This window comes from Uloborus diversus, chromosome 4 (assembly GCF_026930045.1).
Source record: "Uloborus diversus isolate 005 chromosome 4, Udiv.v.3.1, whole genome shotgun sequence".
Taxonomy (NCBI): Eukaryota; Metazoa; Arthropoda; class Arachnida; order Araneae; family Uloboridae; genus Uloborus; species Uloborus diversus.
The window spans coordinates 59,585,820-59,728,026 of NC_072734.1; the positions used below are offsets into that span (position 1 = coordinate 59,585,820).

At 34.0% G+C, this 142,207-nt stretch overlaps 2 protein-coding genes across 2 annotated transcripts; one reads left to right on the forward strand and one right to left on the reverse strand.

Annotated features, from left to right (window-relative positions):
* Nucleotides 1-19,463: 19,463 nt before the first annotated feature.
* On the forward strand, nucleotides 19,464-42,375 carry LOC129220295 (uncharacterized). The gene is made up of 3 exons (XM_054854692.1): nucleotides 19,464-19,597; nucleotides 21,433-21,514; nucleotides 32,491-42,375. Exon 3 carries the CDS (start codon nucleotides 32,560-32,562, stop codon nucleotides 38,995-38,997), a length of 6,438 nt encoding a protein of 2,145 aa, XP_054710667.1. The 5' UTR covers nucleotides 19,464-19,597; nucleotides 21,433-21,514; nucleotides 32,491-32,559; the 3' UTR covers nucleotides 38,998-42,375.
* Nucleotides 42,376-53,189: 10,814 nt separating this feature from the next.
* LOC129221649 (phagosome assembly factor 1-like) lies at nucleotides 53,190-115,702 on the reverse strand. The gene is given in 14 exon segments (XM_054856176.1): nucleotides 53,190-53,453; nucleotides 56,519-56,650; nucleotides 60,341-60,538; nucleotides 66,861-67,001; nucleotides 67,805-67,881; nucleotides 67,976-68,088; nucleotides 71,023-71,123; nucleotides 75,119-75,198; nucleotides 82,589-82,668; nucleotides 86,101-86,144; nucleotides 90,538-90,557; nucleotides 90,560-90,620; nucleotides 93,265-93,347; nucleotides 115,524-115,702. Coding segments are annotated over 14 exon segments (1,269 nt in total). The 5' UTR covers nucleotides 115,588-115,702; the 3' UTR covers nucleotides 53,190-53,378.
* Nucleotides 115,703-142,207: the final 26,505 nt, after the last annotated feature.

Here is a 142,207-nt window from a genome sequence, read left to right on the forward strand (position 1 = left end):
CCACAATATTCGTCTTAGACATTTTTTACGCCTTAGCATCCCAACTTGAAACAGTGTCCCAAGTTTGGAGCATATTTACAATTTTTCAAATTTACGAATAAAGAAATTAAGCTGAATTAGTTAAGTGGAAATGAATTTACAAAAATGAGGTACAAGTACCTAGCCGAGAAGAAGTATGACAAAAATTCAAACTATAATGCTACTCAGCGTAGGTAATCAAAGTTATATCCACACTTAAAAATTGCATACTTTGCCGATATTTTCAAAATATTTAACCCACTTATAAAGCTGATGCATCAAGGTTTTTGTCATCAAATTTGCCATCAAGATTGAAAGTCGCGAAAAAGACCACACTAGTACCAGAGCCTTGTTGGAGCAAAATTACAAGACAAACGACTCTCTATACTTTAGTGTGACTGGACAATCAGGCAGCAAATTGGAATTGAACATCATATACACAAGATCCTGGAGGAACTGATTTCGCCCTCTACTCTGCCTATAAATAACCACCATTATAACGGACCTACTCCAGCCTTATTCCAAGAAAGAAACAACCGCTGACTTAAAAGCTTTTCACTCCAGGGTCCCCCATACCTAACCACTATTTGTGGTTTAACCAGTTAGATAGGAGGACTCTGAAGATAGCTTTGATTTTTTGATCCAGAGAAGAAATCGAGCAATCCCTGGTCCAGCACATCCAAAGTTATCACTTCACTTGGAGGATTTTGTGATCACGAGCATATTTAACGTCCTTCAGTTACCATTAATGAAGACGGTGGATCTTCAGCCGGCTAGGATCGTACCCGCGACCCTCCGGTCACAAGTCCGATGTTTTTAATCATGGAATTTGACAAATGCTTTAAACTTTTTTAAAAAACTCGCAAGAAAAATAGCTGGAGGGGGATAAAATATATATACACATACATAACATCTACTGAGAAGGAACATTGGGCATCACTGAAAACAATTCTAAAAAAGAAAATAAGAAAAAAAAATTATAATGCTGCCTCCTATTTGTCAAATCAATTAATCAAAATGTTCCAAAAAAAAATCCTCCCGTGACTTCCCCTGGGGGGGGGGCGAAATTTCTTTAGTTCGCCAGGGGCGCTAGACCCTATAGTTACACTATTGGCCCTGATATAAAACCTGAAGCAGAAAGAGCCATTGACTCTTATTCAAGAGGTAACATCGTTTATGCATTCACTGACGGGTCTTCAAGTAAGATTCTGAAGGATAGAAGAGCTTGAGTTAACGTCATGATTCCGCAACATGGTACGACCGTTTTAAAGTTGGGGCAGGTACGATTACTTCAAACTTTACCTGTGAACTTCTTACTATTCAAGAAGCACTAAACGAATACATAACTTCCAAGAAACAGCGAGAACTCACGGATTAGCTATCTTTAGTGATTGTGTTGCGACTTTCACGCAACATAGACAGCTCGCTGGACCATCTTCTCAAGTTAATAAGAATTGTTTTATGCAATGGATCCCATCCCAGCGCGTGTTGGCATTGCAGGAAATGAGGCTGCCGATACCTTAGCAAAGGAGGCGAAAGACCTCATTACGAATTCATCTTTTCATGTCACCCTAAATGGAGCAAAATTTAAGCTCAACGACCAAACAATCAAAACTAAACATCTAGTCTGCGAATTAGCTACTAATAGAATGATTGCAAAGACCCTAACAAAATTCTGAATGGCACACTATCGAGGAAAAAAAATTCAAAAGGACGGCACATGATCATACCAGAACTGAATGCACTGCCCCGAGTAAGCATTAAACCTTGCTCACATCTTTTCCTGCACTGCCATCCAAAGGAAACGACAGCAAGTTACCGAAAATGCACACGCAGATCTCTATGGGGATAACTGCACTAAAATAGCCGAGGCTATCTGGACCACCTTCTGTTCAATTCAGATCTCCCATGGACGAGCTAACAACATCAAGGTTTAAACCATTTAGCCTCATAAGATAACTATTCCTTTATGCTGTAACACCATTGATTTCTTACTAATAAAATTGTCATAGGTGCACCAGCCCTCATAAAAAAATTCCAAAAAATGTCCCGAGTTATGGTACTGGCTGCAAGCTTGGGCACTTGATTGTATCATTTTAGATTTTACTGTGCACTGGAGACTCTTAAAAGTTTTTCAATAGTCAAGAAAATGCATTAATATGAAATTCATTCACCGTTAAGATGTTCATGAAAATCGTAACTTGTTCAGACTTGACTGTGTAAGAGAGAATGAAAAGTAATGTTTTTTTTTTTTTTTTTTTTTTTGAAACAGTATTAAGTTTTAGCAAGTTCTAACCAATCATGTAATTACTCTTTCATACAGCAAATATTTACCGAACCTTCATACTTAATTGCAGTAGTAAATCTTAAATAGGGGCAATATTCTACGCTTTTCAAACATTCGTTTATCGGTCTATTTTTCCCCTTTGTTATTATTGTTCCATTAAATACTTTTATAAGTAATTAAATAGATCTTTTTTTCACAAAACATTTACCATCAGTATAGTAAAGCGTTTCACTGCTTTTTACCAAGAGTGCTCGCGAGAAGAAAGGAGGAAGGTCATGGCACATACTGTGCCATTTAATTTTTAGGGGATGTTGTAAGGCAGAGGTTCCCAACCGGTGGTTCGCGAACCCCCAGGGGTTCGCGAGGTGCAGGAAGGGGGTTCGCGAAAATTTCGGTGCAATGGCGGATTTTTCCTAGTTTGGTAAAAAATTATAAAATATTCAATTTGCACACATAGTTACTAAATTTTTTTTAATTTGAAAACGCGCCAGACTATTGTATTAAGCTCAAAAAAAAAAAAACTTTCAGCGGTTTTATAATCTTGGTTAAAAAGAAATTTTCTCATTTTTTTTCGATAGACAACAAAAAGAGATATCCTTCCTTCTTTATTGCGAGGCGCCATGCAGAAACGTTGTATTAAGCTGTGGCGGGGATCACGATGACCTTAAAAAGGCGCCATCGCGTGGAGTCAATCAAACAATATACATAATATACGTATGTCGAAAAAAATAAAGAATTCTCAAACAATGCATCATAGGGGTATTATTTCTAATCTGGTTGAAATATAACTCGGGAATTTCCGTCGAATTCAGTCATCGAATATCAGACATGACAGCAAAAGGCTCCAAACTTAAAATTTATAACTGGATTTTACCCATCTGTTCGTTTTCAAAAATATATAACATCTGCATGCTCATAGTTCTGGGGAAATAGTTGTTAACAGATGTATTTCGAGATACTTTAGAGATGCTTGAAAACAAGTGATTTTGTTTGCAATTGGTTTTGCTACGTGAACTTGCTACTCTGTTTGTGAAGTTATAATCGTGTTGGTAATTTTTATGATTTAATAACTTTCTGCTGTTATGGATCGATGGTTGAAAACTGGTAGTTTGGTTGAGCGACAAATGGACAAGCAGTCAATCGATCAACCCTCAACATCAGCAGTCATTTTCGAATCAACACAGGATATTGAAATAGATAGCTGTAATGAACTGCCGCATACCCCGACTAAACAGAAAAGTAAACTAGGGGAGAAAAAAGGAAAAAAGCGAAAATATGACAGTGACTATTTACAAATGGGCTTTTATTTTACTGGAGAAGAGCCTGAACCTAGACCGCTTTGTCTTCTCTGCAACGAAGTTCTAGCGAACAGCAATTTGAAACCATCACTTCTGAGAAGACACCTCGAAACAAAGCATCCGACACACAAGGACAAACCTATCGAATATTTTAAAAGAAAATTGGAATATAATAAAAAGTGTAGCTTCTCTACGTTCCTGTTAGAATCCAACGAAGATAGTAAATTGGCCCTTGAAGCTTCATATCGAGTCAGTTATAGAATTGCAAGATCTGGACAGCCACATACAATTGCAGAAAATTTAATTGGACCGTGTGCTAAAGATATTGCTAAGTGTATGCTGGGAGAAAAGTAAGCAAAAAAAATTGACCTGGTTCCGCTATCAAACAACACAGTATCACGCAGAATTACTGATTTGGCAAGTAATGTGGAGAAAGAACTTGTGAATAGAATGAAAGAGAATAATTTTGCGATCCAGCTTGATGAGTCGACTGATGTAGCAAACGCTGCAATATTACTTGTCTATGTTAGGTATATTTTTAACGATACAATTAAAGAAGATGTACTATTTGCAAAACCTTTGAAAACCAACACAACTGGAGAAGCAATTTTCAAACTGGTCAACAGTTACTTTGAAGAAAATGGAATAGATTGGTCTTTGTGTGTGGGGTGTGTGCACGGATGGTGCAAAATCAATGACAGGAAAATTTGTTGGCTTTGTGGTGCGAGTAAAGAAGACCAACGAGAAAATTGAATGGACTCATTGCTGCATTCATAGACAAGCATTAGCATGTAAGCGTATTCCCGCAGAATTATCCGCTACTTTGAATGATGCGGTAAAAATTGTAAATTTCATAAAATCAAGTGCCACAAACTGCCGTCTATTTCACGCGCTTTGTGAGGAATTGCGAAGCCTTCATGTTACTTTACTTCTTCACACAGAAGTTAGATGGCTTTCCCGTGGCAAAATTTTGACACGCTTATTTGAATTGAAGTCAGAAGTCCAAGCATTTTTTGTTGATCATCCATTTCACTTGTCCACTTGCATGTTCGATCCTCTTTGGATGCAAAGGCTTGCATATTTAGCTGACATCTTTTCAAATTAAATGAATTAAATCTATCCTTGCAAGGTGCAGTTGTTAATATTTTCTTTGTATATGATAAAATTGAAGCTATGGTAAAAAAAAATTGAATTTCTGGATCCAATGCCTGGAAATGGGTGAGTTTTCTTGTTTCACTTCTCTTAGTAGTTTTTTATCAGAAAACTCAATGAAACTAGATGAAAGCGTTAAAAGAAATGTATGTGAACATCTGCAACATCTTGAACTAACTTTTGACGAGTATTTTCCTAATAGGCGTAACGTCCCTCTCTCAAACAACTGGATACGCAATCCTTTTGAAGGAAATCCATGCTTAGAGAACACCCTGACATTACCTGAAAAGGAAATGCTCATCGAGTTATCCTGTGATAATTCATTGAAAACTACCTTTAAAGAGCTAGCGTTAATTGACTTCTGGCTCAGTGTAAGAAATGACTATACCGTTTTGTCCAAAAAACAAAAAGAACAAAAGTATACCATTTGGTTATCCACATAAGCACGTCAGTGCTTGTTGTATGACTTTGAGACTCTGAATTTACCTTGGTATTTAGCCGCTACATATTTATACAGGCAGATAAGTCGATCTTTTCCCCATGTCTCGAGTATCTGAAAACTGTGAACTATTTTCCTGTACAGTAGCTGGCCTGTACCATTTTTTAACGTTAGTAACCCTTGTATGGAAGGGATGACAGTTCGTGTTTCAAACTAAATTCCTATTTATTCTATTACCTTACGCGCTTAAGTACTTCAACACAAATCTTAAGGAGTCTGACTTTCGTTTACTTTTTGCCAAATACTTTTACAGAAATTAAATTATCCCCTTTTTTCATAAAACATTTGCCACCAGTGGGAAAAGCCAATCGACTGCTCTCTGTTAAAGCCACTTGCCTATTATTACTCCACCTAACTCTAGTATGGAAGGGTCACTGTTGTACAGTCCACCCGTTGTACAGTCCACCCACGGATTATATGGAATTGACAAACTTCCAGTTAAGACGAGTGCATCTGAATGAGGGGGAAAAGTTAAAATTTGATGCTCGTGTTCTCATTTGAATGTGACTCTGCTAAATTTGGAGACTAACATACATCTGAAACAGCTGACATCCCTAAAAACTAATAGATGCGTCAATTTCCGCCTGTGGACCGGATGTTTATGGTCAGACTGTACGCTTTTCAAACAAGAATTTTGTTCTCAACAGAAGGTAACTATTTGTTCACATGACGTTTGAATCTTTCTTTTTTTTTTCTTCCTCCGAAATATTTTTCAGGAATCTGAATTAAAGCTTTTTCATAACGTTTGATTTAGGCTTTTCAATCCAGAAATCCCGAATCCCGCACGATATTTTGCGAGATTGAGAGCAAAATCCCGCAGAATTTCCAATCCCGCAAAGATTTTCTCTACAAACGTTTTCCAACGCTTGCCGTCCATAAAACGAATATTTTTACAAGTATCATCTGAAGTTTTAATCATATTCCTGTAAATTTACAAGAAAAACTTTGTCTTATGTTACGAACCATTCAATAAAACAATAAAATATAGTATATTTTTCTGAGAATGAATTGATATTCTCATTTGGGGAGGCTTCAGTGTTCAAACGTTCAGCAATTGTGGAAAAACTGAGAAAAAATATATTCCGTTTCGAAAACCATCTCTAATTATTTAAACCCTGAAAATTGGGCTTTAGAAGAAATTGAGAAACTGTATTACAAAGTGCAAAATCCGATAAAGTAGCCTAAGTGCAATGTTTGAATGTTTCTGTAAACTTAAGGAATACGTTCAAAACCTTTAACTTACTAAAAGTGCACAATATTTTTTTCCGAAGAAGAAAGCAATGAAAAACCTGACATTTTTTATTTATGCTCTCTAACCTGTAGAAAAAGCCTTCCAATGTCTTTGCCAATGAAGCTAATACATTATAAATGTAGGTGGTACCTTGAAAATTATGTTGGGTGAATTAGCTGAGCAATCTTCAATATATTCGGCACGACTCTCAAAGAGTTGATACAAACTTGGATGAAACACTAAATAACTCACTCGCATGGCAATGTAGTTAAATAAGCTACTCAAGTTTTCATTGTCTCTTTGAAGTGAGAGGTAAAATTAGCTAAGTTATTCAAAAACTTTTACTGAGACTGCGACCCAATCAGTGTTTACCCCATGATGTAACGAATCAAGTGCACTGATGCAATGACCAACGTTAATGAAGCAACAAGCCAAGTAAAATTGGATAGAGTAATACACAAATCAAAACGACATTTTTTGTCAGAAATTTGAAGTTATTGAGCAAAATCCCTAATATAACCCCCATAAGAAAAGAAAAATCTATTTTAGAAAGTGGTAAAGTTTATGGGGATCTTTTGCTAAATGTCCAGAATTATTTAATCTTAGTAAAACCAATTGCAATGGAGCTACATCACACGTTTTCATAAAGTCCACTATTTGTTGTGCAAAAATCTTTTCCCATTCCATACGAGCGATGCTTTGTTTTGACACATTGGACTTTTTAAAGCACACTTATACATACCAAACGATAATCGCTAATTAAGATCAGATGTGACTTTGTAGTATACTCTACAACCGGTGTACGGAATTCGAGATAACTACTAATTTACCAAACAAGGACAGTCCTTGCTAAAAAGCATAGTAACTTTTTCTATTTGACATAAAAATTTAACTTTTAGAAGAATAAAGCCAATCCCGCGGGATCCTAGGATCCCGCGGGATTAGTTCCTTTCAATCCCGAAATCCCGCGGGACTGAGATTGGTGTTTGATTGGAAACCCTAGTTTGATTGTCATTGAGTGTCAAAGAAGAACAGTGTGCTAAACGCCTTTTCTTTCGTTATTGTCAAAACCGTGTTATTTAAGAATGCTAAATTTGCATTCAGTGAACGTTAGCTTTCCGAAAATTTCTAGTTGAATTTATTCTTAACGGTTTCATATTAAGATTTTGTAGATTGTTCAATGCCCTACTGCTTTTAATAATACTATGAGCTTGAAGTTAAGTGTAAAAATCCAGCCACATTATACTTCGTCCAATCTGTCTGCATTGTGCAATGTTGTTTTGTGTCTGTGATGAGTATTGAATTGCCCGAACAGACACATATTGATGCAAAAGAAATCACAATTGGAACATGGTTTCGAACAATTCGTTGTCCTACGGGAAAACGATTCATGGTTCAGCGAACAAAACTATTTCCAACTCGCTGCTATTTTCGAGGTCAGAATGATCGAGAAAAACTAGCTGAAGTATCGTCTACGTGACAGTTCAGAAAGCGACTGAATATTATGTCTTAACAATTTTTATGGCGTTAAAACGTCAACTAAAGACTCTGGCTTTACTTTTTAAGATAGTGGAATCCATTGCTCAACAACAATCGCTTGACTTTCAAATGAAAAAGTATTTTGAACAAGCTGTCAAAAGTATAATGCTGGTAAATCCGTTCAATATGTAATATAATTTTTAACTGCATTGGCCATTCCATTCGCACCCCCAGAAACCACCTGGTAAGATGTGAAGCGAATGAGGAAATGTGTTAAACGACCTAAAATTGTCAAAACCATATGAATCCAATAAAAGTTCAAAAGATTCCGATTTTTTTTCTTTTTGTAAGGAAAAAATAAATTCCTTAAATTTACTTGGAAGCTCCGCACCCTGCTCGTACTCACCAACCCCCAAAGATTGCTTTGCAAAGATTTAAATCGTCAATTAGAAAGAATCAGATCAAAAATTACGAGTTCCGTTTGGAAAAAAAAAGCATCTCTTTCACGTGTTTTAAAACACTTGTACTAACTTGCAGAGCTATAGGTGCTAAGGAGCTTCTGAGCATTGCAAAATAGCAATTTTATGCGTTTGAAAAGTCGTTTTCCAATTTGAGATCTCTAGTAATATATTTTGCTCTTTAGCTAAGGACTTGAATTGAGTTGAGCCTAGGATTTTCCGTTAAAATAGAAACCCTAATATATGCTGTTCTAATTAATTGAGAAAGTTAGAACAAGCTGTAATTGATGCAGAAAAAATCTTTTTCGAACGACAGAGCACGTTTAGGAGTGTGGAAAATCTTTTATCCCTTTAATAATCAATTTAATAGTGAACTTTTAATAGTGAAATTTTAGCTTAAAAAATTAATTATAAAAAAACTAATTAGAAATTTAATAAAATAAAAACCCCAAAAAATAATAATAAATTTATAAAAATAAAAACCCCAAGTGCAAACCCCTGGAGCCTGACGTAGTTTTAGGCTGTAGGTGCTATGGGGTCTCGTGGACGCAGGTATCGATTTTTGAATACTACTACATATATATACCCTAATGAGTATTTTCGCCACTAATGAGGCCGAATGTTCAGTTTTTCTCATTCCTTCGACTGCTAAGTGAGGATATCAGAGCCAAATCCTTGTTCAGATGTCTCGATATCCCGTCATGGTTGAAGGATTTGAATGTAGCCCTAAACTATGCATTGTAACTTAAATCCACTAAGAATGATAGAACAAAAGTAGATAACCATTAATTTAGAATTGATCAGTTATAGGCTGAAAGTGAGAAGTTTACATTCATCCAGCAATCAATTGCTGCATTCCGCAAACCGTTAACCAACGAGAGATTTCCCGAGTTTGGTTTGCCCCATGGAAAGTGATTGTTTAAAGGTTTTGAAAGTAGTCGGTTTACGCAGCACAGCTGTTTGCTGGGATAAATGTCAACTTAGCTTAGTTCAAGAAAATACTCACAAACCCGCTTATCTTGATGGTATACGTTAACCTTTGGAACATTCCCGGTTGTTTTCCAAGGTGCCTTTCTCTTCACCTCCAAAACTTTTATCAAAAAACATTGCCCTTCATAACTGCGCGTATTTGAAGGGTCATTATAAATTCTCTCTTTTACCTTAGCTTCAATATATTGGAAAACCATCTTTGTTCACAGCTTTCACGAAGTTCTTCATTATTCCCAGCATCCCAGCAGAATGAGCACGGGTGGGAAGCATAAATTTGCGGGTTATACTAGAGGCTCATTTTGGGCATTTCTCTCCCCGGAATTAAAAATTTTTGAAGTCCATTTGAGTTTTCTGTATTGAGATTTTCTATTCCTAACTATGGGTCGAAGTTTAAAAGATAGGGTAGTGACATTAGTATTTTTTGTGGTTAAGGAAGTAAACATTTAATTTTTTGTCTGTGTACCATGTATTTTTTATATTTAAATAAAATTCCCCCGGAACTCACTTGCTCAGATTTATCTGAGCCTTTAGAACCGATAAACCAAGCTATTAATAGGTGTGCAGTGAGGGTCTCTGAAGATGTCATCTGTCGTCGTTATTCGAAATTATTTCTGTTTTGCTATTTGTAATTAGCTATAGATCAGTACCCTTCTTTTGGATGACTTCATAATCGAATGATCACTAATCGAATGATCAGAGCTGGCGAGTCAGCCTAGTTGGAAACTATGAGCCTGGCCCTTGGGAGGACCTGTCTCAGAATCAGAGTAATATAAATTTTAATAGTTTAATTGAGGGAAGGGGCCCGAGAGAGACGACCAATTTGACGAGGGCAGATCCAACTTTAGACTTAATGGGGCCCTAAACTATTTCAAGTAGGGGCCTCTTTTGTAGTCCGAACAACATGAAAATTAAATTGACACCATTTCCGTCTGGCTACATTTCTTCCAAATTTCATTTAAATCGTCGCATTACATTTTGAAATATAGCACTCGCAATGAACAAGGAAGAACGTTCGTTTGCACCACCCCATTTTGAGCTATTGGTGTCAAATCGAATCCACTCTTGAACCCTCTAAAGTCTATCTGTCAGTAAGGTCTAGCTTGTCTACAATCAATTTTGTTTGATTACTTATCGAAACATAACAGTCACAAGTAACGATAAAAAACTTTTGATTGCTCAACCCCCTTTTCAGATATTTGCACCAAAATTGAATCAGCACCTGTGTCCTTTAGGGTCAACTATGAACGAAATTTTGTCTGATGCCGCCCATTACTTCCTGAGATATAGCAGGCACGCATAACTGAGAAAACGTTCCATTATTCTTCCCCTTTGGAGGAATTGGCACGAAAAACTAATTGGCACCAACTCACATGGGAGTACATACTCGTATGTGTACAAAATTTCCGAAGATTTAATGCTGTAGTTTTTGTTCTAGAGCGGCCACAAAAAACCGGTCGCAGGTTACCCTCCATATTTTGACTGATCCAATATTGGTGAAGTAATTGCTTAGAACTACAGAGGTATCCAAAAGATTTTTTAAATCGGTTTGAAGAAAATCATATGCGGGCGTCTATCTGCTGTCTTACGACGCAAATGTGTCTGTATCACCGGCGCGAAACTTTGAAAATAACCTTCGAATAGTTCTCATTTATTTCATCTCTTTGGCCAATTTATAGCTCTGACTGTAGAACAACTATTAGTAATCCGTTATGAAGATGCAACACTTTCGTTGTTTATGTTAATATAAGACATTTCTTCCTTAACACCAAAGATATAGCTATATCAAGAAAAATATTGAATGTTTTCTTTTAAAAGCTCCTGCTATCTAATAATACTCTCTGTATTCATAAAGCAATTGCACATATCTCTTATTTGGAAGAAGAGTGCCACAATACGAAGAAATGAAATTTTACAGGAGGATAGTTTGAAGTTGTACTCTTCAGGAATTTGCATTAAAGAAAGAAAGTTTGTTGTGCTCTCGAGTGATTAATATTAGAAAAAAAAATTCTGGCATTATTTTCCCAAGAAGATAACGTCCTTTGAAGGCTTTTAAGCGAAAAAAAGAAAATTAAATAATTTGCGTTGTGACACTCTTTTTTCAAACGAGCGATATCAGAACGTCAATGATGTTGACTTCAGCAGACGTGAGTGCTTGCATATGCAACGGGTAGTTATTTAAAGAGTTAACAAACGAATATTACTGACCTTCAGCTGACCCTCACTCGGGGACAAGTTATAGCGAACTTACCAAAGCTTCTCCCTCAACAGGTGCAAAGATTATCTCCCTCAACAGGGAGATAATCTTTCACCCTCCTCGCCGCTCCCTTCTTTTGAAATCCTTTCCCCTAAGCAATCTTGACATTACTAACCCTTTATTTTCTTATCAGAAAGGAAATTCTCTACAAAAAAAAAAAATAGTGACCAGAACATATAAAAATGTACCAAGGAAAGAATACATGATCGAAAATGTCCTAAATACGAGTACATTGCAGTAGGGCCAGGTGTCGACAGAGAACGATTTAAAATTTTTAGGATTGTAGTTGTAAGCGTGAATCCAGGGGATTGTGAACCCGAGCTTAAATTGAGACCAAATCTATCCTGAAACTGAGTTTTGAAAACTTTCAATTTCGAGTAATAACCGAGAAGCTTGTATGAGCATTACGAAGATGGGAGCCCGACTTGAGCTTAGACACACAATAGATGGAGAATGTTGATATGGTGTATCTATCAACATTTCTATCATTTTGAACCAAAGTAGGGCAAAACAACACCTGACCTCATATTTGTGCTCAAGGCACGTCTATGACATATGGATACTGAGCACAAAGTGTATTTGGCGGTTGTATGTGTGTGACCGGTTTTTTTGTAGCCACTCTAGAGCAAAATCTACTGTACAAAATCGAACAATATGTGTCCTCAATGTAAACTGGTGCACATTAGTTTTTGGCGCAAATGTTTCTGACGGGGGTGCAGCATTCATAGGTTTCCTCCGTTATGTGTTCCTGATTTATCTCAGGAAGTAACGAAGGGAATCAAACAAAATTAGGACCATATGTTGACCCTAGAAGGTACAAAGGCTGATTTAATTTTGATGCCAATAGCTCAAACGGGGATTGAGAAATCGAATGGTTTTTTTTTTTTTTTTTTCGTTACTTGTGATTGGCATATCTCGAGAAGTAATGAATGGAGTGAAGCAAAAAATGATCGAATGGTGGACCTTAGAGGGTACAAATGCTTATTCGGTTTTGGCATCAATAGATCGAAAGGTGTGGCGTCATTGAACATTCTTTCTTGTTCATTGCAAGTGCTATATCTCAAAAAGTGATGTTGCGTTTTAGATGAAATTAGTGTTAAATTAAAATCTGCACGGAAACAAGCACTCATTCGATTTTGCAGCTAATTTCTCCAAGAGGGACCGATTTTTACCATCATTTTCTCGAAAAAAATGATTCTATGATCGAAATAGAATGCAACAAGTGAAAGATAAAATCGTATTACAATGTCATAAGATTTTGATATGAGTTTTAATTTACGTATTCATTTTTGGGCGGAAAAATTCGGAGTTCTTTATCTTTCTACATCAAGATATGCGCAGACGAGTTTTTTTTTTTTTTTTTTGAGCAATCACCGATTGCTTATTTCTTTCATTTGACCGTCCTTGATGTCCGGTTCCTTTTTCAGAACGGATCAGGGGCCTCTGCAGCACCGCCGTCCACCGGAGGACGGAGCTGCTCCTCTGGTCCTAGCCTCCACTAGCAGCACTGTCCACCGGATCCCCTCCTCCTAGGCGGTGGCGTCCATGTCCTTCATACACACACTCCTACATACACACACGTCTACACACAGACAAGTCCTTACACACATACACACACGTAACCGCCCAGGAGGAGGGGCAGGCTTGGGAGGACATGAGCCGTTTCTAGAACCAATAACCTCCATTGAGTTGGGTCCTGTCACAACTCGTGATTGCGAAAAACATAATTCGAATTCAAAGTGTCGGAATTCAAATTAGATACACACACACACACACTATATATATATATATATATATATATATATATATATATATATATATATATATATATATATATATATATATAATCTTTTTTTGTTCAAGCATGAGTCTTGAACACGCGTCACATGACGTAACTTTTTTTTTTTTTGCTTTTGAGCAATCACATTGCTTATTGTTCCCACTTGACGGTTTTGATGTCTTTTGATTTTATTTTCCCCCCTCTACCTCTGCAGCACCACCGTCCCCCCCCTCCCCCCGGATGCTATTCCTATAGCGAAAACCGTCTACAGGTTGCGTCCATATCCTACACGCATACCTACACACACATACACATACGCACCCACACATACCCACACAATCATGCCTGCACACAGACACAAACACACCTATACCTACACACACCTACACACACACACTCGTGATTGCGAAAAACATAATTTAAATTCAAGATGACAAAATTCAATTTTTGAGAATCACGATTGTTGAACAAACACGATTGCTTATTGCTTTCATTTCACCGTCCTTGATGTTGCGGTTCCTTTTTCAGCTTGAACCAGGGACACCAGCACCAACCTCTGCAGGCGCGACTCCGAGCACTGCCTCCTGGAATCCGTTTCTCCTGGTCGATGGCGTCCATATCCTATACACGCGCTCTCATACACACACACACACACGCTCATACAAACAAGCCTTTACACACATCACACACACCTACGTGCATACACACATTTCTACGCACACACACAAGCCTGCACATGCACGCACGCGCGCCTACACATACACACACGCCTGCACACACGCACACAACTATACTATACACACGTGCCCAGGAGGAGGGTAGGCTTGGGGGTACAGGAGCTGTTTCTAGAAACAATAGCCCCCAATGAGTAGGGCCCTGTCGCAACTCGTGATTGCGAAAAACATAATTTGAATTCAAAATTTCAGAATTCAAGTTAATTTTTTTTCCCTTGATAATGAAATTTTTTTTCTTTACGTTAACTTTTTTTTTTTTTTTTGAGCAATCACGATTGCTTATTGCTTTCATTCGACTGTTTTGATGTGCTATCATTTTATTTTCCCGCCAGCACCCTCTGCAGCACCACCGTCGACCGGCTTCTCACGATGCTGCTCCTCTATCGAAAGCCATCTCCAGGTTGCGTTCATATCCTACACACACGCGCATACATACACACACACGCACACAAACACATACACACACATACACCTACACACATACTCAAACACACACACACGCATACATACAGACACCTACACATACACACATGCCTACACACAACTACCCACACACTCCTGCCTGCACACAGACACAAACACATATGCCTACACACACATACACATTCCCCCCCCCCCCACACACACACTCATACCTGCACACAGACACAAACACACACACACACGCGTGATTGCGAAAAACATAATTTGAATTCCAGATGTCAAAATTCAAATTAATTTTTTTTTTTTTTTCTTTGAAAGTACATTCATTCGTTTTTTAAAATTATTATTGTTATTTTTTGCCAACAGGGGAAAAACAAAAGTTTTTTTTTTTTTTTTTTTTTTTTTTTTTTTTTTTTTTTTTTGACATAATGTATTTATTTTAATTCTCAACTCCAGAGCTCGAATACGCTTGCTTGCAGTGGTTAACAATACTAAAGATAAAGGTAAAACATTCCATTCCACATGTTTTCTTTGGAGTAAATTACAGGCTTCAGACAGTTTGTGGTGTAATGTAATTTCAGAAGAATAGAAATGAAAGCTTCCCACAAGCACGATGAAAAATTACTGCCATTCACGAAGCGTAGATGCAAGTTATAAGTTGCGGCATTTGTTTGTTTTACCTTTTTCATCCGCCATTAGACAGTGGCTCCAGCGCCCCCTATAGTTTGTTGGAGTTGCGAATGTGAGCTTATTATTATCTTTTTTTTTTTTTTCTTCTTTTTAAAAGCGATTGCAGATTTACTTGATCATAAAAAATACATTAGCTGCTTTGTTTAAAAGGTGCTATTACTTTATTTGTTAGTTTATTTATTTTTTACGCATCTATTTCTTTAGATGAGAGAAGCATATTTTATTTTTAGAAAATCAGCTTGAAATTTTAATAAATTATGTTGGAAAAAAACTTGCGATTTTAGCTAATTTTGAGAATATTGATCATCAGATAATAGAAAGTCGATATTGACATACGGCAGCGTTTCTTAATTTCTTTGATTAGTGGAATCCTTTTTAATGCTCATTTTTTTCGTGGAAACTTTGGTGTTTCAATAGTATTCTGTTTCGGAGAATGCCCAGATTCTTACCTCAAAGAGACTATCACATTAACTATTTGTCATTAAATCGCTAATTAAATATACATAACTATAGACCATTTTAATTATCGATAATTGCTAATTATTATTTCTTATTGTAAAATAACAGTACTCTACTATTTGTGTTTCTGAGAAACACTGGGAGTTTTTAAAAGGGATAAATAGCCTCAGAATTTATGCATGAGTTATATGATTAAAATATCTTCTTAATTAGGAGAAGAAATACAGAAGTCCTTTTCCTACTAAAGTGTTACTGATTCACTTAAATTTACGTAGAAAAAGTTTTTAAACCTTAAAATTAAAAATATTAAAATATCTCTTTTTTTTAAACATTTTATTTATTTATTTATAAAATCAGAGTTTTTGATGTACAGTGTGTTCCTGCAAACAGAACTAGAGTCGCTGTATATATATAGGGACCTTAGACAGAACTAAACTATTTAGACTCTCGTGACCAGTACTCCTCCTTAAATTGAACATCACTCGTTAAATGCTTAAATTGTCCTTTCAACTGCTGCCACAGATATTAAGTAAAACCTCGTTAAGTCGTCACTCAAGGGACCAAAAATTTTTGACCACTTATGCGGAGTGACTACTTATGTGAAGTGGGAAATTCAGGAAGGAAAAAAAAGCCTTACAAATATTCATGAATAGCAGTAGAATTCTGTGAGAAGAACAATAGCTTATGTAATCAATGTCTAAAAATTAGTGGAAATATTAAAAAGGAGGAAAAATACTAATGATAGTTTGTTTCATTTTCTCTTACTTATACATTACTAAATAACAACAACTTATTTAGTTACAGTACATTAATACAATCCTTCAATGTTGACTCATGAAGTTGTTGCTTACAGAAAAGAATAATCTCTTCTAACATACATCAAGCTTTAAATTCTGTGTTTGTAGTTCCTTGAACGGATGTTAATACTGACTAACATTCTCCAGGTATTAAGATTTGTATGTCTTGCTGAGAGGAGTTTGATTCATACTCCTGGCACTCGGCAGAGTCACAGCAAGAAGTATGCTTTGAGCGACCAGAACGGAGGATCGAGATTTCAAGGAAAAATGACTATCAAACAGCCTTTCATCTAAGTCCGACACTGTTTTCTAAGATCCGATAAGGAAAAGGAATTTTAGAAAACAATTTTTTAGTGACTAGTTAACCGGGTAAAATTAAATTTGGTGATCAGTAAAGGTGGATCATTTTACATTACTGTGAATGAGACCTTTTCGGGACCAAAGAAAAAAGGCCCCCGTACCTGCCACTATTTGTGGGTTAACCAGTTGGTTTGGACTCTGAAGACAGCTCTGATTTTTTGAACCAGACCAGGAACTGAGCAATCCCTGGTCTAGCACCACCAGGGGTATCATTCCACTTCGAGGACTTTGTGACCACGAGCATATTTAACGTCCTCAAGTCACCATTAATGAAGACGGTGGATCTTCGGTCCGCAAAGACCGTACCCGGGACAAATCCGATGCCTTACCGATCAGGCCACCACGGCCTTGCCATAGCTACTGGGAGAGTGACTAGTATCAAGGGCAAAATATTTGAAATTGATGTAAAAAATCGTAATTCATGGCAATATTTGGTAATGTTGTAGGAGAGGGCTTTGGTGCGCTTTCCCAAAATTTGTTCAACATTGAAGCCACTTTTAAACTATTTTTGGCGATATTAGGGAATCAATACCTTCTTCCGAAACTTTTTCAAAATTGAAGATTCTAGAACCCAATTTTATGTTATCTTTGGAGACATTAGGTAAAAAAAAAACGTTTTAGGATTGATCTCGAAAAAAATTCGAAGTTAAAGGCACCGTTTAGTGCTGTTTTTGGTAGTCAAAATTTTTTATTATTTTAAGCGAGAAATAAAAATTTTCCCATAGTGGCTAATCCAGATGGGTAATAATGCTTAGATTAGATGCGAAAGTGACAGACAGTAAATGTATTTTTGAAAAGGCGTTGTTTTTGTCGTTGTTTTGAGTGACAAATTTGAAAAGTGTGAAAAGAAAATATACAAATTTCATGGAACCCCTGAGAGAGCTCCGTTGAACCCTGGGGTTCCGCGGAACACAGTTTAAGAAACGCTGATATACGGGAAAGTAGGCTCGTTTAGTTCTGGACGGAACTTCTTGTTTTTCTTCCGATTCCAGGATGTGGTTAAAAGTCTGAATATCCGCTGAACCAGGACGGATTTTCAGACTACGATACGTGAAACAAAACGCACGACGTTTAATTTCTTGCCTTGAAGAAAGTATTCCTTGTAACCCCGAAACACGTGTATGTGATTTTTATTGTTATCAGTGGCGAAGTTGTGAGTGCTGTTACGGTACAGGGTTACATCGAAATGTTTTCTAGTCAAATTCTTTCCTTTAGTGCCTTTTGTTATTTTCGTGATTGTATTTCGTTTGTTTCTGCCCCCCACACCTCTCCTGTAGTTACACCACTGTGACAGAAAGCGTTGGATTTGTCTCAGAATTCATCTCCATAAAGGTAATCATTTCAATTACTTTTACTATTCGCTGAGTAAAATGCTCCCTTCCGCCGCGAAACAGCTGTCAGCAGTATGCTCATCAACTGTGCCACAAGAAAATGCTATAATTAGCAAAGTTTGTATTATCATGAAAACAAATATTCTTCTATTGTAGTTATTAGAAAAACAATGTAAATAACATTATTTATCTATTGATAATGCTTCAAATTAATTTTAACGAAATGCAAATAGCTAATCATATTGTCTTATGGTGGTATCAAATGATATTACTTCGAATGTGTGCATACTTATGAAGAAGTCTAAGAATAACTACTACACCCCAACTTTTCTTTGAATGACTATTTAATGCTCTCGTAAGATGTAGAGGATAATTTTCATATCTATCACGTACTTGAAAATTGTTCATGTCTTTTTGTTTCTGTTTTGACGAAAGTAGTTCAGTTGCGATAGTCCCTTTATACATTTTACGAAGAATTAGTTGTCATATCAAACGTTGTGTAGTATTTTTGATAATTTAAGAGTTCTTAGTAAAACGATGAGATAAAATGAATATTGGTATTAGTTTTAGCCCATTGAAAGCGAGTTTTATTTTGAACAAGTTTGACACCCCGTTGTCTATGCGGGTTAAACATTTATTTCAAGATGCTGGAATTCTTTTTAAAACCGCTCCTTTTAAATCTCAGGCTAGAACATGTTCCGATCATACTTAATAAATAATGGTCTAGTACAAGCACGGCTTAGTGTTTTGGAAAAACTTTTAATTTACGCTTTTGTAACGCCATCAAAGATGAAACAAGCTCAAATAGGTCGGTTTTACTTATGGATTTTATCAGGACCCCAGTGTGGTCAATGGCTTAAAAATCCGGGGGTTTTCCCCTCATGAGTTGCTGTTCGAAAAAATATTTGCCCGGTCATTGAAATGTTATCAGATGACTCTCATCAAACTCGGTGTCTCCACGATTTATGACGTCGTTGGAATCATTTGCATTGCCAGCATATCATTCCAACGTCTGGCCGCCGAGGATTGCATGGCCATAAGAATCGTTGTCTACCACCCCCCAGCAGCTGCAAATCGATGAGCCAGTCGTTCGCAGGTGAAGCGTCGGGTGCGCTAGCTGCCAGCAACCACCATTCCTCCTCAATCGCTGAAGCAGCACAATCCACCATTTTGCCATTCGAGCCCTGGAGAGCTTGCCGAGCGGTCTGCACAAATTCGTTGCTTCAGGAGAGTCGGTGACTCTCGTCGGTTTCGCGTCACGTGACCTCCTCTCTTTGCACAGATAGGTCGGATGATGGCGTGAACCTCACTTGCCCGGAGTTCGCTGAAGACGTCGGTAAAGCTGAATGCTTGGATGGTGAGGAATTTTTTTTTTTTGTTTTCGTTCCGTTAATTAATTTTTGTTTGCGACCGCGATGAAGATGCCGGTCCGTCGCGCTTTTTTTTTTAAATGGCGCTGCTTTCCAATGACTCAAACTTCGTCTGAAAAGATCTTGACGCTCATGGTGATCGCTTTCAACATGTTGATGAAATAAAAGGAAATTTTGCGCATCGCTTGACATGGATAATAGACGACCCCCGTGGACGTTTTGTCTGCCTTCTTATAAATTTTAATTCTGAAAGAGCAGAAAGAGTGACAGTAATCAAGGGGCATACTCAACGTTAATTATATTGTTTATGTTGTGTATTCGAATGTTTCACCTGTTGTCGAATCACATGGACACTGATGTTTGTGCACCGTCTTTTAATTGAGAGAAATTGTAATATGTACATACCGGACGATGAATTATTTTTAAATGGATTGTTTGTGTTGTCTATCCTGAATTTTTAATTGTCGTGTTACATGAATTCTGATGATGTTTGTAAAAGTAAAATTGAGAGTAAACCAAAAGTGACAAGATTTATTGTTATGTTGTCCAATGGTAAGTTTCATTCGTGGATTTTATTGTTTTAAATGTAGAAATCTAAACCAACCTATTTATTTCCTAAATATGAATATTATGAACTATTATACTTTGAAAAAAATCCTGAATGGAATACAAACTGAAAGTATGCATGAATTTTTCATCAAATTTTTTGCGCCTGAAAATATACTAATGTCTTTTCAGAACCGATAGAATTCCTGCAAAAATTTATTTTTGTTTTAACATGCAAAGTTGTGAACGTTTTGCTTTTAAAAATATCATACGGATGCAAGAACCTTATTTCATTCAGCTGTTTTTTTTTTGGGGGGGGGGAGAATGTTAAGTGTCAACAAAGTACTGCACATTTCTTGTGCCTATGATTGCTGAGTTTTGAGCATATTTCTTTACTTTGACATTTAGGTTAGGATATAGTTTGCTTCTTAAAAATATTTGTCTGATTAACAAAGTTGATTTCTTACTTTTAAAAAAAAAATCAACTTGCAACATGTTCTAGTAACTTTTTTTTTTTTTTTGTTTATGATTGCTAATTTCAGTGACAGCATCATGTTGTCATGACAACATGCGTTTTGATCTGCATTGTTTAACTTGAAAAAATTAACAGGCCCTTGTTTATCACAGCTGCTTCTGCTCTCTCTCTCCCCCCCCCCCATCCCCCGATAGCCCCCAAATTTTCATTATATTGTGCAGGCATTTCACAAGAAGAAATATTTATTTCTGATACCTACCTATTTATTAAATTTCAGAGCCAAAAGTTGCTTCAGTAGTTTTTTTTTTTTTTTTTTTGTAATTTTGTTTATTTATTATATTTTTTATGGAAACCCTGCTTTGTATGTGTAAATATATTTTCAAATTTTACCAAAATTCTATTTTAGTTTTGAATTTTTCATAAAATAAATAGTTGTGCATGTTAATACAACAATAATAGTTGTATTAACATGCTCTTTTTCAAGTTTCTTTTTTTTTTTTTTTTTTTTTGTTACCACTTCCCTACAAAATGATTTTCTTATTTATCATAATTGTTTAGAAATATTTGAAATAAATGGTGTTCAAAGGATGTGCGAAAAATGTATCATGCTGTATTTGCAAAACAAGAGGTGACACAATATAAGTATGCAACACGAGCCCTATATTTTTTGTTTGCTTTGGCACTTTTGTTGAATTCTTAATGCCCTGATCAATATGATACTGTAATAATGAGAAAATATGCTTGATGTTTCTATGAAAAATAGTGTCATCATATGGCTTAATTTTTCCTTACATTTTTCAGATGAGTGACCACTGATTAGATATTTTTTTGATGTTGAATAACTCCATTGACGATGCATTATTGTCTTCAATTCAGTTTACAGGTAACTAATGTTTTTAATAATTATTTTGAGCATGTAAAACTTTTATTAAATTTGCATCTCAGTTTATGCATGCCAATATTGCCTGAAATGTCATGAGCCTAGGTGATTTATTAATAACTACCTATTGTAATATTGCTGCATATCATCAAATGCATTACTATTTGTTATCAGTATTATAAACATATACACAAAAATATTTTTCTTTTCTGTTGGTTCTGATTTCATGTTGGTGGTGTGGTTTAATTTCATGTCCATTACTAATGTTATGTTTTTTTTTTTTTTTTAATATTTCTGACCTCCCTCCCCTCTGTTGTTTCAAAATGTCAAACTTTTCCATACCCAAGGGTGGATACAGAGTAGCATTGGAGGGGGGGGGGGGGAGTTGTGCCAATAAATAATACCAAATCAGGTATCTAGTAGGGCATAAACTTTATTAAGTGATTGCAGAAGCAATAAAAGGAGGTGTTATTTCCTATATTTACTGAAACAAATAATTAATCGAGAAGATTATGGCAAACACCGTACTTTATTCCTAAAGTATTTGAACATAATGTGCATATATATATATATATATATATATATATATATATATATATATATATGCATGATATTGTACAATCATTGATGGATAAGTAGGCCAACTGTTTAGGGGAAAGGGGTGAAGACCGTCCGCTTGTATTTGTCCCTGACCACACCCCCTTGTCACATGCCGTGCTGTTTTACATAAAGCATGTCCCACTATGTTCCCTTTGCCATAGTGAAACTAGTGAGAGTAAAAAAGAATTGTTCACTTTCAAAATAAGAACTGTACTTGTGTTTGCCAAATAACTCTGAAAGGAAATCAGAGATGAGCTTTTAACTTTTGATTCAGCTCAACTCAAAAAATAAGTGGTTGTTTGTTGCATTTTAAGACCAAAGATTTTGATTTGATGCCTAAACATCCAGCGGCGTAGCGTAGGTTTCCGCCGCTCGGAGCAGGCACCAAATCTGCAGCCCCTTTTACCTTGTCCTGCTATATGCCCGCCCCACACACACATAAAAAAAGGCATGCTTTATATTATGCAGAACGAAAACGATTTTATTATTAGAAAATATTTTACATTTTAATATAATCTTTTCAGCAGGAAATAATGTTGATTAAAAAATGCCAATAAATATTTTTCAAACATTTTTCATTATGAGAAAAAATATTTTCCCTAGATAAAAACATTTAAAACATGATCTAAAACTGTATACAGAGAGTATTTCTTAAACCTTTAATTGAAAAGAAGAAGAAAAAAAATATGATTATGAATTACCTGATTGATACATTTTTTGAGCAATCACGGTTGCTTATTGTTCTCATTTGACTGTTTTGATGTTTCTATGATTTTATTTTCCCACTGCCTCCCTCTGCAGCACCACCGTCGACCGGCTTCACGATGCTGCTCCTCTAGCGAAAACAGTTCCAGGTTGCGTCCATATCCTACATACACACATGCATACATACACACACACTCATGCCTGCACACAGACACAAATACACACAAACACACACTCATGTCTGCATACAGACACAAACACTCACACCTACATACACATACACACTCGTGATTGCGAAAAACATAATTTGAATTCAAAATGCCATAATTCAAATTAATTAATCTTTTTTTATGTTTAGAAAGATTTTTTATTCTAAACCTAAAATTTCAATTTTCTACTTTTCATCAACAGAAATCCTTTAACAGCACTATCAATATTGATTGTATCAGTCGTTTCTTTAAATTGTTGTATAAAATCTTCTTTTTTAAAATGACCCCTGAATCCAAACATGCAGAACTGCAAGGATATATATAAAGGAGGGGCTGAGAAGGCCCGAATCCCTCCAAAATCTAGGAAAAAATTAAATAAGGGTAGTTTATTATTTGGTTTTAGTTTGCTCACAAATAACTTCCGAACTTTCAACTACGGAAAGAAAAAGATAATAATAATGATAGGGAAAATAATAATTATAATACGTTATATCAGGGATTTCTGAGCTGGGTGACTCGGGAAGAGGTGAACGGTGCCGCAAAGTGTCCATGGTAATAATAATCCTTATATAAATAATAGCGAATGATCGAGTTACGCTGACGTCATGAACAAGGAAACTTGCGCCACGGCATGATGTTTGATATTTTTTGGTAATATTTGACATGCAGGGAAATGCTTTATTTTGACAGGGCTGAACTGGATCCGGTAACTCCACTATTTTACTGGTAAGACACATTTTAGGAGAATGAAGAAACGTAAAAATCGTCGACAATGAAAGCTATCTACTGGAGTTTAGGGTTAATCCACTGGAGTTAAAATTTCAACTATTTAAATGTCATCAAACAGGCAAATGCTTTGTTCAAATGTAGAAACTATTTGCACCCGTCATACCCTGATGGGCGATTTTTTAGTATTTAATAAAACTAGACTAGGGTGTCGTAAGAAAACTTTAATTCTTCAAAGGATGCCGCGAATTGTTACAGTTTAGGGACCCTCTGCGCTAGAAGGCGCCAGTCAATGGTATTCAGAAAGGTTCAGGGAATCTGTACCTTTTTCTCGAGAAGAGAACGTGTCTCGGGAAAGCGAAGTTATTTTTTAAAAAAGAAAAGCAAATAATGTGGGGGAGAAAATCTCAATTCTTTCAAAAAGAAAACTTTAAATTAAAAATGTTTAACAGATGCGTATTATTGCTTAGCAAATTGATTTCCCCTCTCTTTCTTTCACTACCCCCCCCCCTCCCTTTTTTTTCTATTCTATCTGAAAGGAAGGGTCTTCAAAATGTTTCTCTCCTTAACTATCATCCCCTGCAAGAAATTTAATTGGAAGAATATTGGAAAATTGATGTCCTAAAATCGCATTTATTGAGGCGTATTTCGGACAGCAATTTCAAAACATTGCTGGAGGAGAGTCCTAGAACCACCATCCTTACTACCAAAAATAGTCTGAAATTGTGCCTTTAAGATTGATTTTGAAAAATTTCGGAAGAAGATCCTTAACCTCTCCTTACCTCTAAACGACTCCATTCTCTAAAGATAACCTGAAGTTGCATTTTACCTTTCAGGGGAAGATTCTCGAACTCTTCCTTTTCAAAGATTGCTTAATGTTGGGACAAAATCTGAATTTCTTTTGAAAAGAACCTTAAAATAAAATTTTCAGAAGTTGCTGACTATTATTCAGGTAATTATGTCCAACAGCTCTTATTTCTTTCATCCCCCCCTCCCGCCCCATTTTTTTTCTTTTTCCTAGTCTGTCTAAAAAGAAAAAAGTCTTCAAAATGCTACACTTCGCAAGCCCTCTCCCCTCCCCCCTAAAAAAAACCCCTAAAATATCGTCTCAAATCTCGTTTTCAGGGCTTCAATATCGAAAAATTTCCAAGGGACAATTATTAAACGAATTTTCTTCTAATAGCATCGAAAATCATTCAAGATTGCTTTTCTGGAGCTTCAATTTTGAAATGCCCGAACCCCTAACGTTGCCAAATCTGGTCCACAATCGCGTCTTTATGACCTCCAATTTCTAAAAGGTGGAGAGTTTTTAAATCCCCCGCCTAATATCACTGAATATCTCCGTAAAACTTCGTTTTTTAGGACTTCAATTTCAAAATAGTCTTGGGGGAAAGCCTCAGAGCCGTCCTGCCCTTAACATCATCGAATTTAGTCTGAAATCATCGAAAGTAGTCTGCATTTTTAGAACTTCAATTTCGAAAAATCGGGCAAAAGGATGATCGATTTAGAATTTTTTTTTTTCAAGTTTATCACAGGCAACTTCAAAAAGCCCCACATCTTTCATTACCCTAACGCCATCAAATATAGCCGAAAATTGCGTTTTTAAAGCTTCAACTTCAAAAAATTTCCAGAGAAGTCCCATAGAATTTTTTCTCCCCGTATAGCATCAGCAAAGACCGTCTAATAGGCGTTCTTTAACCTAATATTTAAAGAAATTTCCGAGGGAAAACCCCCTGGATCCCCCCACTCGCCACCGGCCATCTAAAGTGAGAAATTTTTACACGTGGAGGCGCAATCACGTAGCTAGTTAAGGTAGTGACTGCTTGCAGGGGCAGACTGGCCTGCGGGCCGATGTGCCTTCGAACATGCTATGTGTGCCTTCGTTTTTTTTTTTGGCTCCATGTGTGACTTGCTTGTGCGACTTTGTTTACTTTATTTATTTATTTTTGGCGTCCTTGAACCTGTACGCCTTCGTTTATTTTTGCACCTTTAAAACCTTTGCTCCTTTGAACCTCAGTTCTTTCAATCCCTTTGGTAGTTAAGGTTGTCGCCCTCTTGGGGGACCCAGTCTGCCCCTGCCTGCTTGTCGATCTTTGTGATTTATAATCATCTCCAACGAGATTGTCCTCTCTCTTCTCGTCTTTCTATGTCAGCGGCAGTGATAATGGTCCGCATGCATGTCATTATCCAGTATTTCGTGCTCCTAAGACAAGTTGCAACTGATGAGTAAAAAAAAAAACATTTTGATGTTGATTTAGTGATACATCCCTAGCAAAACGCTGTCTTAATTTAAAAAAAAGAAAACAAAAGCCTTTTCGATGTTAATGTAGTGGTACAGAATTTGCCGCCCCTAGCAAAGTGCCGCCCGGGGCGAGTGACCCCTTTGCCCCCCCCCCCCCTACGCTACGCCACTGTAAACATCCAAATCCAGGCGTCAAATTAGACGCCTAGCGTTTCAGATAGCATGGAAGTTTTTCTTTTTCAACTCGTTATTATTGCGATTGACGTGAAAAATGAATATATGCAAAAGTTATTTTCAATAGAGTTTTTTCTTAGTGAAAAGATTTTTATCTTCTGTACATTTTATTTAAAAAAATGTTTTTAATTTATTGATGCTACTCGCATTATGAAGCATTTCCAGGGTTCAAAAATATCATGATATTTTCGAAAATATCCGATATTTTGATATATATCCAATATTTTCAATCAACCCAAACTCGTCTTAAAAATAGTAAATACATCTTCAAAACAATCTTTATTTTCTTATATTATTTCAGTATGAAGACTTAAAATTAAGGTTTCTTTTATTATTTATAGTACCTGGACGATCGAGCCTCGCTCAGCTTTAAAAGAATTATTTTTTATCAACTCGTGTTTTTTTAAGGTTCAATACTTTTCAAAATATACTCGAAAAGCTTCACATTAACGAAAGATTAAGCACTCCACCTTCGTATAACACTAAAGTACCAACAAACAAAGAAGATTCTGAATGTAATTAAATCAGCATTTTGCTGTAAACTATCTGTTACGTTTGTTTCCGCTATACAATTTTCTTGTCAGTAATTAAAAGATTTTGACCTTAGTTTTGCTATGGTGAAATCGGTTTTTAACCGAATACTTCCTTTCATACTATGATGCGTTTCACGATTTTATCCCAATCGAGATTTTCTTTTTGAACAAGTACTTTTAGTTTTTACGCCAGAAAATGCTACATACAGCATGATATCCATCAAAACTGATGATCCACAAAACATTCCAACAAATGATAACAACTGTCTTAACAAAACATAAACAATCTCAAGACATACACTTCTTCGCAATAAAATTTAGATGCGTGATTTAAAAAACATGTTAAACTATTTGAAGTGTAAAAAGAAAATAAATAAATAAAATAAAATAGGAAGGTCAAGCAATAGTTTCACTTAAAACAGAAAAACAAAGCTTTACATCGACTTACATAATGCTTTTGAATTTCTTTTCAGCCAAGTGTGTTTGAAATTAGCCAAAGTGGCCAATATCAGCCAAGCCTGGCAACCCAAAGCAAGTATAAAATTATAAAGCGAGAAGAGACAAATTTTCATTGTTATGGTTGCAAATCGTCTGCCTGATGCGTCAACTCACAGTTTACTTCAAGGCTTAATTTGACTTTATATTAAAAAACTGTTTTTTGTAAAAAATCGCGTTTTTACAAAAAAAACACTGATGTAGATGAACTTAGAATGCAAAACTACAATTAAATCCAAAATTTCATCCAAATCGTTAGAGCCGTTTCCGAGATAAGAAATATATATATACCCACAAGAATTGCTCGTTTAAAGATATGAGATCTAGCATTTCATTTGGCATTTTAATCAGTTTTAATGGAATTAATTTAGCAAATTACAAACAATTTCATTTTTTAAACATCACCTTTTATGGGAGCAGATCAACAGGGTCATCCATTAACTTGCATATCTTTACGTATTTTTTCTTTTTTAAATTCAATATGCAAGACAGTAACATAATACTAATAATATAGTGCTTTGTACTACACTGCCTTGGGTGGTTAGTGAAAAGAAAAATAAAAGCTACATCAGGTGTAAGTATATTTGACTGGGAGAAAGATATACCATTTGCGTTGCAGCGATAGCTATATTTTACAATGTAAACTTTGCAGTCTGTTTAGCTTAAACATTTTCAGAGCTTCTTTCCCAAAAGTTGCTTGGTAAGTGTGGTAATGCACTTCTCTAAGCTATATTTCATTATTAATTCTAACTTGCAGACGATATTCACTCAGACTAGTGTTTGCTTCAGTATATAGTTCAATTCTTGTGATCTTCACTGCACAATTAAATAAATTAAAAACACATTTGACTGAGCTCAATTTGACAATGTTGACAGTATTATCCCCCAGAAATAGGACTACTTTTGCGTTTTATTCAAAATGGTGAAAATTTTCTTAACTCATGTCTGTTGAAAATCCCTTCTCCTGGAAAAAAACGCTGGTTTGATTGTTATGTATCATTTTTGATTGAGCTCTACAGCAATCAGAACATTTTTTCACTTCTCATGGTCAAGAAAATTCTGTTTTCAGATCAGTTATGCTAGAATTTTAAAATGTCCCATGCAGCATATTTGTCATGATGCAGTAACTTACTTCCGTAAGGGAGCAAATTGTGTTATCTTTTTCCATACACAACTTGTAAATGTGATAATTAGTTAATGAGACTTTAAATTGCATCCTGAGAACATGTACCATAATTTTGGGAAAAGTTTACTTGTTGTATAATTACGGTGTCTCCAATATTACTTTTTATTTAATAAAAATAATTGGACTGAGGCATTTTCACCAAAAAAAAAAAGTTTGGAAATATGCAGCTGATTATTTACTTCCTTTTAAGCTATTTTTCTCCTTTGAAATGTTTCAAGGATTTAATCAAAGTAACTCACTTAATAACCAAAAATATTACTGGAACACAAATAATTCAAATATGTCATGTTGTAAGATTTTCAGATATTTTTTAAAAACTACAATGCTAATTTGTTGAGAAATAAAATGGTTTAATTTTCTATTTCATTTAGAAAGTTTTTAAAAGCTATTTTATATGCTGTTACACCTGTCCTTATGATTTTGCTAAATCCGTCACAAACGTTTGTCACACCAAATTTTCCCAGGGAATAGAAATTTTATTAAATTTAAACATTGTACTCCTATTCAGACCTGCAAACATTAGAACTTTGGAAAGTTTTGTGTTTTTCCATTTGCTATGGCACTTAAGCATCTTTTTTGTGACGCATGTGACAGCCAGACCTTATAGCTTTATTTATTCTAAAAATCCTGTTAAATATTTTGTTATGAAAAATAAAGTGTTCCAAAGGATAGACAAATGTCACAAATACAGGGGTGATTGTGTTCCGGTATTTTACCGAATTTCCGGTATTTTCGGACGTATTTCCGGTATTTTTATGTCCGAAAATACCGGAATTATGTTTTTTTTTGTTATGCTTTTATCTCCCTACCTCCGCAATTTTTTAAAAATTATATAATACTCATCAAATATACCTGCAAGAGCCTTAAGATGGACACCTATCCCTTAAGATGGACAAATGTCAAGATAATTTGTATAACACCAGCTCAAAAGTAACTTTGTAACCCATTAAAAATTTAATCAAATGTACACACAATATTTTGACTCAGAACTATTTAATACTATGGCAAAGGTGCACTTAAGTAATAGGGGCCAAAGATTATCCCCCCCCCCCGTTCTCGCTTTGAAACTTTCAGGTATTTTTTGATGAACTCACAATCACCCCTGCAAATAGTGAAATGCACACACACATTAAGAATGCTCCTGCTTTAAATAGAAATCCTGGGTGAATGAAAATACTTCGTTTTTTCTGAATACAAGTTTATTATATTACATTAACTTTAGGCTCAGAAAAATAATAAAAAGGTAACTTTTATGAAAAGTTTCTTTATAATTTCATAAACCTCATGTTATTAGCTTTAATTTGAGGTATTACTTGCGGCAATAAAACAATTTTTAAATTTCAACCCTCATGCCCACTTTTTCGTGGAATTGCCCAATAGCCACCCTATGTGAAGCTGCTTACTCTGCATATTTAAAAATTTAACTCTTCTCAATTTTGTTCCCAGATTGTCAAAATGACAGCAAAGCGTAACAGTAAAAGAAATCCAATTTAATATCTTTTTTCAAACAATATTTTCCATCTGAAGTTTAAAAATCCCAAACCAAATTATTTTTGAAGCACTGTGTTAGACGTTATTTTAGGTATGTATAAAATTTCCTGCTCTTAAGAGTAAAATTTAAACTACAAATTAACCCCCTTGTGGTTGGCCAGTCCCAGAATTACATATTAAATGGACGAGATATCTCGTCAAGAACTGCAAGGTGGTTAAGACATTAAGTTTTTTTCACTTACTGTATTTTACGTTGCACCAAGTATAATGCTGTGAGTAAAAAACTTTTATTTAGAGAGCTATTTTAATGCTGCATTGAGAATAATGCTGTATTTTTTTAAAAATACTATAGAACTAGCTTATCAAGTACTCTCCTAGACATACGTAGCAACTAGCTCTCCTAACTTATGTAATGTACAGTAATTCACTTAAAACTCGGCATTTATAAATGAAATAACTACCTCGTTAATAAGTAATCGTATGCGCAATAATCTCTGATGAATATTTATTTTTAAACAAAAAGGGGAGAAATATAGACATTTTATATACAATACAGACAAATTTCTATGTCAGGATATCTTACAATCCTCCTCGGTGTCAGTATAAAACATATCCAGGAGATTGGTGAAACAACAAATTCATTCAACTATAAAGGTGCATCCAAAGGAAGGGATTTAAGGATATATCCTTTCCCGAAAAGCAATAAGTTTACCTTTTTTGACTATAAAAAAACCTAATACAGTCGAACCTGTTCATCTCAAAACTGCCTATCTCGAAAACCTCTATATCGAAGTTTTTCATTTTCCCTGCACATAAAGTATTAATTCAATGTTTTCCACCCATGTTTGTCTCGAATGAAATTTTCTGAAAACCTGTGTATCTCAAATTTCGACTAAAGTGTCTTTCTTGAGTTTGATCCCCAACGATCTTTATTAACTGGAATTTGGAGACAAAAAGCATTTTTCTTAATGTTAGCAGTCACATAATCCCCCAGAATTAAAACTTTATGTACAAGAAGCAAGTTTTCCAGCAATTATATTCATTCAGAAACTGAGAGGAAGGGGACATTGTTGATTAGTAAAATTGCTTCCAAAGTTTTACTTTCCAGTTATTGCTCCAATTACTTATTTTTAGAACTTTTTTCAAAACCTCCATATCTCGAATTTTTCTTCTTTCATAAAATTCGAGATAGACAGGTTCGACTGTAGTTAGCAAAGTAACTATTTCCTCTGTCCCTCTGATTTTTTTTTTTTTTCGATACATCCTTGTCAAATACCCTCTTTAAATAATTTTCTTAGCATGCTCATCATTGCCAGACTCTTCAGCCATTCCTTCACCGTTAATGTTTTTCAAATATATAGCAGTGAAGGTGCTTGGGAATCCTATAATTCAAGAAAATGTTAATTGTTAAAGATGGGGAAATGTTAAAGAGGATGAATAATGTATCAATAAACTCTAAAATTAATTAAAACTTAAAATTCATTTTGGGAAATCATTTAACGATTCATTATTATTATTTTTCAATGGGAGGGGTTTAACCCCCAAAACCCTCCCCTTGGACATGGCTCTGCTCAGGAATGAGCAAATATGTAAATTTGCTCTTTAAAGACCAATCCTTTTAAATATTACAGAGAGTCATTGACAATATCATAAATTATGGCATCAGAAAAAGTAATGGCTGATAAATTATGAAATTATTTATGAATTCATGTTCAGTGATATTGCTTGTTTGAACATTCGGATTGCAGTTGTGCAGAAATGAAATAGTGCACTGCTTGTGTCATGGCGTAGAAACTTTGAACTGACCTTGATGTTAGTTTTAATTCAAAATGACTAAATGTAAACTTCACATCAAAGATTAGTTTTATTTGAAACCTAAATTTTGATTATTACTCATCAAATTTCAAAAAGTACAGCACATAGGGAATTGGCTTTAAAAAAAAAGTTACTGCCTAATAAATCATACAATGTATTTGCAGCTCAAATCTTATTTATTCCCTTGCAATACTCGAACAAATAAAAATAAAATAATTTGAGCACAGATGTGAAAAAGCAAAAAGTTTTCTGCCAATCAAAACCATTGGAAATAGAGTGAAATGTATGACAACACATCCTATTCCTTGCCCTTTTTTTTCTTTTTTTTTTTCATAGTTGTATGAATTTCTAGATAATCATAACAAATCCTTTTCAAACAAGTTTATTACACTAAACGTTGCAACATTGCTTATACTTTTATATTTAAGTCTATTTTCCTACTCTCTTTATTTTACATTTTTCTCAAACTGGACATTTTGAAATCAGAACCAGACAAGTATAAGAAATGTATGTGTACTTAAAAAGAACATTTTGTTCATTCTATTCTTTTTGTTAGACATATTTGTGTTATGCATATTTTTGCTTTAAAATGCATGGTTTATGAATTTTCTTTAATTTAATTATTAGTAGTTTTTCTTAATGCCATGGTGCATTTTCATTTGCTTCAGAATTTTTGCAATGGAATATCATTGCATTAAGTGATAGCATTCTCTTTAAGTTTATAATGGTCAAATCTTTTTTAGATTTAACTACAATAACTGCATGCTTTATCTCATCTTTCTGTATGAACTTGTGAAGAGCATGATCCAAAAATGCCAGGTGTAGGAAGATATCACTGTAAATCTTGCCGTTATGTTGCTAATAATCGTCGCATGTTAGCTAGGCATGTTGCACTAATCCATTGTGAAAAAGTATTCAAATGTCCAGTATGTCCGTTTGTGACTCGGTATGCTGCTAATTGGTACCGACACAAACGGTCTCTTCATGGTATTAATAAAGATACAACTTGTGAAGCATGTGGTTTTTTTGCAAACAGCATTCCGGAGCTTGCCCAACACAAAGAAGAGGCTCATCCTGAACTGCCCCAAGTTGAAAAGAATGCAAGGAAACATGCTGAAGAGAGACCCAAGTTGAATTCCGAATTCTCAAAAGCAGATGTAGACCTAGTCAAAAAAGACGTTGTCAACTGTAATGCAACCAAAGAAGATGGATATAGAGTAGAAAATGGCCAAAATCTTGACGAGAAGTCATCCCCAAGTGAATCTGTTTCATCTTCATTACCAGTCAATGGCTTTTATGATTCAGGGGTAGCAGGAAGTTTTAGCGGTAATGCAGGTAAAACTGTGCGTGCGGCTGTTACTATGAATGATACAAGTGCTTCTGGCAATCTACGACCTCTAAGAGTCAAAAGAAGCTATAGCTGTGACAGATGTGGTCTCTTAACCAATAATCCTAGAGAATTTTTATATCATCTGAAAAGCATTCATGGAGAAAAATTAAGCATTCATGAATGTAAATACTGTGTCTATGCTTCAAAACATGTACAGAAATTACAGCGCCACTGCAATTTAGTTCACAGGCAACAGTTGGCAAAGGATCCAGAGTACCAGAAGCAGTTAGAAGCTGCTAAAGAAAAGAGGTCAAAGCCTGAAATGATAGCTTTGCCTCTTTCTACAGCAAGTGAGAAATATCTGCATTTACCCAAAGTTACCAATAAACCTGCTTTGAAAATCAGACCAAATCCAGCCGTGTTAAAGTGTTCTGCGTGTCCATATCAAACAAGAAATAAAAATCTCTTGTTGCATCACGAAAAAACTGCTCATTTTAAGAAACGATTTTATCGCTGTCTTCAGTGTGGCTACGTGACAAACGAAAAAGGACGTTACACAAAACATATAAAATACCATAGTCTTCCTAAAATGCAATGTGAGTACTGTTTTTTTAAAACAGCATATAAGTGGAATATGGACAGACACATGAAAAACCATGAAGATAATGCGGACGGTGAATTCCGATGCAACCTCTGCAATTTTACAACTTCAACAAAACAGTCATTCAAAGCACATGTCACAAATCATCATGATCCCTCAGCTGATGATGTTGCTGATCAAGAAATAGAAATGGATGGCCCCAATGAATCATCCGATTGGGAAGATCTAGATTTTGATGAAGCAGAGACATCTAACATGCAGATGGATGACAATGCCTCATACGATTGCTATGATTTTCCTGATGCAAGAGAAACTCCTGATATGGTATGGAAAGATGGAAAAGCATATCAAAAGACTCTGAAATGTAAAAGTTGTGACTTTAAAGCTGCTTGGCCCTTTGAGATGAAAAAGCATGAAGAGACTCACAAGGGGCAAAAGAAGCATCATTGCCCCCTTTGTGGAATGCGTTTTGAACATATAGCATGGCTAACTAAACATCTTAGAAGAGTTCATCGAGAAAGCAGCCAAGCAAAAAATATAGCTGCTGCCTTTGACCTCTTGAAGCCCAATCGCAGGCGACCAGGCAAAGAGTATGCTACTGATGCAGTATTGCCAATGTTTCAAGATGTTTTGAAACAAAATACGAAATCTTCCCCCGAGCCAAGTAAACCCTCTATGCTTTCATCCTTATTGAAAAAGCCTTTACATACTTTTTCATCTACTGTAAATCGTTATAGCTCATTAAAGTCCAAGGTTTACAATTCATCTCAAAATGCACTGAGACAGACAAAATTACCATCTTATTATGAAAAGCCAGGTGCTGAAGAATCATATGAAGCTACGGGTTTCAAATCAAAATCTGTTCCTACTTGCAATGTGTGTGGATATAAGACAAGGTGGATTTCTGAATTACAGAGACACATGAGGGTTCATTCTCAGGAAAAACCATTCCAATGCCCCAAGTGCAAGTATCACTGTAAATGGAAGGGGGACTTGAATCGTCATCTCATGAAATATCATGGTATCAAAGTACCTACTCCTGGTAAAAAGCAAAATATTCCCAAAATAAAATTCAAAACATCAAGTAACTCCCCTAGTCCTGTCAATGATTGGCAAAGCAACAGTCAAGAGAAGAGGTCTGAATTTTCAACATCTACCCCTTTGCGCAAGGATCAAGAGTCACCTTTAGATTTGACTCTCGGAAAGGAAACTTTCCCTCATCCTCATCATAATGAAAGTGTGTATGATGCTTATGACTTCGATTCCCAGTCGGCTTTGGATTCAGATGTCGTGGACGTGGTTTCTGTGGACGATTCCAACCCTGCTAGTCGGTACTCACCTTTTAAATCTCCTCTTGCTCATCTGAGAGAATCTTCAAATCTATCCGATGATTCCTCAAATGCTGGAGGAAGACGTAAATACCGGTGCCCATTCTGCACGTTTGAAACGACCACAGCTTCACGTTTTCATGTTCACATTGTGCAGCATTACAACAGACGTCCATTCATGTGCTCTGTGTGCGGATACAATTCTAACTGGGAGTGGGACATAACGAAGCACATCCGCTTGAAGGGTTGCCGGGACAAATCACACAACAAAGCATGTGTCCTGTTAACTGATGAAAGTGGTAAAAGAAACTATGAAAAGTATGACAAATATTTAACTGATATTGACCAAGACAAACCTTGTGAACCACCACCAGTGAGACTGCCAGAAGTTAATGATATTTCAGAGAATATTAAATACAATACAGGTCCTCCAACCTTCAATAACGCTATCAACAAGAGTTGCAGCTATGACTTCCGGAATATAGGTTCAAATTTTGAAGAACCTCAAGATATGCCCGAAAATATTGTAGTCACACCTGACATTGATTTATCAGAGCCTCTTGATATGCTTGAAAACCAGAGTGACATGCTGCAGATCAATTTAACGGAAGGTTCTTTTCAAGAAAATTCTAATGAAGCCAAGCAATTCTATTGCAAACATTGCAATTTTAAACATTCTACAAAGAGAGTTGTTGTTAGCCATCTATCTATACACGCTGGTATAAAGCCATTCCGTTGCCGAGCCTGTGGTATATCCTCAAATTGGCGACATGTTATTGTGAGGCATGTGAAAGACGCTCACAATGGTTACATGAATGAAGTAGAAGACAGAATTAATTTTGTCCAAGAAGGTTATTCTCTTCGTTTGACGTCAATCAATGCTGGAGATTCGGCAGCGATTCAACCAGGTAGGGAAATGCCCCATTCAGAACAATTTGGCTGCAAAATTTGCCCCTACAAATGTGATAAAGAATTCTACATGAAATTCCATATGAAGCAGCATAGGCCAAGAGAAGGTGCAGTTTTCAAATGCGAATTCTGTCCCTACTTTGTAAAATTCAAGAAAACTCTTGTTAGACACTTAAAATTGCATAACGTTCCATCTATGGATGATGGACCACCAAATACAGAAGTTTCCTATATGAATGATAGCAGTTTTTCAAGTCAACCGATTCTTTATCAGAATGACATGTATGACTTCTATGAAAATGGCCAAAATGATTCTGCAGAAGATGATTCCATCGTAATTTCTTTCGACAAACTCAATCAGTCTGATCAAGTTGAACAGACTTCGCCTCCAAAAATCAAAAGACATGTTTGCGAACATTGTCCGTATAAGACTGACAACAAGACTCAGTACCTTTATCATAAGCAATTTCACCGACCAAATCCTTCAGCCCCTTTCAAATGCAGTATTTGTACATATTGGGCCACTATGCAGCACCTGCTAACTCAACACATGAAGGTACATTCCGATGCAGATGCCAGCGCAGAGTCCGAACCAAGTCACAAACCTGAAAGTGTGAAAGAGCCATCTCCACCTTCAGAAGAAGAACCTTTGGACTCTCCAGAGAAAGATGATCTTGATGAGAAAATATGTGTTGTTTATGTTAAACGAGGAGACTTGATTGTGAAGATGTTCAAGTGTCAATTTTGTCCTATGATGAATAAGAAGAAAGCAAATGTTAGGGTCCACCAAAAGATGCACGGTGTCATTGTCAACGATGGGAAGTTTGCATGTACGTACTGTAACTATCAATGTCTAAACCAAGGTGGATTGACAAATCACATTAAAGTGCACCAGAAAGTACCGGAGAAGCAAGTGGAGCAATCCGAATTAGAAGCCGATAATGTGAAAAACGTGCCAGAGCCTGCTCCACTTGTGGAGGAAAATAGAAAAGGGTATACTTACTTCTGCATGAAGTGCCCTGCCGTTTTCAAAAGTGCTGCGGACCTTCAGATTCATTCGAAATTCCATGGAGCTACACTGCCATTCCCTTGCCCCGACTGTGATTACCATGCACGACACCGACCCCACTTGTCAAAGCATATGACTGTTCATGGAGCAGAATACAAGGCCAAAAGAGCTGCTGCGGAGAGCCAGAACTCCGACCATGCTAAAACTCAGGTCAATGATTCTATTGTTTATAGGAATGTCAATGTGAAGAAAGTCGATCAGATGTTACTTCTCGAGGCCTCGGAAATGAGAAAGGCATTCCGCCAGAAAGATGCCATAACCCATAATCTTCATAAGTGTGTCCTTTGTCCTTCTGTTTTCTTCAAAACTACCACCCTTGCATATCACATATCACTTCACGGCAGTGACGGAGAGTTTAAATGTTCACAGTGTGATTATGCGGTCAGTAGGTCAAGCAATTTAACATGTCACTCTCAAGTGCATCCGAAAAAAGCTCCTGTCAAGCGCCCACTCAAAACCTTCCCGTGCACTAAATGCCCTGCCGTGTTCTACAAACAAGATAGATATGATCGTCATCAGCTCCTGCACGGACAGAATTACAAATTCCGGTGCGAGCATTGCGATTATTCTGTACGGTTTGCTGCAAATTTGATAAAACACAGAAATCTGCATACAGCAAAGAAAGATGCTGAAAATGCAGAAGTTTCTGTTACTCCTACTTATACCAGTGCTTCACAAAATGCTCAGCCTTTGATTGACAATGCTAACTTCCAGAACACGGGGGAAAAGAAAACCGTTTTCATCTGTGATCGATGTCCGTATTTCCAAACCAGAAAGGATGCTGTCCAAAGTCATCAAAGGCGGCATTGGCTGGAGGATGGTTTCAAGTGTCCATATTGTGATTACAGTTCTATGCAAAGTAGTTTCCTGCAAAATCATATAAAGATTCACATACAACCTAGTCAAATATTCCCCCCTCATGCCTTTATAAAATTTGAGTCCTTTAAGATATATTGCAGGGATGAAGGAAATGAAACTCTCCTGTTTGATGATGAAGACATGAAGAGTGAAGAATGTGATGAACCAGATGAAGAAAGTGAAACTGAAATCCCTAAAAAGCAAAAACTAGTAAAATTTTCTCATTCTTCAAAATCTGAAAACAGTTTAGATTCTCACTCAACAGATTTTTCAAAAAAGAAGAAAATTTCAGTTCTTTCTTCGAAATATGATGATAATAGCTTAGATTCTAATTCATCAGAATCGTCAAAAAGGAAAAGATCCTCTAATATTTGCTCTAAATCTGACGATAACAGCCTGGATTCAGTTTCATCAGAGTTTTTAAAGAGAAAAAAGTTTTCTAATGACATTTTAAAATGTGATGAAAATAGCTATGACTCGATTTCATCCAATAATTCAAAAGTGCCTGTAGTGGTTTTATCGGATATTTTTGGCAACAAAAAGGGCCTTAAAAAATTGAATCAGCTAAAATTTCCCAAGTATAACTCTAATAAGAGTGTTGAATCTCCTAAATCAAGCACTAAAGATTCCACGGGTAGCTTAGTTCTTAAGATAAAATTGAAAAGTTGTCTTGTAAATAAGCATGAGAAAACTATGTATAGTGTGACAAGTTCTTGTGAAAGGAAACCTCCAAAGGTCACAGAAAGTTGCCCCGCATCTGCCGAAAATACAAATGATTCTTACCCAGACGTGCTTTTCGGAGACTCCAAACGAACAGATAGTACCTCACCTGTTGACATCGAAGAAAATACGCTCACAAGTACTTCTGGGGTTAGTGATACTTTGAGGGCAGCGGATGAGGTCGATGACATGATAGATTCCATTGCTGGACCAGAGACTGATGATTTGCTGTTGTCTAATCCTTTAAATGATGTGAGTGATGTGAAATCCGATGACTCTTTCTCAAATGATACAGTTCCTGTAGTGATAGGTGAAATTTGTGAAAAGTTAGGAAGTTTAGGTGATATCTCTTTCAAGGATGAATTGTCCTTGAGCACTGGTACTTGTTCAAACTCTCTAACAAATGGACTATTACCCGAAGAAATTAAGATATGATGTGTAAATAGACCAAAGATTCAATTTTTATATGTTGTGTTTCATTTTTTAAGAAATTCATACACTTCTAATCTGTGTTCATTTGTAAATACTTATTTAATATCTTTTTAAATCTGTTGTATCTGTAGAAGTGTTCTGACAACTAGTTTGAAATTGCTGAAATTTTGTATTTAATTTATTTTGCTTCTTTTAATGTGATTGCTGTAATCCTTTTGTGCCAGACAAATTTAACACATAAAATTGAATGTTCAAGATTAAAATTAATTTTTCTTAAATTCTTCTTTCTTTCTAAATTTCAAAAGGCAGTAATTTTTGCTTTTTATAATGGTTTCAAAATAGTTGAGAAGAAACATAGGGCAATGTAAAATAATATATATTTTTTTAATCGGTTGAATAGGCCATAAATGGACATTTAAAAAGTTTGAAAAACATTTAAGTGTGAGAGTTACAGAGAATTTCACAAACAGAAAGAAAGTTTCATTTGCTGAAGTTGTCTTAAATTTCAAATATCTATGATCTTAAGCTCCTTTTAATACTGTGCTATTAGGTAGTACTTAAATAAAATTTAATGGAATGTAATTTTTTTAATGTTGTAACTTATAAGAAGTAATTAGTTAATTTTATTGATTGTCTCAAAAATTGCCTTTTTTTTCTCGTGAAGCAAAAATTTTTAACAGTAATTGATATAGAACAATTCGCGTAAATGATCAAATTATTACGAATCTAAAATATTAATCATGTTTAACAGTTAATTCTGTTATCTAAAGTCTATTAGTTTCATTTGCTTTAATTTTGAGTGTAGCATCATAGGTATTGCTAAATGTTTTCAGTTTCAAAATAACCTGTTGAGTGCAGCAGGGTATAACATCTTTCAACCCACCATAAATGAGCTTGTCCAAGGTCAAATGTCTTTTATCAAAGCCAGTATTACTCTTATTTTAAATGATTTGCCAAATGAAGCAGGAAGTTTAATTAAAATGTCATCAAAATAATGATTTAAACTATACATAGTGCAGTTTCTAAATGTATTATGCTAAGTAGAACAATTTAAAAACATAATTTATAGTCTACAATTTATTATTTATAGTCTACAAACTTGCTTACGCATGTTTCTGTTTCGCTGTTATTAAAAACCCATTTTCCACAACAAAAATTATGTGAACTTATGAATGAAATAACATCGGACCAAAGTCTGGATCTGACATTTCGTCGGATGTCTTTTCATCCAAAGAGGGATTCCTTGCATTCCTAAAACATATGTAAGCAACTTTGCAGTACTATTTTGTGTTTTAAGTATTGTTTTGCTTTTATATTTTGCATAAAAATGTTATGTTTGTTAAGTGTTATCCAAATCAGAATATATTAAGCAAGCATAAAAACCACATTTCTTCCTTGAGAAAAAATCTTGCTTCTTTTTGTCACGGGGCTGTTAAGTGATTAATTCCACAATAAGTAGTTTTCACCCCATAAAAATAAAACTTGTGATGAAAAACAATTTAGCCCTTTTTTGTATTTTGCAATTCAAGTAAACTATAGAAGATGCTGGTCTCCAGCCAATGCTAATGAAAGAGGTAAAACCAAGACCGAATGAGACATCAGTCTTTTCTGTGCAAAAGTGAAATGTTTTACTTCTTAGGCTAATTTCTTAAAACACCACAAGGTGGCCTATACAAGCTCTAGAGCTGTCAGTTAATAATTCAGCCTCTGAATTATTTTATCTTGAAACTTTTTTACTCATTTTAGCAGAAATGTGAGCTGTGTTAGCACTAGGTCATGATTAAAACTAAAGCCAATATTTAAGACCAAAATTTTTTACCTTAGCAGAAGAAAAATGTATTTAAAAACAGAAGGTTGAGAAAGAAAGGTATTCCCTCAATTGGCCAGGTAGTACTATGGCGTGAACCGATTTTTAAAAAATAACTGGTATCCCAGAGTTCCTGACGATATTTTTTCCCAGAGCTATAATAAATAAGAGTACTGTCTAGCATCATTTTTTAACAAGAAAGCAAAACATATGCAGCATTTTTTCAAATAAAATTACTATGCAATTTGGTCAACGGTGAAACAAAGCATGACACACACACATACTTATTCTAAGGAAATAAGTAATGAGCAAAGAATTTAAAAACTTTTTAAACAACTGGGTGTAAACTTTTTTTTTGGGGGGGGGGGTACTTTCTGGCAATCCTCGTTTGTGGTCTAAACTGCGTTCAGGAGAAAGATACGACTAGATGTTAACAAAGAAATGTGCCATTTGGCAACTTTAATGACGTATTTAGCTTGGAGAAGAACAAATTGTTGCCAGGCTGACAGCTCCTTTTTTTTTTTCTTATTCCAGAGAAAATCCCTAAAAGTATTAAACCTTCTGGCAACCAGCTTGTTTCTTTTCAGTCTATCTTTTCTGTGAACTGAATATAGATTAAATATGAAATTAGACTGCTTACAAGTGAGCACTGTATGCATTAAAATACGCTTAGTTAAACCAAATTTTATTTTGAAAAAAAAAAAAAAATCATACTTTAATAAAAATACATTTTTAGTTATAATTTTTTTTTTTTGGCATCAAATAACTTGTTTTTGTTTAAAGTGAAAAAATTTTAACTATATTTATATTTAATTTGTTTAAAAAAGTGATTTTTTTGTTTAAGAAATCTCAGTTCTGATAAAAAGTAAATCACATTGAATATTAATGCACTGTTTTATAAAAACTGTCTTTTTTTTTTTTTTTTTCAAAAAATGTGATATTTGATGTTATTGATTGTTCTGTATCTTTTTCTAATCTACTTTTACAGAATAAATATAATGTGATATATTATTTATATAATTGAACTTTATCATACAAAGGCAATATCATCTATTTAGCTTGACAAAACAGTTTCATAATGATAAATCTAAAGAGATTAAGGATTACATAAATTTAGTACAAAAATTTCAAAAAAACATGTAGTGAGATTTCATAGTTTGTTCTTTCATTTTTTATCTTTGAAATCATGTATGAATATTTGTTTTCTTTCTGTTGATCCACCATGTACCTTAGCCAACATTTCTGCCTCATTAGTGTCATATAAATGAAGGAATATATTAAATTTCTTTTTAAAAAATTGTTTCTTTTGGTGTGCTTCAAAAACAAAAGTTCATTACTTAAAATGCAAACAAATAAAAGGATTCGTTGGAGAATAGCACTAACTGAAAATGTTCATGTTTAAACTTGCTCAACAGCAGAATGTTTGTCTAAATATGAAGCTTTATTGATATTTTGTTCATTACTAATTGTTCTTTGAAAAAAATGGAAGTAAATCCTATTTTTTATTACCTACAACCAAAATGAATGAGACAAAGCAATCAAATGTATTAAAATGTTTATAAATGCCATTTTTAACTGCATTTGTTTCTCTGTTTGAAAATGAAGCTGTTTTCTCTCTAACAATTGAATTTGGTATAGAGCCACCAATTACAGCCCCATAGCCAGAGCTAAGGTCAATCGAAGCAAATAGCTCGGTTACAGCATCCGGAGACTGCAGTTTCACCCTCCTTTTGGGCTCATCAGTTTGGAATAACTATAACCGAACTGCAAGCGGATAACCTCATATGAAATCAATATGTTTAAAAATTCTTGAGTAAAAAAACTTGTTGAATGCTTTTAAAAATATAACTTTTCCAGAAAAGGGATGGAACATTTTGCAAATCTTACACAAACCAAAGTTTCCTGAAAGTAAAAATATCTCTCTTTTCAAAAATATTATACAGAAACGTATGCTATATACTGTTAAACCATGGATTGTATGGAATTGGCAAACATTCAGTTAAGATGAGTCTATCTGAATGAGGGAGAAAAGAAAAAACTTGATGTGCGTTTTCGTCTCATATGAATGAGACTCTGCTTAATTTAGAGGCTAACATACAGAGGGCATCTAGAAGGGAAATGTCCTTAAAAACTGATAGATGCGTTAATTTCCACCTGTAAACTGGATGTTTGTGACCGGGGTGCCTCAACGGTGACCATGTGTTAACCAAGAATAGTCCCACTGTAGCTTCATGCATGTCATAAAATGCAGCTAAAATGGGCATTTCGGGGCTAAGTCAGACTTCTTACTGTAGTGTCCTGGACCTTCATTTGAAGCTACTCCTTTCCCCTTGCTATAAATTCTTCTTCTAATATTGATACTGTATTGCCTATCGCGCAGGTAGATCAGGGGCGCATCTGAGGTTAAGGCAGAGGCAAGGTAAGAGCATTGGTCAATAAGTGAACTAGTCTCCAACTCTTCAACTCGGGATTCTTCAGTGCAACGGAAATGGACTTTCTTCCCCCGGCAATGAGAACTAAATTGGATTGGATGTTTGTCGTTCCATACCATACAATCTGCTACATCTAAATATACTTGATCTTTTAAAAAGAAATACCTTTGTGCTGAAAAGTGAAGTAAGAAATGACGTCAAGAAGTACGAATTGCAGATTACTGCAGACACGTGTTTTGGTGTTACAAGGAACCCCTTTTTAAATGCAAAAAGAAATGAGAGATATAGATTAAACCAAGATTGTATGCAAAAACAAAATAGATTCTGGTATCATGTAATGATTTAAATTCTTGTACATTAATATCCTAAGTATTTTTTTTTTAAACAAAACGGATTGTTTAATAAAATACATTCACCTACTTTTTAACAAAATATACTATTTAAATTTTAAAAATAACTAAGTTGCTAAAAAATATTGGATTTTTATCTAATACTTCATACAGACTTCAAGTTACAAGTCTAACAGAGCAAGCTTGAAAATCCTTATTCATTATACAGAGCAGTATGTAATGAAAATTATTACAGATCACTCGAAATTAATCTGCCAATTAAATTTTTCTTTCTGCAGTCTATTGGCAATCCATATATTCTTGGCCATTTTATGAATAGTTGTCTTCTCATGGCTTCACCGACCAAATTTGTGTTTGCTTTTTTCTAAAGTAATTTGCAGATGTGATTCTTGAAAACTTTTATTTCTTCTCTTATATATCAACAAAAACCCATGTATGGGTGATGTAATTGGTGTGAACGCTGTCACTCCCTAAATTCGAATTTTTTAACAAAAGAAGATTTATGAGATGGCTGGAGATATATGCAAAAATGAAATTTCTAGAGTTACAAGGGTATTCCAATTTCGTTTTTACAGATGGATCCCCTAATTCTGGTGTTTGAAAAAAAAAAGTTCTGAAATAAATAGAAATAAAGCAAATTGAGTTACATGTGTAGAACTTTCGCTTAACAAAAAGTTACTTTTCGAGCGAAATTGAAAAAAGCAAAATTGACAAGCAAACCAGTGGTTCGAAATGAAGCAAGCTATGAGTTGCAACAGTAAATGTTCAAAATCAAGAGAATTAGTGCTGATACACCAAAGTAAAATCATCCTTTTTAACAAGGAAAAAGTTGAAGAAATCTCTGGTCAGTTATTTTGAATTTTTGCATGTTAACTAAGATGAAAAGTTCAATAGATTTGCTAATTACCGACTTCAGCTAATTGCTACTTCATCGTCTACATGCAAAAACATGGTTAATTATCGAGAATTGCATATAAGAGAAAGTTAACTGTATTGCAGGGTTTGTGATTTTTTTTTTTTTAATTAGAATTTGTTCAAGCCAGATTCTTTTTCTTTTATTAAAATTTCAAAAATTTGTAAATATTAATTACATTCATAAACGTAACATGTTTTATACAATAGATGAAAAGCAACTTTATAGCTAAACAGTAGTACCACTATTTCCTAGAATTATAATTTTCATACTTTTTAGAAGAAAAATTCTTAAAATTTGGTTGTTTTCTATGTTTATCAGCTTAGATTCCACATAAGTTTTAAAAATGGATTCCATTGGGATAAAGAAGGCAATGGTTAAAACTTGATAATAAAGCAATCTGAATCCATTTAGCTTACTCTAAAAACTAGGATAAGTTCTCAATATTCAATAATATTTAGAGATTTATAAAATACATAATAATGTTTAGATAAGATCTGATTTCGTTTTATGCTTTGCTTAAAGATATGATTTCCATCATCATATACGTTTTTAGTGTAAAATATGTTGAATAATTTCTTTTCTTAACAATATTTATCATGGTGTATAAGAAAAACAGTAAATTTTTATTTTGTTCTGAACTGTAATTTTGGAGTAAAAGCAATATTGCAAGTCTGAAAATCTGTTACACACACAGAAAGAGTGATCTTGTAGTTTTGCCAGTTCAAGTTTGGTTTGTATAATGCAGCGTAGTAAAATTTAGAGCAGCACATTCTAAAATTGCAAAATTAATTTATTAAAATAAAAATCAACTGATTTAAATCAATGATTTTGTTTAAAAAAATCACTTGTTTTAAATCAAGCTGGTTTAATTCAACGAAGCCTGCTGTATTGCCTTTTCGTTGTCCCAAAGAGTTTGTAAAATTGAGAATCAAATGTACAGTTTTACTTAGAGATCAAAATTAAACAATTGAATTAAATATATTCTGGATACTAGGTGAGATTGCGCAAAACACAGTTATTTTCAACCATACTTAAAGAATGCTTTAAAATATTTTAACTATGATTTTAAACCATTTTTTAATTCCGCAGGAAGAATTCTTCGTAAGTTAAACAACTAATTATCGTTTGTAAATGTTCTTAAAAAAATTTCGGAACCTAAACCATATTCATTTTTGAAGGAAAATTGCTGAAGTCATTGTTCAGTTATGAGAGTTAGATAAATGAAATTTGCATAGCAAGATTAGATCTGCTATTGAGTAAGTAAACAGCAGTATCTGCTGAAATGAGTTTTCAAGATATTTGAAAACTCATTTTGGATTCATTACTAACAAGAAGAAAATGTTGGAATTAGCTTTTTCTTCCCTTTCTTTATCTGCATACAGCAGAGATGCACATGCACTTTTTATTGTTCTGTTAACTTTTTATGCTTTTACTATTAACTGGACAAATCAACATTGTATCAAAGCAATTTGTCCTTAGAAGATGGATGAGTGAAAAAGATAATGTTTGCTTAGTTGATTTTTATTCTTGAAACGGCCTAGATCTAAAAAATGAAAAATTCCTTTATTATTTCAATATGTAATTGTAACATAGAGAAGAATAAACAGACGAGCGATCGGAAATATCAAATATATAAGGTCGGAAATATTTTATTGACAGAAATAAAACAATACACAAATACAGGTATAAAAATTCAATTTCAGGTCGCTAACAAACAATATATTCAGTTGAATTTCTTTTGGCTCAAGATAAAAACATTACAAACATAGAACTTTTTATAAAATTATTTTTTATGACTAATAATATACAATGAATTATTCACAAACATTTTTCTATCGAACTTCAAATTTAAATCTTTAAAAGGACATAATGGAAACAAGATATGCTAGAACACAAATTTGTAAGTGAATAAACATATCAAAAAGACCATTGTTAAAACAGTCTGTTCACAACAGGCAACATTTTAATAAAATTCAAACAGTTCTCAGAATGATACTTTATAAAACAAATTGTGTTGATTTCTGATTAACCAAAATAAAAAAAAACTTAAAATTGATTCATATAATTAGCTCAGTAATTACATATATTTACATTTTTTTTCCTTCTCTTGAGAAGGAATTAAGGGATATTAAAATAAGGGGGGAAGGAATATTAAAATAAAAGAAATAAGTTATTACTGCAAAAAATATTTAAATGCTATTTATTTATCAGAGAGAAAAAATTGGTCCTGTATTCTGTACAAATCTGGTGATGCTGATAAAAATGCCAAGACGGGTAAAATATTCTAATCACTACATCTGAAAGATATACTTTATTGCAGTACATGGGAAATAAACGTTGATACTACTGAGATGAGAGTTGATACATAACCCCTTGTAGTATGAAAAGTTAAAAAAAAAAAATAATAATAAAATCTGTAGTTAGTTATTAAAGTCCCCCCCCCAGTAGAAATTTTTAAAAATAAATAATTCTTTAAATTAAAAAAAAAATGTTTATGGGGATAAATAATTCATACATAACTTCTGTTATCCAGACTAGAAAAACATTTTGAAGAATTAATTTTCAGACTGTAGTCCATTCCAATGTTTCTGGCTTAAATTTTCCTAACATGTCAGGTGACACAGATATACAGAATAGACAGGCGTGTCCACTTGGGGGGAATGGGGGCATGGCGCAGACTGCACCATTGAAATTTTTAACGAGGGGGTGTGTTGGGTGGAATTTTTCTCATTTTTAGTGGGGGGGGGGGTGGCGGGGCTTTGTAATATTTAGGGGGGTGGACACCCTTGGAATAGACTGCTCACAACAAGAAAGAGTTTTATTATGCCAGTGATGAAAACCCTGGCTTGAAAAATTAAACATAAATCATTTCACTATCTGATTGTTGTTAAACACTTCACCTCTAGTTATAAAATTATTCTAGTTAAAAATATTACTGACTTTTCAACAAAATGATAACTTTAACTGAGTACATTCAACATCAATACTTAACACTATTTTTAACTGTAGTTCTGCAGGGGAGAAAATGGGAAAAGAAAATGGCTACATAATACTAATTTATTTGAATTCCAAGACACCAAATAATAAGTATAAATTGAACATAAAAACTAATGAAATGTTTTTCATGGCAGTCTATTTTTATCACAGCATAAAACAATTATTTCATGTTAGATTCACACATGTCAATACTTTAGTTTCTAAAATAAGAATTTCATTAATAAATTTATTATATCCTTTTAAGCTGGAATGGTTAAGCAAATAGGAAATAAATATTACATCTATAATAAATTACAAAAAAAGGATAATATAGCATCTACAAATAGTTATTTCAGGACAAAATATCAGATGTTTCAAGGTTACAAGGAATTCTTTATCAACACATTAAAATTGTGAGCTTTATGATGTAAGTAGTTTAAAAAATAAATAATAATTATGTCAAACTTTCCTTGGATTAACTTACAGGACAAAGTACACAACTGTAAGCACTGATAAAGTTGCTTGTAATTTCTAAGACTGCAAATCCATAATGTTTTGGAAATTTGTACTCATGTTTTTTTTTTTTTGCACAAAAGTAAATACAGGGTGGTTAAAATTAAACGCACAGTACTCAGAGGTTCATAGCTCTGGTTCTACTGAACAGATCCGAATGAAATTTAAAATATACGTTATGTAGAACATGCGCTCGAGTTTTTGCAAAAAAAAAAGTTTAATTTCTCGCCAGTAGATAGCGCTGTACTGCAAAAACCATATGCAAATGAATAGCAATTGTATTCTGTGTATAAAACAGAGATGCATGATTGAAAGGAATCATGCGTCCGCAGTTAACATGCCGCTTAACAAAAAGGAATGCGCACTAATCGTAAAACTGTTTTATAGACATGAGAGCAATGCTTCGGCAGCTCACCGTTCTTATCGGCGAATGAAAAACTTAAGAAGAGGCCCCATGTCCAGCAGTGCCGTTAAACGCATGATTCGGAAATTTGAAGAAACCGGTTCCCTAGATGTTGCTCCAGGAAGAGGACGACTGTAGATGAAATTGCAATTGCAACAGCTGCAAGGTCTTCCAATGCGTCTGTAAGTGGTCGCTCAATAGCACAAACACTGAATATTCCATGGGCAACTGTGCGTGTGATTTTACGCAAAATTTTGAAGCTCTACCCGTACAAGATACATTTTGTGCAACAGTTGAAACCTCACGATTTGAACGAGGCTGTTTGGCCACCACAGTCTTCATGCAAGATGGAGCAACTGCTCATACGGCGCGACGTGCGAAGACCGATTCAAGCTCACTTCCTTGATGAACGCGTCATCTCGCAGACTTTCCCAATTGCCTGGCCAGCAAGGTCACCAGATCTAAACCCTTGCGACTTCTGGCTGTGGGGTTCTCTCAAAGATCGCGTCTATCAAGCAAGTGTAACTAATGAAGCAGAGTTGAAAGCGTCTATCGTACGCCACGTCTCACTAATTCATCCCGATATGTTGCATGCAGTCACTGAACACGCGATCGTACGCTTTCAGCATACTGTTGACCGATAGGGTACGCACGTAGAGCATAGGTGTGTGTAACTCAATAACCCTTTTATTCTTTGAATTTTTAGTGTTATCTTTCTTCTTACGTCATTACAGCACCATCTATTGGCGAGAAATTTAAACTTTTTTTTTTTGCAAAAACCTCGAGCGCATGTTCTACATAACGTATATTTAAAATTTCATTCGGATCCATTCAGTAGAACCGGAGCTATGAGCCTCTGAGTTCTATGCGTTTAATTTTAACCACCCTGTATTACTTGTAGCGTCCAATTTTTTTTAAACCAAATGCCTACATATAAAAAAAGCATTTTAAAGATTTTTTTTTAACGATGCAGTCGAAAATTGGCCTAATACATATATTGATTGAAACAATTTCTAAAGAAAATTTTCACCACTTTTTTAACAAATTGAAGTTTATGAAATAGCCCTCAAGACTATAACTTATTTTTCCATTTTCCTTGGAAAATTACAATACTTGTTAGATGAAATCTATTTCTTATAAATTTTACCAGCAATGTATGAAATTTGACATTCTATACATTGCCCAGTCTATACAACAATGATATCTCATAGCAGGCATAATATAAAATGCCAGAGTTGCTTGCACTGCTGGTAGCATAACAATTTGAAAAATGGAAGTTTAATAAAAGTAAGATCATAAGATCATGACAGGTGTTCCAGAAATAGAAAATTATTTATTCTAGAATAAAATTAAATTTTTAATTAAGAAGCTATTCTAATTTAACAGCTTTAGTCAGTGCTGTAGTTGAGAGAGGAGGGAACACCATTCTCTGAAATATATGGTTTATTATTTTTAAATAATGCAAATTAGTTTAAGACAACCTTTTTTTTAAAAAAAAAATAAATGTCAGCTTTTTGAATTAAAGCCGGCTAAGTCATAAAAACTGACTTCTTTTGGCCTAACAAAATCCTGTCAATCATGATATTTAACCTATAAAAGGTGTGTCCCCTCGTTGAAGGGTCATATTCTAGAATGTGTAACTTTTGAACAAAAATATCTTTCAATTTCAAAACCCTTTTTCTTCCCCCTCTCTCTCATTCTTTAAAAGTGTTACCTACTAGAAATAACTATAAACAATGTCCCAGCTAAATTCCAATTATTTTACTCGTAAATAAAACAATTTAAAAATACCTTGTTCAGGGGGGGGGAGGGGAGGAGAAGTAACTTTAGTGCTTGAACATAGAGACCAATTCAAAGAAATAATTTTTTAATTGTGCAAAAAATGAGCTATTTTAATGATTAGTGGGAATCTAATATTAAGCTCTCTTAATTAAAGTATGGCTTAAATTTTAGTTACCCTTTTAATTAAAACTTGTTGGAAAATAGTACAGTATTTATATATTTTCAAATTAATAAATTTGAGAATATACTGGTAATTAATAATTTTGGTAGACTGTCTAAAAGTGATGCCTTTCCCCTCCATCATTTATTCTCACCTAAGAAATAATGACACTGACAAGGGCTGTCATGGACGTGAGGGATTTTCCATTAGTATAGGCCTAATGGATGGCATTATTAAGGGAAAGAAATTGTTTTGTTGCTACAATCTGCACATGTTAAGCATATGGAAACGTGCACTTCTTTTTTAACATTAATTTATACCCCTGAAATTCAAGTTCTCGGAGATGAGAATTCCCAATAACCACACTTGGTTTTTAAAACAAAATCTATTTTCTTGTCTTTTCAACAAAAATCTTACAACTTCTTTATGGCTGAAAATAAACAAGGGGGCTCCCTTGTATCATGGGAAATAAAATGTGATGTCATTACTGCCATCTGCAGGGCAATTGCCCCGGGCACTCTCGTTTTGACGGAAAATGATGACATTCACATGAAATGAGGGGCGCCCCTCCTGGTATAAAATGCCCCGATTGAATAAAATTAGCAGAGCCCCTTCATTTCGTGTACCATAGATACACAGTCATAGCCACACAAAATAGAGAATCATTGTAATGATTCTCTATTTTGTCCAAGGGCACACGCGAAAATATTCCTCACAGTCTCCAAAACATTCGTTTCCTTAGTATCATTGAAGCAGATACAATTTCTGAGATTATAATTGTTTCGAATTAAACAAAGGCCTTCTTCACCTTTGTCTTAGTTCTCACCAAATTTGTTTGAAATCTGCGTGCAGTGACATAACCAAAAAAAGTTTTAAAGGAGCACATTGAAAAAACAAAAAAGATCAAAAGGTGTCCGGTCAAAATTTTGAAACTTTTAGTTTTAAAAACGCAATTTTAGTCTTAACGCGATTATAGGTCATGTTTATTGACGTTAGGATAAGGGAGGGAGCTCAGAAACTGTTTCCAATAGATTATTTTTTTAATAGATTGAAATCAATTCCTTCGCCCCCTGCAAGTTTTCGAAATTGAAGTTTCAAAAACGCAACTTTAGACAAACTTTGAAGATTTTACAGATAAGAGAATCTGGAGCATTGCCCAGGAAAATTGCTCAATATTATTGTTCAAAAAATTTAAGCAATTTTTACTTTCAGGGGCTATTCCACTTACATTTTTTGTAAGTGTCGTTTAAAAAACCTATTGCTTGTGATATTTAAGAAAGGTGGCAACCCTTACACAAATATTTTCAACTTAAGTCTTAAAACGCAATTTGTAAGGTCATATATTGTAATATTAGGGCCAGTGATTTTTCAAAATTAGAGCTCCAAAACCGCAATTCTGAGCTATTTTCGATGTTGTATAGTATTTGAGGGCTTCTCCCTAAAACTTATTTGATGCAAAATGACAACATCTTTGTTTATAACATATGAAAACTGGTATTTAATTGCTACAAGTAAAACCAAAAAACTTGAAAAGAATCATTGGATGAGTCCAGATCGAAATTTAATTTTGATGTAATTTACTTCGATAAATACATTTTCTATTTATAATTGGCAAATTATTTATTCTTGTTCTTTTAGTTTGATTAATAATAATAACCAATCCAGTTTTAATTGTTTGTTTTTTTATCTAGTGGGATAACATTTTACTAGATAAATATTGGGATTTTTAACATTTCCATTTTTAAAAAAAATTTCGGGCTATAAATGTTTCACAAATATTAGAAACAGATTCATTGCTTGTGTTTTAATTTGTATTATCATACCCCTCTGAATGTTCAGTTCATGAAAATGTAAAAAAATCAAGTATGTATTATGCACTGATGTTATAACTAACTTGATTTTTCTGTGTATATAGGGGGGGGGGGGCGCCAGGAAACGTTCGCCCCGAGCGCCGTCAGCTCTTTGGATGGCCCTGGCAATCTGTTGATGATAAATGGCATTTTGTGTTAGGGTAACAGCGGTGAGAATTTGTGTGACATAATTCCTAGTAAAAAGAACTAAAACACAATATTAAAAAATTAAATATACAATTAGTATTTGAGACTCTTGAGGGAAAAAACAATGAATAAATAGAGATATACTTTTAATTAAACAATTAATTGAGCAACATTAAACAGTCACACCAGATATGCGACATGCCACGGAGGTGAGAATTCACATTTTATGAACCAAAAATATATTAAAACAAAAAAAAAAATGTTGGCAGGTTTAGATATATTTGTGATGAAATTAAAGATTTTACTGTAAAAAGCGTGTAACAGAAAGGTTATACTTTTTGAAGAATGACCCATAATTTCTCCCAACTACAACAGAGGTATTGGTAATTGGTGGAGCTGTCTTACACAACATTAATATTGCACTTTGTGTTATGAGTTGTCCATCTTTATTGTAGTTGATTTAGTTTTTGGGGGTGTTAATATCAGAAAAAAAAAATTGCTTTGGAAAATGAACATTTCTTTTTTTCACAAACACTTTTCGCTTTTGATTGCTTTCAATAAATACCTCTAAATATGAATAAAAATAACTAAAAGTTTATGACATTGAAGATTCCTTAGATATCTCTCAGCAGCAAGTTAAACAATATTTGTAGCTGATTCAAACAAAACGCATTTTTGCAATAATAAATACCAACTCTCATTCATAACCATTTTGAATAGGGAGAGGGGGATGAATTGCTTTAAAAGCACATAAATCATTCGCAATTTACACTTTGGTCTGATGCGACTTATAACAATTGATGTTCTGAATGAAAAAATAAAAACCGTACAACATGATACATACTTTCTCAAAGCATATTTTATATATTTCCCTCCTTTTTGAACAAAGAAGGTACATATACCCATTGACACGTAACAGTTTAAATATATCGATGTAGAAGACTTGTTCTGTGCTATGGCAGAAATCAAGCTGAAGGTCCAACACTGTCAACTTCAATGTTGCTCAGTTGTACTTGTTTATTTGTTAGCTTTACCTAATGACTTCATGTCAAACGTCTGGCTTTTTTGTCAATTTCTTTCGTTGATACAAAGTAACTGAGGCTAAATGATTGTTGGGCATAACCTACGATGAAAAGTAAAAGATTCTTGGAGATATCAGTTGGAAAAGAAACATACAAATATGGAATTTATTTTCAAACTAAGCAGGGTTTGCCAATCTATGTCCGTTGATATATATCACGAGATGTATCCGATATTTATTTTTAAAATATCATGATATTTTCGATAATTACTTTTCCAACTGTGCTGTTTTTGATATAAAAAGTATAATATTAATCATAGTAATATTCTTCATTTATAATTACAAATTACCAAAAAATTATGTACTATATTTTTATGATGAAAAAATACATCATAATATAACAAATTAATATAATATTCCTTTTTTACTTGTATTTTATATTCATAAAATTATTAGTAATGTAACACTTTTAATTCATATTAAAAGTGCCTAGTTAAATATTAAACATTGTTCAGAAAAAAAGAAAAAGTCTTATGACTGTGCACCGACTAATACATATTTTTTTATTTCTGAATCATAAATGTGTAAAAGTAACTAATAGAAGAAAAATGAGTAAAACAGCTAATGCTAAATTAACTCCATTAAAATTGATAAACTTGTAAAAGGAAATATTAATATAATGAATTAAAGTTAACTTTTTTAAGTCCACATAATATAATAATAATGGAATAAAATTAATTAGAGGATGCATTTACTATTATGAAAACTTAAGTTTGTGCTGATTAAAAATATCGGATATACAGTCGAACCTCCATATATCGAACTTGCATAAATCAAAATTTTCTATATATTGAAATCCAACTAATTTCTATGTTCAATACATAGAAAAATTGTTTCTATATATCGAAAAAATCTGTATATATCGATTTTTTTTTTGAGACATTCAGATTTTTTTTCCACTTTAGACTGTTTGTCTCGTAAAAACAGAAGGTTAGGGGAGAAAATAATGTTCACTAAAGGTTGCTACGAAACTCATAAAGAATCTGGGTTGAGGGGTATGTAGATAGGTCGTTGTTTCGTTCTGGAGTTCTTTAATTCCCTCAAGTTTATTTCAAATCTTAGTTGTAACCAGTAACATTGATGTATAATCAATTTCAAGTTATCCCTTTTGTCTGTTGATTATCATTCCTAGTCTTCTTAGCTGCAGTAAAAATCATTCAATTTAAGTCGATTTTCTCTCGATTACATTGTTAAAATTACATTGTTGAAAATCCCCTAAGGTTGCGGATCAAGTTGAATTGCCAAAAGAATGAAGATGTGTGAAGGCGCAAAAATGTAATTTCTGTTATTTTTTTAATTATTAATTTTCATTTAATCCGATGCTCGTATAAATTAGAAATTGGGTTTCATACATGAAAATTAACTTAAATTTTAATGTTTAAGGTTGTTTCTCTATATAGAGTTTTCTTCCGACAATTTGCTACTTGAATATATGGAAGTCCGACTGCATATCAAAATATCGGATATTTTCGAGTCCTGAAACTAAGTAAAAACTACAGCAATGTATTTTTCCAATGAATTTCTCCTTGGAAATATTTGTTTTGGACAAGAAATCTAGAGAAGGAGTAAGAATAAAAAGAAATGGGATTTTTTGATCTGTAGGAAGAGTAAACATGAAATAGCTAATGGGTAACAAGAAAAATTAGTACATCAACAACCTGACAAGCTTGGATCTTTCGTGATTAAGTACCAAGTAAGTCCAATATATTTCTTCACTTCAAGTGACCTTCAGTAGACCATAAATAATTTTGCGATCGGTGAGTGTTTTTTCCTTTTTTTTAAAAATCATTACTAGGTATTTTTATTATGATTTACTTGCAATAATATTCAATCATAATCATAAGTAATGACTTAAATATTAAGTAAATAAATCTCTGAGAAAATGAAAATATTTTGAGAAAGAAAATTTAATGCAGACAAGTAAAAATATCTATGGAGCGGTATAATTTTCCTCTGACTTATGCCAGTTCACTAGACCAACAGTTGTGAGCCCCATGACTTAGGCCATAACCACAGATCAAATATTAAACAAGAATATACACATTTGCAATAAACCACATGTTTCAATTATTTTTTAGGCAGAGACTTTTTACGGTTAGGTTTACTACATCCGGCTTAGGCCTCTGAAAATAACAAATCATATGGAAAATTATAAAAAATATATGATATTAATTTGTTTATTATGAATTTCAAAATTAAGAGCAATTTAAGGATCATAGCAAACCTCAATCCATTTATAGTGTTTTGTTTAGGTACTTAACATAGTCAAGGTACCCTATCTTATAGCGCATGCCATGTAAAAAATGGTGTGAGAATTATTACAAATCAATACAATCGGAACAATACATATTAATGAAACTTGAAATACTATAGTCAGGGCCAAAACCAGACTTATGTTTCGGGGAGGATTTTACCAAACACATCTCTTGTGAAATTTACATGATCAATAAAATTCCATTTCATTCGTATATTCTAATGATTTTTGTTACAATAGTTTATTTAAATGAGGAGGTGCTACTTCAATGACATTAGCAAATGTAAAAGATGACATATCTATTAAATTAAGGAATAACTTATGATGGATACACTACATTACCCCCTGCTAAATATTTGATGTCTTTTCCTAACTCTAAGAAATAGATGCTTGTACTCATGCATGCACATTTGAATGTATGTGGAAGTACTCATTACTATTACAAATTTGTTACATCACATCAATTTTTTGTTTTATTTTATTTTTCAAATATTTACATTACTCATTAAACCTCAAACTATGTATATTTGATTATAACTATTTCTGCATTTCAAGAAGAAACTAAAATTGCAACTGATGGTAACAGTAACCGACTTTAAATGTAATCATAAATTTTCTTTTACATTAATTGTGAAATACAATTATACGTTGCACAGATTATAGGGAGTTGAATGACAATGATATACAATAAGAGTTTTGGCATTTAAGATGACTTCTTGCACAAAAGGGCTTATATCCGAGATAAACAACTTTAGGGACTCTTCTAAATTTAATAGTAAAGTAGCTTCCATGGTAAGAAAAGAAGAAAACGTATTGATGGATTGACAGCTTGGTTGTAAAAAAAAATACTTACTTCAAATATAATATCTTGATAACCATAGCAACATGTGGACCCAAAAGGATTCGTAGCATTGTGCGTTGAAGCCCTGTTTAGAACCACAGGGCGTTCCAAAGGTTTCTTTAGGTGTTCTTCCATAGTATCCCACTACAAAAGATAGTATACATCTATAAATGATAGCTAAAATTTTAATAAATCAAAACTGATTAATTTTCCACTATGAAAGAAAGCATAAAATTCCTTTTTAGTTGAAAGTGAATTTAATTGCTTTATGAAATACTTTTAAAATATTGTGATAGTGAACAAAGTAAGTTTTCCCTATTCTTTCCTTTTCAGCTTTATGTTTTTGTTACCATACATAAAATGTAAGATTCTACGTCATTTATCCACCTGAAGTTTAAGTGACACACAAATATGCAAGCTCAATACCAAAAACTAAAGTAAATCTGAAAAACATTAGAGCCACACATACACAGAGAAGGGGTTTTTCTCTTCAAAAATAAATAAACCTGGGGGTTTTCTATAAAAGTCCTTTATTTTTATTTATTTATATTTTTATAATATATTTTTAAGCGCCATATATTTTCAAGTTTTTACAAAACAACGTTGTGCCTTTTTTTCTCTTCACCTCTTCAATGTTGTCAAATCCGTATCCTTTCATGCTTCTATTCATATGTGGAAAGAAAAAGTTGCATAGAGCCAGGTCAGATGAGTAAGGTTCACACCTCACAACAATGAACATATTTCAACTTGAGGTTCTTTTTTTATTGTCAGTCAGATTTGGAGGAACAAATTGGTAGCCCCCCTTTTCATGTCTAAATCTTTGATTAATATTCAATGAACCAAGATAACGCACCAATCTCTGACAGTTGTTCAATTGTTTGTTGATGGATTGGAGCACAAGCCTCGAATTTTATCAACATTTTTTTTGATTCAGGCAGTTGCTGGAGGTCCAGAAAGAGGTTTGTAACATATCACCATTTTAAAAAAAAAAAAGCAAACCACTCTAACACTTTAGTTTTTCCCAAAGTTTCGTCTTTGTAAGCTATTTTCAACATTGAAACAGTTTCAGCAACATTTTAGCGAGTAGAAAGTAGTGATGCAAGCAATAGTGATTTGGCCGAATATTGGGCCATGGTGTAGTAAAATTGTTTCTGTTTAAAAACAAAGCCCAGGTTGCATTTAGATCACAATTTTGTATGGTTCATCATACATTATTACAGTTTTAAAAAAATTATTTGGAGCATTTTTTTTTTCTCTTAATGATAACATTAGTTTAAACTTTAAAAAAATATTCACCAATACTCGGTTGAAAAATTATCAAAAAGATAACATATTTCTTTAGCAACAGTTCTTGAAGATCAGAGTTCTATATTTCAGCTTTAAAAAAATATAAAAAAATTCTACTGAAGGCATTATTTCGTAAAGCTTCTCAAATAAATGAGTACACTGCACACGAAATTCAGGGCCGTATACAAGGGGGAAAGGGGTTCAACCCCCCCCCCCCAAAAAAAAAAGTTCGGTTTGATATTAAAATGTTCGTTTACGTTTAAACAAATTTTAAAAATATTGTTCCAAAACTCAAATGTCTTTCATATATATATTAATTACGTAATACGCTTTCATAATAGATAACCCGACGACTTGAACATTAGCACAAATAGCACAAAGCTCCGCATGAAAGTTTTTAAACCCTCCCCGAAATTATTTTCTGATTACAGCCATAACAAATTAATCATTTTACCACATAAAACTTTATTTTGAACATAGCATCATTAAAACACATGAAATCTAAGAAGTAAAGTAATACACACAAATTTTTTCGAGTTAATCTAGGCACACACATTGGAGAAACCGACGTAAACAAGCTGCCCAAACTACAAGCGAAAAGACCTCCTAGCTGAAATATCTTAAGTCTCTGATAAGTCAAAAATCGGCCCTGATGACAGGGCTAATATTGATATTTGCTATTCACATGTGACTACAAAATTGAATACATTGTTGTTTGTTTTATTTTGTATTTCATCTTTCATAAAGTCAAGCTGCCCTTGAAATTATTCTACATCCCTAGAGAGGCATGCCTCCTTACAGTTTGAGAACTGCTGCTGTAGACTTAATTTTTCAATGTCTGAGACCATAACAGAGATGGAGGAAATAAACCCCCTCCTGAGACCATGATTGTGAGTGGTTTATTATACCCAGCTCTGTTATAGTTATTCCAGACAGATGATCTATATTAAGTGAAACTGCATTCTCTGGATGCCGTAAACGAGCTACTTGGTATTCATTTTTAAAACCTGCATGTTTTTAAAGATGTTAATTATGAATGACCATTCTGTAAATCAAGGTATTGAAATTAAATCATTTAAAATATTTTTTATTTCTATTTTGTCTGCTTTAAAAAAATTGGTTTTATCTTTAATGATAGAAGTTTTTTTTAACAGACTTAATTTACTTAATAACGACCACCTCTATACAGCGACCACCTTCATTAACGACCACTTTTCTGGGGCACCGATGTTTCAGCGCATAAATCTAATGTTAAAATACCTCTGAGAAAGACCATTGAAGCTTCTCACAATGACCGGCCAATCGTAAACCTCAGCATTAACAAATATAGGAGTATTTGTTAGAGAAACCCCAAAAAAGAGAGAAACAACAAAAGAAAAGCAACAGAACATTTAGTTCGCACGCAGATCAGCTTTCACTTGTTAACCAAAGTGGAAAGAAACCAGAATAAGAGATTAAAATCGATTCTCTTGTGGGCCTAAACATGTTCCTTGATTGTCCTCTCAAGGTGCAATAAAGGAACATGATTGTTGACATTCTGTTTTGAACCTCAAAAATGTAGCAAAAAGGAGGGTGCTATATTTTTTGGACCCTTGGAAAGCTAAAGTAGCAATGCACATCTTGAGGCAAATCAAGCGTGCGCCCCTGTCACTGAGGGAGGCTGATAAGAATAGAAGTTTTCTAAAAGCTTGTTTCTTTGAATTTCTTGGTTGCTTACAGGAGAGGGGGATTAGAAGGGAGCATATTAAGTGGCCAAAATTTCTTTTTAGCACATTTGAATAGCTCAAGAATTCGTTTCAGTGAAGTTGCATTCTGCATTTCATCACCATACATCGCAGTCAAAATGTCGAAAAAGTGAGTTATCTCATGCTCGAGAAAATAATATAAGTCATAAACTTACATGGGAAAGTTAATAAATACTTTTCAAACGGAAAAATCATGTAAGAAGTATATTTAATATATAAAAAAGAGAAAAGTTTTTTTATTTAAATGCATTTTTATCATAGTGTCCTTGATTTATAGACTACAGGAAGATGATAAATGAAAGTTACTGGTGCTATATTTGCATGTTCGAAAATGACCTCTAAGAGTGACCAATTTCCATTAACGACCACTTTTGTCAGGAACAGAGTGGTCGCTCCAGAGAAGCTTCATTATACTATAATATCACACATTTTTTCTGCATACATAACTTCTTAAGATTGCTTCATTTATTATGGTATAACTTTTACAATATTAAGATTATGAGGTTTTTTTTTTTCTTTTCACATATTTAGAATGAATAAAAAAATTAGAAAGGCTGAAATGCAGGCAGAAGTTTATAACTTCTCAAAACACAGAGCCATCAACTACAGAATATAGATATTCAAAAGATGCAATCCTTGACTGTAAAAACTTGACTCCATCAGAAAGAAATCCCCCCTCCCTTTTATTTTCAATTTTATTTTACTTATTTAGTGAGATTTCACTATATTTGCAGTACTGTTTGAAAAATTAAATTAGTGACTAAATTAGCTCTTGCATTCATATTAAAATTTAGGAACTAACCTTTGTAAAAGCGGTAATCATATATTTTTTCTCAGACACATCAATCAGTGTCATATCTTCAGATTCTGAAGGTCTCTTGATCTCTATGGGTAAATTGAAGTTACATCGAAAATAAATATTAAAATTGTAATGGCCCGGATAATTGGTGTGTAGAATGAACTTCTTTACTCTATGACTTTTGGCATCAAAAAGAATATCCTGAAATAAATTACAACAAAAACATTAAATCAAGTTATAAATTTTTCATTTATTTATTTATTTTTTGCTACAGAAAATGTCTCTCTCTTTTATACGTTACAAATTTTCATTTTGATTGAGTTATCCAACTTTTCTCCAATAACTTCTTACCCTTTATTGAGAGATTGATTCTTTTACAACACATGAAAAGTGGAGGGAGGGAGTGTTCCATGAACAATGCCAGGGATTCAGCCTGGATCATGTTCGAAAAAACAGTGGCCTTGATCACTTAGCCATATAGAACACTGCTCGGATCGATTTAATTTTTTTTTTTTTTTTTTTTTTGACAGTAACAAGCTTCTTTGTATAAACCCCTTTACATTTGCCAAAACCTGGATCAATGAGATCTACAGTGAACCTACTTTTCTGCTTTTTTTTTTCCTAGTGTAGGGGAAAATAGCAATAAAAAGGGGATCTGTTTGTTTGGATTTAGTAGCAGATTACAGTAGAAACTGAATAGCCTATAGCAAGGAGAAAGTGATCAACCATTTGCGTTGCCTTTGTAAACAGACTATTCGCTCATTTAACTCTTAAGTAGTTTAAAGGAGTAAAATAGTCGCCGCGGTTAAGATTAGTAGTTGGTGTAGTTTTCTTTATGAAACTAGTAGTATTTAAAAATATATATATATAATTTACCCCTCCCCCCCCCCATTTTTTTTCTTCCAGAAATAAATAAACTAAAAAACACCAACCTATTTCATTTTTTTTTTTTACATATAATCAGAGGTAAAGCAGGTCAACCTCCCTCCAGAACTTTTGGTGGTTTTAAGCCATATGAAAATCTTAGCATGTTAATATGTATGTTGTAGACATATTTAAGACTCAATATTTAGAAGCAAAAAAAAGCTAAATTTTTTTTCATGATTTCTACTTAAGTTTTACATAATGTTTTAACAAAAATTCTTTTTTAATCCTGGATTGAGGAATAAAAAAATAAATTGATAATAAAATATAAGCATTTATTCAGTAAAGTACCGCCCATCAGCCAGGGGTAAAGCAGAAATACGTGAAATACACCGCCAGCTCAGTCATTTCCAGCCACTTTTCTATGCCGGGATGATGAGTGCAAATAAGCACGAAACTGCAGTCCTTGGCTGGAAATGACTGAGCTGGCGGTGTATTTCATGTATAAGCATTTATATTTTTTAACTAGTGCAATTTCTATTTTTAGTATAATGCATTTTGCAACTACAATAAGCAAAAATATAGTAGCTTGATAACTTTTAGAAAAAATTTGTCAGCATTTTTCTCGGGCAGATCAGTGGTAATTTAGTTTTAAATCATGAAACACACTATGTTCATTTCATCACTATATAGTCAAGAGAAGGAAAACAACCACACCAAAGCTGTAAGAGTCAAACATACATTTTTTTTTCTTCAGTTGTGTGTGAATTAAGTCAGCTATTGCACTATATTTTGAACACCCTCATTTGCACACATGCATAAAGATGTAGGAAAATTCTCTTACTACTATTTAAAAAAATATATTGAAAAACAAGCATACTGCTTGAGATTTTTAGTGAAGAATTGCGACTTCTATGCAACTATGTAAGAATCAGTAATATAAATAAGTTTTATAATCGTCGCCTCAGAGCAACAGTTAGATATCTTACTGTTATTTCTGGGATTAGATGTCTATGTACTTGAATGTTCACATTCAGTAAATTTTTAATGTAAAATACTGCTTCAATAAATTTTATTCTGTGTTCGATATTTTCTCACCAAATAAAATTTTGCTTAAAGTGTAGTTTCAGACACTTCTGGACACGGAGGATTTGGACAGGACAGTAAAAACCATGGTTTTCACTCTAGTGTCTGAACCAAACTTGGATGGTATTATATTTTTAACAAATACTTCAGTGTATGATTTTGAAATACTTGTAGATATTTGTGTTGATATTTTAAAAAGATATGCCAGTTCAAAATAGCATATTCAATTTTTGGAACATTGGCATTTTAAGAGAGTCAAATTTCCAGGAAGTAAATCCCTTGACTCCTAGGCGGAAACTTCAAGTGTCCAAGTTTCATATTATTTGATTCCCTTATCTTTTTTTGTTTTCGATATTATCTCAAGTAGTATTCATAAATCCTCATACATGTAATAGCCAATGATCAAGTAACGTTACTGACGTCACCAACAATGAAACTCGCACCACGGCATAGTTTGATAATATGTTTTGGTAATGTTTAACATGCAGGGAAAGGCTTTATTGTGGCAAGGCTGAACTCGATCCGGTCACTTATCTGTTTTACTGGTAAGCATGGGCGGATTTATGGGGGGGCAGAGGGAGGCAATGCCCCCCCCCCAGTTTTGGGAGAACTTTATGTAGTAACAACACATCTTCCAAAAATTTAAAAAAAAATTTTTTTTCTTTTTTCAATAGTTCAGAAGGGCACTCGTGGATTTATAAGGGGGGGGGGAGCATAGGGAGCAATGCACCCCAGTTTCAGGAGGACTTTATATAATAACAACACATTTTCCAAAATCTTAAAACAAAAAAATCAAGACTTTTTCTTTTTTGAATAGTTTAATGAAAATTAAGAGAAAAGCGAATGTCCTTTTCTAATGGGAAACTCATACATGTAATAGCCAATGATCAAGTAACGTTACTGACGTCACCAACAATGAAACTCGCACCACGGCACAGTTTGATAATATGTTTTGGTAATGTTTAACATGCAGGGAAAGGCTTTATTGCGGCAAGGCTGAACTCGATCCGGTCACTTATCTGTTTTACTGGTAAGCATGGGCGGATTTATGGGGGGGCAGAGGGGGGCAATGCCCCCCCCCCAGTTTTGGGAGAACTTTATGTAGTAACAACACATCTTCCAAAAATTAAAAAAAAAAATTTTTTTCTTTTTTCAATAGTTCAGAAGGGCACTCGTGGATTTATAAGGGGGGGGAGCATAGGGAGCAATGCACCCCAGTTTCGGAAGGACTTTATATAATAACAACTAGAGACGTACCGAGTAGCACTTTGGCCGAGTAGCCGAGTACCGAGTACTCGGCCTTTTACTACTCGGCCGAGTTACCGAGTAACTCGGCCTTTCACTACTCGGCCGAGTTTCCCAGTACCAATTATGTTGAAAGAAGGACCACCGACATACACCGATGAATTTTGAACTTACTGAAATATTAGTATAGACCTCCTTGTCCATATAATAGTTTTTAAACTAAATTCCTGCTGAAATTTAACTACAAAATTTTGCAAAAATATTGTTTAAATTAAAAATGAATAAATAAAAGGTATGACTTATCAAGTTGGAATTAAAACAAATTATACAAATTTATTCATTATAGGTCTAGTTCGCTAAATAACAAAAAAACCAATGTGCATAACCGCTGTGTTACAAGGATCGTCTTTTCAGTGCATAACATGTGAACTAAAGACTGTAAAGGCATACGACAAAAAATTCGACTTTTGCTGGATGCCTTTAAATCAACGAGCTCACATTTTGTGCATTGAAAAAGAAATTCCTCGTAACGTCAAAACACGTGTCTGCAGTGATCCTGCACTGTGCTTCTAACGTTGTTTTATTTCCTTTTATTTTTAAAACTAAGGTATTTTTATATATCTTATAACTAATTTTAGTTTGTAGCAAAAATTCCATATTTGCACAATTTTCAACAAAAAAGTTTTATTAACTTTCGAGACATTCGAACCAAAATTTATTTCATTGAAGTATTTCAAACTTCATTATTCTCAAAATTTAAATTTGAATTGTAAATGGTTGCAGAAAATTATATATGCTTGAGCTTTTTGTAAATTTTAATGTATTCAATTTTTTGCAACTACTCGGTATTGGCCGAGTATCTGATCAAAATTTGGCCGAGTACCGAGTACTCGGCATATTGGCCGAGTAGGCCGAGTACCGAGTAGTTACAGAGTACTCGGTACGTCTCTATTAACAACACATTTTCCAAAATCTTAAAACAAAAAAATCATGACTTTTTCTTTTTTGAATAGTTTAATGAAAATTAAGAGAAAAGCGAATGTCCTTTTCTAATGGGAAAAAAGAAAAGGGGGGGGGAATGAACATTAAATAAAAATAGAACTGCTGTCACTGGGGTGCTGAAAATGTGTCTAAATTCACTATTTTGGACTGAAAACCTTTTGGGCAAGTATATGAATGAAAATATAGGCTAAACGAGCATTACATTAAGCTGCAACACTTAAAAAATTGGCGATAATTTTTAACAAATTAGAACCTAAAGCAAAGGGGAAAAACTCCCCCCCCCCCCATTCATGCTAACAGAACGATCTACTCGTTTTGATTTGTGTCCACATTTCAAGTATATTTGTGCATAATATTTATGTTCTTATTAGATTAATTGGCCTTTCGAGAAATTCTAAAAAACATAGTTTTTTTTCCCCTTCTCTCTGTCTCTCCTCCCCACCGCCTTTTTTAAAGAGAGATAGATAGAGAGAAAATAAATACTACTGCAAACTGGATAAAATACAGTTATCTGAGTGTTCTGATTAAATGAATCTTTTTACTTAGAGGGAGAGTACAATTTTACTTACTTTATAAATACTGTTTAAAAAGTAAGGTAAGTCATAATCTCAGTTTAAGTGAGTCAGTTCTTGTCATTTTGAAATCTAAATAATTGAGACATCAAAAATTTTGGAAAAAATTGCTGAAATTTTATAAAAGTCTATAAAAACCTAACAAAGATTGGTAAAATCGTAAAAAATCCTTAAACCGTAAAAACTGTCAAATTTTCGTAAAAATTACAAAAAATCAAGCAAAAATGTGCAGGTAAGAGTGAATTACAAATAGGGCCGAATTTGCCTATAAGATAAACAAGCTATTGCTTAGGGTCCCTGCTTTGAAGTGGGTCCCTAGCTCCCAAAAAAAATTCATGATTCGTTTCTTAAAAAATAAAAATGAAATTAGTTTTTTCAAGCAATTTCTAAGTGCTTTAAAACCTTGAATATTTGGAAATGTGTGGCTACAAAGCTTAAATTTTAAAATTTCTAACAAATGGTAGATGGGGAGGAATGCCAAAATATGTCAAATTCAGCTCCTTGCCACATCCTGTATTAAAAATGTAAAAATCATGATTCTCACGTTTGTAACATATTATTTGAAATAAATTTTTGTGACTCACATGTTTCATATCTTGCTATTTTTTCAATCCCGAATGCAGTATTTTGAAAATTCTTTTGTATTGATTGCTTTTATCTTACTTCTTCTGCATATTGTCTATCTGTTTAGCACGGGAAAAAATACACACTACTTCTATTTCTTTTCGTTTTGTGCCTCACTTGCAACTGAAGAAAAGTTGTCACGAGAAATCTATGGTTTGGTTTTCTTTTAAATTTAAAATAGCTATTTCTCACAAAGTTAGAACAGGACTATAAAAATTTACAATCAAGTACTAAAATATGAGAGACTGGAAAGTACAAATGAAGTGAGTTAAATAATTTTATTTATTCTCCTTGAAAATAATTAGATAAGTCTTTGAAAATCCGAAGCGAAGTGGGCTCCAATTACTTCTACTGCATATTGTTAATCTGTTTAGCCAGGGGAAAAAATGATACACTACCTCTATTCCTTTTCGTTTTCTACACTACTTGTTATAAAAAAGATTGTTGTAATGAGAAATCTATAGTTTATTTTTTCTTTCAAACTTAAAATGACTGTTCCTTACTAAGTTTGAACAATACTGTGCAACTGTATAATCTAGTTGTCAATTTCTATGTCTATCCAATTAACCTTTATAAAGCTTCAAAATGCAGAATTTTATATCCAGTTTACAAAATTTCCTTCGGGGGAGAAACCCCCCAGCCCCTAAAATTCTATTTCCCACATAAAAGGGAATCCTGTGTCACTCTCTTGATACCAGCTCCCTCTCTTCAAGTCAATTCAAAAAGGACAGCGTGAAAACACACATTAATGAAAATGACACACAAAAAAGTAAAGCATGGACTTATGCATCACAGGAAACAGACAAAAACATAGGAGTGGGGGGTAATAAAAGTTGCTAAAAAAAATCCTGCCCCCCCCCCCCAGGAACTCAGTCCTAAATCCGCCTATGCTGGTAAGATTGTGTCATTTTAGAAGAATGAAGAAATGAAAAAGTGGTCAACGATGAACGCTATCTACTGGAGTTTAATCCACTGGGTTAAAATTTCAACTATCAAAATATCACCTAACAGGCAATTGCATCGTTCAAATACGGAAGCAATTTTCACCCATCACATCTTGACAAGCAATTTTCTAGTATAAATAATAAATAACAAAACAGGAGCATTAGAATACTAAAAATCAAACTTACCAAGCCTAAAGTGAAGTAATTATAGAAATAGTCTGAGCAGCTCCACTTCCTATATCTGTGGGAATTTGGAGAATGTATTTTCATTTTATCTTCAGATTTATAAAAAACTTTACTAGGAGATCCCAAGGAACTTGTTACATCCTAAAAACAAAAATTTAGAAAAAAATTCTAGCGAAATCAGCAGTAGGAATGAACAGGTTTGTTTAATAAGCAACGAATTACTGCCCTAAAGCACAACTATATATTATACAAATTTGATGATAATACTAACGTTTGACCGTCACAATTACACTAATAAGAGATGCACCAAACACCATATTTTGGCAAATATGGGGTTGAAATTGAACCGAATATTCAGCTGAATACCAAATACTTGTCTAAAAATTTTAAACTGTGATATTTGATTTTTACACCAATATAAAATAGAAAATGTTGATCTATTCAGGGAAATGTAAATACATTTCCAGTTAATTTTGTAAATTTATCTACATTTAGTACTATCATTATTATTGTTCATATATTTTTTAAGAAGACACTTTACTCTATTGAGAAGAAAACTGCTGAAGCTTTTAGAAATGACAAATGTAATTTCAAATTGTTATGTATTATTTTCATTACGCATTTATTTCATTTTTAGGAGCATTTATGCTCCTAAAATGACAAATGTAATTTCAAATTGTATGTATTATTTTCATTTATTAAATTTCTGGACTCGAATCATGGCATGTTGAATTTTTTAAGCTAATATGAAAGCTAATACAGCTAAAAATTTAACATTGAAAAATAAAATGAAATTTCAAAAAAGAAAAAATACTTGGTTATTTCAGCTATACTATTTTATCTTGCAGAATACTTGACAAGCTTTCAATCAAATAATAATTCACCTAATGGTTTGATTAACGAAACAAATCTGAATGTCTAACGTAAAAGGAATGCAAGATTACCTGAGCGGAATCTCCAAATTTGACTGTTTTCGTCATAATTTGTTTCCTAAATTCTAAAAGTTTATTTGAACCTAAATCTGCAAAATGAAATATCCATTACATTTCTTCATTATTACTCAAAAGAAAATAAAATTAGCACTTCAGTTTTTGTAAAGATTTATACAAACTTACCTTCAGTAATTATTTGCAGTTTGATTCCTATAGTTTCTTCTCCGTCTCTTAGAACATCTAATTTTTCTAAATAGCAGTGATTACAGAAACTGTTATTTGGCAGAGCTGGGGCTCTACAACCAAAAAAATAAAAGTGACATTTACAAAACAATAGTCACAAATAATAACAATAAGAATATTCTTAAAAGAAAAAATAGGATTGACTGGTTTAAGTGGGGCATGAAAAATGGAATTTTCACTTTAAATGAATTTAATAAGCAAATAAATTAAGCTGTGATAGTAAATTTCTCACTATTTGGTGGATAATACAACTTATAAACAATCTTTGAAAAATATGTCAGATTTCAAAGGATTATCTTTATTTATTTATTTATATATATGGGTTGAGTGCTGATCTAACCCTTTGGGGTTGGTGTTGTTTGAAAATGTGCAAGTTATAAAAACAATTTTTTGTTCACACTTCTACAAATAACATAAGATATTACGGGAAAGTGCTATTCGATTGAAACTTATTGATAAATTATAAATTTTTAATGAACATATAAAATGATAAAGAGTCTTCTGAAAATTCTGAATTTGCTTATGGGATCATCTTTAAACTCAACTGTAAGTTATATAAAATAAATGTTATCACGTTTTTTTTTTTTCCACACATTGTGCAAAAAAGCATAACACATGAATTGAAATCATTCCTTTAAATGAAAAAATAACATTTTTACTTCTTACCCTTTTGATGCATTTTTTCAACGAAAATGCCTTACGGTTACGACCAAAAATGTAACACAAACTGCACTTTTTTATGCCCAGTAAACTCATCAGACCAACACCGCTAACCAAAATCATCTGTTGTGCTTAGATAAGTCAAACTCCAAAGGCTGCATTCCTACAGCTCTCTCATGACAAAACACTTTTCATATAATTGATGCCATCTGAGCCCATCAAGGGTCCTAAGTTCCTTCGTGTACTTTGCATATGCTGAATAGCCTCCCGAACCCCTCCTTTATTACTCGATCGGTGGATTACCTATCCTTCATTCTCTTTTGAAAATTCCGGATATAGCCTATTGCTCTTTTACACCCCTCCTCTGTTTGTTGCACCTCTTTTTTGCTGCATTGACAAACCAGTCCAGTCTTTCTGTCTCTCCATTTCTTCACGACACAGTAACACCCCAAGGGTCATTAGTAGACGATTGCCCGGGAAATTTTGTTTGGAAGTAGCAAGTCACAATTAACGAATTTTATTTACAACATTGAACAAACATGTGATTAAAAGTGAAATTTTTTAGCAATTCATGTTTTTGCATGGAACTTTTTGAAGTTCCCCGATGGAACTAGGAGTTTTTCCCGATGGTTGCCCGATGGTTGGAATTTCTCCTTTGAGTTAAGATGAAAGATTTTTTGACAGGGTCTGAATCAATCCACCAGTTTTCCCTTCAAGAGCTTCTTCTTTGATGAAGAAGCACATAGCTTTCAATAAAAGGTAACACAACTCGTTATGCAAAAGGTGTAGAAATCCTTTGCAGTATCAAAAATATAGGATATTTTGGAGAAATATAGGATTTATAGGAAATATAGGATGGTTTTGACCGCTTTTGAAGAATATAGGATTCATAGGAAATATAGGATGGTTTTTGACCGCTTTTGAAGAATATAGGATTCATAGGAAATATAGGAGGACTTTGATCCCTGGAGATATGCTCTCTTAGATGTACCACAAAAAACTATTTTTTGGCTTTGAAAATGCTTTGTTTTGTTCAGAAAAATGGGTTTGGTCTGACACTAAGTTATAAGTGAACTTTATAGTGGATTTGAAACAAATAATTGACAGGCACAATATTTCATAACCTGAAACAGGGAACTCTTTTTAATGTATATTTGAGGCAAATGCGTGAGCACTCACAGAAGAAATATGAGATTGTAAATTGAAATTGGCTAATAAACATTATTTAAAGTATCAAATGGTGAACTTAAGCCCTCAAAATACAGTTTTATGCTGTATTTGCATGATTAAGGGAGGGGGATCATGACAGCTCACGGTCCCTCTGTGGATCCACGCTTGGGGAAAACAAACTTATGGCACCTTGAAATAATTTAAAAATTACTACTTGCATTGAGGTATGTTAATTTCAAATGGGAAAATGAAACTGGAAACGAAAATGAAACATAATTTCCACTCTTTAGGGAAGCACTGATTGACGACTACTATTTGCTCTTCAAGAGAGAACTTTCGGAATGAAAATATAAACAAAAGCAGGTACTAATGTACTTGATTTAATACACTTCAAATGTGTTCAGCTGTGTAAAATGTTTAAACAATACACTGCAGGTATATTAAGAACCAATAGTGTACAATCTCTAGCACTGAAATTGCAATAATTCGCAAATACATTCATTCAAAAAAATAATAATAAGAAGAAGAACCAAGTAAACATTTTTGCCATTATTTTTATGTACCCATAAGTGAATCTAACCAAAATATCAGCTCCACATTCAAAAAATAAATAAAATGTCAATTTTTGTTCAACAGTCTTATTAAAGATAATTGCAAAACAAGAACCCACAATTAAGAATTGAAGTAGGATTTTGCCTGATGTCTTTTCAGCCATAAGCTCACTTCTTTGGCAATGATAAGAGGCAATGATGTTCGTTGCAATGCCAAAACAGGCGTCTCCAGTAATCTGCAATTCTGTGCTATATAAAATGTTACCTCTCATTTTAAGAACCCACAATGTTAAAATGAATAATTTGGTTAAGCATAGTATTCTGAAGATGCCGACATGCAAGTTCTTTTAAACTTTGGAAAGGAAATTGAACTTTTTTATTTCTCCTTGATTTACGCTGTTTTAAAGACTTGGCACTCACTGCCTTTAAAAGAGATTCATGCCCAATTGGTAAAATGTAAAACATAAAAATTTAAATGGCATGGCCATTAAGCTACGAAAGCACATCAATTAGGGGGGAAATGCATTATATGAGGTTAAATGGGTAAATTTTAAAATATGTGACAAGGCAAAAGTAACAGTATTCATCCGTTTATTGAGAAATTACCTGGTTTCTGCTAGACTGTTGCCACTGTAAATGGACATTTTTGACACAACAGGAAAAGCAGCACCGAATTGTAGACTTCCCAGCCCATGAGCATATCTTGGCTACAGAGAAAAGAAATTACTACATTTAAGAATTCAGTTTTCACATTTCCTATTGAATAATAGTATAGCATATTGGAAATTTAGTCTGTTTTCTATCTTTTATATTGCTGTGTGTCATTTAAAATAATACTTTCATTTTATACCCGATACAATTGTTTCAATGTATTTAAATGTTATATAACTGGAGTGTGGAAGGGTGTCATAACAGATTTAACATGCATATGCATATACTGCGGTGGGAAGGTAAACGGCAGTATCGGCAGAAATGAGTTTTCTAGATATTTGAAGAAAAGTGTTTTAAATTTAATGGTAACAATAGGGAAATGTTAGAATTAGACTTTTTTTTTTCAGCGGAAACCAAATAAGCAAGCTTGTACAATAAAGCTAACGTACAACAGATAACAAAAATGCAAAAAAAAAAAAGAAAAAGAAAAATGTGCAATTACTGCCCTTCACCTGCCTACGGCAGTATAGACTACCGTACTAGCAATATAAAACAAACCAAGGTGCTTTTTTTTTTTTTCAAAAAATCAAAAACATCAGATTTTTTTTTTTTTTTTTTTTTGGTTCAAATCACTTTTTTAAATTTAAATGTCTCTTTTCTTCTTTGATGTTTTTAAAAAACTTTGAGAAACTTCAGTTATTAATTAATTTGCATATAAATATCATTAGAGTTGAAATTGATGTTTTTAAAAATTACAAAAAGTTTATATTTCAAGTTTTATTTCACCACAGAAAAACCAATTTGAAGACAACTACATATGATTCAAACCAAATTTAATATAGATAGCATAGCAGTAAACTAGAAACACAGAAACAAGAAGTTCCATCCAGAACTAAACTAGCATACTTTTCCATCTGATCAATGTAATTAGTTAAGATTGAAAATTTGTCAAAACATTTTAAGCTGGTTCTTAAGCAGAAATGGTGCCTACCACTTAAAAAATAAAAAAGAAAAGGAAAAACTGATGAAATTAGAAACGTAACAAATTAATAAATAAAACAGCAAGTAGCAGCACCTTTACACAACACAATGCAGAAGCAGCTAATGTCTTCATGTCTTCCCGCAAAAAAAAGAAAAATTAATTTAAATTTTGACATTTTGAATTCAAATTGTTTTTCGCAATCATGAGTGTGTGTATGTAGGCGTGTGTATTTGTGTGTGCGGGGTATCTGTGTTGGTGTGTAGGGTGTATGTGTGTAGGCATGTGTGTTTGTGTCTGTGTGCTGGCATAAATGTGTGGGTAGTGTGTATGAATGTGTGTGGGGGGGAGGTATGTGTATGTGTGTGTAGGCATATGTGTCTGTGTGCTGGCATAAATGTGTGGGTAGTATGTATGAATGTGTGTGGGGGGGAGGTATGTGTATGTGTGTGTAGGCGTATGTGTATGTGTGTGTAGGCATATGTGTTTGTGTCTATGTGCAGGCATGAGTGTGTGGGTAGTTGTGTGAATGTTTTGTCTGTATGTATGCGTGTATGTGTGTGTAGGTGTTTGTGTGTGTGTGTGTTGTTATGTATGTATGTGCATGTGTGTAGGACATGGATGCAACCTGGAGACGGCTTTCGCTATAGGAGCAGCATCATGAGGAGCCGTTCGACGGTGATGGTGCGGAGGGTATCGGTGGGAAAATAAAATGATAGAGGACACCAAAAACAGTCAAGCGAAAGCAATAAGCAATTGTGATTGCTCAAAAAAAAAAGCATTAAAAGTGAAAAGTATGTCAAAATAAATACGTTTTATCAAAAACAAATCGTTTGGAGATGTTTTTAATTGATAAAAACAAAGCGGCTCAGATTTCGGATTTCACCTTTCTTCTGTTGTCAAAAACTGCAAACTTTAAGAAAAAAAAAAAGGACGTAAGAAGCCCTTTTAAATCAAAAAATAAACTCGTTTCCAGCTCTTTCTATCTGTAAAAAAATAAGGCAGTCTGAATTTCCTTCTATTTTCGGTTGCCAAAAATGAAATCAATTAATTAAAACATTAGAATGAAAATAAAAGCAAATATTATTTCACAGCAAAACATTTGCTCCATGACAATTTATTTTCTTTAAATTCATTCATATTTATCTCTGACTTGTTGACTCCTGTATTTGATTTTAAGTCTACAAGAGATGGTATTTTTGTTATTTTTTTTTATCCTCTTCATGAAGTGAAAAATTAAAAACTTATTCAGAATCTGCAGTTCTTTTCAATTATTTGGTACCAAAAAAGGAGTTTTTAGGATTGTTGCTGTCTTGATATCCTCCTACTAGTGTTAATGTTTAAAATGTTGAATTGTTCAAAACATACCCTTAAAATAGCTTAACAAAAAAAAAATATTTTCTATACATTTTCTTCATCAAGAGTTTTTTCTCAAGCAAGTTTGTTTGAAGCAAAACTGTTTTTAAGTTGTAGGATCTATATTTGTTTTTAAAACTTCTCCATAGATGCTTATGTTAAATTTTTTTAACTGCTCAAAATTGAATGAAAACTGTTTAGAACAAAGTATTGAAACATGGGAATGAGTTGTCCTTGCCCAGATCTTTTGAGTTAAAAAAAATTAGTTCAAATCGGACTATTCACTCAAAAGATATTTTTTGAACTGTTCAAAATTGAATGAATAATTGTCCAAAATCAAAAAAGGTTTCAAATAGGACTTTGATTCAAAAGTAATTAGTGGCAGGCAGGCAGATAAATACACATTTTCCCCATCTCAAAACTTCTCTTCCCAAGCTATAATTTTTAGATATCTATGTTTTTTTTTTTTTTTTTTTTTTTTCACTGGTATTGCTAAGATGCATTAAGTTTTTTTTTTATGTTTTTCTGTTACTTTACAGGAAAGTAGGCTAAAAAACGGATACAAACAAATAGGCCAGCATTATATGAGGGTAAAAAAGAGAGTGTTAAAAGAGGGAGAAGCAAATTTTAATTGAATATACAGATATTTTTTTTTTTTTTTTTGAAAAGAGCACATTATATCATATTTTTAAAAAATAAGTTTTACTATTCTTTATGTCTAGAGTTTGTAAAAAAAAATTTAAATCAATGTTTTTATTTGCATACATTCTTTTAAGAGTATATTCACCGTTTATTATATGTATGATAACAGTAAAAAAATTACAAAGTTCAAACTTTTCCTTTGATGAATATTTTGAGGTATCAATTTTAATTTTTAAAAAACAAGATTTAAATTGTTTACAAGAACTCATTGTAGAATCTAGATTAATTTTAAGTTTCATTTTGAACAAATATGCACATAATAAGAAAGGAGCCCCATTTGCCTGGACTTTTCTTCACACCTGCCTTTTAAAATAGCATTTAGTTTTGTTTTCATTTTAAAAAAAAAAGGTCCAGAATACAGAGGCTGCTAATTGAAATGTAGTATCTAATTTAAAAGTGTCTACTGAACACTGACGAAAAATTTGAATTTAAGGTAGAGTAAAGAAAGAATAGATGAAATTGGTCAAGTGAGGATAAAAACCTAGAGACAAAATCAATGTAAGGAAAAAAGGTTGCACTGATTCTTAAAAAGGCAAAACTAGAGTAATTTAAAGTTTTCAATAGGATTTCTAGGATTTAGATCAAAGAATGGTTTAAATCAAAGACTTTAAAAATAAAAAAAATCAATTTCATTTAAATCATGATTAAACTCGCTGTTTACAGTAATTGGTTTAAACTGCCAACACCCTGCAAAAAACCCAGGGGTTCTGGGATTGACCGCGAGATTACTTGATAATGATGAGATATACAACTTGCATTTTGAAATTCACTGCATTTTTTAATCATTTACACACAATGCACAGGCATAATGATAGCTTAAAATATGATTGTTTTTTAACTCCAGTCTTCACCAGAATAAGTTTTTAATCTGCGAATTGATTGCCCCCCCCCCCCTTATTGTTCCAATATTTATTATAAAACAAATAACCCAGTGCGATAGTTATAAAGATTCTCTAACGTATCATAACTAAATTAAAATGGAGAAAAATTGTAGTCAAATCAATTCAATTGTACCTGCAGTTTTGGATCTATGGCAAATGCAAAGGTGAGACCACGGAAGTTCAAAACAAAAACTTGCTGAGAAGAATGATACTCTGTAAGAGAAAAAAATGTATCATAATATTTGTATGTTATATTCATAAACATACAAACAGTAAAATATTACGAAAGTTTATTCTACTTGCGTTGCACCAAAAATGTAGTTCATATTTTTTTCCCCCTTGAAATCTATTTTGAAATTTTTATATTATGTAATAAGAAATAATGGAGGGTTTTTTTTTTTAAACTTAACTAGTTAGCCAATTACTTTTACTCAAAAACAAAATGTGTGACAATATACACCCTAAAAACTTGTTCTATTTAAAAGTATCAAAGCTTTTTTCTGATTAAATAAACTTTTTTTTTAACTCGATATCACATTTATTTACAAAATAGTATCATGTTCGATCACTTTTTAAAATGAAAATGTCATGTCACTACGCATTGCCATGGAAATGAGTACAGAATATCATACGCGCTCAAGCCAAAAACATTTCCAGTACATGAATTCTACATGAAGCAGATACACTGCCAGCTCGGTCAATTCCTGCCGAGGACTGCAGTTTCATGCTTATTAGCACTCATCAGGGCAGCTTAGGAAGTGGCTGACCTGGAGATGGAAAAACTCTTAAGGAAGCCACGAGTGCCAAACAAACTGTTTAGCTAATATACACTGCTCAAACAATTAGAGGAGCAATCACACAAAAGTGAAGAAACCGTTATGAGGTAAACTTGCAATGGTAGCCTTGCAAAGGCATAAAAAGGAATATACACGTGTATTAAGATGTTATACAGCAAAAAAGCAGAAAACATTTGACTGGGAACTTTACTCCTCTACAACAGTGAAGCGAACATGAAAAATATGCCTCTCCAACATCGTCTGCTACAGTTATTTATGTTTGCCCTGATTCCAGTCCCCCGATAAAAAGTCAAGTCATGGAATCCAGTAAATTACGGTGTCGTGGCATTTTCCAATAAAAAAAATGAACGGTTGAATTTTACCATTCAGACATTGAAAAAATGGGCTTCTTTTTATCGCGATTTCTGCACTTGTATCCTTTTTCTGCTTTTCGACGACAGAAACGTTGATTTGCTCCGAAGTTTACGTTTTATTCTCTAAACATGGAAGCGTTATTGGAAATTAGTTTCCGGAATAATATTTTTCTCATTTTGTTAAAACCATGTGCTCCCCTAATTTTTTTGAGCAGTGTAGAATTAGCACTGACCAGACGAGAGACTGAAGCAATGGTTTGGTTCAACTCGAAGATTGAAGGCAATTCAATGGAAGATTGCCTTCAATCTTGGCTTCCTTAAGAGGTTTTCCACCATCAGCTTAGCCACTTTCTAAGCTGGGCTGATGAGTGTTAATAAGCACGAAACTGCAGTCCTCGGCTGGAATTGACTGAGCTGGCGGTGTATTTAATGTACAGTAAAACCTGCCACATCCGGACCTCCCCATATCCGGACGGTTCGCGGAACAAATTTTCAATTTTTGAGTAAGAAAAAGTCAAAGTATTTCTTTCTTTCGAACTGTGCGACTGGCGAAAGAAGAGTATAAATGGCGCCGCGCCTATAGTTGCAAAAATATATTTTGCAAAAATAATCTACCGAGAAAGGCAGTCCTGCTGTTGGAAATCGCACCCTCTCATCCCGACCCAGAAGAACTAAAAGATGGCGAAATAAAGTGTCTTTTTTTGTCCCCAAATGTGACATCCCTCTGTCAGCCTATGGACCAAGGTGTTATAGAATCTATAAAACGTGTCTATCGACGAAAGTTACTGACGGTTTTGATTGCTGGAATGGATGAAGGAAAAAACGTTACAGAGACTCGAAAAAAAGTGGACATGTTGGATGTGGTGATGTGGGTGGCCCAAGCGTGGGATGACATAAAACCAATAACAATGGTAAGGTCATGGAGGAAGTTGTTACCCAAACCATCTGATGAATCTACGGGAGAGAAACCAGAGGAAGGTAGCAATGAAACTTCCGCCAAAGATGAGATTGCTGAACTGGTAAAGAACCTGCCGGGATGTGAAAAAATGAAGGAAGACGTTGTTAACGAGTGGTTGAGTGCAGACGAACAGAACGAATTAACAGACGGCGATATATTGAACATGGTGTGCAAGAATGATGATAAAAACTCAGACAGCGAAGGGGACACTGACAAAAATCCGGTCGTAAACGTAATGAGCCATTCAGAAGCTTTCAAGTCGTTCGAGGCTCTGCTGTCCTACGTTCAAAGTCAAGAAGATACTTGTGCAAGTGGACGTGATGCTCTTAAAAAGGATGAGAGACATGGCTTCAAAAAAAACGTGTACAATGTGGAAAGCAGCAGAAAAAAAATCAACTTTTTCAAAAGCTAAGTAAATTTTTGTTAATACTATAACTGTGATGTGTAACTTTTTGTAAATAAATTGTGTAACCTTTTGTTTTTCAATGGAGCATATTGTATGTACATACTACTAAGTTTATAAACGTTTAAAACTTTAAATTTTGTTTATAAGAACAGAAATACAGCTTGAAAACTCCATAATACAGCTATTTTTAAATGCGGTCTTGATATCCGGATTTTTTGATATCCGGATCGGTCTGTCGCCACATTGATCCGGATGTGGCAAGTTCTACTGTATTTCTGCCTTAGCCCTGGCTATAGGGCGGTAACTTACTGAACATGAATTCTAGTTTTGAGCTATACTGCACAGAAGCTTACTACCGAATGGCACGAACCTTAAGGGTCTCGGCTCTGAACGAAATTCTAGAGTTAGGTCAGTTTGAACTAGATATGAATCCAGGTAAAATGGTTTGACTGCATAGGCCCTAGTTCGGCCTCAATGGGGGTCCAAAGTTGCTGGTTTAGCTCCAGAAAAGCAAATTTTTCCTTTGAAATTAAACTTTTGTTTGTCATTTCCTTTCTTTTGTATTCCAGTATGAGCCAACTGAATGCATTCACAACATAGAATAAATCTCCATTTATGAACTGACATCCAGGTTGGCTCTGAGTTTGTTAAGATATTGCCTCTTGGCGAGTACAAGAAATAGGTGCCCAATTAGTGCCTGATGCCAAATTGGCAAGTGGTCTGCCAAATCAGCTGCCAAGTGTGCAAAGGTGTAATGTATAAAACTAGGGTTTAGTGCAAACATAAAAAAACTTATTTTCTGTTTTTTAATTGTATAAAGAACTAACAGAACCAGTTTTTTTTTTTTTTTTTTTTTTTTTTTTTTTTCAAGGAATTACTATGCTTTTTATAATTTAGTTGCCTGATAAAATATCATTTTATATTTTATTGTTTTACAACAATTTATCTGAGGTTGCAGAAAGTTAATCAATGCTACCAATTCAAACATGTTTTTTAAGTCCTCTTTTTGAAACATTAGAAATAAAAACATCATTGCTCCAATAAACTCACGCTGTTAGTATATCTAGCATGGGGATGCATTCAATTTTGTAGATTTAAGCGAATGCACCTCTTTATACTGCTGTTTACATGTTTCTGAAGCCAAAAATATGACCTAATAGTGTGATATAGAGCCGGCCTTAGCATGAGTGGGATCAGGTCTGTCATTTAGGAGAATCAGGATGGGGCAATTGAGCCCCCCCCTCCCCCCGCTGGATTTGAGAAATCAATGTATAGTTAACTCTCAAGTACTTGGTCCCAAATGGCCAGCTAAAACTTCAAGTTATTTGTAGTTCGAGTTATAGGAAAACCCCACAGCCTTCTAACCAAGATTGGGATCCAATGAAAGCTCGGAGATAAAGGAATATTCGAGTTATGGACTTCAAGTTACCAAGACTTGAGTGTATTTCCATACATGTGGGGCGGGGGTTTTTTGCCATTTGTGAAAATAATATGGATCGAGTAGTATTACCATTTGACCCGACTCCCCCCCCCCCCCCCCCGAAAAAATTTGAAATGACAGATCAAGTGACATCAGGCCCTGTGAGTCCTTTCACAGCAAGGGCCATTCATTTATTAGTATTATGAACTCCCTCACTCTGCAAACTTTAGGCAACCCGGGTAACTATTTTTTCCAGAAAATTTTAGAACATGCAGGAGAAACTAGCAGAAGCTATCCCTAATGTGCTGCATTTGAAAGCAAACTTACACGAGTCTAATTAATATACACGAGTTTCTAAAATAAGTTCTGTGTATTTTTTTAGGCTGTGTCAGTAAGACCGGGAGGAGGGGGGACCTGGCACTGGCAGCTAAAGCCGGGCCCTGGTGTTAACAAAAATGAACAAAGGCTGTAGCCGGGTTTCTATGTTAAATCTGCCCTTGCGCCCTTTTCGGCTCGTACTTGGGGGATCATTTTGGTGCCAATAAAAATATTTTGACCAAATTTTCAGCTCTTTATCTCAATCGACCTTCGAGTTTTTTCAAAAAAAAAAGCCTGTTTTTTTTATTTTAATTTTTTTTTCATAGTAAAATTCAAAATTATTGAATGGTAATTTTTACTTATTCTTAAGAATAAAATACATGAAAAAATATTACAGTCATAATATTTTAACGAAAATCCTAATTTTGACAACGGTAAATAAGATTTAAATATTTTTAACGGAAATAAGATTTAAAACATTTTTTTTCAATGTCTTTCAGAAAAGTATCACTCACCAAATTTTGTCAGAAAATGTCTTTTATACTCCTCTACACTCAGGAAATTTTTCGAATTTTTTGAAGTGGGTGAAAGAATACGAAAAAATTAAAAAGTAATTTTTTTTCATTATTTTGCGTTTAAACAAATTTTAATATTTTTGATTGACAAAAAAAATTTATTTGAACTAAGTCAGTAAAATCCATCAAAAACTAAGACATATCCTTCATGAAATTATTAGAAATGTAAAAAAAATGATTAAAGAGTTTTTAAATAAATATTATTCAATGCAAAATTGTACATAGAGACGATTTTTTGTTTAGGACAAATTTGTCTGACACTATTTTGAATAATTTTTCCATCTGGATCCAATAAAGACAAAAATTTCAATATATTAAAGTAACTTTTGCATGCAATTATAACACATTTTTTTTTTTAAAATAAGTGACATTAACTATAATAATTTATAATGATTTTTTATGTAAGGTTAGTCTTTGTCACTGTCTTCATTCACAAAGGCAACCGACTTCTTCATCAATGAACAGGCGACTCAATATTTCAGCAGGCTTTACTATATTCGCCAAATATCGAGCATGAGGCCGAAAATATAAGATCGCAGCAATGTAGTGAGCAATGAAAGTGTGCCTACCATTAGCACAGTCACAGCAATATCTTGTAATTCTAATGATGTCATTCTTATCTGACTGATAATCAAGAAAGCAACAATATGTTTTTTAACTTAATATGTCGTGATCTCACTTCAAATTTTATAATATTAGCAGATGATTTTGACATAATGGAGCCATCATTTTCATTCAGCATCTCAGCTACATATGATATAAACTTGAGACATTTGATTGATGAAAAAGTCATCGTCTTTGTGAATAAAGACAGTGACGAAGACTAACTTTACTAAAAAAATTATCATAAATTGTTGAAAATTATTATATAATCTAATGAAGGGTAGACAACCTTAGAGAAACAGTTTGAGGAGCATCTGTAGTGATTGTGAGAAGCATTTGAAGTTTTTGCAGGGCAGATCGGTATTTTCCATAAATTCAATAAAAAAAATTTAAATCTCTTATTTAAAACTGTTTTTGAGCTTTGATAAGCATTTTTAAGCACTGGCATAAAAATAAAAGAAGGTTTTAAACACTTTTGTCATGCTTGAAAACGCAAAATAATTTTTTTCAGAGGCTTGCAGAGTTTCGCTATTTTTGTAGAGCAACTCTGCAAAATGCGGAAGGCAGTTGGCAACCCTGCTAATGTCAGTTATTTTAAAAAACTGTTAAATTGTGTAAAAAGTTACTTTAATATTCAAAGTTTTTGTCTTAATTGGATGCAGATTGGAAAATTATTCAAAATAGCCTTGGCCAAATTATATAATTGTCTTTATGAACAATTTAGCATTCTTTACATTCCTAATAACTTCATGAAGGATATGTCTTAGTTTTTTATTGTGTTTTTTATCTGGTAAGACAGTATTTTCGAAATTCGTTTTTTTTTCTTAATTTTCTTTTTCACTTAGCAGACGATTTTTTACTGACTTAGTTCAAACAAATTTTTTTGGCAATCAAAAATATTTAAATTTGTTTAAACACAAAATGATGAAAAAAAAATGACTTCTTATTTTTTTTCAGTTTGTTCCACCACTTCAAAAAAATTTGAAAAAAATCCTGAGTGTAGAAGAGTATAAAAGACATTTTCTGACAAAATTTGGGTGAGTGACACTTTTTATAAAGACATTGAAAAGAAAAATATTTAAATTTTATTTTTCATCATCAAAAATCAGCTTTTCGGTGAAAAATTTTGACTTTAATATTTTTTTTATGTATTTTAGTCGTAAGAATATAGGGGAAAAATACTATACATTAATTTTGAATTTTACTATGTAAAAATTAAATTAAATCGAAAAAACAGGTTTTTCTTTTTTGTTGAAAAACTCTAAGGTTGATTGAGATAAAGAGCTGAAAATTTGGCTAAATTATTTTTATTCGACACCAAAATGATCCCCCAAGTGCGAATCGAAAAAGCCCACAAGGGCAGATTTATAAGATAGAAACCCGGCTACATCCTTTCAAACAGTTAATTCAAACTGTATTTTACATTGGCTGATGTAGAGAAGCAAGCACTCATTACCATATTTTTTCACAACAGAATCACCACTGCGCTTCACCACCCCCTAGTTTGAAAAAAGGAAGAAATAATAGAAAGAAAGAAAATTTTAATGTTAAATGTAATTAACTGAAAAAGTCACATTTTGCTATTTTTCCCAAATTAATAGAATTTGTAGTGTTAACTTGAATCTATGAGAGGGCAGTTTAACTAAATTTCCAGTTTACAAAAATTTACTGGTGTAAATAATTTCAAATCGCAAAACCAAAAGAACCAGTATAAACACACCCCAGGACACGATAGTTTTTCTACAAAAGGGATGGACTCACCCCAAAAATCCACTTATTCCTAAAAGTTTCGCCAAAATTAAAAAACTCACTAAATAGGTCACTGATTTTAACCCTCTGACAGTCCTGGGCCATGAGTAAGATGTATGAAATTCTTCCCCATGACCTTTTTTTTTGAGTGGCCTGCAATGTAAGTCAAGTGCCCTAAACTTATATCAATGCCTAGCTTCAGCTGTGCGCCTCGGACTGTTTGACAACAAACATTTAGCATCTGAAAAATATGTGTAAAATGCCTTTTAAAAATGTGCTCGCTATGGCGTGATAAGACGTGCAAAACCATCAGAGAGTTAAGCAGAAACTGGCATTATTATAAGATGTATATGGTAACTACATATATTTTACAAAGAAATCATTAAGTTTTCAGAATTAAAAAAAACTAAAAATTGAAATGTACCTCCTGGATGGGTGGCTCCAAATGAATGATCAATTTGTTCTAGGGTAGGTGGAACTTCTGGCGAACAAAACACATTCCCACTGCAATATAAAAAGCAAAAATGATACATTTAAACAAAAAAGAATTTTAAAAAGTTATAAAACTGATTTTGTACTTGGATAAGATTCTGTCAACCATTTTTTCCAAACCAGAAAAATATCCTCAAACGTTGCAATTATCCCATCAATAATGGAAAAGTATGAACCAAATATGCATAAAATTTCCTCAACCTTTGCTGCCAAACTGCGGGCTGGATTTGCGTTAATTTTAATTACTTTTCTGGTTTCAGGTATTTCATATACCACTGATTTTAAGCACAAAAAGTTTTGCACAAAAGGTATTGCCTCCGAAATCTTTTAAACATTTTGCAGCCAGACTTGCACAATATTTGTACCACAAGCAATTTCTTCTCAGAAGTCAGTAGTTGTGACTTTATAGCTGGTCTTTGAAACGCAGAGTTTGTACCACTAATTCCCAAGAACTTGTCAGTTCAGAAAGCAAAAAATTGAGAGTTGAAGTTCCGATACATTTTTTCAGAAAAAATGCTTTTTTTTACAAATATTGGGCTACTTTAAGTTAGCCCAAGTTAGGGTTTTTGGTTTAAAAATTCTTTAATCACAAAAAATTCCTTTAAGACTTAGTTTTGCTTAGCTTCACTATTTAAAAACTCAAGGAAAAAACTATGCTGCGTCAAAGTGAACATGAGTTCATATGAAGTTAAAACTAAAAAAAAGTAAAATTAATTTGAATTTTGACATTTTGAATTAAAATTATGTTTTTCGCAACCACGAGTGTGTGTATGTAGGCGTGTGTGTTTGTGTGGGGGGGGTATGTGTGTGTTTGTGTGTAGGGGGGATGTGTATGTGTGTGTAGGCATATGTGTTCGTGTCTGTGTGCAGGCATGAATATGTGGGTAGTTGTGTGTATATGTGTGTGTGTAGATGTCTGTATGTATGCGTGTGTGTATGTGTATGTTCGTGTAGGTGTGTATATGCGTGTGTGTGTGTGTAGTTGTGCATGTATGAGCGTCTGTGTAGGACATAGATGCAACCTGGAGACGGCTTTCGCTATAGGAGCAGCATCGTGAGGAGCTGGTCGACGGTGATGGTGCGGAGGGTGGCGATGGGAAAATAAAATGATAGGACACCAAAAACAGTCAAATGAAAGCAATAAGCAATCGTGCTTGCTCAATAATTTACAACATATACAACAATCAAGATGAATAAAAAGAAGTAGAGAAGCAGTATCATATGCTATATTTAATTTAATTTAAGCATTTCAGACATTAATGTCAATTCAATAAAAATAAAAACTCAAATCCATCAAAGTTTCTTCGCTGTAACTTTTGGTGCTACTAAAATTTGTCTAATTAAAAAAATTAATTAATTATAAGTAAAAGACTTGTAAAAATTCTTGCATTGAAGAACATAATATATATAGTATTGAGATGCAATATCATACTCTGTTCAAAAGGGGAGAAAGGTCAATTGGCATATTTCACCTGCACGGCACGGAACCGAAATGTTGAATGTCAGCAGTTGAGTACCACAAAAGATACAGAAATGTATGGAAAGACGATTGCTGTGAAACATGAGTTAGAATTTAAACTAGGTAAGAGATGTGGGGGAAAGAGCTAAACACTTCCAAGTAGCACTGAGTTAGTCATATAGCTAAAAGAATACAAAATCCGTAGATTCATGATTACAAAGATGTGCCAGCTGAAACCCACTTTTGGAGCAATCTCAAGCGCAGGGAAATAGTGACTTTGGAGCAGTTTGGCTCACCAAAAAGTTGGTTTTGTAAACTTGGAGCACGAAACATAGTGTAATTGGAAGCGACAAAAAATATGTTTTGAAGTAAGCAGTGGTGTTCCCACAGGGTACACTCAGGGATGTGCCGACCAAAACTCACTTTTGGAGCAATCTTGGGGGCAGGAAAATGGCGAGTTTGGAGCAATAAAATGGTGAATTTGAAGCAGCTTGCAGCAGCAAAAATTTGATTTTTGCATCAATTTGGAGCAACAATGTATAAAACGGAGTTTTAGGATGCAAAATCACCATAATTTCAACTACTAATTAAAGCTCTTTTAATTGCATTTATTATTATTGCTATATTATTCTTTCTTTTTTTTCTCTCTCTCCAACATTTTTCTCAAAAGACTAGTCTTGTCCAGCTCTACTTTCTTTTTTTACACTTCTTCTGATTTAAATTTAGTTCACACATTTACTTTGCTTAATACATTACTGCTTTAGTGCACATTTAAGTTAGAGTGCTTTGATACCTATTTTAACAATTTGTGTGCTTCATGAAATTAAAAAACATATTCGAAAAGGCTAAAAATAAAATAATAAAAAGAAAGAACGAAAGAAAAAAGAATGGTTAAATTTAAAAACTGAACCTCAGCAAGTTACAAGTCAGTTTTAATAATCTTTTTGTTTTTGTTTTTTTTTATTTTTTATTTTTTGGTGTGTGTAGGTTATTTACTTCTATTTGACCTTATATAACATAAGAACATATATATATATATATATATATATATATATATATATATATATATATATATATATATATTTTATATAATGAATTTGATTAACAAATCGGAAAATCAAGCAAAGGCAACATTAAAACTTTTAATTTTTTAGTGTTTGATATTTAATCATGGAATTAATAATGAAATAACAATGAACAAAAAATGATTTTGAGAAATGATGTCATAAGAGAAGAAATTTGAAAATACATGTGAAAAAAAAATAAATAAATAAAATAAATAAGTAAAAATAAAAATTTAAGATAGGCTAAGAGTATGGGAAAAAATGCCTGAATCTGAGAAACTTGAAATATCTGCATATACCAGAGCATTCGAATTGCCAACCAAAATTAGCGATCAATTTTCTGTCCTAAAATCTAGAAACCAAAGATTAAAAACTAGTGAACAATATTATTTTTTACAGATGGCATTCGGTTAAATCAATTTGGATGCAACTAGATTGACATTTCGAGTGGGCATGGCAAGAAGACGAACTTACAAGTCCTCGTCTTCTAGAAACAGAAGATAAGAATGGTTGAAAATAATGGTCAATGCAAAACTTTTCAAGTCAAAGGAACAGAATCACATAATAAGGTAAAACGATTGAGTTTTTCAAAAGCGGATGCAATCGGATTTTGAAATGCGCAAAAAATCGGAAAGAAGTCGAAAAAATCGTAAAAACAAACTCCAAATGCACAAACTTGATGATAATCAGCAAAAACTCGCCAAATATGCTGAAGAAACTGCAACAGTCCATGCAAAATCTCACTTCTGGCGCAAGTTTGTCCGATTTTGAGTAGAAAAGACCATTTAGCGGTCTTTTGGAGCAGTTTGGCGCAGGATCGGCGATTGGCGCAGTTAGGCTCAATTGACGCAGCTGGCACATCCATGTGATTAGTCATGAGCTAAAATTACAGTTCAAATATTAAAAGAGAAATATATTTACCAGTATTTTAGTTTTGCCTTGCTCATGCAATATACTTCAATGACCTAATTGCAAAGAGAATATCAATTATGTGCAAAATGATAGACCAATCATATCATCGAATTAAAACAGCATTCAAGAAATAATACACAAAATGTTTACATATAAATCTTAGCAAATAAACAGAAATCAGCAATAGATTAAGCAAAGATCTTGTGGAAAATTAAGATTTCCTTATTGTGATAACATTAAGAAAGCTTTTGTTAATTCATTTCTTTCCTTTCCTCTTTTTTTTTTTCATTCTCCTCCCCCCCCCCCCCCCGGATCACCCCCTCCCTGATACTTTCATTTTCAGCTACATAAGCATTTTTATCTTATACAATGTTTTAGAAAAAAGTTATTGTTCATACATCTTTTCTGAACTTTTGCCTCGTGCTGCAGAAATAAGTGATTGTACAGCAAAAAACTCTTGAATAAGCAATATAAAATTATCAAAAACAGTTAAAATGAAGATCAGATATTTATTTTGGAGAAAAAAATAACTCTTTCCAGGATTTCTTGAACATGTTATATAAAATACCACCTAGCTATAAAATTCAGCATCTTAAAAATAATTACCTGAAGAAATCACAGTCATTTTTAGTTGAAGATGTTTATCTCAAACCTGCCCATCTAGAAAACTATGTCAAAAATTTTCAATTTATTTGCAGCAAAAATTCAACAATTTTTCCTTGTTTGTTTGGAATAAATTGTCCCAAATACAAATACACAAAGTGACGACCAGCAACAGGCTCTGGGCCCAGCTAGGCTGGTCCTAGTCAATTTACAATCCCCAGTGAAGATCAATGACCTTCTTAAAACTATCTACTAGTCCCTTGCTCATTACCATCTCTTCTGAGTAGCTGTTCCAAGGTTCCACTACCCTGCTAAAATAATATTTTTTTCCTAATATCCATGTTAGCCTGAGATTTAAATACCTTAAAACAATGACCCCTTGTCCTGTTTTCAGTGCTTAACTTGAGCCCCTTAACATCTTTCATTTTAATAAATTTAAACAAACTGAATCATGTCCCCTTGGTCTCTTCTTTGCTCAAGACTGTACATTTTTAGCATTCTAAGCCTGGAATCATAGTATAAATGAGAAAGTCCATTTCTTAGCCTTGTAGCCCGCCTTTGAACCCTTTCCAATGGCATTAATATCTTTCTTAATAGACGGAGAGCCCAGGGCCGCCAGACTTAACTTATTTTCTAAGTAACAAAATGTGTAGGACAGAATAGAGTTAGCATGTACTTTCAACATAGGCGTGTTCATTAACTTGGTCCGCAGGCCAATTTGCAGGTACTGGATACGAAATGTACGCAAAAAATTTGCCTAACCTAACTTATTTTCTAAGTCTCAATTTTTATATTATGATACCTCAGGGAACTATTCCATTTTGTAAGCAGCCAGACCAATCGTATGGGCCAAACATCCCGCCAGACACAGTTAAAACCATCTACCAAATTATCAGACACATTCCGTGGGCAATAATGGCTTCCAATGGCGCAACCTTACTTATTTTCTAAGTCTCAATTTTTATATTATGATACTCGGGGAACTATTCCAAAATATTTTGTAAGCAGCCAGACCAATCGTAATGGGCCAAACATCCCGCCAGACACAGTTAAAACAACCTACCAAACTACCAGACACGTCCCGGTGGGCACTAACAGCTTCCAGTGGCACAACCTTACTTATTTTCTAAGTCTCAATTTTTATAACTCTGATACTCAGGAGACTATTTCAATGCATTTTGTAAACAGGCAGACCAATCGTATGGGCCAAAAATCCCGCCAGACACAGTTAAAACGTCGCTCTGAGTAGGAGCACATGAAAAATCAACACTCAGAAAAATAAGCAAAGTTTTCACTGTTTTTGCATACATTCAGTACGAAGTACCTGAAATTTGGCCCTCGGTCTAAGTTAGCAGTCATAACTGGGGGACCTGATAAATGAGACCTGATGTAAAAACGTGAAATGTAGAGAAAAAGTAGATTTGGGGGACGTAAAATCGGGGTTTTCACTGAAATCCTATTTCATGTTTTTTTATTACTCGGTTTTCTGATTTAACAGTATTGCTTTTTGAAAGCAGACAATATTTTTCAGTGCTTAAGTGCAAGAATAATAGCATCCCGCCTGTGTTTGGCGGGATGTTTGGCCCATACGATTGGTCTGGCCGTTTACAAAATGTGTTGAATATAGTTTCCTAAGTATCATAGTATAAAAATTGAGACTTAGAAAATAAGTAAGGTTGTGCCACTGGAAGCCATTAGTGCCCATGGGATGTGTCTGGTAGTTTGGTAGGTTGTTTAAACTGCGTCTGGCGGGATGTTTGGCTCATACAATTGGTCTGGCAGCTAACATTATTTTTTTTAAATAGTTTCCTGAGTATCATAACCATAAAAATTGAGACTTAGAAAATAAGTTAAGTTAGCACATTTTTTTCGTACATTTCGTACCCAGTACCTGCAAATTGGCCCGCGGACCAAGTTAATGAACACGCGTATGTTGAAATTGCTAACTCTATTCTGTCCTACACATATTGTTACTTAGAAAATAAGTTAGGTCCGGCGGCCCCTGGACTCTTGGACTATAAGATAAGGAGACCAAAACTGAACAGCATATTCCAAATGAGGTCTTACCAAACTTCTATATAAGGGCAGTAGAACTTCTTTAGATTTGTTTGAAATAGAACTATTGATTAAACCCAAGCATCTTATTGGCTTTGTTACTAGCTATGCTGCACTGTTGACTAAAGTTGCTGGGGAGAGTTTTTGCAGCTCCTGAGATAAGTGATTTTTTACTGTAATAGTTTATTTTTACTGCTTTAGTTTCAGTATTTTTAATGTATTTTATCATATAATTAAGTATTTTTGTGCTTTTAAGTCTTAGTTTTTATTTACTTGCTTTTTATTGTTATTTTTAAATTTTAGTCCCAATGATCTTCATCAACAGTAGAAACTTGGAGACAAAAAGTTTTTTTTCTCGTTTCAAATCCAACAGTCACATTGTCTTCCGAGTCTTGGGGGACAATGAAGGCCATGGAAAACTACCTACAAAGCGCAAGTTTCTCAGGAATCCCACTCACTCAGAAAATAGAAATAACCAGTGCTGAGAAAAAATGTTTGGGGGAACGCACTTCTTTTAACATGGCAGATGTCATGGAGCATAAGTTTTTGTTAGGTCAAAGAAGCTCAGGTTAGGTTACTTAGGCCTTCATTAATTCAAAAAACATACTTTTTTTTTTTTTTTTTTGACTGTGGTGATTTGAAACTAATTTATATTCTTTTTTACAACAATAAAGAAATGTTTGGGGGAACAGCATACCCCCCCCCCCATCTACAGCAATGGAAATTATCTTCTAATGATTTGTGTAGAGCTTCTTCAGTTCCTCTTTTAAACCATAAAGAAGTTATAGTGTTGTGTCTCTCTGGGTTCATGTTGTTCTGGTCCTTAAAAATTTCTATTGAGAATTGAGTAAAAGTATTAAATCATTGGATGATAATTTCTTTTCTTACAGGTATGTATAAACTCATTAAAAATTTAAAGACTAAAATTAGTAAATTAGTTTTAAAGTCTAAATATGCAGCCTATTCCAGGCCTCTCTTTTTCATTCACGAAAAAAAATTTAATTTTTTAATTTTTTCCCCAATGTTTTTTTAAACTTTATTAATAGTTTTTTTTTATCTTTACACTTTCACTTTTTTTTAACTTACACAATTAATTCCTTTTACATTCTTATGTACTAACCAACTGCTTGTTTATTGGTTCACACTGCAATGACAAAATTATTAATTTTCATGAATTCTTGTTCCTTATGTTTATAGTACATATTTATTAATATTTAGGCAGTGTGTTTAATGTATAAATGCAATTATATTACAAACAACAAGAAACATAATCCAAAGACGGTCTGGTATTTTAGAAACATCAAGCATCCTCAACAAGAACCATAACCCCTCATGAAAATTAATAATTAATTCATTAATCCACAGCATACCAACAAATAGCAATCTGGCAGTAACATAAGAATGCAAAATGAATAAGCTATAAAGGAATTAAACATAGAAACAGGAAAAAAATGAAGAACAAAAAATGTTATCACATTTTCAGATAATTGCAGATACACGTTTCAGAATTTTGAAGAGCCTCTTTTTCCTTCAATATTTTTTCATTTATAATCTCACTTATTTTGCATAGAAAAAGGTCCATGTACCCCCAAAACAAAACACAGGTGGCTATTAAGTTTTATGCTTTAATAAAGTGATTTTTATCATTCATATTTTTGTCACAAAAGTACTGCTTTATTTCTTAAGTTAACACAAATTATTAAAAGAGGGGGGGGGGGGAGCATGGAAAAAAAATATTTTTTTTTATTAAAATAAGCTAAAAAACACAAAATATTAAATAATACTCACTTTCAACCTTTGCGACAATGGTCGAATATCAAGCGTATGCCATCTTGAGAAAGATTTATGATCAGGTCCATCACCAAGGGATTCTACAAAATGTAAGAGAGTTGTAACAGTATATTGCATGAAAGCATTTAAAAGACAAACACAAATACAGAAAAAAACAAATAGCAACAGGCTCTTGGTCAGGGCTCAACTCAACTCCTCACACATATGTCAATGGGTGCCTATATGGGGGTGGGGGCAAGTGGGGGCTTAAGCTCAGCCCCTATCCCCCCCCCCTTTTTAAATGATAATGTCCTTGCTTTTAGTACTTTTTCTTTGCAAAAATGTAAAAACATTTCTTCTCCTGCTATTAATGAATAAGTTGTTAAAAATGTCAAGCTTTAATAGCTCTAATCTATACAGAAAAAGGTTTCCATGCGGAAAATACCCTGCTAAACCATGGGGGAAATATTTGAGCCCCCCCCCCCTAATATTTTGCATATGGCACCCAAGCATATATCATGAAATTTTTGGGATATAAAATCATGACATAAGTACATGAAATACACCGCCAGCTCAGTCAATTCCAGCCGAGGACTGCAATTTCGTGCTTATTAGCACTCATCAGCCCGGCATAGGACTAACTGAGCTGTTAGTCCAATGCCGGGCTGATGAGTGCTAATAAGCACAAACTGCAGTCCTCGGCTGGAATTGACTGAGCTGGCGGTGTATTTAATGTATTTCTGCCTTAGCTCTGGCTATAGGGCGGTAACTTACTGAACATGACATAAGTATTATGCACACCATTATTCTATTTAAAATCTTCACCTACCAAGGAAAACATTACCACATTTGTTCCCTAGTGCTACTGGTTATTACAGATACGCCTAGTTATGTGATGCTTTAAGGAGAAAATAAGTGCAAGTTTTGCTGTCTAAAAACTGTTTACTTTGATAAAAAATGATGTATAAAAGAAAAAAATGAAATACAAAATTTAAAGTAAAACTGTACTAAAAGAGACGTTAAAACTTAGATGCCAAAGGAGAAATCCAGATACATGGTTATACCACAGAGCTGCCAACTTTTGAAAATCCAAAATCGTAGCAGCATTTTGCAGTTGGTGTGGCCGCCTGCCGCAGATTTTAAACAGTTATGAATTGTCAACAGTATAAAGAACAAAAACAATGATACTTCACAAATTTCAAATGTGATACAGAGAATATTAATACAGAAAAACAAATTTTATACTCTTCATGGAATTTTTGGTAGTTTTTTCGCTTTTTTGCCAAAGATTCAGTGACCGGATCAGCGTCACAATCTAAAAACTGATCCATCTTTACACCATGCAGCTTTTGAAGAGCGATGCTTGTTGCGCAGAGACTGTCAGCACACGTGTAGAAGTTTGATTTTCTGAACTTACAGCCTTAGTTTTTGCAATTTTTTTTTTTTTTTTTTTTTTTTTTTTTTTTTTACACTCTTGGGATTATAAATTAAAAAAAAAAAAAGAAAATTGTAATTTTTTGGACCCGCTATCGTAGCGTCTTAGTTTAAAGCTGTAATTCGTAGAAACTATGATTTTTTCGTAGCAGTTGGCAGCTCTAGTTATACATGAAAACCAACATTACATACAGCGCACTGATTTGTAAAAAAAAAAGTTATTATTACAAATAGTAAATGGAAACAGAAGACACAGATAAATAAAAAAAATTGTTTTATTCAAACAAAAACATCAGCAATGACTGCAGTTATTTTTTTTCACCATTTCAGAAACATACCCCTCTCCAAATCTTCAGTTTTATATTTCCTCAATTTTTGAGATGCAACTTAGAATGGCTAGATTTGAATATATATATATATATATATATATATATATATATATATATATATATATATATATATATATATGTATGAAAATAGGTTGAATAGGTTTAAAAAAACACAAACATATAGTTAGATTCAATGAAATAGTAAAAGTGTTGGTTCCCAGTCCAGACCCCTACCTTGAAGTTTAAAATTAAAGCACTACCATAAAAATTTGAATAAACCCTCTCCTCTTTAAAAGATGGTTTTTGTCATCTAATAAATTTTACATAAGTATGACTGTATGTATAAAATTGAATATCAAATTATGATAGCTTGCATTAAACTTCTAAGCATCAAAGTCGGCTATTTTAGACCTGGACATGATCCTTGAGGAATTTCTTGCTAAGCCCTTGGCTGGATTGCGTTTAGGCGCTTATTATTTTTAACTTAAGAAACATTTGCAATCATACTGCAAAATTGGTCCTCTATATCAATAATGTTCAAACAAAATTGTAAAAATATTGCTGAAAAGTTAAAAATGTCAGCAAAATAAATAAATGTATTTTGGAAACACATAATGAATCTAGCTTTCAACTTTATACTTGATTATTAATTCTTATAAATTGAGTAAGAGAATTATAATTCAAGTGTCAACATCATTTATGCTGAGGAGTTCATTCTAGAGAGAGTAGTGGGACAATTCCACTCTACCTGCTCTCCTCACTCCTAATTCAATTCTTCTTTCCTTTCTCTCAAATGCCACTCTGACAGTGCTGTAGTTGGGGGGGGGGGGGGGGAGCGTACCGAAAAGTATTTTGCTTTTATTGTAAAAACAATGCAAATGTAATCTAAGTTGGTTTCTCAAGTTTTATTTTTAAGAACCCCCAAAACATGAAAGTAACTTATATATAATTCTCCTTAAAAAATAAAAAAGCTCTGACTCACCAATTCACTATAAAGAACTTGAACACTTTTTATACTCTGGAACTGCTGTTGTAGAATATGAACCACTTGGCTGAATGCCATACCTAAATAAAAGGAAAGAAAATGTTGGTTTAACAAGGTTAGAAAGCATTAGAAAAATAACTGGTCCTGCAGACCAGTAAGTTTGAAGATGTGCTGGTCCGCAAACAAAATTTGACTGAGTCACTTGGCACAAAATATAGTTAAAATCATAGTCGCCCATATAGGGCGGCAATTGGGGGCTCAAACCATTCCCCCTCCCTTTAGAAATTAAAACTTCCTTGCCTTAAAAACTTTTTTCTTTGCAAAAATGTAAAAACATTTCTTCTCCAGTCATTAATGAATAAGTTACAGTGAAACTTTGGTAAGTCGAACCTCGATGAGTCGAAAACTTCGATTAGCCGAAGTGAATATTTATTCTCGTCTAACTGAGTGGAGAACTAATGTTATTTATTTTCGATAAGACAAATTTCGCTGATTCGAGTAATTTGAAAAGTCAAATTTTATTTCTTGACTGTCGTCAAAGTTTCCTTATTAATTTAATTCTATAAGTTGAAATCTTTTCTTTTTACTTTCTTCTATATCTAATATATAGAAGAAAGTATTGGATTCGTGCAAATTTTCGAATTTTGACGGATTCGAACTTTTGAGGTGTGCTGAGTCCATTTCGACTATTTTTGGAAAATGTCCGTCCGTCTGCGTGTATGTGTGTGTGTGTGTATGTGTGTCACGTCTGTGTGTGACCAGTTTTTTGTGGCCGCTCTACAGCAAAAACTACCACATGAAATTGAACGAAATTTGGTACACATATGTGCCCCTATGTGAACTTGTGCCCATTGGTTTTTGGCGCGAATTCCTCCAAGGGGGATGGAGCAATGGGACGTTTTTTGAGTTACGCGTGCTTGCTATTCCTCAGGAAGTAACTGGCGGAATCAAACAAAATTTGGTCCATATGTTGCCCCTAACAGGAGCAGGTGCTGATTCAATTTTGGTGTCAATAGCTCAAACGGGGGTTGAGTTATAGAACGTTTTTTGTCGTCAATTGTGACTGCTGTATCTCAAGAAATAACGAACGGAATGAAACAAAAAATTTTTGACAAGTAGCCCTTAGTGGGTATAAGAGCTGATTTTATTTTGGTGTCAACAGCTAAAAAGGGGGTAGCGCAATCGCCCGTTCTTTTTTTCCATTGTGAGTGCCCTATCTCAAGAAGTAATGCTACGTTCTGGTTGAAATTTGGAATATATGTGAATCCATACGTAAACAGGCTTTGGTTCAATTTTGACTCCAATCGCTCCAAGAGGTGTTGATTTTTTTTTTTTTTTGTGAATAAAAATAGTTTTATTAATGCAACAATAAGAAAGATAAATCGTAATAAATTGTTGTCTGCGTATTTCTCGTGATTTTAATTGTATGGAAATGATCGGAAATATTATCTCAATGATTTAAAATTTTTAACTGTTGCCATCTTATGTTTGTTAATAAATAAAATATTTGTAATTAATTCAAGTAAGGCTTTTAAAGTAACTTTCAATTTTTGCTCTTTGTTTTGTTTTTGCAATAATTCAGACATTGGGATGGTCGTCAAGTTTTTGCATGTGTAATTTTGTTTTTGTTAGGAATATTGCTTCCTCCTCAAGCACGGGGAGGGATCAGAAAAAGGAAAAAATATAGAAGAAAGTTTCGTGATAGCCACAACATACTAGTTTTTTTTCTTTTTCTGCAAAAGTATGATAAATAAGAAAGAAATCGGCACCATTGCGATGCATCAAAAGGCATCTAAACAAAATGGATCAAATAAATCTCCGAATTCGATTATTAGCAAATAATTTTGGCAACATTTTTTTTTCCAATTATTGTTTGCTTTATTTCCTTCCATAGAAAAAAAAACCTGCTCATGGGAGAAACCAAGGCTTTGGTTAAGGACAGCCCGAAAATTGGACTTAAAAATGACAGAGAGTGGTGGGTATATTTGGGATTATGGAATAATTCCACTTTTAGTGAAAACGGGAGAGGGAGAGTTATGGACTATTTTGGGATTTTGCAGTATTTTACGAAGTGGCTGGTCTTTCCGAGACTGATTTTTTTTCTTTCATTTTCATAAAAAGCTAATGTTTGTTGTGCTATTTTATTGATTCCTGAACGTTTAGGATTGAACTTTAAAATAGACTAATGAAATAATTAAAATTTTAAGCTACCAAAAAAGTTGAATTTATTCGATTGTAGCATAGCAAAGAAGAGGGAAATTTCAGTAAAGTTTGATGTGCCTCTAAGTTTTCAACAATTTTAAAAAATAAAAAAAAATGTTTCAATTGGCGGTGCTCTCTTTTTGATGCTTTTAAAAGTATCCAAGGACTATTTACAAGAACAAATTTCTGCTGAAAACAATGTTTGATAACCAATTTTTTTTTTTTTTTAAATGCTTTTTTCCCTAATAAGTAAAAATTTTTATGTCTAACATAAAGTTATAAATTTGTTTTCCAACCTATTCAAACGCATCGTATTATACATTCATAGCACATATTATACATTGACTAGGTCAAGTATATATTGTCGCCTCAGAACAACAGTAAAACATCTAATGCCAGGAATAACAGTAAAATATCCTATTGGTGCTTTGAGGCGACGATATATTATCTTTGATACATTATTCTATCACTTTTTGCTCATATTATAAATTTAATGGTTGTCAGTGGTGGTATTTTATATTTTATTCTATAGTTTTGTTTTCGAATTCAATAAGGCGAATTTTCGATAACTCGAATTTTTTTCTCATTCCCTGCAATTTCGACTTATTGAAGTTTCACTGTATTAAAAATGACAAATTTTAATAACTCTAAACTGTACTGAAATTGGTTTCCATGGGAAAAATATCCTGATAAACCACAGGAAAAATATTTGAGATCCCCACCCCCTTAAAGTTTTCATATGGGCGCCCATGGTTAAACTTCAAATATATCTTAATATATATATATATTTCTTCTGCGCGGAGGTTTGTAACCAAAAGGCTTTTAAATGGCTGAACTGATTTTGATCAAATTTTTTGTGTGTAATTGAGTTCTGTCGAGAATGGTTTAGAAATGTGATGGATCGAATCGGAAACGGTTTTTTTTTTTCAATTAATTAGTTAGTCTAAACATTGGATGGTTATAACTAACTCCCAGATGATTAATATTTGTTTTAACTTATTGTTGAGCGAGAATTGAAATAAATATTTTACCTATTACCAAAGGACAATAAGAAAGCCAGCTCTGCTTTTTGTAATAAAATTTCCTACTGTGATATGTCAATCGACAATAGATAAAATGTAGAAAGAGAAAGTGAAGCTTTAATTTCTTGAAAGTAAGGACTTTAGGTTCTGTAATATATTTTAAAGTAAAGTACTGGAAGAAATCGGGCTTCTTTTACTAGGTTCACGTTAATGGCCCTACATATAAGAGCTGGCGCAGCAGCTTAAGATCAGCCATTTTCAATCAGAGCTCATGTTTGAGTGGCTGTCTTAAAATGGTTCAAACACTTGATGGTTTATTGAAATTTTTCAACTTTTCATTTTACAAAGTTTGAACAGAACAACATCTGTCGGGTTCTCTGGTTATATATAAATTCAAAATGGATCTTATTTTTTTTTCACAAAATGGTCAGAATGTAGCTAGGTTGTTTGAACTTGAAATTCAAAAGAAAAAAAAATTACCTAAATTAATTTAAACAAAATTACTGTGAATATGAAATTGTAAAAATGAAATTATAATATGAAATTCTTTTATTGATGCTGATCGGCCACTGGTCCCACAGAAGACTGAATTCTATTTCATGGTAGCCTGAAGAAACTTTCACTGGTCTTGGAACAGCGGACCACCAGTGATTTGACTGCTGTTTTAAATAATATTATTCTTCATTCTTTTATCCCAATTCTTATTTATTTCCATTTTAATGCTTGTTAAGTTTAAAAATAAAAGCAAGGCTACATAAGTCACAAAGAGCAATGGGCTCAGCCTATGCTAGTCCTACTAAATTTATTAATCCCCAGTGCAAATTAAGAGCTTTCTGGAAATTGCTAATGCTATTACAAGCAGAGTTGTCCTATTTTGTCCACCCACGGAGAAAACCGTCGGAAAAAACCGTCCCAAACAAAATGTCATTTTGTCCACTTCATCAGTAAATTGAAAGTTTTGAGTTAAAAATTTAAGTTTGAAAGTAATAAATAATTACATAGATTTTTCTTATTCAAGTAATATTTTAATATAAAAATAGCATACATAAATATGTATATAAACAATTGATTGTAAAATATTTTAAAGAAAAAATAAAAAAAGTAAGATCAGTTGAAGTTTCTGTAACTGTGTTAATACATCAAATGAGTGTTAAAATAAATTATAATGCATGTAATAGCATTTATAAAACAAGCACATCAACTGTAAATTTTAAGATGTTTATCTGTGATATGGAGGTTTATTGCCCGTGATAAGTGCATTTTTAAAATTAAAAAGTAGAAATAAAAAGTTTTTAAAGGTTGGATTTTAAATACATTAAAAATCATATTTAAAAAAAAGAGAGAAACTACTTGATATTAATAAAAGAAATGTTGGCATGAAGTGAAATCTGTTCTTGCAATACACATACAAATGTGATGATCAGCAACAGGCTCTGATTAGGCTGTTCCCTAATCAATTTCTTAGTCCTCAATGATGATTAATGGCCCTTTTAAAGCTATCTACCCTCTTGCCTATTATAGCCTCTTTCGATACACTGTTCTGAGTACCCACAACCCTACTAAAGTAGTAATTTTTCTTAATTTGTATGATATTAACATATCCATAAAATATGCTGAGTACACAAAAATTTTACTATGGGGTGACATCAATAAAAACTCAAAAAATATAAGTTATAAAATAGCAGTGGCGTAGCATGGGGGGGGGGGCAAAGGGGGCACTCGCCCCGGGGGGCACTTTGTTAGGGGCGGCAAAATCTGTAACACTACATTAAAACCAACTTTTTTTTAAGACTGCGCTTTGCTAGGAATGCCAAATTTCGTCTCACTAAATCAACATCAAAAACGTTTTTTTTTTTACTGTTCAGTTCTAAACTGTCTCGGGGAATTTTTCTCATTGAGCCACGAGCACGAAATACTGGATACTAACATACATGCGGACCATTTATCACTACTGAAGCTGACATAGTAAGGCAAGAAGGGAGAGTTCAACCTCGTTGAAGAGGATTATAAATATCACAAAAATCAACAAGCAGTCTGAGAAAGACTAGGTCCCCCAAGAGGCCGCCAAACTTGACTATCAAAGGGCGCAAAAAAAAAAAAAAAAAAAAACACGCAGGTGCACAGACAGTTAGAGGGCTTGAAAAAAAAAAAAAAAACAAAGGTTTCGTTGTTTGAGGGAGCAAATAAAATTAAATTAAATTTTAAAAAATTGAATTGTTTTACGTCTTGAATTCAATTTATCTTTTTCGTAATCAAGACTCACGTGTGTGTGTGTGTGCAGGCATGCGTGTGTCGGCATGCGTGTGTATAGTAGGCGTGTGTGTGTGTAGATGTATGTGTGTATTGTGTGTATTGGGGATAGACAGCAACACCACTGGCCACCACCCAGGTTTGGTATCGCTCGCGGAGGCCAGTGGAAGGTGGAGCTCGAAGTTCGTAAGTTAACCTTGAATGAACGCAAACTATTTCTAACCATGGCCACGAAAATTTGTCGTCTTAATAAGGCGCAAAATAAAAAGGGGGCGTATAGGTTTGAGGGAGCAAAAAAAAACGAAGGCACACGCGCTCGAGGAAGAAAACAGAAGGCGCATAGGTTCGAGGGCACTAAAAAGAAAAGAAAAAACGAAATAGGTGAGGTTCAAGGTCGCAAAGGTTTTTAGGGTGAAAAAAAAATGCACAGGTTTGAGGGCGTAACCCCCCCCCCCCCCCACCCCAAAGAAAACGAAGGCTGACAGAGGATGTTCGAGGGCACATCGGCCATCCCGCCGCTGCAAGTAGTCATTGCCTTAACTAACTCCGTGAGTGCGCCTCCACATGTTTCCAAAAACCTTATGCACTTGTGGTTTTTTCCGCTGCCTTGATCCTGAGCATCTTTGTGTTTTTTTTTTTCACTCTCAAAGCTGACCACCCCCATTTCCCTCCCCATTTCTTTTCTTTGCCCCGCGAACCTGTGTGCACCTTTTGTGCCCTTCGGGTTTGGGAATCAAGCTTGGCCCCCTCTTAGAGGACCCTTTCCGCCCCTGGTAGAAAAATCTGTTTTTGGGCCCAAAGCATCAATTGTGAATAAAAAAAAGAATCATTCATCGATTTTTTTTTTTTTTTTTTGAAAAGGTCTATAAGCCTTCCCAGCACTAGCTTAAACAAACTAAAAATTTTAACGAAATCTATCCGGTATTTTCCGAGCTTACTGCTGACACATAAATTTCGAGTTTGTGTTTTATTTATAAAAAGAAGGAACTAATGCTAAATTATAGGCATGCTTAATATAATTCGAAATCTTACTTATATGTATGATCTTAACTTTAATGAATTTTAAATAATTCGGGAAGTTTTTCGACTAAAGGTCTGTAATGCGACTCATATGAAACATACGGTACTTCAAGATTTATTTATTTTTTTAAATATGTATTTATTTTATTTTATTTTTTTTTTTTCAACGGTGCACATTTTTTCGGACATGGCGCTCATAGAAGTGAAGTCGATACTTTGATTTTGCATCGAGAAGTACAATCGAAAACAAATTGCAGAAAAAAAGAAAAAAGATCGTTTTTTGATGGTTTTTACTTTTTTTTTTTACAAAAAAAGGAAGTATTGTATTTGCAAAAAATTTTCACTCAAAAATCGGCCTAAATTTCCATTTTTCTCACCCCCGAATGAATGTTGAGTCTTTTTTCGACCCGACCACACGTGGATACATGCCTAGGAACGTACAGACAGCCGAAATATCCATTTTGACGACCCCCGAGTTAATTACAACGAATTTTCTCGTGACGTCCGTATGTAAGTGTGTGTGTGCGTATGTGTGTAGGTATCTCGCATAACTCAAAAACGGTATGTCCTAGAAAGTTGAAATTTGGTACGCAGACTCCTAGTGGGGTCTAGTAGTGCATCTTCCCTTTTGGTTGCATTCGGATGTTCCTAAGGAGGTTGCCCCTTTTGGGGGAGAAATCATTGTTAATTTCGATGTAAACTCAAGTGGTGTTATAATTTTGGACACTTAGCGATATATCGCCAGTCTTTTGATTGTTAACTTTTATCGACAAATTTGGCGATTTTTTTTAAAAATTTGGTTTCAATTTGGCCACTGTTGGTGATGTTTAGAGAGAAAACAATTGAATCTCATTAAAATTGCCAATAATGGGGAAATGACATTAATTGGAATAAAAAGAAGTCATATGATGCACACATCAGCTCGTTTTAAAATATTTTAGGGAGGAGTACCACCTTGAGTGTCCCTCCTTGCAACAAATGTTCATGTTTTTATACTTTTCTTTTCTCTATGCCCTCTCCCACTCCAAATAAAAACGAGCTGATGTGTGCATCACATGACTTCCTTTTACTCCAATTTAATGATTATAGTGCCTCGGAGTAAGCAAAGAAACACTTTAAATGTTTTCACCCCAAGTTTGCTGCGAATCGAAGCAAGGAAAACGTTTTATAAAGATAAATTTTCCCAATATTGGCAGTTTTAATGTGATTCAACTGCTAACTCTGCAAAAAAAAGCCAAATAGAAACCAGATTTAAAAAAAAAAAAAAACGCCAAATATGTTTCCAAGTTGGCGACAAAACTTGATGATCAGAAGCTTGGCGATATATTGCCAAGAATTTGCCAAATTATAACAGCACTTGAGTTTGCATTGAAATTAGCGATGATTTTACCACAAAAAGGTGTAAAAGACCCCCTTTGGAACATCTGAATGCAACCAACAGGGAAGGTGCAGAATTAGATTCCACTAGGAGTCTACGTACCAAATTTCAACTTTCTAGGACATACTGTTTTTGAGTTATGCCAGATATATACGCACATACGTACGTACGGACGTCATGAGAAAACTCGTTGTAATTAACTCAGGGGGATCGTCAAAATAGATATATCGGATGGATATGTTCTTAGGCATATATCCATGTGTGGTTGGGTCGAAAAAAAAACTCAATATTCATTTGGGGGCTATCAAAACGGAAATTAAGGCGGATTTTTGAGTGAAATTTTTTTCGCCAATACAATAGTTCCTTTTTTGTAAAAGGAAGTAATAACTGTTTTAAAACAGTCAAAAACAAAAAAAAAATTGGGAGGGGGAGGAAGTGGCACTATCTTCAAAACTCAAAATGGGATGGGTAAGGGGAAACGGTGGTCATATTTGGATTCAGGGGGTCATTTTGTCTAACGAGCTTTTATATACATACATTTTACGGAACTATATACATTTACTGATATAATCGACATTGATAGTGTTGTTAAAGATTTTCCGTTGGTGCCCCAGTAGCAGAAACTTTCTAGCCAGTCTGCGACACTACTTCCGGTAGTTGAAAATAATCTGCAGCATTATTATTAGTTTTATTTTAAGTTTTAATAAACTACACAAGTTCTTTGTGAAGGCCAAGACTTGGACAATTTTCCAACTGGCCAGTGGCCACTAGACCCGAAAAACTTAGTGGCCACCACTGTCGCTAAATTTTAAAGCAATAAGGGGGGGGGGGGAGGAAGCAGCTTTCACTACTTTCATAAAAATAAATAGAACTCTACACACTATGAAAACCAATTCTTCAAGACATATTAATTTTAATATGGAAAATTTGCATTGAAATGGGTTTTTAAATTTTTTAAATTAGTAAATGAGAAGTTAGCAGGAAATTGCATTTTAGATGAAATATTTAGCTTATAGCAAAGCCTTCAAATCAATGAGGATCAAATACAACTGTGCAGATAATAATTCGCATTTTTCAAAAAAATATTTTATGAAAAGAAAAAAAAACATGATTTATTGAACACTTTATGTTATCTTCAATAGTTTGTGTTGAGGTAAACATCCAATTCAGTTTTTGGAAACTTAGGTAAGTATTAGTATCCTTTATTTCTATCTTGAGAATGGCCAAACATGGTGTCTACGCGAAAAATTCATGGTTATAAATAGATATTTGAATTTGTTGCATAAAAGTAGCAATAAATTCAAAATCATTAAAAAACTACAATTTATGTGAAATAGTCAGTTTTTAGCACATTAGCCTGTAAAGCAATGAAGATAAGATAATATTCTGAAGATAAAATTTTGCAATTTTAAAGACTATAATTAAGAATTATCCAAAAAAAAAAAAAAAAGACACATTTTGCTTAATTTTCAGCAGTTTGCATTGCAATAAACATCTAATTCCGTTTTTGAAAACGTAGGCACTTCATGAGTCTTACATACCAACATCTTGGCGGCCAAACATGGCGACTACGCTAAAAATTAAGATATTAATTTCTGAATTTGTTGCAAAAAATATTTTCAAAATAAAAATCCTCATGAGACTAAACTTTAGTAAAAAAAGTTTTGACACTTTGCGTCCAAAGCAATGAGGATAAGGTGAAATTTTCACATAAAATTTTTCACTTCTCAAGAAAATTATTTTAAAAAATAAAAATAAAAAAACGATTTGCTGTAGATTTTAAGTTATTTTCATTTCTTGGCAGAAAGATAATACATCCAATTCATCTTTGTTTTTGAAAACTTTTGCACTTTTCTACTTCGATTTTGTGAATGACCAAATAGGACGACTATGTTTCTAGTTGAAATGCTGAAGCATCCATCGCTCAAAAAGCGATCTCCAAACGATCTTTTTAAAGTTGTATTTCTTTTCTTTTCTTTTATTTATTTATTTTTTTTTCCCCTCTTCCTTTCGTTTTGTTCTTTGGTAAAATTATCTGCAGGCCGCCGAAAAATCTGCGACGCACGTCTTGCAGTTTCTGCTACCGGGGTTGGTGCAAAGTAGAAAATTAATAGTTTAGGTTAAGAAGAATTTTTTTTTTCAAGTATAAATATATGTATGTATCATGTAATTTAATATATTTTTGCTTCATTTGATTTCCAATAAAAGGTTTAAAAACTGCTACCAGTAAATACAGTTTTTAAACACGTTTTAAATGTTTTGATTTAAGGAAAATATTATCGCTCATAATACAATAATTTTTGAAAAATATTTCGATCAACGATTTTACTAAGATAAATAAATACCTTTGTGCTGAACAGTAAAGTAAGACAAAACAACGTTAGATGAAGTACAAATTTGCAAATTACAGCAGACACGTGTTTCGGCGTTACAGGGAATGCCTTTTTCAATGCAGAAAATAATGAGCTTATGGATGAAAAGACATCCGACAAAAGCCAAGAGCAGATAAACATGTAGCTTAAAAGATAAAAACAGAGGATTAGCCTTTAGCCTCTTCGCCTTTGCTTGCATTCCTATTGGTTCCTGATCGGTTTATAACTTTGTCATTGGTGTTTGGCTAATCCGCTGTTTTTATCTTTTAAGCTGCATGTTTATCTGCTCTTGGCTTTTGTCGGATGTCTTTTCATCCATAAGCTCATTATTTTCTGCATTGAAAAAGGCGTTCCCTGTAACGCCGAAACACGTGTCTGCTGTAATTTGCGAAATTTGTGCTTAGTCTAACGTTGTTTTGTCTTACTTAACGATTTTACTGTTTGATTAAAATGAAAAATATATTTTAGATAATAAAATCCTGTTTTCTTTCAGTAAAATATGACAAATGTCATTTTTTTGGTGGGGGGGGGGGCATTTTGCAGGAAAATGTAAGAGGGGCGACAAATTTGGTGCTTGCCCCGGGGGGCGTTTGTATGTATGTCTTCAAGCATTTATGGGCGGATTTAAAGGGGGTGAGGGGGGGAAAGGCCCCCCAGTCCTTGAAGGACTTGATACATAGTAACAACACCCCTCCCAAAATCTTAAAGAAAAAAATCTTTTTTTTTCTTTGTTTGAATAGTACAGAAGTGAAAATGAAGAGAATAGCGAATGTCCTTTTCTGATGGGGGCCTGGAGGGAACCTTACACTGTATTACAAGTAGTAAAGCTGCCACTGTGTTGCTGAAAATGTGTTAAAAACGACTACAGTCGACTCCCGCTACAACGCGATTCGACTTACGCGAAATGGCTACAACGCGAATTTTTTCCGAGTAACGAATTTTAGAGCTAACGCGAAATTTTCGTCCACAACACGAATTTTTTTGGAAGGAAGTATCTGCTTTGTTATTGGCTACCAAATATTTGCTTCATAAATGTTATTACATCCCTTTAAGCATCACTGACAGCGAAAGTTCTCACACCGAACTAATCTACACATCGTGTTGTTAGTGCATCAAAAAAGCACTCAGCATCTTTCATTTATTCATTTTTTTCATTCCAAATATTAAAGTGTATGAAATTTCTGGCCCCTCAGTGGCATTTTTATCTGAAGTTTGTGAAGATGGGGCAAAAAAGAAAGTTTCTGATTTAAAAAAAAAAAAAAAAAAAAGCCTTAGATTCTCGATATGCTTGAACAACTACAAAACGTCGATGGTGGCAAGACATTAATATGAGTGAATCTTCCATACGTACAATTAAAAGTCAAAAGAAAAAGATATCCGTAAAAGTTCAGAACTTAGTTTAAATATTGAAGCTTGCAGAGCAGTCTAGCAAAGTAAATATTATTGAAATAGAAACTGCTCTTGTATTGTGAATTAAAGATAGAAGAAAGAGGGGCTGTTGAACAAAATTGAAACATTATAAAAGAAAAGGCGAAGCAACCGAATTAAAAAATGCATTAAATGAGAATAACGATCTGATCATGGAGTATAAATCATCATTATCTTTATTTTTTAACTCATAAATATTATTACTGTATCTACTGTACAGTACCTATTATAGTTCAGCATTTTATTATTAATACATACTTTGCATACCGTGTTGTTTTATTTTATGTCTATATCTCCCATTCATTTTGAACATTTAAAATATTTTATGTTGAATAAGTTTTTTTTATTTTTTAAATACGCTAAAAGTTTAGTTCTTTATTTAAGAAATTGTAGTGTGTAGTTCAGGAATTTTTTTAAAACAGTTTGCGGAGTGTTTATAAGTGTCTAAAAGAATTTGGTACGCTTTTAAAAAATGTTTTTTGTATATTTTTCTACAATGCGAAATTTCAACTTATGCGAGGAGTCTTGGAACGCATCCTTCGCATAAGTCGGGACTCGACTGTATTTTAAACTAGGGCTAGTATATAAGTGAAAATATCTGCTGATTGAGCTATGCATTCAGCTGCAATACTTAAAACAATATTGGCGGTTATTCCAACAAATTAGAAGCTAAAACAGAGATTAAAATTTAAAAAAAAAAAAAAACAGATTTGTCAATAAACTAAACAAGCTATAGCTTAGGCAGGGTTGCTAACCTTAGAGGAACAATTTGAATATTGTTAATAAAACAACTTTAAACACAATTTCAATCTTTGAGTGTAAGCATCTTTAATTTCCCATGATAATAGCAAAATATAAGCTCGAAAATGTTCCGGCTGGGAAATGCGGAGCAAAATAACTTCTTTGCGGAGCCGCGGAGTTTAGCCCTTTTCAGCAACTCCACTTTGTGGAGCAGTTGGCAACACTGGCTTAAGGCACCCACTTTGTTAAAGACCCTCAACTCCCAAAAAAAAAAGAAAAGTTCTTGAAAAAATAAATTTTATTTTAAAGTGTTTGAAAACCTTGAAAATTAGGACAAGTGTGGATACAAATAATAGTTGCTCTTACAAAGTTAGAATGATACTGTAAAACTGTACAATCTAGTACTAACTTTCAGAGACTGGAAAGGGCAAATGAAGTGCCTTAAATTATCTTGTTCTCGGGTTCTAGAAAACAATTAGATCAGTCTGAAATTCCTAAGCAAAGTGTACTTCAGTTTTATTTATTATCAAGTGAATAAATTATGAATTGTCCAAATTGGCAGCATGTTACTCTCATGTTACCTATTTTTGAAATCTGTACACAATTTCTTTTAAAGCATGTTTTACTATTGATCATTTTTTATTTAAATAATTGTTGTATTTGTGGGTGAGTTGGAGGCAATTCAATTCAAACTAATTGAATTTGTGGGTGGGTCGGTTCAATTCAATCAAAATCTAATTGAATTGAACCGACAATTTATGTAAGCAAATAACAATGCATAATCAACTGTTCTGTCTGACTGCTGTCATTGATTTGTCGACCCCAAAACAATTTTCACTGTGTAGTATCGTAATTAGCAAAAAATGATGTTTGCCCATTTTTTTCCTGAGATTTTTGTAGTTCCAATTACCTCTTTTTGGCTTCTAAGTGCACAATTTATAGTCGATTTCACAAAAATTACTCAAACGGAGAAACCCCCGGACCCCCTAAAATTGCAGATATTCTATACCCCACTTAAAAGGGATACCATTTCCCCTCTTAAGTTCAATTCAAAAGGAAAGCAAGCAACACAAAACACAAAAAAAGTAAGACATGACCCTATGTATCACAGAAAAAAAACATAGAGGGGAGGGGATTTATAAAAATGGCCTTTTTCACGACCCCGACAGAAAAGTTGTCTAGACTTCAAAAGAGACCCAAAACCTGAAATAGCTTTGGGCCATTTTAGGTCTGTAAATCCAGCCTTGATTACAACTAATGTAGCTTTAAAAAAAAATCCTGCCCCCCCCCCCCCCCCCAAGGAACTCAGTCGTAAATCCGCCTATGCAAGCATTTCATTTGCCTTTCCATTTGAGTTTATTTTCTACTATTGTATAACAGAGTAAAACCTCGTTAAGTCGTCACTCAAGGGATCAAAAATTTTTGACCACTTATGCGGAGTGACTACTTATGTGGAGTGGGAAATTAAAGATTGTACGGTGTGTTCCTGCAAACAGAACTAGAGTCGCTGTATATATATAGGGGCCAAAGTTAGATAATGTAGACGCACGCACGCGCGCACGCCGTGCGCGGATACATCCGCTGACGTACGGATACATTCACCACGGAGTTGCGCGTCGTCCGATAATCGTAAAAAAGTTCTTACTCTTCACTTCTAATCTTTCTTTACTTGTTTTAAATTTATATCATTTATTTGAAATGTAAAAATTTTAAATAGATAGTATATACTCCCACACGTAAGGCGAATATATTCACTACTGTACAGATACATTCGATGCGGTCACGCGCATCTCGAAGTTCTTATTCGCGCATCTGGCAATAATCGTTCAGGTTATCATTCTTTGCTTCTAATTTGTTCTTTAAATTAATACTGTTTATGTCATATGTTAGAAACATACCTAGATAATATGAATGGACGCAGATACATTCACTGCTGTTAAGCAAATATTTGCTGTTGTGCGGAAACATTCATTGCGGACATGCGCATCTCGCGATAAACGTTTATATTGTGGTTTTCCACCTGTACTTTTTTTATTCTGTGAAAAATATTGCTGAGATCTTAATCCTCCCTACTTTTCTCCTATTCATCAAGTGGTGATAACTGATCAATTCTTTTCATGTAGATTTGTATTTATTTTGTTATTTATTTATTTTTGGGCGCTCATATCAAAACACAAACGAACTTCTGGCTTTAAACCTTATCATATGGGACCAGCAAGTTCGCACTTACCACATTTTTGGAAGTACCACCACACCCGCCGTAAACGTCGCATCGTAAACTTTTTGTTAAAAAAGGGAAAATTTTTATTTTATTTGCCGCATTTAGTCCAAAAAATGGTGCATAAAGCCGGAGATTCTGACTTAACCACACGAAATAAAAGCTTCAAAAATGTTCCCGATCTACACTCGAAAATTTGTACATTTTTTCGATTTTGTCTCAATCTTTTCATTAAAAATTAAGGAAATAAATACCAACACATTCTGGCATAATTTTATACTATCTGCTCGTTAATTAAAGACTTAAAATACAGTACGAAGCCAAACTGTCTGAAAAAGGCGGACCACGCCAATTATAGATTCATCAATTTTTGCACAGTTGATCGCTTGAAAATTAGTTCGTAAAAAAAAAAAACGTGTTAATAATGCTATTAGAAATTCAAAAGGCTATTTTTCATTGCTATTATTTCTTTTTTTTTTTTTTGCTATTTTTCATCCAGTTAAAAGGAACAAGTAACGTTAAAAAAGAAAAAATCATGTAAACTAATCGCTTCAAAATTCGGGATTGCAAAATTAAAACCTTTTCAAAAACAAGATTAAAAAATTTAACACATATCCGATCATTTCGAAGCAAGTTCCTTACATTTTATTTTCCCTCTTTTCAAAATAGTTCATTTTCTGCAAAATGTTGTAAACTAAAAAAAACGTATGCGCCGCAACCGTTGCATCCGCCACATCGGCAATTTGCAAAACTTTTTTCTACTCAGCGCCGCAGTGCTTATGCCTAAAAATACGGTATAGTTTTGGAAGTTTAGATTGGGGGGCTCTCCTTGCTCCTTGTGTTATATCTCCTCTTCAAAGATAACACATTTGTTGCACTTGGTTTTGTCCCGTTCCTCAACAGAGTATTTCCAAGAAGCAGCTACTGGAAAATTTCTAGTTTTTCCTCCTTTCTCAGAAATTTGGGTATCCTATTGACTTGACAGCTTAAGAAGAGAAAGGTCCCATCATTCTCTTCATTTCCCATAATTAAAAATGTTTCATACTTTTGGAACCCGAATCCCCTCCCCCTTTTTTTTTAAGTCATAGATAATTTTAGCTTGCAGATAGTTTTGAGTTGTGTGCGCAGATACTTTACATTTTTATCTGACTCTGATAGGGGCCTTAGACAGAACTAAACTATTTAGACTCTCGTGACCAGTACTCCTCCTTAAATTGAACATCACTCGTTAAATGCTAAACTCGTCCATTCAACTGCTGCCACAGATACTACAGTAAAACCTCGTTAAGTCGTCACTCAAGGGACCAAAAATTTTTGACCACTTATGCGGCTACTTATGTGAAGTGGGAAATTCAGGAAGAAAAAAAAGCCTTACAAATATTAATGAATTGCAGTAGAATTCTGTGAGAAAAACAATAACTTATGTAATCAATGTCTATAAATTAATGGAAATTTTAAAAAGGGGGAAAAATACTAATAATAGTTACTTTGTTTTATTTTCTCTTACTTATACATTACTTAATAACAACTTATTTTAAAGTAGTGACGGTACATCACAAGTCACAGAAAGAAGTATGTTTTGAATGACCAGAACCGAGGATCGAGATTTCAATTAAAAAATACTATCAAACAGCCTTTCAACTAAGTCTGACACTATTTTCTAAGATCCGATAAGGAAAAGGAATTTTAGAAAACATCTTTTGAGTGACTAGTTAACCGGGTAAAATTAAATTTGTTGAACAGTAAAGGAGGATCATTTTACATTACTGTGAATGAGACCTTGTCGGGACCAAAGAAAAACGACCACTTAAACGGAGTGACCAAATTTAACCAATCGACTACTTATTGAGGTTTCACTGTAATAGTCTAATCATGCCCAATAGCTTATTCACATTGTTAAATTTTATCACTTTTAAGTAAATTATGATCTAAAACTAGTTGCACCAATGTGTAATTATTTTTATTTTATTTTTTTTTTTTTTTAAATTTTTTAAATTCTAAAGTCAATGATTCTATTTTAATTAAATGATTAATTCATAATGGAAAATGTATTAGAATAATATACTAATATTATTACACCATATCAATAAAATTATGAATGCATAATCAGTTTATTTTTCATTTTGTCCAGTTTCTTTTGGCGTCCCGGACTTTTTACAAAAAAGTGGACAAAATAGCAACCCTGATTACAAGTAACAACTACTCACTGGAAACTGCCATCCTTACCCATCTTCCTTCAAAATTATGTATTGAGTTTCAACAAAAAAGAAATAGGGTGAATTTGCCACCTCCAGATTTTGCTGCCCAAGGCAAAAGCCAGTTTCCTCCCTTCTAGATCTGGCCACTGCAACTGCTTCCAGCAAACTATTACAGATGCCTATATCCAGAGGTATAGTCAAGGGGGAAAAGCATCCTCATTTTTTTTTTTTTTTTTAATTTACCTCAAGCATATACCCAACTTTTTAATTTTATATTAATAACTCATCTGTAAGTAATCCACCACGTAGCACACATGTAGAGGCCATCATAGGCAGCTTGTAAAAAGAAGCAAGGGGCCAACTGCCCCCTCACTTTTCAGTGTTAAAAATTTTTATGATTGACTGAAAAATGATTTTTTGCAGGGTGGATTGATTTATTTCACGAAAATAAAAATTAAAAATTCGAAATAAATAGTTTTTCTCATGTTATTTCATTAAAATGGAACTTTCAATTGGAAGGTGGAAATCTAAGATAACCATCCATCTTAATCTTTGATGCCATGTTCCACATGTTTAGAGGTCATTTAATTAGTAGTACTAAAAAAGCCTATAATGCAGCCCAACTTTATGGGGAAGAAATCAGTTTCAGGAATGCCCCTGAATCCCATCACACTTCTTCTGACTCCCCCCCCCCCTTTTCAGTGCACCAGTTGCCTATGAAGGCTATTATGTACAATTTTGTGCACACAATGGCATAACTACATATGTACTACAGCACTGAGAAAAACTTACTGCAACATGGAATTTTCCCCTTGATGTGCTATTTACGATTGATCTATGGCGGAGAGCAAGTCGAGGTGGTAACTTCTGCAGAGAGGAAAATTCATCCAATTTCTGTAATTTTTTTTTTTTTTTGCTGGGGGCTCCAGCCCCCCCCCCCCTTGGAATTAGAATTTTCTTGCTTTTAGTGCTTTTTTCTTTGCAAAAATGTAAAAACATTTATTCTCCAGTCATTAATGAATAAGTTATTAAAACTGAAATATTTTAATTACTCTAATCTGTCCTGAAATCTGTCTCCATGGAGAAAATACCCTCCTAACCAATGGGGAAAATATCTGAGCCCCCCCCCCCCTTGTAATTTTGCATATGGGCACCCTTGGACCAGACCATGCCTTTTTGAAACTCTCCCCTTGATGTGAGGTTAGCCATTAGTTGCAGTTGGTCATTTCCTCTCCAACTCAGCAGCCCTGGTTGTTACACCCCATTTTCAAGAAGGAAGGAGAAAATAATTTTGACTGATTTCACACCATTTTTAGATTTCTGCTCCCCATTTATCTTACACATATTTTGTTTAACACTTCACCTCCCCCCCCCCTCCTTTTATCATATGGCATGCTAACACTTCTTGTTACCCCCTACCTCCCCTTTCCACAAGCAGTCAAAATTTCATGAACCCCTCCCCCCCCCCTCAAAGCATGGCATCATTTGTAAACTACCATGAAAGAGATTTTAACAAAAGTAAAGTTAGGTAATGAAAATCCAAAAGTGAAGCCACTTCAAGAAGAAAAAGAATTATCACTTTTGAATGTTTATTATATTCATTTTTTAAAAATAATTGTACCAATACAAATAAAGCCGATCATTTCAGATATTTCTTTTTTTTTTGTCAAATTTTTCCAAATTATATATACTTAATGCTCAGACATATTATCAAAAATATGAAAACCATGCCCATTTATACTGACTTTACAAAGATGAAGCGGGGGGGAGGGGGAATCATCCCTCCAAACCCACCTAAATGCCCGATATAATGGTTTTGAATAGAATGAAGTGTTGATAGTTGAATTTGCTCTTATAGATAACAGTGAATTTTTGAAATTAGACTTAAATTATTACCAGACAATTTTACTTTATAGTTCTATGTAAATTCTTTTTACATCACTACTTTCAATAGGTGAAAATTAAAAACACTGTCCTATTCCTTTTCTTTTGAGTTTTCTGAAACGAAAAAACATGGTGCATCAGAGCAGTTGTAAACAGAGGGTAGTAGGGGGTGAATGAAATTTTCAATTAAAATTGCATGCACACATTAATATTTATGAGATATATTTATGTTTGTGTCAGTATTAGAAATAAGTTGCCTTTAGTCCCATTTTGTGACCACAAATCTCAGGTACCAATTTGTTGCCTAAAGTTTTGGATCACATTAAAGCTTTTCTTACCCGACTGATTGACATTAACCCTTAACAGGGAAGGTGCGGTCTCACAGACCACTCGAATGTTTACCCCACCACCCCTTAACTCATATTTGGTCCGATCGAATGGTTTCTCCCAATAGCTTATCCTTTTGTGACCTTGAACACCCTCCTAGCTTCTTTGTATTTTTTGGCACGTGCATCTGGTAGAAATTCCGCTACATTCTTCAGTAGCGGTCTGAGAGACCGCCCTCCCCGGCTGTGTAACTATTTTCGGCCCTACTACTCATGGCTCTCAAGTTAGGTCCGCGGAGATATATTCAAGAAAAGGAAAACATCATACTCATGTTTATCATGTAAATACCCTGTTTGCTTAGAATGCACACAAAAGCTTTGTAATAATTGTTTAAGGGAAGATGAGGACTGAATCACTGTAGGAAACATGATGCAAAACTGTCCAAATTCAGGTACTGTCAAAAAATTTTTGTAATGTGCAATGTCGAAATTTCTGGTACTGAAATATTCTTTACATATTAAATAGCCAAGGTACATTCATTAATAAATACTATATTTGTTTTTATTACGAGTTTTAAATAATTTATTTCAACTTACCATTTTTTTCGAAAAATCTTAATGCTCCGGAAAAATTTCCTCAAAGAGCGTAAATTTATTTTTAAACGCAAAAATGATTTTTTCCCTTAGCAGAAAATGGTTCAGTGAACATTTATGCCAAATTACATGAAATTAGTTCAATTACACAATTTTTAAAAAATTTAAAAGTAGCGCGGTCTGTGTGACCGCACCTCCCCTGTTATGGCCCATTTTTTCACCTCCCCTGTTACGGGTTAACACCTGTGGTTGTCCCGCAGGATAAATTTTTAAAAGTAATTTCCAAATACAATCAATTTTGTCTTTAAACAATCATTTTCTTTTGTATAGTTTACAAATATATTATTAGCAGTGTATAGCATAAATCAGTGCATATTGGTAGTGGGTTAAACTATAAAAAAAATAATAATTGAGGATATAATTTTGATTCATGAAAAAATGGCACCTTAGAATTCCTATAAATTTACACTATGCGCTACCACGAATGACGTCTGGAATTAAATTTAAATTCCTAACACTGGTTTGCAGCTGAGTTACATGCACTGGCATAGGAAAGGGGTAGTCCACGGGGCTGGACCTTTCTTGAAGCTTAAAATTAAATTCTTGTAATGAAAATTAGTTTTTCTTTTCGGTTTATAAAATGATTTTCATCATCCAACAGGGCTTGAAATTAACAGTGGTCCGCTGGTCCGGGACCATAAAAACATCTTAATATAAATTTTAATGGTTCGTCGTACCAGTGAAGTTTTATTCCTTTTGTCCTTTTAAAAACTGTAAGCATCATAACTGCTTGAATACATTGAAAGTTTGTACTTTTATATACAATATTAAGTATTCTTTGCAAGAAAAGAGTACCAATTATAAATTTTTACAGCATTATAGCACTGCTTTTACTGTCCTATTGCTTTTTTCCCAAAACAACTAAAAATTAGATAAGATTTTGTCAACTCAATTACAACATTACCAGTATTGGCGAACAGAAAGATGTGTGTTGTTTCCTTCTTTTCCCCAGTTGTTCAGATATGTCTAATGAAAACTGATAATTAAGTCCATTAGAGGCAATAAGAAGCAAAGTGGTGTAAGTGGACCTGTATAGCAGCACCCACCAGAGCTACTGGTACCATCTTTAGCACTAAAACAGTGGAGAGGTTTTCCTACTACTATACTAATTATCTCCAAATTTCTAATTTTGGCACATACATCCCTTTGCCTTATTTGTCTCTACCTATATATATATTTTTTTTCATTATTTAAAATCAGGGTGCAAGAATTGACCACTGAAAGTATGTATGGCCCACTGAAATTGGTTTAGTTTCTGCCCATTGGAACAGTAAATAATTTTTCTAAATTTCAACCCTTATCTTATGACTGTCTTGTATATATCGTCACCTCAGAGCAACAGTAAGATATCTTAGTGTTATTTCTGGGATTAGATATCTTTGTTGCTCTGAGGCTAGGATATGAAAAGTGAAAATCAAGTTATGACTTTCTATTTGCATATTTCTAAGAATATAAGTTTGAGAAAATTCTTGGGAAATTTCTAGCCCATACCTCTGGTTACATGGCATAAAAAGTGGCTATTTATAAATGGCTTCAAAAAACAAGGAAAAAAAGTCTGCAGTCGAACTTGGCCAGACTTACATTTGGAAATATTCCTTATGCTGGTTCATAAAATCATCATGTTTTCAGGGCTAAATCATCAATATACCAGCAACAGAGTGCTTCTTTTTGAGTAAAATTCTAGCAAATGCTTTTTTTTTTTTTTTTTTTTTTTCAATTTTTGCAGAGTAAAAATTTTAACACGTCATCATAAGAAGTTTTTATAAAAGTTCTAATGAAAAGGGAGTTTCTTCTTTTTTTTTTATTGCTGAACTGAAATCTAGTCGCATGTGTCTTAACTAATGATGAAACATAGCAGTAGTAACATAAAATTAAACATAACATTACAAGGCCTATCATTTAAATTTTTGTCAGGGAGATGAATTTTATATCACTATATTATATTTGTGTGGGTAATATTTATACTGAAGTGCACACACCTTTGTTGTCTACTGTTTATACATTTTTTTTTTTTTTTTAAACATTTGTAAGTCAGGGAGAGTTGAGCAATTTCGCCCACTTGACTCTTTCTCCAAATTAACAGAGACTTACTTATATTACGAGCTAAAGTTATTGATTCAGCAGGAAGAAAGAGAGAGAAACGCACATGCAAGCAACCAATAACAACAACCTACGTTATTCGTTTTTTAACGTGGAAAGATTTTTGCATACGATAATACGGAGTAAAAACTCCTGAACTAAAACCATTGGCATAAAAGTAATAATTAAAAATAAAGACAATTTTGGTTGTTTTAGTGAGTTTCTGCGATTCGTAAATAAAACAACAATAATCAACATGGGAGTGTAGCAAGAAATATATGATTAATTGGCTAATTAATCACATTTAGCAGAAAATATCAGGGAATTATTTATAGTTTTTAAGATAATTTAGTTTATAATTATTTAATTGAAGTCATGTTATGGTGCGTCGCACATCGAGATACATACAGCTGATATAACAGTGAAGTGACAATACAATGTCAGCTGTGCGCAGCTAAGGGTTTCAAAACAAAGTAAACCTTACCCAAAACCAACTCCCATTGCTCATTTCCCAAAGACCTTTCCGGTACGACTTCCAGCTCTAACATCCTGGACTATCTAGAGTCGGAAAATTCTTGAATAATTATCATCTATTCATTGTCTGTCCATAAATTTACAATTTTTTCTGTCAGCTCACACGACAATCACACTTCAGTCTTTCTACTAAATCGCCATCTTGTTTCATGATTAGCGCTCGACCAATGATAGGAGCCCTTGGTTTACACATGCGCGATAGTCATACTTTTTCAAAATAATGGCGAGGCACGCGGTGATGTTGGTAAACATTAAGATTTCTGGAGTTCAAATATATTTGGAAAAAAAAAAAAAAACACTGCTTTAAACTCAAACGAAAGAACAAATCAAGCCTGCACACAAATTGTGTGTGCTCTATTTTGAAAAATTTCTTTTCATAAATTAGTTGGGTCAAGTAAAAACTTTTCTTTTTTTTTTTTTTTTTTCAAGTTCGATTGGATCAGCTAAAGAATTAAAGAATTTTACTGTAGTTCCCACAAGAAATGTTTTTCTTTGTACATAAAATTGCATTTCAGTGTACTTAAAAGAATGGTGGCCGAAAAAGAGTATAAACATTCAACAGAGGTGCTCCCTAAAAACAAAGGCGAACTCCCCTAAATAGCGCAACGTCACCCCCCCCCCCCCAAAAAAAAAAGCAAGAGCCCCTCAAATAAGAAAAATGCCCTACAAGATACACCCCAAAAATTTTTAATGGTGCAGTCTGTGCCATGTCCCCCCCCCCCCCAGGTGGGCACCTCTGCATTCAATTAATTACATATTATGCGGCAAAAAAATAGGCCTTCAAAATGCTTCTGACATGTTTCTTCCTGATTCCTATGTGAAAGGATCCCCTGAATCCAAATATGACCGTCCCCCCCCCTACACGTCCCACTTTTTGGAAATGGTGTCCCCCCCCCAGTTTTTTCAGTTTTCGACAGTTTTATAACCATTTTATATTTATTATTGTTTTTGTTATTTTATGTTTTGGTCTCCTTATCTTAAGAAAGACATTAATGTATTGGAAAGGGTTCAAAGGCGGGCTACAAGGCTAATAAGTGGACTTTCCCACTTAGATTATGATTCCAGGCTTAGAAGGCTAAAAATGTACAGTCTTGAGCAAAGAAGAGACCGAGGGGACATGATTCAGCTGTTTAAATTTATTAAAACGAAAGATGTTACGGAGCTAAAGTTTATTACTGAAAACAGGACAAGGGGTCATTGTTTTAAGCTATTTAAATCTCAGGCTAACATGGATATTAGGAAAAATTATTATTTTAGCAGGGTAGTGGAACCTTGGAACAGCTTACCGGAAGAGGTGGTAATGAGCAAAGGAGTAGACAGTTTTATTAAGAGGGCCATTGATCTTCACTGGGGATTGTAAATTGACTAGGATCAGTCTAGCTGGGCCCAGAGCCTGTTGCTGGTCGTCACTTTTGTATTTGTATTTGTATTATTTTGGCGGGGGGGAGGAGAAGGGAGCGTTATATTATGCATTAACACTCTTCTATGGGGCTAGACAAGTGCAGCATGAACATTTGAAGCAAGTTGGGAGACTCGTGGGGTTATTTCTCCCTAAATGCTTTTTAAATCATCCCTACTAGCAAAATTTCTTGCATCAATCTTGACAGATCTTGATATTATACTGACGGCGTCAATATTGACGTGTTTCATACTGCATAAAGCTTGCATAAAGATTAAAAAGCAATATTACAATAACAACACGTATGCAACATTGCATTCATCTTACAATATCAATATTGATATTACCTTACAATAACAACATTGCATACATGTTGATGCCGTCAAGATGTATTGATTTCATGCTGTCGCCGTCAAGGTAATTAGTACACAATAGAACAGGTGGACCTTCGTTGATACTTGCGCATGCGCACAGTTCTTTCTACCCGGCGTCCCTCGCATTGCTGGCACATCTTCAGTCGCACGATTCAGTCGGTTCAGAGGAGTTGCACGTGGCGTTGGCGTTGCGTTCTTTAGGCTTCGTTAAGTTGGTGTTGCTTAGTTATTAGTGTGGAATAGTATTATTTTAGGAATAACTTATGAATGACTGATAACTGCATTGGTTTATTAATAAAGTACTAAACAAGTCATATCGCAGACGATGTGCGATCAATGTTAGAAATGGCCGAAAATAACTTCTTTCGTCCCTAGACTTTGAAACAAAGGACATAAAGCCCAGAATTTCGTATTATCACTTCAATCTCATGAGTAAGATTAATTTTATTCAATGGTTATTTATGTTATTCTTTAAGATAAATTCATGTGTTTTGTCCATCGGATATTTTCAATGCTGACATCGTGACATCTAATTGGAAATGTACTTTATTGTATTTATTTACTTATTTATTATTTTGCTTTCTTTACTCTTAAATGTGTTATAAAAACTTCCGCAATTATTCCTAACTAGGCATTTTATGTCTTTATAATACAATTAGAAGCATGAATTTAAAAAAATAAGTCAAGTATTACGCAAAACGAAGAAACTTTCATTTTTTAAATTAAATTGCGAGTACTATTATAATACCTTTATATGAATTTCCGATCAGATGTCAGCTTTAAGAAAATATTCTTAGGCTAGAAAACTATCTTGAAGAATAACAGAAATAATTAAAGAATGAAATTTAATTCTCGAGTTTAAAGTGAAAATAATACAAATAAATAAATAGATAAAACACCTTGCTAACGTGCTGATTTCCTACTGTCATGTCAATGTATCCTGACATTTTCCTGTCATATCAATACGTATGCAATATTACAAAAGCAAGATCATCTTGCCTAGACCTTGATTTCATGCTGTCATGACAACATCTTGATATTATCCTGTCATATCAATACGTATGCAAGATTACAAAAGCAAGATCATCTTGCCTAGACCTTGATTTCATGCTGTCATAACAACATCTTGATATTATCCTGTCATATCAATACGTATGCAATATTACAAAAGCAGCCTACCTTGATATTTTCCTGATATTATGCTGCATACACCTTGTCAGTCAATATTGTGGCAGCCTGCTGACAGCATAAATGGAGTAACATAACAACATTGAGGCAGCATTAATGCAAGATGATTTTTCTTGCATGTCAACCTTTATGCAATACTGAGGCAAGATATTTTGCTTACTGGGATCAAAACTGATCTTTTCTTTCTAGGGGTATGTTTATAATTTTTTACTTACTTTTCGACATGAAACCAGAGCATACGAATCACTCCTATGAGCCCTGTACCTGAAATAATTTTCACGTTGAAAAAAAAAATATATTGGAAGCATCGCATTTTGCATAGTCAGGGTCGCATTGCAAATCTTCAATGAAGAATCTCCCCGTATTCTGCTACGGGCAGGTAAACGGCAGTTTCTTCAGAAATGAGTGTTAGAGATATTTGAAGAAACGCGTTTTGAACGCCGTTTTTTTTTTTTTTTTTTCTCTCTCTTTTTTCAGCGGAAACCAAATGAGCAAGCTTGTATAATATAGCTAATGTACAATAGAAGACAAAAATGAAAAGAAAAAAAAAGGCAGTTATACTGCCCTTCAGAGGTGCCCACACGGGGGGATTATGGCGCAAATTGCGCCATCAAAATTTTTTTTTTGGGGGGGGGGGATTTTTTATTTTTTTAAAACTAATTTATTTAAAATTATTCATTGATTTATTTTTAATTTAAATTATTTGTTTTAATTTATTTTTTTCTGTTTATATTTTATTTCACTTTTTTATTTAGTTTGTGTGTGTGTTAATGAGTATGTCATTAGAAGTCAGAACTTTTTTAATAAAATAATAATAATAATAATAATAATAATAATTTAAAAAAAGTAAAAATAAATAAATAAAAAATATTTTTTTTAAATAAATAAAATAAAAAAAGAGAGCTAAAAAATAAAAAAGAAAAAGAGGGTTGAGAAATATTTAGGAGGAGGGAGGAACTTGAGTTATTGAACTTTGGGGGGTGGGCACCTCTCAGGGGCGCACCCAGGATTGTTTCCTAGGAGGAGCTAGAAGTTTCGCGAAGAGCTCCGATAAGTGAAGTCAAAGGCAAAATCAATGAAGTTTCAAAAGTCCCTTCCCCGAAAAAAAAATTACAAGTCTACAAAACTTTAAAAGTCCGAAAAAAAAAACGTAATTTTAGGAACTCCTTAGTGATTTTAGAGTATGGACGGAGGTGGGCGTCTCGTTAGAAATGCCCCGAAAAAATTCGGAAGGGAAGCATTAAAAGTGAAATTTTAGGGGTTTTAAGGGAAGATGAAGAGGCTTCCCCGCTGAAGAACATTGCTAAATTAAAATTACTAAAAATTCCGAAATTAATTTAAAAATTGAAAATTTATGTAATTGTGGCGATGTGAAGCTGGGGCAAGTAGGCTCTCAACAGGATTTTTTTTTTTTTAAATTTAAATCTTAAAAACGCATGCTATCTTTTTGGTGTGTTCGGAGAAGAGGGTCAGGGTTCAGGGGCTCTACCCAGAAATGATTTGATATTGAAGTTATAAAAACGCAAATGTAGACTATTTGCTGAGATATTATGAGATGGATGGGGAGTTCTCTTGGTAATGCCTCGAAATTAAAGCCCAAAAAAATAAATTTTCATGCTATGTTTGGTGATTTTCATGGGGTAGAGTTCAAGGGTTCTCCTAAAAAACTTTCGACATAGAGGGTCTAAAAATACAATTTTAAATTGTCTTTGATGCACCAAAGGGTACAGGATGGAAGATTTGGGAGTTCTCCAATTTAAAAGATTTTACAGCTATCTTTTGGAGATGATACACAAAGGAGGGAAATACAGAAGTTCGGTACTGGAAATACTTTGAAAATAGAGTTCCCAAAACTCACTTTAGGCTATATTTGTACCAGTTAGAGAATAAATTGAGTGCTCTCTCCCGGAAAATTTCCAAAACTCAAGGCCAAAATACGCAATTTTAAGCTTTCTTTGGTCAAGGGGGTTTGTCTTCATGCTTCTGGGAGGGGCTTAAGCCCCTTAGCTCCCCCCCCCCCCCCGTGGGTGCGCCACTGGCACCCCTGCTGCTCTTTACCTGTCCATGGCAGTATTATTCAACATAATTCATAGACATAATTGGGATTCAAATAATCTTAAGTATGCTTAGTATAGCATTAATGAATATTTACATTTCTGGAGATGCATCACTGCCCCATTATTTTTCACTTATTAAGAAGTGATAAATAATGGAGCAGGTGTATCCCCAGAAATGTAAATACAGTAGAACCTCTCAATGAGGGACACTAAGGAGACTGGACTTTTTGTTTTTGTACTTAACTCAGTATAGTATCATAATAAACATAAAATATTTTCATTTAAGGACAAATATTGAAAATATTTCAAAATACTGAACAAATTCCGGAGTTGTCAAATTGAAAATAATATTAATTTTAAAGTTAAAATTTAATTAAAAAATTAGTAGAATCAAAGTTTTGTAACTTAGAGAAATTATTTTGAAGGAAATTGCTGTATGATTTGTTTGAGGTCATGTTAATTTACAATGCGTCAATGTATCAGCGTGATTACGCTTCAAGTTTTGTTTTAGAGGTTTATCATGGGCAATGCCACTGAGAAGAAATAAAATGGAAGGAGTAAATACTTTCATTCTTGAAACAAAGATCCCAAGTCACTTGATAGGTTTTAAGCAAAGCATTGGAAGAAATCAGGTTTCCTTCGGAAGTTTCACAAAAAGCATGTCAACCATTCGTCGTTGTTGAGTCACGTGACATGATGAGTCGTTGCCTCAGCTTTTGCTAAAACAATGGTTGGACTTTCTCTCTCAATTTACTAATTCCTGCTCTAAGGCCAATGCAGTATCCCTCAGAGCAGCATATTTGAATAAGTTGCTGAGAGGGAAAAGCTTGATTGTGAATCTCAGCAAAAATATTAAAATTTATATTTATTTCTTCGTATGATAATGTCAAGACAAACTTTTATCAGTTAATTTTTATACAAAACAAGAACCTATATTTCAATAAATTAAATATTTCTTATGCATTTATATACTAATTTTTGTAATTTTTCTCTGTGGCTGTCCCTTCAGAGATGTCCCTGTTCCTTAAAGGAGGTACAACTGTGTATGTGTGTATATATGTGTGTGTGCGTGTGTGAAATGTTTATAAATTAACAAAAGGATTAGTTCCAACACGCACACGAAATTGAAAGCGTGTTTTTTTTTCCAAGCCTTTTTGCTTTACTTATTAAAATCAGTTTTACATTCCCCTCAACACACAATTGAACATCGTTGCATCGCAGCTGATCCAAATAAAAACTGCGTCTGGTAAGGAACCACCTTGTCTCATTCAAATCAAATTTTCGTTGGTTAATTCAGCATGACAAAAATGTTCTTTTCGCGAGAAAACGAATCATATTCTTATCAAATATTTCCTAACGATTATTCGTTACGTCACAACAAGAGCATTGTAGCGAAGGAAAAAACACAGATGGTAATTCAAGCTACATGACTTGTGTACTAAGAACGTAGCCTCGTAAAAGGTTCTTGCGCAATTCTGTTGATGATAGCCAGCTGCGAACGACGGATTTCTAATGCTGATTTTGTTTCAGATCTGAACCAAGTTATCTGCTGTTTAATGTGAAAATAAAAACTGGCTTTGTGCTGAAAATGTAAAAGAAAAAACAACGTTATTATTTCAAACAAGCAGGAAAATCTTTCGAGGGAATCCCTTTCATTGGATGTTCCCTCAACCATAAGTTTACTTCTTTTGCACTGAGAAGTAAGTTCTTTGTTGCCTCGAAATACGTGTCCGCATCCGAAATTATTCGAAAATTTTGTTCTAAAAAAATGTGTTTTTTGTTGCAACTTTGGAAACGCATGGTTTTTTTTTTTTTTTTTCAAACGCTGCTTTTTAAAAATAAAAAAAAAAGATAAAAAATCAATGTTCTAAAAACCGTTGAAAATATTTTACTGTGAAAAAATTAATTAGTACTTGAGGAAAAAAACAAGATAATATTTACTTCAATGAACGCTCTCTCTATCCACAAACAATTTCTCTTTATAAAAAGCTGTTTCCGCTTTTTTGTTAGCGATGACCAAACGAAAGCAGACAGGGGTCCAGAAAGTTCCCTCCGGAACGTAATCTAAATATTTTTTCTGAGCTTCCGTTTCAGAACTGGATAAATTTTCAAGAAAAATGTTTTTAACATTTATTACACTACCATAATTCAAAAAAAAAAAAAAAGAAACTTGGAAAAAACATGAACAATTTGAAGTGAAAAATGCAATTAATAAAGAAATTAATCAGAGACGCTCCAAACTGAAAATATTTTGAAAAATGGGGGGGGGGGGTCGGTCGAACTATAAATTTACAAAAAAAAAAATACAGAGTTTATAAACATCATTTGAAAAATTAAACGAGCTGATGTGTGCGTCACATGACTTCCTTTTACTCCAATTTAATGTCATTTTCCCATTATTGGCAATTTTAATGTAATAGGGAAGTTGCAACCTATTAAATGCTCATATTTTAGCTATTGGATATTGTTAATTGACCCTCAAAACTAAAAAATTCACCATCGCCGAATTTTAAAACACCGTGGTTGATTTTTAATGAATTTTTAAAAATTTACGCGCAAAAGTGCGCGCTTCTGAAACGTCACGAGCCTACGTCACAGGGCGCGAATGGGCAGCCTTCCGCCGAAGATCCCTTGTTTTCGCTAGGAACATTTTGAGCGCGCTGATATTTTTATTTTTTAGAAATTCAATAATCTTTTGAAGACACTATGGAGATCGGATTCGTTAAAAAGCACAATCTAAATAATCTTCCTCATGTAACATCAATGAGGATATTCGAATATTTCCGAGAGGAATATTCGAAAGATTTATTCTGAAGGTTTAATGTTTCAGAAACGCGAGGAGTTAAGAGCCATTATTTTGAAGTTCAGACAAGGTGTGGCAGTGACCATTTTTGATTTTTCTAATTTTTTTATATGTCAAAGTAGGTCATGAGAAGTGAACATTCTGAAATTTTTAACCTTCCAAAAAATTTTTTTCGCTCGTTAAAAATTTTCAAAGTTTGAGGTTTTGCAGCGCTTTTTTAGAAAAATTCTGAAAGTCGCATTTTAGTGCGCTTTAGCTCTTTACAGAAACACCATCCCACGGTTATGTTTATATTTATTGGTTGTATTGTATCTAGTGATGATGACTTCATAGTTATTTTGGTTGGGGGCAGTGGCGTACTGGGCCGCCGGGATACCGGGAAAATTCCCGGTGCGCCGGTGCCTTAGTGCGCCGGCGCCTAAGTCTTTTTTTTTTTTTTGTATTATTTTTATGAATTTTGTACCGAATATTGCGGCGCCTGGTACCATAAGATTTATTGTATAAGACGAACAAATAAAAAGACTTAACATCATAAAACTACGTACCATCCCTTTTTAAAATCAAAGTTACCTCATTCCATCAGTTTAATCCCTTAATGCAAAATGCTTTTTTCATTCCCATCCAAATCTATCTCCTTCATCCAAGGAATAAAATGGTTGCGGAGTTTTCCCCTCCTTTTTTAATAAAAGTAACATCAGAGTTTTTTTTTTTTTTAATTTGAAGTATCAATTCGCGAATCCAACAATAAGTAACCATTCAGCGCCGACTTGAACTCAGTTGAAACTATAAACCTTTCCCCTAAAATTTTTGAATAATGCCGAGGTTTCCAGATTTTTTTGAACAAGGCGCCTATCTCGGACATCTAACTTTCGTACGGCGTCCATCTCTCTATAACTCGGTGACAAAGTCAGGGTTTTTAGTCCTGGGGGGGAGGGGGGGGGTTGAGTTCAAAATTTTTTTATGTTGTCTTGATGACGCTTCCAACGAAGCAAAAGAAAGGCAAAAACTTCGGTTTCACTAAGTGCGGACGAGGAGTGAAGCTGCAGCCTCATACACATACACACACACATAGCTCCTTTCCTAGATTCGTCACTGACATAACTAATCATAACTAACAGACAAAAATGAATAAAACTGGTATGCCTTCATTGCATAGCCCTTTATTTTTATTCATGATTCAGAAGCGCTGCGAAATTTTTCAACAGTTCATAATTCTCTAATAGTGAAGAAAATTAAAATTTCGTGGCGCCGGCACCCCCATGAAGACTTTACGGCACTCTAATTTACCCCCACCCCAGTAAATTGGAAAACAAAATTAGAGGTAGGAGCCATTAAATTTCAATAAGAGATTTTTTCCGTTAAAAATATTTTCTTTTAAATCATTATTAAATGTAGCGCATGCTTACACAAAATTGTTGTACGCGCGTATTATACTTCTCATTTTCAACTTATCACACTTAATAGCGTTAAATTGGAGCTTTTTCATAGGATCAGGTCCTTTTAGTCATTTCATTTGACACTTTTCACACTTCCACATACCTTTTCCCTTTCAGGTGCTACTACTTTTTTTTAAAGGCGGCAAATATCACTACTACTCAATAAATTTTATTTTCAATTCAAAACATGATCAGGGGCGTAACTAGGAGGAGCAGGGGAACACCAACCCCCCTTCCTCTGTGCGCGAAATTGAAGATATGACTAAAAATATTTTTCCCAGCTTTGAATGAAAAAAAAAATGAATCGAAAATAAATTTTGTCGACTAAAATCAGCGGCAACCACCGTTGGGGTACGAGAGATATAACTCGCCGCCCTACTCCAGCATTAATAAAGATCGCCAAAATTTCCGTTTAAAGTACTTCAATTTCGAAAATTTTCAGGGGATAGCACCTAGATGACCCACATCATAAAAGATCGTTTAAAATTTAGCATATTGGACTTCTATTTCAGAAACTTCCTAGAGGAGCCAAATTATAGCGAATTTGGTTGAGCTTCAGCGAAATTATAATTCCCGAAATTATAATAAATTGTCTACAATTTCGTTTTAGCTCTTTAATTTCGAAAACTTTCCAGAAGAGAGTCCCCGAACACCATCCCGTCCTCTAAAATTATCAAAGACATCATACAGTTATGCCATTTAAGACTTCAAATGCGATAAATTCCCACATAAAAGTTTTGAAACGCATGCATTCTCTAGAGTCAGCAAAAATGGCCTACAAATACGATGTTTGAACTTAAAATTTCGAAAGCTTTCCGGGGACGAACCACCTTATTCACTTTATTAAAGATGATCTAATGTTTTGTAAAGATCTCAGTTTCGAAACTTTTTCGAAGAAGCGCTCAGGGTCGTCGCCAACATCCACCAGTTTTTCAGAAATTGAGCCGCCAATTTCTGAAAGTGATTAAAAACAGCAAAAGCAAGAGAAAAAAGAAGAAAAACTTCGCAATCTTTAAGAATTAAAATAGTAATAATGAATGAACTAAAGAAATAAAAGTGACAAAAAGTATTTTTTTCTGCCAAATTTGAAAAGAAAATGAAATCTTCGCATATTATTGAGAAACATCCAAGATCCTGCATCCGCTGAAATGTACGTTTCAAACATTTTTGATCGAAAAAAAAAAAAAAATAGCGTATCGTTACAAACCTACTACGAGATTTAGTTCAATGAAAAGATGAATAGATAAATAACATAATAGCATTATGTAGGCCGCTGTAATATGTTTTAAAAAGAAAACAATTTAAAATAAAATAACAAAACAAGTATAAAAAAAGTAGTAAACGAGATTTAAATAATGTAATGAATTAATGATAAGTTCTCAGTGTTTGAATGTTTTAAAGTGAAGGTAAACAAAAACTTTATCCCAAGATTTAGGAGGCATGATGTTTAAATTAAAATAAAGTGGGGGGGGGGAAGACTCTAGAGACATCACTCCAAAATGTAAAAAGTTTTCTCTTTGGAGCCGCAAACGGCATTTCATTTTCGAAAAACTAAAGCACTCAAATGGGTTTAGAAAAGAAAACTGGGGGAGCGTTTTCCACTACATTTTTACCAATAATAAAAACAAATACGTAAAAAGAGAGAAGAAAGCGGAAGAGTGGGAAGTCCCCGAACATTATATCCCTTCGTTTTTCGTCACCAAAGGTAGCCGAGAAGCGTGTTTTTTAAATTTTGATTTTGAAAGACTTCCGAGGAAGAGTTCCCTAACCACATCGCCTACAGTCATCAAAGACGGCCTAAAATTACTTATTTAGGTCTTCAATTTCAAAAAGCCTCCAGGGGAGCGCCCCACTCAAATATTCGAGAAACGCAACCACCCCATCATCCAAAATCGTTTAAAATTTCGGTTTTAGGACTTAAATTTCTAAAAATTCTAGAAGTCCCTGAACCTCCCTTCCCCCTAATATCACCAAAGATAGTCGTTTTTAGGATTTAGATTTCTAAAAGTTCCAGAGGTTCCCGAACCTCCCTTCCCTTCTAATATAATCAAAGACGGTCTAAAAATATGGTCGTTTTTAGGGCTTCAATTCTGAAAAGATTTCCGAGAGGAGCTTCCGAACTGTCTAATACATCGTCGAAGATAATCTGAAAATTTTACCTGGAATTTCAATTTTAGAAAATTTCCGAAGAAAGCCTCCGAACCTCTCTGCCCACTAATATTACCAATGCTCGTCTAAAAACTGTGTTTTAGGAGCTAACCTTGAAACCTTTCTTGGGGAACGATCCTATCACTCGCTCTAAAATCATTAAAGATCGTCTTAAATTTTGTTAAACGGTTTGAATTTTGAAACGGTTCGGGGAACAGTTCTCGGGAACTCCTCTCCCTTACATCATTGAAAGTCTACTGAAATCAAGTTTTTAGAGCTTCAAATTCGGAAAAAATGCCCGTACTCTTAACATTACCAAAGATGGCCTACAATCGTGCTTTTAAAATTTCACGTACGAAAAATTGCCGGTCCTTTTAACGTTACCAAAGACAACCTACAGTCGCGTTTTTACGGCGAAAAACGCGTTACGTTCGAAAAATTCCCGAGAGTGGGCCCTCGAAACTATCCTCTCTATTCCCTAATATCACCGCAAATAGTCTAATTGCCTTTTTACCGCTTCAATTTCGGAGAACCACCGTTTCACCGAAAAGAGTCAACCACCCTTTCTAAAAGAATTGGATATGATCCACAATTGCGTTTTTAAAGTTTCAATTTCGAAATAGGTCCGGGAGCATCATCGAACCTCTTCAGCCCCAAACATTACCAAAGATAATCTAGAGATAATCTTTAGATATCGCAGTTTTAGAATAATCTTTAGAGATCGTCTAAAACTGCATTTTAGGGGCTACAATCTCGAAAAAATTCCCGGGGAGGGCCCCGGACCCCCCATTTATTAAGATGGTTGTAGATAACAATTGAACTTCAACTTTTCGGTCCCGAAAAATGGACGAGGGAGCGCTCTCTATCCTCTTCTCCTTCAAACTCCTCTTTTTACTCGTTTCTTATTTATAAAAAACTCGTCCAAAGTTTAATTTTTAGAAGTTCTAACTTAGAAACCTCCCCTCCCCCCAAAACACTCCTTTTTCTAACATCACCGAACGAAGTAAAAAACTTTCTCATTTCGACAAAAAAAGGGGGGGGGGGGAGCGCAAAAGTTTCAGTTGTCTTGGGGCGTTGAAGATTATCTACTCCTCGGATAGGAAGTTCATCAAGTTTAATTTTTTAGTTGAACTTGGTGAATGGGAGGAGGAAGGGTGCGAAAATAGAGCAAGGCGCCGGTCAAGTGTTTTTCCCGGTACACATTTTTGACCCAGTACGCCACTGGTTGGGGGTTGTTGCTTTCTTCAGACAAGGGGTCGCAAAGTATGGATTTTATCCGTTTTCGCGCAAGTTTAACCTGTGTTATTTCCTCCCGAAAAGCCGCCCCCCGAAAAAAATTTAACATATTCTGAAAGTTTATAGTATGAAGAGCGTAAATAGCACAAAACTTGTTTGAGGTTTAATTTTTTTTAGGAGAAAAATGCCTTGATATTTTTCAAATTTTCAAAAATTGTACTTTTTTGATCGCAATTAACTCAAAACAGCATCACTAGGAAAAAAAACCTTTTATATATTATGGTATCTGACTATGTGTAAAACATCATGACAGAGCATTTTTTAAGGAATTTTTACTAGGCGACACAAGTTCATCATAAGAGTAAAAATTATTGAGAAGGTTACAGCCTTTTTTCTCAACAAATGTATGCATAATCGTCGCCTCAAAGTGGTATCTCTGTAAGTACTGTTTGTTCTGTGGCGGCTGTATAGATCTTCTGATTTAAAAGGAAGCCGATATGAACCAAACCTTAAGAATAGTATTAACTCCGAAGTAAAGGGGGTCCGGGGGTTTCTCCCCCGGAAAAATTTCGAAATTTTTAGTCTTGAAAACGCATTTTAGACGATCTTTGGTAATGTTAGGATTGAAGAGGTTCGGTGTCACTCACCTGTCTATTTTTCGAACTTCTAGCTCTAAGAATGCAGTTTTAGACGATCTTTTTGATGATGTTAGAGTGAGGGGAGATTTGAGGGCCCATATCAAAGGAAAATTTTCTTTATTTGTAATTCTAACTGACTTTCGTAATATTATGCGCTCCGGTGCGACTCCCTCCCCACGCCCGTTTTTTGAAATTGAAACGTTCAAAACGCAAACATTATGTTCAATAATGTGCAGAAGAGGGTGGTTCGGGGTTGTCAGGCGGATTTTTTTCTGCAATTGTAGTGCTAAAAACGGAGTTCAATACGCTCTTTTTGTGATATGACGTGGAGGAGTGATTCAAGGGCCCGCCACAAGAAATTTTTCTAATTTGCATTCTTAAAGATGCCTTCTACTTGTCTTTGATAATGGTAGGGGAGAAGAGGTTTGGTGCACTCCCTCGGAAATTGTAGCTCTAAAAAATAAAAGATGAAAAAACTGAAACCCGACTACTACGGCAAAAAAAAAAAAAAAATTCTAAAAGATAAGAAACAAGGTAGGTGCTGTTTAATATCATCGTCCTATTGAGTAAAACCAGTAATTTGATAGATTAGATACTCCTGTTTATTTAGTTCTATTGAAATCCTCTGCCACTTTCGCATTAATAACATTATAATTCAATTCAAATGCCGTTGTCGTGCGTTCTCAACTACAGTTCTACTATACCGCACGACTACGGTATTTGAATTGAATTATGTTATTAATGCGAAAGTGGCAGAGGATTTCAAAAATAAACAGGAATATCTAACCTATCAAATTACTGGTTTTACTCAATAGGACGATGGCATTAAACAGCACTTACCTTGTTTCTTATCTTTTATTTATTTATTTTTTATTTATTTTTTTTTTTGAGCAATCACGATTGCTTATTGTTCTCACTTGACTGTTTTTGACGTTCCTTTGATTCCACCCCCCCCCCCCCCGCCACCCTCCGCACCATCATCGTCGACGGGCTCCTCACGATGCTGCTCCTATAGCGAAAGCCGTCTCCAGGTTGCATCCATGCACTGTAAAAAAAAATTCGGAAACGTTTCTGAGTATATCGTGCAGCTGCGGTTCATGAAATTTTCGAAAACGTTTCTGAGTATTTCGGAATTCTCTTTCTGTAATGTCCGGAAACGTGTCTGAGTAATTCGGAATCCTCTTTCCGTAATTTTCAGAAACGTTTCTGAGTATTTCGGAATCCTCTTTCCGTAATTTCCAGAAATGTTTCTGAGTATTCTGTGCAGCTGTGGTTCATGAAAGTTTCGAAAACGTTTCCGAGTATTTCGGAATTCTCCAAACAATTTTCAAAAACGTTTCCGAGAATTTCGGAATCCTTTTTCCGTGATTTTTTCTAAAATATAATTCTTTATTATAGTATTGCATACCATATCAGTTTCAATTCTTTCATATCTAAGAGCAATAATACAAGCAATTTTAGAATCATTCGTGGATTTTTTTTTTTTTTTTTGGAATTTCTAATGACAAATAGCATGGTTAACAGCATAACATATGCACAGTTATAAATTTTTGAAAAATTATGAAATAATCTACTAGTTTCATTCCTAATCACAAAATCGTCGGGGAATTGGAGTGGGGGTACCTTCTGAAAAGTGGGGATTGTTTGTTAAACAATCTTAAACTTCAGTTTTTCTCTCAATATTTTCAAGACAAAACTATCAACATATTGTATTTTTAATGCAGAACTTAAAAACATATCTTGTATCAAACTTGATAGCTTTTATCTTCGGATAAAATTTGACAGGACTTACCTACCCTTCGCGTTCCGGAATTCGTTCACCTCAAGTCAATTTCTCTGACGAACAAAGTGTACCGAAAAGTACCAACAGAGAAATTGATGAATTTAAATATGACACCAAGTCCCCCTGCTGGAACCATTCGGGTTGATTCTTCTGTTCTTGCCCTTTTCCAGCTCATCACAAATATAAATACTTATTCAAAATAGGTTACTGATTTTATTTTTACAGTGTGCGCAAAATGCATTATATATTTTATTTATTAAAACATTGAACTCTATTACATGATTATTCCATTTCATATATACGAGAATACCCCCCCCCCCCACCATAAGAGTGATGGTGCACCCATAAAATGCTATGAAGCCCCCCCCCCCTTGAAAAAGCAACATCATATACATTATAAATCAAAGTATCATATACATTATAAATCAAAGTATCATATACATTATAAATCAAAGTATCGTATAAATTATGAGTCAAATACTTTAATATGGTGTAAAAATACAAAATTATTTTATTAAGTCTTTTTTTTTTTTTTTTTTTTTGCTTTTGGTAAAATTGAGGCTCGTAAAACGAAAAAAATGAAGAAAGACACTTTTAAATACATATATGTATTTATTTCTTAAATAAATTAATACACATTTAACTAATTTAAAGCGTTTCGCTAATGCAAATATTTAAAGAGATATCGTCATTTAGATAATACTGAAGCACTATGTTCCTAATTACAAGAGATAGTTTTTTTTTTTTTTTTTTACTTCATACAATCTAGCTACACTGTTTACAAGAGAATGAAAACATGCAACCTTAAAGACGAACTATCAAACCTGACAATTTGCATATTATAACATTTAATTCATAATGCTTGATACATAAATGTTCAGCCAAATATTAACTGAGATTGACACATAAAAACAAAGTACACAATAACACTTATTTAAATTTTTTTATAATCTTCAATTCATAAATTTTACAGAATAAAACTAGACACACTTGCACTTTAAATATGTGTTTTATGTAGTGTAAAATATTTTCAAATTGCAATAGTTCACAACGAAAAAATGATACTGAAGAAAATAGTTTTTTTTTTTAACGAGATTTATATGAACTAAATCTCTTTAAAGTAATAGAGTTGCAAAGCGACTTACCTATTCGTCGGTGGTGGTCTTTTGCAGGCTTTGGTAACCAAAAAGGTGATTTTTATGACAGAATAAAATTCTGCCAACAAAAATTACCCATTTGGTAGAAAGAAGAAAAGTATCCAAGAAAAAAGTAAATTACCTACACAAGTTATGCGACGCAATGAATTTACATGGCGTCTTCTAGGCAGTTATTTGGTTTTTAATTTCAGTTTGTATTCCTTCCGCGAGCATGCGTCGAGAATTTGCATTTCGTACTTAAAAATAAGTGACATAGCTTCAAATTCAATCTCATGACGATACATAAGCAAGAAAATATAAGACTTTAAAATTATCTTCAGTGAATTCATGCGAGGAACAAAACTTCTACTAATCCCCTTGATGAGTGTTACTTCGCATATACATGAGTCAGCACTTGTTTTCATTGCGTGCTTTCGAAAGTTTCAGTTTAGATTTGCTGCTGGACTATAAAATTGCCGTGATGTGAGCTGCGCATGCGTCGACTCTTACTTTCTTGCTAAACGGGAAACGTTTTTGATTATAGCAGAAAACTGCGGAGGGCGTACGAATCTGTGTATTACGGAAAACTTTTTTGTATATTCAGAGAGTTTTCCGAGATTTTTTACAGTGTGTCCTACACACACGCGCATACATACACATCTACCCACACACGCACACACACACACCTACACACATACACAAACACATAAACACACGCATATACATACAGACACCCACACATACACACACAAAAACATACACACACATACACACAACTACCCACACATTCATGCCTGCACACAGACACAAACACATATGCCTACACACACATACACATACCCCCTCCCACACACACACATTCATACACACAACTACCCACACACTTATGCCAGCACACAGACACAAACACACATGCCCACATACACAAAACCCGTACACACAAACACATACCCCCACACACAAACACACGCACACATACACACACTCGTGATTGCGAAAAACATAATTTGAATTCAAGATGTCAAAATTCAAATAATTTTTTTTTTTTTTTGCCGTAGTCGGTTTTCAGTTTTTTATTCTTTTATTTTATTTAAATATTTTCCGTTTTAATCTAAGATGGACAAAAAATAATAGCGTGAGTAATTTACGGTAAGCATTTTAGTTTGATATACAAGAATATCATTAATAACGAATCAATTGATATTCATGAAAGTCGGATAAATAGTTTAGGTGCTACAATAGAACATACGCAAATACAAAGACTGCTATATTTTTTAAAAAAGCAAATTATTAATGATTTTTTTTTTGCTCTATATTTGTCTTTTCCCCTGAGACACGTAAAGTTATGCTCTTTTCTTTCTTCCTTCCTTTCTTTTTTTTTTTTTTGTTTTTTGTTTTGTGTGTTTTTTCGATGTGTATTTGCCTGCCTTTTTGGATTTCCCTTAAGAAGGGGAATAGACTTAAGAGAATGATGCAGGGATCCCAATTTAGGGGTACCGGGGGTTCACCCAGAGGGAATTTTGAAAAAAAAAATCTAGTAAAATTCTGCAGTTTGAAGCCATATAAAGGAAGATTGGAATCGAAAATATTCGGGGAAAAATAGGCAAACAAAACTTTTTTAAAATTATGTACTCTTGCAAGTTGAGATAGTACACAGTAACATTTTTTTAGGGGTCGACACATCAATGAGGCAGTCGACAGAGAGATAGAGCGAGGGAGAAGAAAGTATGATGCATTGTTACTTGCTCTCATGGACTTTCGATACAGTTAGTTTTTAATCACCTCTGAAACCCATCTACAAAGTGCTTTAAAAGAAATAGGGTACACACTTAGAAAATAGGTAGCAAGAGAGTAACATACTGCCCATTTGAACAATTCATAATTTATACGCTTAGTAAGAAATAAAATTGAAGCATACTTCCTTTTATGAATATACTTTAATCCAATGTTAGGAGCAACCCCCCCCCCCCCCTCGCGCGCACACACAAACACACACACACACACAAGGGAATAGAGTTTGATGGAATAATGAACGATGCTAAAGTCAGTGGCGCACACAAGGGAGGGGTCCAGGGGGTCCGGACCCCTCCCATAGCTCTTGCATTTTTCTTATTTCAACTGATTATGATTCGATGTACTTTATACACAAAATATTTCCAAACAAAGAAAACAAGAATTTCAGTTCTCATAATAGGGAAAAAAAAATCCTCTTGTTAAAAGATTTTTTAGAAAATGTGTACATTTCTTGTAACGAATTGCACAAGCGAGAGATGTTTCTCGACTTTGAGAAGGCTAAAAACATACTTAAATAGTACTATGTATAATGTGCGTTTAATGCGTTCTTGTACTGCTGAATTCAAGCAATGTCACCATCACACACTGATGAAGTTATAAATAAAATCGGAAAATGAACTAGAAAACTAAATTTTATTCTACGATGTTTTGTAAACCTATAGAGGCAGACTATGGGTGACTGTAAATGAAAACAGAGTAATAATAATGTTTTTAGTTTTGTAATTACAGGTTAAAATGAGATTTTTCTTGTTCTTCAGATCTGATGCTTCTTATACTTGAATTTGGGCATCTGTTTTCATTTATGAACAATGATAAAAGTAAATACATTGCATAAATTCGTTTGCTTTCTGGTAATTTAAGTACCTGTTATTAATATTTTTTATTAATTAGTGCTAATTATTTATTCAATAATTTATTTTTTACTGTTTTTGCTCTCAAAAATCAATAAAATCAAGTCAATATATTTGACGGCATATTGAGATATGATATGAAAATGGGATTTTTAACTATGGACCCTCCCCTTGCAAAATTTCTGTGTGCGCCACTGCTAAGAGTATAATTTCCATGAAACCTATTGTTCAGTGGCAAATCATGTAATTAATTGAGAAGTTCAAGAAATAAACTTCTAAAACTGGAGGTTATGTCCTAGCTGGGTCCAAAAATGTGAAAGTTCTGTCTTTGGACCTATTGTCCGTCGGACATTGTGTCCGTTGGATGTTATGTCCGCTGGACGTTATGTCCGTCGGACGTTATGTCCGTCGGACGTTATGTCCGTCGGACGTTCTGTCCCTCGGATGTTTTGGAACTGGACGTTATGTCCATGGACGCTTTGGATCTGGACTTATGTGATGTCCGGCATTCCATTGAAGCACACACTGAATTTAACATATTTTGGCACTCCTCCTTATCAACTCCAATTTCTTAGAAATTTTAAAATTCAAGGCTTGTAGCCACATTTTTGTAAAATTTCAAGCATTTGAAAATGAAATTGATTTTTTTTTTCAAGTATTTTCATTTTTTTAGGAACGACAACTCACACAACTTTTCGTGATAAGCAATAGGTTTTAACTAAAATGTAAATCCGGGCCCTGGAAATGATAGTATAAATAACAAATGTCTCAAAAACATTTTTACAAATTAAAAGCGGTAATGGATAATTAAAGTAAAAGTTTTTGAAATAAGTAAATTTTCTTACAAACCAAACTTACCCTTAAAAATCCTTTGTTTGAATCATCAAAATGAATTTCAATTTCATTATAACTTTAAAAGGATTTTTAATTACAGCTAAAACGTGTTACAAATGACTCCATCATTCTTCAGTCCTGTTGCCTCGAAACTGGAGAAAAAATAAATAGATTGCCAGTGCCTACAAGTTTCAACGCGCGAATCCCTTTTATTCGAAAAGCCATAAAAAAGGAAGTGGTAGGTGTGGTATAATCCTCAGTTACCCTAAAGCAAGAATTACTGAAAAGAATTCCAGGAAACAACCCCGACCCTTCAGCCTTCGGCTTTTCTTTCGAAAAAATACCTCTCTCTCTTTGCATCTTTGAACGAAAAACAGCTGTTTTCGTTCCGCAAACTGTTTTTATTGCCGTCCCGTCCCAACAAGTAGTGTCCCTCAGTGGCGTACTGGGCCGCCGGGATACCGGGAAAATTCCCGGTGCGCCGGTGCCTTAGTGCGCCGGCGCCTAAGTCTTTTTTTTTTTGTATTATTTTTATGAATTTTGTACCGAATATTGCGGCGCCTGGTACCATAAGATTTATTGTATAAGACGAACAAATAAAAAGACTTAACATCATAAAACTACGTACCATCCCTTTTTAAAATCAAAGTTACCTCATTCCATCAGTTTAATCCCTTAATGCAAAATGCTTTTTTCATTCCCATCCAAATCTATCTCCTTCATCCAAGGAATAAAATGGTTGCGGAGTTTTCCCCTCCTTTTTTAATAAAAGTAACATCAGAGTTTTTTTTTTTTTTAATTTGAAGTATCAATTCGCGAATCCAACAATAAGTAACCATTCAGCGCCGACTTGAACTCAGTTGAAACTATAAACCTTTCCCCTAAAATTTTTGAATAATGCCGAGGTTTCCAGATTTTTTTGAACAAGGCGCCTATCTCGGACATCTAACTTTCGTACGGCGTCCATCTCTCTATAACTCGGTGACAAAGTCAGGGTTTTTAGTCCTGGGGGGGAGGGGGGGGGGGGTTGAGTTCAAAAATTTTTTATGTTGTCTTGATGACGCTTCCAACGAAGCAAAAGAAAGGCAAAAACTTCGGTTTCACTAAGTGCGGACGAGGAGTGAAGCTGCAGCCTCATACACATACACACACACATAGCTCCTTTCCTAGATTCGTCACTGACATAACTAATCATAACTAACAGACAAAAATGAATAAAACTGGTATGCCTTCATTGCATAGCCCTTTATTTTTATTCATGATTCAGAAGCGCTGCGAAATTTTTCAACAGTTCATAATTCTCTAATAGTGAAGAAAATTAAAATTTCGTGGCGCCGGCACCCCCATGAAGACTTTACGGCACTCTAATTTACCCCCACCCCAGTAAATTGGAAAACAAAATTAGAGGTAGGAGCCATTAAATTTCAATAAGAGATTTTTTCCGTTAAAAATATTTTCTTTTAAATCATTATTAAATGTAGCGCATGCTTACACAAAATTGTTGTACGCGCGTATTATACTTCTCATTTTCAACTTATCACACTTAATAGCGTTAAATTGGAGCTTTTTCATAGGATCAGGTCCTTTTAGTCATTTCATTTGACACTTTTCACACTTCCACATACCTTTTCCCTTTCAGGTGCTACTACTTTTTTTTAAAGGCGGCAAATATCACTACTACTCAATAAATTTTATTTTCAATTCAAAACATGATCAGGGGCGTAACTAGGAGGAGCAGGGGAACACCAACCCCCCTTCCTCTGTGCGCGAAATTGAAGATATGACTAAAAATATTTTTCCCAGCTTTGAATGAAAAAAAAAATGAATCGAAAATAAATTTTGTCGACTAAAATCAGCGGCAACCACCGTTGGGGTACGAGAGATATAACTCGCCGCCCTACTCCAGCATTAATAAAGATCGCCAAAATTTCCGTTTAAAGTACTTCAATTTCGAAAATTTTCAGGGGATAGCACCTAGATGACCCACATCATAAAAGATCGTTTAAAATTTAGCATATTGGACTTCTATTTCAGAAACTTCCTAGAGGAGCCAAATTATAGCGAATTTGGTTGAGCTTCAGCGAAATTATAATTCCCGAAATTATAATAAATTGTCTACAATTTCGTTTTAGCTCTTTAATTTCGAAAACTTTCCAGAAGAGAGTCCCCGAACACCATCCCGTCCTCTAAAATTATCAAAGACATCATACAGTTATGCCATTTAAGACTTCAAATGCGATAAATTCCCACATAAAAGTTTTGAAACGCATGCATTCTCTAGAGTCAGCAAAAATGGCCTACAAATACGATGTTTGAACTTAAAATTTCGAAAGCTTTCCGGGGACGAACCACCTTATTCACTTTATTAAAGATGATCTAATGTTTTGTAAAGATCTCAGTTTCGAAACTTTTTCGAAGAAGCGCTCAGGGTCGTCGCCAACATCCACCAGTTTTTCAGAAATTGAGCCGCCAATTTCTGAAAGTGATTAAAAACAGCAAAAGCAAGAGAAAAAAGAAGAAAAACTTCGCAATCTTTAAGAATTAAAATAGTAATAATGAATGAACTAAAGAAATAAAAGTGACAAAAAGTATTTTTTCTGCCAAATTTGAAAAGAAAATGAAATCTTCGCATATTATTGAGAAACATCCAAGATCCTGCATCCGCTGAAATGTACGTTTCAAACATTTTTGATCGAAAAAAAAAAAAAAAATAGCGTATCGTTACAAACCTACTACGAGATTTAGTTCAATGAAAAGATGAATAGATAAATAACATAATAGCATTATGTAGGCCGCTGTAATATGTTTTAAAAAGAAAACAATTTAAAATAAAATAACAAAACAAGTATAAAAAAAGTAGTAAACGAGATTTAAATAATGTAATGAATTAATGATAAGTTCTCAGTGTTTGAATGTTTTAAAGTGAAGGTAAACAAAAACTTTATCCCAAGATTTAGGAGGCATGATGTTTAAATTAAAATAAAGTGGGGGGGGGGGGAAGACTCTAGAGACATCACTCCAAAATGTAAAAAGTTTTCTCTTTGGAGCCGCAAACGGCATTTCATTTTCGAAAAACTAAAGCACTCAAATGGGTTTAGAAAAGAAAACTGGGGGAGCGTTTTCCACTACATTTTTACCAATAATAAAAACAAATACGTAAAAAGAGAGAAGAAAGCGGAAGAGTGGGAAGTCCCCGAACATTATATCCCTTCGTTTTTCGTCACCAAAGGTAGCCGAGAAGCGTGTTTTTTTAAATTTTGATTTTGAAAGACTTCCGAGGAAGAGTTCCCTAACCACATCGCCTACAGTCATCAAAGACGGCCTAAAATTACTTATTTAGGTCTTCAATTTCAAAAAGCCTCCAGGGGAGCGCCCCACTCAAATATTCGAGAAACGCAACCACCCCATCATCCAAAATCGTTTAAAATTTCGGTTTTAGGACTTAAATTTCTAAAAATTCTAGAAGTCCCTGAACCTCCCTTCCCCCTAATATCACCAAAGATAGTCGTTTTTAGGATTTAGATTTCTAAAAGTTCCAGAGGTTCCCGAACCTCCCTTCCCTTCTAATATAATCAAAGACGGTCTAAAAATATGGTCGTTTTTTAGGGCTTCAATTCTGAAAAGATTTCCGAGAGGAGCTTCCGAACTGTCTAATACATCGTCGAAGATAATCTGAAAATTTTACCTGGAATTTCAATTTTAGAAAATTTCCGAAGAAAGCCTCCGAACCTCTCTGCCCACTAATATTACCAATGCTCGTCTAAAAACTGTGTTTTAGGAGCTAACCTTGAAACCTTTCTTGGGGAACGATCCTATCACTCGCTCTAAAATCATTAAAGATCGTCTTAAATTTTGTTAAACGGTTTGAATTTTGAAACGGTTCGGGGAACAGTTCTCGGGAACTCCTCTCCCTTACATCATTGAAAGTCTACTGAAATCAAGTTTTTAGAGCTTCAAATTCGGAAAAAATGCCCGTACTCTTAACATTACCAAAGATGGCCTACAATCGTGCTTTTAAAATTTCACGTACGAAAAATTGCCGGTCCTTTTAACGTTACCAAAGACAACCTACAGTCGCGTTTTTACGGCGAAAAACGCGTTACGTTCGAAAAATTCCCGAGAGTGGGCCCTCGAAACTATCCTCTCTATTCCCTAATATCACCGCAAATAGTCTAATTGCCTTTTTACCGCTTCAATTTCGGAGAACCACCGTTTCACCGAAAAGAGTCAACCACCCTTTCTAAAAGAATTGGATATAATCCACAATTGCGTTTTTAAAGTTTCAATTTCGAAATAGGTCCGGGAGCATCATCGAACCTCTTCAGCCCCAAACATTACCAAAGATAATCTAGAGATAATCTTTAGATATCGCAGTTTTAGAATAATCTTTAGAGATCGTCTAAAACTGCATTTTAGGGGCTACAATCTCGAAAAAATTCCCGGGGAGGGCCCCGGACCCCCCATTTATTAAGATGGTTGTAGATAACAATTGAACTTCAACTTTTCGGTCCCGAAAAATGGACGAGGGAGCGCTCTCTATCCTTTTCTCCTTCAAACTCCTCTTTTTACTCGTTTCTTATTTATAAAAAACTCGTCCAAAGTTTAATTTTTAGAAGTTCTAACTTAGAAACCTCCCCTCCCCCCAAAACACTCCTTTTTCTAACATCACCGAACGAAGTAAAAAACTTTCTCATTTCGACAAAAAAAGGGGGGGGGGGAGCGCAAAAGTTTCAGTTGTCTTGGGGCGTTGAAGATTATCTACTCCTCGGATAGGAAGTTCATCAAGTTTAATTTTTTAGTTGAACTTGGTGAATGGGAGGAGGAAGGGTGCGAAAATAGAGCAAGGCGCCGGTCAAGTGTTTTTCCCGGTACACATTTTTGACCCAGTACGCCACTGGTGTCCCTGCAGGGTCCTGTACCCTGGAGCGTTACTCTGGATGTCTCTAGAACTTCAAGTGACGTCTATTTCTCCCTCACGACAAGGGAGGATCGGTGAGAAAATAGTCGGTTGCCACATTTCGTGCTACGCTCAAACCTCCTAGTGAGGAATTTCTCCCCTTCGCCCTGCAACTCGAGACGGGGAAACGATTGACCAATCAAATGACTCCATATCTCACCTCACTAGCGTTTATCCAAACAGCTACACGTGTTTTATTAGTTTAACTCGACTTTATTTCTCTGTAATGGGTGAATCACAAAGGCGCATTTTAATAAGAAAGCGGGGGGGGGGGAAGCATAACCCCTTACACAGGGATAAATTAATTTTTCATTTACTATTGTTTAGTTGACTCCTTTGTGACATGCAAAAATTTTTTTAGTTTTTTACAAAGAGCACACTAAACAAAGCATATTCGCATGAAAGCATTTTTCTTTGCTAAAGAAGTAATCCTGGAGTCGTTAGGAATAATAAAATACATACTTAATTCACCGTTTGCGAACTCAAGGAAAGGTAACATCGCGGTTTGTCCAGTAATTTTTTGTTGATGGGATCAAAAATTTACATTTTTAAAAATATGTGTAGAAGTACCTAGAAGAGCCATATTAATCCGAAGCTATTTGCGAAATGCTTGATTTATTTCTCAGCTTATAAAAAATGCAAAATGAAAGAAATCACATGGTAATTTCTTGGAAAAACCATAATGTTAATGCAAACGGTATGTAGTATCAAAATATCTCAACTGTATCATGGCTTTAAGAACAAATCAGCAACTGCTTTGAAATTTGCAAACAAATAGTTTCTGAATTCTTCAATTAAGCTTATATGTTATACAGCTATGATTTTTACAATTTCATAATATTTTATAGTTGAAATATAAACTAATTTAAAAAAAACTCAAATGAGGTATGAGTTTATTTAATAATAATCTTTCCAGATTTCTGAAATGTTCAACCGGGACACCCGAAATGGATGCCCCCCCCCCCCGTGTCAAGTATTCAAAAGGGTACACACCTGTGGATGATTTTCGGAGTGTACGGCATTTTATTCTCAGTGCTATGAATAAATGGTTACTAACTATGAACATAAAAACAGATGTAATAAAAAATGACATAAGCAGATATAAACTTTGAACATTTCATTTCCGAGATGTAAATATTTGCAAATTTATTTGAGCTAGAAAAACACTTTGAATGAGAAAATAAAAAATTGAACATTATTTAGATATACTTTTCAATTTTATAAGACTTTTTTGGTTTACATCATGTTGTAAAAAATTTTCACAAACTAATCCGGCTCTAATTTTATAAGTCAATGTTACAAATGATAAAGTAATCTTTCTAAATAGTCCTTCACACTCAATTATTTTTAACCCTTTTTGGTGATTTATAAACAAATTTATCTTTTATCAGGACGTGAAGTAAACCGACCGGAATGCCGGAATTTTGTCTGAAAACCGGAACCGTCCCGGGCAAACCGGGAGGTCTAGCAAGCCTATTTAATAGCCATGCCCTTATGTTATAATCATTAAAACAATGTCCTTTATTAAAACCGCTCATTTTACAGCATCTCGGCGAAAGTGTCCAGGGTTTAGCATTTAATTTTTTCGAAATGTTGAAGATATTTTACGCCTGTGAATAATAATATTTATGTAGTATATTAATCGGTCTTAAGGGGATCTTCAAAATCATCTAAAAAGTAAAGTCATGAAAACTTGTTAGTGAAACAGTGTAAGGACGAGGGGGAGGGGAGGCACTTTTCAACTTCCGGGGGCCCCTTCAAAAAAATGTTTGTATATCACCTCCCCCAGTGAATCAGCTACACTTTTATCATAAAAAGGGACTGAAAGAAATGTCAGAATCAACAATGCCGTCACCAGATTTTTGTATCAGGGAGGGTTTTACCAACACATTTCTCGTGAAACCTATACTAGACTTATAAAATTTGATTTTGTTCGCATATTATATTGGTTTTTGTTACAATGTGTTATTTAAATGAGGGTAAGGGTACCAGTATAAGCA

What these genes read in the sequence shown, in the direction of transcription:
- LOC129220295 (XM_054854692.1), top strand. Translation starts at nt 32,560, where the DNA reads ATGCCAGGTGTAGGAAGATATCACTGTAAATCTTGCCGTTATGTTGCT.